The sequence below is a fragment of the Ahaetulla prasina genome, chromosome 8, assembly GCF_028640845.1.
Source record: "Ahaetulla prasina isolate Xishuangbanna chromosome 8, ASM2864084v1, whole genome shotgun sequence".
NCBI classification, from domain to species: domain Eukaryota; kingdom Metazoa; phylum Chordata; class Lepidosauria; order Squamata; family Colubridae; genus Ahaetulla; species Ahaetulla prasina.
Window position 1 is genome coordinate 16,963,528 of NC_080546.1, and position 144,179 is coordinate 17,107,706.

General features: G+C 39.2%; 2 protein-coding genes across 2 annotated transcripts; both read left to right on the forward strand.

Annotated features, from left to right (window-relative positions):
- Positions 1–17,378: 17,378 nt before the first annotated feature.
- Positions 17,379–86,201, forward strand: LOC131203156 (dentin sialophosphoprotein-like). The gene is made up of 6 exons (XM_058193108.1): positions 17,379–17,393; positions 25,688–26,608; positions 31,279–32,743; positions 44,709–44,785; positions 47,167–47,290; positions 85,129–86,201. The coding sequence occupies exons 1-6, from the start codon at positions 17,379–17,381 to the stop codon at positions 86,199–86,201; spliced, it is 3,675 nt and encodes a 1,224-aa protein (XP_058049091.1).
- A 22,502-nt stretch (positions 86,202–108,703) lies between these two features.
- On the forward strand, positions 108,704–130,491 carry IBSP (integrin binding sialoprotein). Its single transcript, XM_058193734.1, has 7 exons — positions 108,704–108,784; positions 112,273–112,338; positions 118,559–118,609; positions 118,711–118,782; positions 124,492–124,560; positions 128,560–128,670; positions 129,728–130,491. Exons 2-7 carry the CDS (start codon positions 112,285–112,287, stop codon positions 130,268–130,270), a joined length of 900 nt encoding a protein of 299 aa, XP_058049717.1. The 5' UTR covers positions 108,704–108,784; positions 112,273–112,284; the 3' UTR covers positions 130,271–130,491.
- The last annotated feature ends 13,688 nt before the right edge of the window (positions 130,492–144,179 follow it).

Here is a 144,179-nt window from a genome sequence, read left to right on the forward strand (position 1 = left end):
GATCTTGACAGACTTGAACGCTGGGGCCTATCTAACAAAATGAAATTCACTGGTAAGAAAAGTAAAGTTCTATATCTCGACAAGAAAAACACAGGTACAGAATAGATGTGGCTTGGCTCAATAGTAGTAAACTGTAAGAAGGATATTGGAGACCTAGTGAACAATCACTAAGTGTGCTGTAGCTGCCCAAAAAGTCAACACAGTCCTAGGCTGCTTACCACCGACCAAGATGAGCTGAATTTGGAATTTTTTGTCATTTTTTGATCCCTTTTCTGAATGAATTCAGCCTACCTTGCAGAAAAGGGGTCAAAAAAGTCAAAATGGTGACCACAACCATGGAATGAAAGCCTCACTTCCTGCCTTCTTTGATTAACAAATAGATTGCCATATCAGTGAAGTCTTTCTATATATCATAGTATTTTTTATTAAATATACATGGGAAAGTTTATAATTACTTTTAGACTTGTTATGTAAAGGGAGGAGAGCATACAAAGTATTCCAAATTTATTCCTCAGCATTTGATCAGGGTGGACATTTTATGTGTAATGTCAGTGTTAATGATATATTTATCATTTGGGTTTTTTTTTGTACATTTTTTATTTTTATTGTTAGTGTTTGATGTTTGTTCTTTCTTTTTGCTTTAGTCCCTTATTTTGTGTTTCAATGTTGAAAATAAATACAAAAAATATTTTAAAAATAATACAAACATAAGACTAATTAATTAATTAATTAACTAATTAAGCTTTTACCTCTTCTGAACAGCTGCTTTATGGACTTGTGGGAAGGCAGTCATGTTACCAACCTTGTTGCTGAGGTGAAAGAAAAGGAATATTTGCTACTATTTAGAGACAACTTTTTGAGAATAATTTTTCGGCTTTCTCAAGGTTGGGAGGAAAGGGCATCACTTTGGGTACCTGGCCAATCCCACTCTAGGATAGGTGTGATCTGAGAAGTGCCACTTTTAGCAGTAAGGTGCAGATAGTCCTTGACTTACAATCATTCCTTCAGTGACTGTTCAAAGTTACAACCCTGAAAAAAGTGACTTGGCACCATTTTTCACACTTACAAGAATTGATAAAAATTCGGATAGTTGGCAACAGGGATGGGCTTCAAAAATTTTAGCAAGGAGTTCTCTGCCTGGTTGCTGGGTGGGTGTGGCCATGGTGGGCGTGGCCTAGTCAGCCTTCTGCACCACGGTGTGGGCGTGGGGGGTGTTTTTGTCCTCCCTGGGCTCTGGGGGCTTTTTTCGAGCCTCTGGGAGGGCAAAAATGACCTCCCCAGGTTCTGGAGCCCCTCTGGAGGATGGAAACAGTCCCATTTCCGGCCTTCTTGAACTTCTGGTAGGCCCATTTTTTGCCCTCCCCAAGCCTCTGAGCGTGCTCTGCACTTACCCGCATCCAAAACGGGCCCTGTGGGGACTCCTGGGAGGGGCGGGGTGGGGTGGGCAGGGCCAGCCAGGAGTGGGATTTGAGGGTCCTCCAAACCGCACAGAATCTTAGCTAGAGGTTCTCCTGAACCCCTGCGAACCCCCAGCAGCCCACCCCTGGTTGGCCACTTTCAGGTATGTATAATGTAGTGTCCTGAGGTCATATGATCACCTTTTGAGACTTTCTGATGAGCAAAATCAATGGAGAAGCCAGATTCGCTTAATGACTACATGGTTCACTTTACAATTGCAATGATTCTCCACAGAAAAGTTCCTATGGGACAGAGAGAACAAATCTCATTCATATTTCTTACAACATAAAATACGAGAAGCCCTTATGCAAACATGGCAAGAAATTAAGAAAAAACATTATATGAAAATCCCTAATTGGATTTCGACGATGGAAGCAATGATCCATCCCAATACTCTGAATTTAAGTAAAATGGCAAAATACAGTGAAATTCTAGATAACCAGGGGAATCTAAAACATAGGCACGAATTGGAAGAACAGGGAATAAATATAGATTGGTGGCCTTACTTACAATTAAAATCAAGATATATAAAAGATAAAGATGAATACAATATTGAAATTCCACCAAAACAATTAGACAAAATATTGACTGATCCGGATGAAAAATTAATAACCAAAATTTATAATTATTTATTAGAATTTGACAGAGCAGAAGATATAGTAAAAGGAGCTATGATAGCCTGGGCTAGAAATATTGGGCATGATATCGAATTAGAGGATTGGGAAACAATTTGGAACAAAAATTATAAACTAACCAGATTGGCAAAATACAAAGAAAATCAATATAAAATGTTTTACTCTTGGTATCTGGCATCCTCTAGATTGGCAAAAATATACCCAAATTTAAACCCCAATTGTTGGAAATGCGGACAAAAGCAAGGTACCTTCTTTCATACATGGTGGTCATGCTCCGAAACAAAAAAATACTGGATGAAAATACATAGTTGGATACAGGAAGTAACAGGCTTCCAGATAGAATACACACCAGAGCTGTTTCTTCTAGGAATGATGAAAACAAAATATGAAAAAAAAACACCATGTATTATTTTACATATGACAACGACAGCAAGATTGGCATTTGTGCAATGTTGGAGAAGCTCAAAAACACCCTCTGAAGAGTTAATAATTAGAAAAACATTGGATTGCACCGAGATGGACAAAATGACACTTGAACTGAAAGGATGGATGGATTCGGATTTTTATGTAATATGGGAGGAATGGTATAATTGGGTCAAAAATAGGAAAAAAGGGGAAATAACAGATAGTAGAATTAGTAAGAATTAGAAATTCTAATTAGAATTAGTAATATAATTTAGTAAAATTATATAGAGTATAAGGGAACACTAATGGGATGATATGTAAATGGTCACAGTCATGCACAAGAGTTGAATGAAAATTGTTCAATTGTTAAAATTCAATAACATTTATATAAAAAAAACAATTGCAACGGTTCACTTAACAACGGTGGCAACAAAGGTTGTAAAATGGAGCAATGATCACTTAACAATTGTCTTGCTTAGCAGTGGAGGTTTTGAGCTCAATTGTGGTTGTAAGTCAAGGACTACCTGCACAATGACATTTTTGTTTAAATCAGGAGGGGAACGGACTCTTCTGATAAGCTCATATTTTTTAAAATGTATGTATATATTTTCTGTGTGGTTGTCTGTGGTTGGAGCTATTTTGTTTCCTTCCCCAAATGACCTGCAAGAAAATCTTTCCCCTTTGTGTTTAACGTATGGTGCTTCATCTATTTAAAGCCCGTCTCGTCCCACATGAATATTGTTTTGCCAGACAGATAATGACTGGGCCGAGTACAGTTATTTAGACTGCACACCTCTTTTGATCCTACTGAGTCCCAAAAAGGTAACTTTATAAAATAATCTGTCCCCTTCAGCTTTCCACCAGCTCAGCTTTTCCTGCTTAGCTGTTGAGTTCAAGAAAAGAAAAGCCTGAGAAACACCACTGGTAAGAAGCATGAACTTGACCCTCAAATTTAACACTTGCCAAGACTTTGAGCCAGTTGCCTTTCTCCACTGGGCCTACCTTACCAGATTGTTGTGAGAAAATAAATGAGCAGGGTTAGGGTTAGGAAGAAATTACATTTTCCCCAGCAATCCAATTATTCAGTCTGTGCAATGGTTGTCTTGCCAGGACCCTCCGTAGGACTTGGGGGCTTTTGGCAAAGCAGAGTTGCACGAGACAAGCTCTGTTCTTTTTCTACATGTGTGTGACATCATCACGCATAATCAAAAGGGGAGGAGCTTGTGTTATGAGAGCATGACTTTGCTTACATCATTGTCTCACCTCAGCCTCCATTCTTACTATCTCTCGTGACTGATTCCTGGGTGAAAGCGTTCTGGTTCTTTGACACTTATTTTATTCCTATGTCATTTTTTTATTTGCAGGGCTTGGGTGGTGAAAAAAGTAAGGTTCTACATTTAGACAAGAAAAACAAAACGCACAGGTATAGTATAGGTCAGTGATGACTAACCTTTTCCGGACTGAGTGCCCAAAGCACACCCGAATCCCCAAAATTCAATGTGCATGCAGCCCCTCTGCATGCATGGGTGCCCCCTGCATGCGCCACCCCTCTGCGTGCCTGCATGCGTGGCCCTCTGTGCACGTGCCCTGCTCCCTGCACACGCCTTGTACCCCGCATGTGCCCTGTGCGACCCCCCTGCACATGCCCTACCCCTGCGCATGCGTGGCAGAGACCCAGCTGGCCGGTGGGAGGCACGCGCGCATGCATGGCAGAGCTGAATTGTGGCAATGGCATGCATGCCATCAGAGAGGGCGCTGCGTGCCACCTCTGGCATGCATGCCATAGGTTTGCCATCATGGGTATAGGTGGTATGTGGCTCAATAGTAGTAACTATGAGAGGGACCTAGGCGTCCTAGTGGATAATCACTTAAATATGAGCCAACTGTTGTGTCTTGCCTGCTCTCACAGCAGCCGGGGCCTTCTTATCTGCTCCCGAACACGGAGGAATGTATGCCTCCCGGCCCCAGTCCTGGCTCCATGCCCAGACAAGCTGAAGAGGAGGGGGCACCTCCCGGTCCCAGCCCTGGCTCCATGCCCAAGCAGGCTGCAGAGGAGGGAGCACCCCCTGGCCCCAGCCCTGGCTCCATGCCCAGGCAAACGGAGCAGTTAGACCCCTCCCCCTCCTCCACAGCATGTGAGCCTGAGGAAAGTTTATTTCCAACAGCTGCTGATTGGAGTGACCCTCGCATCAGAAGACTGGATAGGCGGAGGCAACAGAAGGAAGGGAGGGGCAGGCCTTAATGAGTGCTGAGTCATGGAGCCACACCCCATGGCCTATATAAAGGATCTGCTTTCTGGCAGTCTCTGAGTCAGGCAAAGTCGAACTTATCTTGCTGAAGTCACTTTCTGGTCTCCTGCCTGCTCTGAGGACTTTGCTAGGACTTTGGGCAGAGCTGCAGAGGCAAGCCTGATTCGGATTTCCCTGACCCGGCCGTCAGTGGAGGAGTGGGACACGACACCAACACTTTGCTGCAGCTGCCACAAAAGCCAGCGCAGTCCTTGGCTGCATTAACACAGGGATAGAATCAAGATCAGGTGAAGTGTTACTACCACTTTATAATGCCTTGGTAAGGCCACACTTGGAATATTGCATCCAGTTTTGATCACCATGATATAAAAAAGATGTTGAGACTCTAGAAAGAGTACAGAGAAGAGCGACAAAGATGATTAAGGGACTGGAGGTTAAAACATATAAAGAACGGTTGCAGGAATTAGGTATGTCTAGTTTAATGAAAAGAAGGACTAGCAGTGACATGATAGCAGTGTCAGGGCTGTTTTAACGCATGGGCCTGATGAGCCCTTGTCTGTGGGCCTCACGAGTATAGGGGCCCCATACTAATCTGTGTATGTTAACCCTTCAATACACCTTGTGTCATATAAATACAGCAACATACTGCATTTATTACATTTTACTGCATTTTTTATTAATACTAACATGCAAATATATGTTTCATTTTATCAACATTTTTATTCCTGTGAATAGTTGCCATAGGGCCCCCCCCAGTATACTGCTTTGCCCAGGGCCTATAATGCTGTTAAGATGGCCCTGAGCAGTGTTCTAATATTTGAGGGGCTGCCACAAAGAAGAGAGAGTCAACCTATTCTTTAAAGCCCGCAAAGGCAGGACAAGAAGCAATGGGTGGAAACTAATCAAGGAGAGAAGCAACCTAGAACTAATAAGAAATTTCCTGACAGTTAGAATAATTAATCTCTGGAACAACTTGCTTCCAGAACAGTGGTGGGATTCAAAATTTTTTACTACTGGTTCTGTGGGTGTGGCTTGGGGAGTGTGGCATGGCTTAGTGGGTGTGGCAAGGGAAGGATATTGTAAAATCTCCATTCCCACCCCACTCCAGGGGAACAGTTACTGCAAAATCCCCATTTCCACCCAATCAGCTGGGACTTGGGAGGCAGAGAATAGATGGGGGCAGGGCTAGTCAGAGGTAGTATTTACCGGTTCTCCAAACTACTCAAAATTTCTGCTACCGGTTCTCCGGAATTGGTCAGAACCTGCTGAATATCACCTCTGTTTCAGAAGTTGTGAATGCTCCAACACTGGAAGCTTTTAAGAAGAGATTGGACAACCATTTGTCTGAAATGGTATAGGGCAGTGATGGAAATGGTATAGGGTACCGAGTGCTAAAACTGGAGTGTACATGAGTGCGTGCGCCTGAGCGCCGGAACCCAGAAGAGAGCATCTGTCTGGCGTGCATGCGTGTGACAGAACACGGAAAAGCAGCTGGCAATGACGCGTATGCTCACAGAGAGGGCTCTGCATGCAATCTCTGACATGCGTGCCATAGGTTTGCCATCAAGGGTATAGGGTTTCCTGCCTTAGCAGGGGGTTGGATTAGAACAGGGCTCTCCAACCTTGCCAACTTTAAGACTTGTGGATTTCAACTCCCAGAGCTTTGCTGGCTGAGGAATTCTGGGAGTTGAAGTTCACAAGACTTAAAGTTGCCAAGGTTGGAGACCCCTGGATTAGAAGACCTCCAAGATCTCTTCCAACTCTGTTATTCTGTTAAATCAAAGTTAAAAGGGACAACATAAGCAAGGGAAATATGGCCAGGCCCAAATGCTTTGCTGCAGGGAAGGCTTCTTAGAGTCATGGGCTAGACACAGAAGTAGTAGGTGATGGTGTCACCATCACCTACCACTTGTGTCATTCTTAACACGTGTTCTTGCAAGTGGCATTAGATTCTTGTCTGCATGCAGTGGACTTAGGGCTTAATTTTGGAAGCACCTGGAAAGAGATCTTTAAGGAAGCTATGCTGTAGTGTCATCTTAGGAGGGCATTAAGTCAGATACCTGCTTTAGCCACCTGTGGTTTGGCCACATCCAAAAACAGCCACCTTCTTTTCTGTCATAGGTTGGGAAGGTTCTGTATGGTTGGGAATTCTGAAGAGGAACACGAAGCTCTATAGGCTGATTTCATAAATGTCTGAGAACAGACAGATTTCTCTTCTCTCCTGTAACTGTGTTCAGCTACAGCAGAGGTGGGTTTCAGCAGGTTCTGATCAGTTCTGGAGAACCGGTAGCGGAAATTTTGACTAGTTTGGAGAACCGGTAGTAAAAATTCTGACTGGCCCCTCCCCCATCTATTCTTTGCCTCCCAAGTCGCAGCTGATCAGAAGAAAATGGGGATTTTGCAGTATCCTTCCCCTGCCACACCCACCAAGCCACACCCACAGAACTGGTAGTTAAAATTTTTGAAACGCACCACTGAGCTACAGCGCCTAAAAAATTCCAGACAGCTGAGTCTGGCATACAGTATCAATATGATACCAAATATTGCCTGTCAAATGCTAAATACTACGAAGTTGTGCAATTACAACTAGTCCTCAATTTACAACCTTTCATTTTGTGACTATTCAAAATTACAACAGCATGAAAAAAGTGACTTATGACCATTTTTCACACTTACAACAATGGCAGCATCCTCATAGTCATATGATCAAAAATAGAATACTTGGCAATTGGCTTATTTTTATGATGATTGCAGGGTCTTTTGGGGGGGGGGGTCATGTGACCACCTGTTGTAACCTTCTGGCAAGCAAAGTCCGTGGGGAAGTCAGATTTACTTTACAGCCATGTTACTTATTTAAGAACTTCAGTGATTTACTTAACAACTGTGACAAGAAAGGTCATAAAATGGGGCAAAGCTTACTTAGCAACTTTCTCACTTCGGAATGGAAATGCTCCTTTGTCATCGTAGGTTGAGGACTACCTATACAGCAAATGGCACTTGCTATTCAGACTTTCACCTGCAACTGGTTGGGCTTGGGGACAGTATACTGCAGAAAAAATAATTGCTACCAACTTGCCTTCCATTGAAGACCTGTATACTGCACGAATCAAGAAGAGGGCCATGAAAATATTTGCAGATCCCTCGCATCCTGGACATAAACTGTTTCAACTCCTACCCTCAAAACGACGCTATAGAGCACTGCACACCAGAACAACTAGACACAAGAACAGTTTTTTCCCGAAGGCCATCACTCTGCTAAACAAATAATTCCCTCAACACTGTCAGACTATTTACTGAATCTGCACTACTATTAATCGTTTCATAGTTCCCATCACCAATCTCTTTCCACTTATGACTGTATGACTATAACTTGTTGCTGGCAATCCTTATGATTTATATTGCTATATTGATCATCAATTGTGTTGTAAATGTTGTACCTTGATGAACGTATCTTTTCTTTTATGTACACTGAGAGCATATGCACCAAGACAAATTCCTTGTGTGTCCAATCACACTTGGCCAATAAAATTCTATTCTATTCTATTCTATTCTATTCTATTCTATTCTATTCTATTCTATTCTATATTGGCTATGCAGAAGAATATTTGTTAAGAAATAAATTAAGGGATAGGCAAAAGCATCCCATCCAAAGTAAACTTCTTGAGAAAGTTGGTGGCATTAGCTATACCACTTTCCCAGGCTTGGGTGTTACTCTCTAGTTTGCTACAGAGAAAACTCATATATTTAGATCTATCAGAGGCATAATTATAGTACAGAAAACCAGAAGACATTGGCTTCTATTGTGAGAACAGGCTTAGACAACCTATAGGAATGTTTTTTTCCCCCTCTCGGAATCCTTATGTTTCTCTCTTTATTTACATTTTAAATCTGACATCTGCCCTGGCTTTGTTTTTCCATCTGCCGAAGTCTGCTTGTTGTTTCCAGAGTCAGTCCCTATCCCAGATCAGCTGCAGAAAAGTAGAACTTCGAACTGGTGACTTTTCCTAGACTTTGTTAGTTTGTCCATGGTTTCCACAGAGTGATCAGTATGGAGACAAAACCCCAGCTGAAAAGGGACAGGTGACATCACACGCATCATTTCTTAATTGTATGCTTGGACTAATTCAAGTTTTGAGCTCATGACATCATTGTAGTTTTTTATGGTCACCTGTGTAGCAGGACCATGGGTGGCCTATACACGGGCAACAGAAGCTTAGAATGTCCCACTTCTATTGTCTGTACTCTGAGAAGAGTTTTTGTTATTCAGATTGAATTTTGAAGTCATTGAAGAAGGGTTCTGTATATCCTTTTTCGTTCCTGGCAGAAGAGTACAGTAGTTTACAAAACATATTTTAAATGCAGAAGATGTTTGTTTATTCTACATTTGAAGATGATTAATTTTGAAGTTTAATGACAAATGTCGTGTTTAATGATTTTAAAGATTACTAAATTTTAAAACGGAAGCTTAAATTTAACAAATAAAATTTTTGTATTTTTGAATCAAATATGGATCAAAAGTCTGTCATTCCATTGAGACTGGCAATAATGATACAAATTGTATACGAGTTGGGCAGCTATGTATTTTAATAAATAAAAGAATAACATATTAAAGTATAAAAAATAAAATCTTTATTATGGTCAATTACCAGATATTTGAAATTATTTGCTTCAATTTTGAAAATCAGTTTATCAATTTAAAATAATTTAAAATATTATTTATTTTTCAAAAAAATGTGTGCATTAGGCAAATGCAAATAAAATTCATGTTTAGAAAAATGTGCAAGAAAAAAGTGAAAACTCATGTTTATTATCACAAACATTTACAAATATGAAAGGTAGAAACTAAATAAAGCATATAAGCAACCCAGAGTCACCCTGTGGTTGAGATGGGTGGCAAATTAATTTAATAAATAAAATATAAATGGAAACATAAAAATTGATAGCAATGAGATCCACAAATGTGAAAACTGAATAGAAATCGACAGATCTTCCTACTCCGTATTTGTGTTTGTGTTTGTGCGTTCTTCATAATTTAGTTCTCAGAGGCATAATACCAAGTTTAAATCTAGCAAAAAAAGTAATACTGTATATTAATGATGACATTAGTGAAGTTGAGGCATGCATTATATTTGAAAGTGGGAAAAACATGTTTTCTGTGGGCCAAGGAATCTTAATGCAAATGGGAAATCATACACTTCATGCCTTTTTAAAGAAGAATGGTAATGACCTTTGCTTAAATACTTCAATGCTCTTTTCTGGTTGAAGCATTGCTCAATAGTCTTAAATCATGAGCCCTGAAATATAACCCTGACCTGGCTCTCTGCATCACTAAGTCTGCTAGTTACTAAAATACAGATTCTATTAGATGAAACTGCCAGTAAAAATAGTTAAAGAACAGAATCATCGTTCATTGGATGCAGTCAAGCACAGCATGAACTATTATCTACTGGGAATGGTTTAATGAATTCCTGTTCTTAGCAAGGTGTTAGACTGAATGACCTAAAGGGTTCCTTCCAGCTCTACGATTTTATAAATCTAACTCCAAAGGCATTAGGAGTAAAGGTTTCCCCTGTCCAGTCATGATTCTGTGGTCAGCGCCAGGGATGAAATCTAAAAAAATTTTCCTACCAGTTCTGTGGGTGTGGCTTAATTGGTGGGCATGGCTTGGTGACTGGGTGGGCGTGGCCAATAACAATAACTAATAAAAATAATAAAGTACACAAAACAATAAGAGGTACCAAAAACCAACTTTCACACTTTACACACACACGACACAACTGACACACATACACACACAAAATGCCACAAACAGCTTTGTGAGATTTTGTGTGTTTATGTAGTTAGAGTGAAACACTACAGAAACACACCAAACCTCAGAAAGCTGCATAAATATTTTAATTTATTATTTTATTTTTTTTATTCTTATTTTTAGCTAAAAGTAGCTAAATTTAAAACTTCCTTAACTTTAAATTGCTATGTCTAAAAAAAAAATTAAAACTCCTTTAAAAAACCCCAATTAACTCTTTTTTTTAAAGCTCCCCCCCAGCTACTTACCCAATTCAAGGGATAAGGCAGGCAGATTGAGTTGCTCACCGATGAGATGCAGGAAGGCAGATTGAGTTGCTAGCTGATGCAATTGATTGCAGCTGCTGAAGCAAGGCAGGAAAAGCGACTGAAAGAAGCAGCAAGCTGTCAGGTAGCAAGTGGGGACCAGGCGATTGGGTGGGCATGGGCGGGTGTGTGTGCAGGGATTTTTGCTGCCGGTTCTCCGAACTACCCATCCCCATCGCTACTGGATCACCTGATCCGGTCCAAACCGGTAGCATTTTACCCCTGGTCAGTGCTCATCTCTCCAACATCCCTATTTCTTAGTTGAAGGAATTGGTGTTGTCTGAAGATAAGTCTGTGGTCATGTAGCCAGCATGACTATATGCTGAAGCACACAGAATGCTGTTATCTTCCCACAGAAGTCGTACCTATTTATCTACTCACATGTGCATGTTTTTTGAACTGCTAGGTTGGCAGGGGCACTTAACATGGGCTAACCCCGATGTGCAGCATTCGGGTCTTGAACCCAGGATGTCAGCTTTCCAGCTAACAAGCTCAGTGTCATTAATTGCTGCACTATTGTGCCCTCTGCCAAAGACATTAGCCACTTCTTTTGGTTAAACTTGTAAGCTTCTGTTTTCATTTATATGAGATCGGTAAGATAGCTCAATAAACTTCCTCGCAGTATGCTTGTCATCCAGATAATACATGTTACATTGCACCTATACAAAGACTTTCTGCACCTATATTCTCCAGTGGGTACTGGTATGCAATATGTCCACTGGAGATAAACCTCTGGAAGAATGACTGTCTTTATACTCTGCATGTGAGCTGTCCAGAATTTTTTGGGCTAACCATGATAGAGGAAGGATAGCAATTTTATTACTTGACTCTTAAAATATATACACTCACATAGCTGCAATTATTCTCCAGCTAACTTTCAGGGATGGCTGGTGAAACAGGAATAACCCTTGGACAAGATTGATCTAATTCTCGTAAGTTAGAACATTTCAACTAGAAATCTTATTTGAGAGTAAGTCATGCTGAACTAATTAGGACTTGGGACTTCATAGATATAGATATAGGATTCAATTTACTGTGCAGAAGTTTCTGTCTTCCCTTATTAATAGGTTTACTGGATAATCTATTAACTTCCATTCACTCCCACGCTTGTATCTGTTTTGCATAAGGAAAGTACAAATGTATTAGGACACATCAATTGAGCAATTTTTATCATGCTATTTGGTTAATTAATGCCTCAATACACCAAGAAAGCCTATTCCCTGGAGAAAGTTGATTATAAATCTAAACGACCACAATGGAGGGGAAAAAAATGTCTAGGTCGCCGTGTCTAGCACAGCTCATTCCTGCAGCCAACTGATTCTATATATTTAAGAGAGCGTAAACTCATTTCATGTGAGCTTTTTAATTAAGTGGATAGAAAGCGGTCTAGTCACACTGGAACCGGGTTGATTTTGGGGGTTAGGAAAGCTTGTTAAGGAAGCGTGGGCAGTTAATATGTACTTCACCACCAAAGTTGCATCGCCCCAAGAGCAATGATTGGTTAGGATCGTATCTAGGCAAGCATTTAAATTTCAGAAGGTTCAAAGGTGACAGGGAAACCTTCCATCAGACTTGTCACAGTCATTTGAGATCTCAAAGGTAGTGTCTTTCTTGGAAGTCAAGGTAAGGAATCGCAGAGTTGGACCCTCGCCTATTTCATTTCTGTTAGAACAACAGAAAGGTCTCACGGTATCTTAGAGGTTAATAGATTTATTGGGACATTTGCTTTCATGGACTACTAGAGTCCAGTTTAAAGTATAAGATGCAGCATACTTTAGATAACTCGGTATAAGAGATGAGATGCATGTCAAAATGTTAAGGAGCAAATACTGAATAGTCATATTGAATATGCAATAATATTGTGGTTAAAAGGTTTGAATGGCTTTGAAGAAAAGCTCTTGTTTAAATTGTACAATTTGCAAATCAGTATCACAAGGCTTTGTAAGTACAGTCATAACTCAGACCAGCCTTGTCTGGGGAAGGATTGTGGAAAAAAAAAAAGCAAGAGATACTCACTCTATCTGACCTATTTTCATTCTCTGTATCTCCTGTGGCAATCCAACTACTTCCAGTGAGGAGGTGAAATATCTATTGCAAGACTAAAATGTTTCAAATTAAACTTGGAGAATATCGCCTCACACTTGATGGAAAGCAGTAAGCTTTGTAAAGCTTGTTAATGTACTCTTGGGTAGGTTATTTTGTAGGTCAGTGTGCTGACTTAGCATATTGGGAGAAGCAGACTATCAGATTAAGCCACCATATACATTATTTTGGAAAGGAGAAACTGTTAATGTGCACATAGCAGTTGAATCATATCCATAATATGAACTGAGGCAATGTGTATCTTCAATGAAACAAGTCTCAAATGTTTTACTTTTGGAAGTTCTTCCATATAGCTAAATCAATCACATGCCAGGCAACTTTATACAGAATGGAATGACATCAAAGATGGCGGCAAGGTGTTGGTCCTTCTGTAATTTACAGAGCTTCAGAATATGTCTATTAACATTCAAAGTCTTTTAGTGAAAAGTGCTTAAGAAACAACAACAGCAGCAATGACAATAACAGCAATCTGTCCTCTATAGCCAATATGTTTCTAAAGAAGTTAGAAAATGCACCACAGTGATATAATATGGTGTTTTAGTTAATTAATTGTGATTCATGTTAAAGCCTTAGTTCAGCTAGAGTATAAGCAACAGCAAAATGGCTATTTTGATCAATCACACATTTATAAATGGAAAAAAAGACAAATGTGTTTTCGGCAGCTGTTGACAGAAATTGAGGTTAACAGAACAAACTGAGAACGGGTTGCTGAGATTATGAAAAGAGAAACGATTAAATCACAATAAAACTGAGAAAGATCTGTTTTAAATGGGTACTCTTGAAGAGTTTACAGAGGGAACAACAGTGGATTTGTAATTTAGTCTCTTATATTTACCTTTAATAATCTATCTCCACTACCATTTTTTAAAAAAAAACTATTGTTAGCTATTATTAGTCAGTCTGTCTGTCTGTCTGTCTGTCTGTCTATCTATCTATCTATCTATCTATCTATCTATCTATCTATCTATCTATCTATCTATCTATCTATCTATCTATCTATTAAAGAGAGACCAAACAAAAGTTTGACTCAGTAAAAGTCAGTTCACTAAACCAGAATATTTTGAAATAAATAAACTTTGAAATAAATTTTAAAATGGAAGGAGTGGGAGGGAAGATGGTGGAAGAAGAAACAAGAAAAAATGCTAATCCCACATGGGTGAGGTGGCTACAGCCAGGTTGCATCATTAGACTCATATAGACTAAGTACTCCTCATTCATCAAATGTTGCTTGCCTGTATAAACGTGTTTCCTATGTAGCCACAACGAAACAACTCTCCTCCCACACAGGTAGTTATCAGCAAATCTATAGGCCCTCCAACTTTGCAAAGTATAAAATACTTTGGTTTTTTTTTTAAAAAAAACCTTTGGGTTCAGGGTTGGTGAGGAGACACCCAATAAAAGTCCCAGAGTTCAGAGCACGTTCTATGAACAAATACTGCTGGTCAGCTGTCGGGGAAGGGAAGGGATGGGATGGAGTATTATTTATTTTTATTTATTTCATTTCTATCCACCTTTATCCAGAGAAGAACTGCGGAGCATTCACGTAGTAACATGCGCATCCTATTTCTGTAATGTTCCATTTTCCTTTGTGTACAGCAATAGCACAGCACGGCACATGTTGTGAAATCAGTATATATTACTGTATACCTTCTACAGTGTGTTTGGATTTCATTGAATGATCTCTTTATTTGCAGTTTGTTTCCAAGGTCAAGCTGTGCCTGTCAGTGAGGATGAAGAAAACAATTGTGTTTCTTTGTATTGTTGTAACAACTTGGGCACTCCCGGTAAGTCCTTTTTATGGCTTCATGGAATTAATGTTAGATCTTTTCATTTGGAACTGCGTAGTTTATGGGGGAAATGAATATTCTTCTACAGGAAAGCAAAGATTATTAGAACAGAACAAAATAATAGAGTTGGAAGAGACTTTGGAGGCCTTCTAGCCCAACCCCATGATCAAGCAGGAAACCCTTATACCATTTCAGACAAATGTCTGTCCAGTCTCTTCTTAAAAACCTCCACGGAGGAAGGCAAGCCATTCCACTGATTAATTGTTCTAACTGTCAGGAAACTTTTCCTTAGTTCTAGGTTGGTTATATCCTTCACTAGCTTCCGTCCATTGCTTCTTGTCCTGCCTTCAAGTACTTTGAAGAATAGCTTGACCCCTCTTTCTTATGGCAGCTCCTTAGATATTGGAACACTGCTATCATGTCACCCCTAGTTCTTCTTTTCAGTATGCTTGATATTTCCAATTTCTGCAACTGTACTTACATAAAACAGAGGATGTAGGTATTCCCATTTTTGTTTAATTCTACATCACTCTCGGAATTCAGTAAAAAAAAAAAAGAGAGAAGCCCATAGGATGTTTGCATATTTTAATGCAATTCTTTGAAAAATCACTTTTAAAACTACTTTTTCTAGTATGCTCCCATATTATTTCAAGTGACTTTTCTGTTGATGTTGCACTTTTGTATGTGTATTTATTCAAGTTGCAAACAGCACAGTGAAATTCCAAAAATTGCAGATTTAAAACACCAGTTTGTCAATTTATTTATTTGCAATAAAATTTGACACCACCCAATCCAAAGAAGTTGTGCTAATTTGAATTTTGCTCAAGATGCAAATTGGATATTTTATATAAAACCTGACAACCACCCCAATCCATTGCTATATCTAGAGTTAGGTAGACATCCATTAGGAATATGCTAAGGAGGTTCCAGGATGTTGTCTGACAATTAATTCAGTTACATGCCAAAGTTACATATACACAACTCTGTAGATGTAAATTATAATGTGGCCCAGAATTTTCATTATGCCCTGATGGATCACATCAATCTCTTGATGAAATTGTTCCATACTCAATTGTTAAGCAATGATTTTATCATGCACATCTGGTCAAAGAGAACATAACTCCTGCTCGGGAGCAATTAATTATCTGGCAATTTATTATTCAGTAGTGTGCTATTTATTTATTTTACTATTCATATTGGGTGAGTACTCCATTTTGAAAGTTGGTACTCTGTTAATCATTATCATATCAGAAAGAGGCAGAAATAAATATTCAAAGAACCGATGACAAAGTGCAAAAAGAATTCATTTAAGCGACAAATCAAATAACTTTTCTTGGAGCATGTACAAATTAAATAGATTACTTCTATGGAGTGCTCACATCCTCTTTTGTTTAAGCCTTTCCTCTCCATTCTTTACCGGATTGTTATGTCATATCGCATAAACTCCTGCAATGCCATTTACAAATCAAGCAGAAATATTTTGGGTGTTCTATACTGATTATTATTTTCAATAAAATTTAATTGCTGTTTCAATTGTTTTTCTGATTTACAAGCTCCTTCAATATGAACAAAGGAATATTATTAGCCCTGGGGAAAATGAGGTGAGTAAAATTTCAGCATGTTTATGTAACCTAATTATACAATGACAATATCAGATTTCCTTTAAAATATGTGTATAGTTAATTGGTTTAGGATATTATTTCTATACTGCTTTTCTCAAAGCTAATATAGTTTAGAATAATTTGTTTTCATGTCTTTCTCCAGAATAGAATTTATCGAGGATTCAGCACAGTGGTGAAATCCAAATTTTTTTACTACCAGTTCTGTGGGTGTGGCTTGGTGGGCGTGGCAGGGGAAGGATACTGCAAAATCCCCATTCCCTCCCCACTCCTGGGGAAAGGATATTGCAAAATCTCCATTTCCACCCCACTCTGGGACCAGCCAGAGGTGATATTTGCTGGTTCTTTGAACTATTCAAAATTTCCACTACTGGTTCTCCAGAACCTGTCAGAACCTGCTGGATTTCACCCGATTCAGCAGATTAAAAAGAAATAGAGTTAGCCATGTCACATTACACTGGAGATATGGTTAAGAATAGGGAAAGAGCAGCTTAATAAACATAACAATTTTTGGTCTGCATTTATTAAACTGGGAGTTCTGTTCCACCAAAATCTTCTATAGCTCTTACAAAATCATTACGAAGGGTGAGATAACATTCTCTGAATTTGGAGTATCATAATGGAAGGACAGTTGTTTTATGAAAGGACAGTCACTAATTTAACAAGGGGGTAGAAAGGTGTTTTGAATTTTTTCAGTCCCAAGTATCATAAACTCCTTCATCTTGAGAAAGAAACTATCTTTGTGCTATCCTGGATAGTTTATGCTGTAATTCATTTGTATAATTCAACAAACCTGCAAGGTGTTTATTGTGAGGTAACTGGCATTAGAATAGGAACAAATACCAAAAAAATCTTGAGGCAAAGTAGGAATTATTGTGATACATAAGATGGAAGAGGGACAGTAAACCTTCTAATATGACATGTTACTTATGTCAAAAAACAGGAGTTTGCTACCAGGTTAAGGTCAAATTATTTGTTCAAAAATCTTGGCCTTTGAGTGGTATGCCAAGGATGAAAGGTCCAAAAGTAAGCAGGACAAGTCAAGAAAATGAGTGGGACAAGGACAAAAATTGTATTTGTTTTATAGTTATTTCCATATTTTCAAATGGCTTTATGTTGATTAAATGAATTACATTCTTTCTCCCTGTATATTTAATAATCAGAATTCATGCAGTTTGCTGACAAATGTAGACATGGCTAGATTTAGGTTTTTGGGGACAATGAATGGTTTCCAACCTTGAAGCTCATAGTACCACTTAGTGATACCATAATACTATTTTCTCCATTCACAGTAGAAATTGATTATTGTGTTATGCCAGTGGTGGGATTCAAGTAATTTAACAACCGTTTCTCTGCCCTAATGATTTCTTCCAACAACCAGTTTGCAAAACTGCTCAGAAAGTTAACCGATTCTCCCAAAGTGGCTGAATCCCACCACTGTGTTATGCCTTTTCAGAATCAAAGGCTTCCTAGCTGGGATATATTTCTAGTTTAAGAGAATTGGACTGGGTGGGTGGGGAAAGGTCAACAAATAATGCAACAATTTTTCTTGGCATTTTTCTTAGTGTCGGAAATAGAAGGAACAGGTGATGCTATCTTTATATCAACTGTGTCGTTTTGATCTTGCACGCCTTTGAATTCTGACATTCTGGCCAGGTTTAACTTGGTACTTCCTGACAAACTAATATTTAAGGAACAGTGGTTTTCCTGTCTGTGCCAAATTAAGCTCCTGTTTTAGTTTCTAACACAGGTGCCAGTATTTGGCTCAAACCTAACAACGGCACTCTACCCATCTGCCATTGTCATCCTTCAGATCAAGCAAGAGACCCCTACCAGTTGGAAGATGGGAAATCCTATCAACGGGGAATGAACTTTACAAGTGTTTTAAAAAGTGTTAGAAAAGATATTATTAAAGAGATTTTTCTTTAAAAGCAATGCCATGATTATATTGAAAAGTAAAGAATGTGGCAGAGAGAATCAGCATGATTAATAAACTAGGCTTTTAATTACAATTATTTGGATCTGTTATTGTTTAAGATAAATTGCTTATATTTGTTTTTTTTTTTTATTCAAAAGTTTTACAAAATTTTTCCCCTTTCCCCCTCCTCCCCTCCTTCACAACCCCTCCCCCGACTTCCCGGAACGAGCACAAGGTATAGTTAAAATAAAACAAACATATGCTAAAAATTTTCATCCCAACTTAATTATACCCTACAATCATCAATTCCTAACTTCCCCAAAAGCAATCAAAATAATACATCATAATCATTCAAAACAGTCTGATAACTCTTAGTCTGATATCTACGTTGAATATAGTCAATCCATTTTTCCATTCCTTTAAGTATCTTTCTTGCGTATTGTCTTTCAAAAGGCTGATATCTTCGCCATCTCAGCCAAATTGGCAACTTTCAATATCCATTCTTCTATTGTTGGTACTTCTTTTTCTTCCAATATTGTCCTATTAGTAATCTTGCTGCAGTTATTAGATTTAAAATCAATTTAGTCTCAATTACTGTACAATCCGTAATAATTCCCAACAAGAAAAATTGCGGCAGGAACTTTATCTTCTTTTCAGAACATTTTGTAAAATCCACCAAATTTTTATCCAAAAGGCCTTTATGTCCTTACAAGTCCACCAAATGTGAAAATATGTAGCGTCATCACAATTACATCTCCAACATTTTGCTTGCATTTCTGGATACATACACGATAATTTTTTAGGATCTAGATGCCATCTATAAAACATTTTATAAAAATTTTCCTCAGATTCTGTGCCTGCGTGAATTTAACATTTCTAACCCAAATTTTTTCCCACGTTTCCAATAATATTGGCTCCTGAAAATTTTGTGCCCACTTTATCATACAGTCCTTTACCAAGTCCCTTTCAGAATCTATTTCAAGTAACACATTATACAATCTCTTTATATGCTCCTGAGACTGATTTCTAATTTGCTTTACCAAATTTCCCTCGTTCTGCTCTATACCAATTTTCTGATCTCCCTTCCATCTAGCACGTAGTTGCTCATATTGAAACCAAGTATAATTTTTCCCTTCCTCTCTTAATACTTGCAGAGATTTTAACTGCAAATTACCTCTTTCAGTATACAAAAGATCTTTATATGTAATCATTTCCTGATTCTGTTCTATGTTTATATTTTCTACTGTATGTCTAGGACTTGCCCATATAGGAACCTTATAATTTAGTTTATAAGAGTATTTTTCCAAACACAGAAGGGCATTTCTTAGCACATGATTTTTAAAGGCCTTATCCACTTTTTTGTCATAAATTAAATATGCATGCCATCCATATAGCAAATCATAACCTTCTATATTCAAAATTCTGTCCTCTGTTAAATTAAGCCAATCACTTATTGCAGAGAGAGCAGCTGCTTCATAATATAATTTAAAATTAGGCATTTTTAAACCTCCCCTTTCCCGAGAATCTTGAATTATTTTCATTTTAACCCTAGCTTTTTTACCTTCCCATATAAATTTGTTAATTCCCTTCTGCCATTCCTCAAGATTCTTATCTTTCTTAATTATTGGTATCATCTGAAAGAGGAATAAAAATCTAGGTAAAACATTCATTTTAATAGCAGCAATTCTCCCAGCAAAGATAATTGCAATTTTTCCAAACAATCAACTCCTTCTGAACTTTTTGCCATAAAACCTCATAGTTATTCTTATGCAATTTCACATTTGATGACGTAATATAAACCCCTAAGTACTTAACCTTCTTTGCAATTTCAAATCCTGTTACTTCCTCTAGTTTTTCTTTCTGTTGTCTGGCCATATTTTTATTATCACTTTTGTCTTTTCTGATTTACCTTAAACCCTGAGACATTCCCATATTGATCAATTATTTCCAACAAAGATTTACTAGAATTTATAGGGTTTGTTAAAGTAATCACCAAATCATCTGCAAAAGCTCTTAACTTATATTCATACTGTCTAACTCTAATTCCTCTATCTCCTTTACTTCTCGTATTTTATCCAATAATGGTTCTAGAGTTAAAATAAACAATAATGGTGATAAAGGACATCCCTGTCTTGTTCCTTTCGCAATCTTAAAAGGTTCTGTTAAGCTACCATTGATTATAATCTGTGCTGTTTGCTCTCCATAAATTGCCCTAATTATTCTTTAAAAACCATCTCCAAATTGCATCTTTTCTATTAATTTAAATAAAAATCCCAATGCAATCGATCAAAAGCTTTCTCTGCATCGAGAAAATAAATGCTGCTGGAATAAAATTTTTCTTTTCTAAGTACTCCAGTAAATTAACAATCTGCCTAACATTATTCCTCATCTGTCTCCCTTTTATAAATCCAGATTGATCATTATGAATTCTTCGCTGCAGAATCAACATTAATCTATTAGCTATTATTTTAACAAAATCTTATAATCATTATTTAAAAGTGAGATTGGCCTATAATTCCCAGGTTTAGAACAATCCTGTTCCTCTTTGGTATCAATGAAATAAAAGAGGTTCTCCATGAGGGGAATTCTCCTAGTTGTATCTGATTAAATAATTCCTTAAGTGGACCTAACATCTCATCCTGTAAATTCCTATAATAACTAACTGTGAGCCCATCCGTACCAGGAGTTTTCCCATTTTAATTGTTTAATTACCAAAATAATTTCTTCCGAGGTTATAGGCCGATTCAGTTCATCCGTTTGTTCTAAAGTTAAATTTTTAACCTTATATTCCTTCAAATAATTATCAATATCCCTATTCAATATATTATCTTTAAGATATAAATTTGTATAATATTCTAAAAAAGCTTTTTTAATTTTATCCTGTTGATATCTCTTTACCTTTATATTCTATTTTTCTATAGTACGTTGTTTTGTCTTTTCCTTAAAGTATATGCTAACCACCTACCAGGTCTATTTGCATTACAAAAGTATTATGTTTGGCATATTGTATATTTGTTGCCACCTGATCAGCCATTATCATATTAAATTGATTCTGTAGTAACTTTATTGCATCTTTAAGTTTTTGATCATGTGGATTATGTATTAATAATTGTTGTTTCTTATAAATTTCCTCTTCTAAATACCTACGCTGTCTTTGTTGCTTATTTCTCTGTCTATCATTAAGATATAATAATACACCTGTCATAAAAGCTTAACTGAGTCCCAAACCATTTCTATCGATGTTTCATTATTCAAATTATAATCAAAAAATTCTTTCATCTGCTTTTTACATTGATTTACATTATCCTGATATCTAAACAAATTTTCATTTAATCTCCAAGTTCTTCTACCCTCTTTTCCATATTGCAATTCCATCCAAACAGGACTATGATCAGACAAACATCTTGGAAATATCTTAGTTTTCTTCACCCTAAAAAGCAAATCATTAGAAATTAAAATAAAATCAATACGTGAGAAGGATTGATGCCTATCAGAGAAAAAGTATAGTCTCTTTCCTCCAAATTCCGCAGTCTCCATACATCTCTTAACTCAAAATCTTCTATCATATCAAAAAGGATTTAGGCAGCTTTGCATGTGCAGGTATCTTCTTGGAAGAAATTCTCTTGTCCTTTCGTATCTATTACTCCATTCCAATCTCCCAATATAATGCACGATTTATAATCCCATAGATTCAACTTATCATATAACATTCTATAAAATTTTTCTTGTTGCTGATTGGGTGCATATATACCAAGCAAGAGAGTCCTTTTGTTTCTATTGTAAGTTCAATAGCAATATATCTTCCGTGAATATCTGCCTCTATTAACTTGGCTGGTATATCTTTTCTCAAATAAACCACTATGCCATGTTTTTCTCCAAAGCTGAAGCAACAAAATGTTTACCTAACTTTGAGTTTATTAGGTACTTTTGATCTGATAATTTAATATGCTTTCTTGTAAGCAAATAACATCATTTTAAATTGTTTCAAATAATGAAATATTTTTCTTCTCTTCTGAGCTGAGTTCAAACCATTGACATTCCAAGTCAAGATTTTATTTGCCATTACTGGGCTGCTGAAGCCTTTGAGCAATCAACTGAAGATCGTCCTCCGTATCTTCGGCCGTGCTCCTCCCACCGCTTCTGTAGCAGAATCCTGAACTTTACTTTGAGTTTGTTGCTCCTTTTCTTTACGCTTAAGGGCTCCCCTCGTCAGTCTTTGTTCTTGTGGTTGTTCCTCTGATGGTAACATCACTGGAATCACCTCAGCTTCCACACACATTTGAGTCTCTTGAATTCTTTTTCTATTATTTCTATTTCAAATTTCAGCACTGTAGAAAGAAAATCTTTGGCCTTAAGCACTGTGTCAATACGATATCTCCTTCCTTGATAATACACTGTCAAGCCAACTGGAACCTCCCATCTAAATTGAATCTGGTATTTCTTAAGTTCTTGTGTAAAAAATGTAAAGTCCTTTCTATCCCTTAACATCTTGGGAGGAATCTCTTCAAAACCTTCAACTCCTGTTCCCTATTTTCAAGTTTTTCTGAAAAGCAACTTGCAAAATTTGATTCCTCACTGTTCTTTTCAAAAATAAACCACAATGTCTCTAGGAAGTTTCTTTTGCCTAGCAATCCAAGAATTAACTCTATAAAATTTTGTCAATTTGATAAGCAACCTCTTGTGGATCAAGTTCAATAAATTCAGCCAGAGCTTCTGATAAAATTTTTAAATCTTCCCTTTGTCCTCATTCAAACCTCTAATTCCCAGAGCTCCTTCCATCATTCTATACTGCATCACCACCACTTGATCTTCATTTTTATCCAATTTGATTTGCATTCCCCCCATTCTATTTTCTATTTGTTGATTTGACTGAACAATTTCTTGCACCTCCTCCTCCACCACCTCCAGTCTTTTGCCAAACCTTGAAAAGCCATCAAGATATCTTCTCTTATTTTTTATTATTCTCTTTATTTCTTCTCTTATTTTCTCATTATTATCCATAATCTCCTTAAACCTTTCTTCAGACACTTTCCTTGCTCTTTAATCAGATCTTCTAAAGCTGGTTCAGAACCCTTCTGCCCCCAGTCTTAGGTGGTTTAGTAGCCATTTCAGTTTTAAAATTCACAAAATATAAGTCTAGAAACTTCTCTTTCCCTTTAAGTATAGGAGAGCTCAGTTCACTTCATTAAACTCCACACATAACATTTCTTATCTTCTTAGTTGCACAGACTGTTTGTAATTCCATTCGTCACTTTCACTCCCGTTCAGGCGCCATCTTTAAGAGTCAATTAAAACAAAGGGAAAAAAAATTTCTCTTTTTTAGAAGGTAGAAGTCAGGAAATCAAAAATACTTGCAATCCAATAATTGTCCGCTGGCACTCATTCCGCCTGCTTAAAGAGATCCATAAAGATAAGACAATTAGCAGAGATGGACACTTTCTTCTTTTCCTGCTTTTGCAGGAGCGCACTGAAGTCGGAGATGGCAGGAATATTTATGGGACCGTCGACCCTTGAGCTCTGCTTAATTAAAACAAAGCCTCTGGGGAGGTCTACCAACATTTCCTGCTGCTCTTATCTTCCCCTTTCATCCAGGGAAAAAGATTAAAGCCGGCTTTTCCTGGCTTTACGATGTTCAGTGCGGAGCCCCTTTAATTAGGGCTCAGCGAAGAGGTGGAGCCACCCGGAAGTCCAAATTGCTTATATTTGTCATTTCAGTCTCTGCTCCCCAATATTCTTTATCTCAGACTTGTGTCCTGTTTATGACTTAGTTACACAGAGGGAATAAAATCCAGACCAAGCAGCTTCTTATGAATTAAATAAACTTGTTTAGCTGAGATGGGGAACTTTTTTGCCACAAGTTTCAATTACAGAATCTCCCTTTCCATAGGAACTCATGATCATCCTTCCTTGTAGATAATTTTTATTTAGGAAGCCTGCCAAGCTCTTCTTTAAAAAAAATTTCTTTTTAAATCAGTCAAGACAGTTGTGCTCTTTTGTGTTTGAGTTATTACTGATGTTGGCATACAAATATATATATATCTCTTCTTGTGAGCAGATTTTATTAAAAAGCAAGATACTAAGTTGTAAAAAGTGAGCAAAACAACTTTTCATTCATACAACACTGTTGGTAATGTGAAGCCCTGGAAAACTTCTCACTGGAAAACTAAACATCCATGGGACAGCCAACCCATAAGTGGGGAATTGTCCACATCCAATTTAATAGTGCCATCATGCATTTGTTAGAGTTTTGTTCAATCTGACCAAAACAAGCAGAGATAAAAGACAATTAATTGTTCAGGTCAGTAAGTAGACATGATCTGATTTACCTTGATGACTTCATATAAGATTCTGGATGTTTTTGATAGTCTAGTTAATCTTCTACTTACCTCCTTGTGCCAAAATTGAGGTGTAGCTTGCAGATTAGAAACCTGATAACAACAAAATGTAAATAAAACTATAACAAAATGTTTCGAGTCACGTATTAAAAACAAAACAGGCAGAGCTTCAATTGCAGTAGCAGCCATCAACTGGCTTTTTCAACCACACCTTGCAGATACCTCTATTCAGGATAGATGTTCATTTTTAATCTTTCAATCATTCTTTCACTCTCTTAAGAATATTTCATCCCAATATTATCCCAATTATTGTATTATATTATATCCCAACTCTATTCAGTTTTCTGTCTTTTCTTCCTATAGTTAATTAATCCTCTAAATTATGTTCATTTCTCATTAATTGTTTTGCCTTCTCTCCCCTTTTCCTTCCTTTCTAAAAATATTTCAAATGTTTGCAAATATTAGGGTCCTCCCAAGCTTCATAATATCTCTTTCCCGCACATGGATAATGATTTGGCTACATAACAATAAATGCTATGGGGGAGTGGGGGTGATTTTTTGTTAGCATTTTGTTATTTTATTAGTATTTTATTCAGTGATGGGATTCAAGTAATTTAACAACTGGTTCTCTGCCCTAATGATTTCTTCCAACAACCAGTTTGCCACACTGCTCAGAAAGTTAACAACCGGTTCTCCCAAAATGGTGCGAACTGGCTGAATCCCATCATTGATTTTATTCAGATTAATCAGATAGTTATTATCGGGAAACAGATATCTTGTTTGAAATTTCTCAGGTACTTAGTTTAAGGTCCAGTTCTGAATTTTTTTAACATCAACTACAAATGGTGCAACGGTGCTGGGAGGTTCATATGTTACTATGTTGCTACTCTGAGAGCAGAAACCTGATTAGTTCAGCTTGCATCTTGAAGAATCAACTCTTAGGTTTTTATGCTACCACCAATTTGAATTTGTGGAACACAAATTCAGCCTTTAAAATCACCTTTAAAATGTCACACTTTTCATTTCTCTTTCTTTACTCCTGTTCTTAATATTGCACTCCTTTATAGGATGCATCAAATGCTGAATATCATGACAACGGTGGAGAAGACCTCAGGGTTTTACTCAACAACCTAGGATATACCAGTGGAAATATTAATTGTGTATATGGAAGGAGTATTGGCCCTGGCCAAGAAGAATGCAGAACAGAAGAATCTACTGCAAATGCAGATAGAGTGAATGTAGCTGCTGATTTTGTTAATGTCAATGAAAATGAAGGTGGAAGACCTGAAGATAATCTGAGAATAAATGAAAACAGAGAACGTAGGTCTGCAGAGGAAAATGCTCCTGAAAGACAAGAAGTTACTCTAGAAGGTGAATATTTCAGTGATTCCAGTTATGGAATTGGGGAAGAGAATATTAACTATAGAGCACCAGGAGAACTTTTTAGTGATCCTCATGATACGCATTATGGCCCCGAAGGTCAAATTAATGATCAAACTGGAGAAGAATTCAGAGACAGTAGAGGACTCCAGGGCAATCACATCCAAAGCTTTATTGACATGGATGACCATAGATATGCAATTTATGGGCCCAGAGATAACACAGTAAATATACTGATGGGAAGTGAGGTCCATGGGGAAAATATACATTGGGCATACATTGATGAAGGTGGAAGTGGTAATGGTGGAGATCCCAATGAAGAAGGTTCTAGTGATGGTTGGGGAGATGAAACCTCAGAAAGTACAACAAACCTTGGAGAAAATGCGACGGAAACCCATAGTGATAGAAACAACACTCAGGCTTGTGATACAAAATTAACCAACCCAAACAAGGAAGGAGAGGGTGATGTAGACACTGTGGATGATTCTCTCAACACTGATAATGAAGAAGGTTTTCAAGGTCGTGGTGATGCAAGCCCTGAAACCAAGCATGTGACATGCCTTGAAAAGAAAAGAAATGATGGGCTGGACTCAAATGGCAATACTAAGGTGAGCTATTTATTTAATTACCCAAAAGATGTACCTACTATTTGTAGCTAGAAAAGATCAAACCATCATCATTTTACAGATTATAATGGTATTAGTATCATGGCATATAAAATTTTGCTGCACTTTGTTTTCCTCAGATTGATTTTCCAGACATGTAAACAGCCACTAGGGATTGAGTAAGAAATAAAGAAAAGGATTGTTTCCTTCAATGTTACTGTATTTTGTAGGTTAAATTAGTTTACAATCTCAATGAGATTTAACTATTAAGTCAGTTTCCCTCCCCTCTGATGTTGGTCAGAAGTACTGTATTCAAATTGGAACTTATTTATTTATTTATTTATTTATTTATTTAATCAAATTTATATACCGCCCTATCTCCCGAGGGACTCAGGGCGGTTAACAGCCACGTAAAAATATACATAAATACAAATTAAAACCCCAGTTAAAAAACTTATTACATACGGCCGAATATTAAAACCCCAATAGAATAATAAAACCCCCATTAAAACCAAATTTAAAATTTAAAATCCTAATCCAGTCCTGCGCAGATGAAAAGATGTGTCTTAAGCTCGCGGCGAAAGGTTCAAAGGTCAGGAAGTTGACGAAGTCCTGGGGGAAGTTCATTCCAGAGGGCGGGAGCCCCCACAGAAAAGGCCCTTCCCCTGGGTGTCGCCAGACGGCACTGCCTGGCTGACGGCACCCTGAGGAGTCCCTCCCTGTGAGAGCGAACGGGTCGGTGGGAGGCAATCGGTGGCAGTAGACGGTCCCGTAAGTATCCCGGCCCAATGCCATGGAGTGCTTTAAAGATAATTACCAAAACCTTGAAGCGCACCCGGAAGGCCACAGGTAGCCAGTGCAGTCTGCGCAGGAGAGGTGTCACATGGGAGCCACGAGGGGCTCCCTCTATCACCCGCGCAGCTGCATTCTGGACCAACTGGAGCCTCCGGGTGCTCTTCAAGGGGAGCCCCATGTAGAGAGCATTGCAGTAATCCAGACGAGATGTCACAAGGGCATGAGTGACCGTGCATAGGGCGTCCCAGTCTAGAAAGGGGCGCAACTGGCGGACCAGACGAACCTGGTAAAAAGCTCTCCTGGAGACGGCCGTCAAGTGGTCTTCAAAAGACAGCCGACCATCCAGGAGAACGCCCAAGTTGCGCACCCTCTCCATTGGGGCCAATGACTCGCCCCCAACAGTCAGCCGCGGTTGCAGCTGACTGTACCAGGGTGCCGGCATCCACAGCCACTCTGTCTTGGACTCCTTGATATTCATAATCTTCAGGATGTGATAGGCTGTGGAATCTGGGAAATTACCACTTTTTCTTTGCTCTGGCCTCAACCATTTCACAATACAGAATTGGAGGTCTTCTAGTCCAACCCCCTGCTCAAGCAGGAAACCCTATATCATTTCAGACAAATGGTTGTGCATTTCCACCCTGGGTCTTCCAACCTTGCCCATTATTCATGAATCTCTTCATGTATCTGTAACTCCTAAAACTCAGCCTATAGGTGTAGGGCGTGACATATCTGTATAGGATTATCTCTTTGACATGAGAGTAATCTACTTCTTTTGCTGGAAGACAACTGTAAACTCTCAAAGCCTTTCCCATTAAACATGGGGCTAGTCTGACCAACCATTCGCTCTCAGGCCACTTACAAGAGGCAGCTGCTGTTTTAAACATTGTGAAATAGGCTTCTTGGATGTATTCCTCTGACAACTTGGAAATTTTTATGTTTTGGGGATATCCATTAAAAAAAGTGGGACGTATATAACTCAAGGGGAAACCACACAAGCGGAGATGGCTTAAATTCAAGCAGTTCAATATGTGTTCTGGAAACTTTAGAATTGAATCCCCCACTTCTGGTAACTGTATCCCTTTAAATAGGTCCATCAGCCCCTTAAACTCTTCCCATCTTACCTCTGTTTCACTCCTTTCTATTCCAGCTTATCTTTCCTTTTTTTCTCCTTCCAAAGCAACTCTTTTTCCTCTTTGATTAACCACAGCCTTTCTTCCTGCTGCTGCCTTATCAGTTCTGTAATCATATTAGCCCAAGTATCTGGGCCTAATCCCATTTCTGGCTAGTCTACCTTTTGCTTTGGCTTTACCACAGGTCATGGGTGGATACCTGTCTCTATCAAGGTAAGAACCTTTTCTGAGGGAGAATCTGTCACTTTTGCTTTTTCAGTGTGTTTGGTGTAAGCTTTGGTAAGAGACCTGGTTTCTGCAGCCAGGATGCTGGTTAATTCCTGCAAAAGCTGAACTCTGCAAAGAGCTCTTTCTTCTTTACAGCCCCTTTCTAAGCCAAAGCTTGTTTTATTTTCATAGTGTGTGTGTGAACTGAACTGCTTGAGTTTCAGACATCTCCACTTGTATGGTTTCCCCCTTATGTTGGATATCCCACCTCTACCACCACTTTGTCATGCGTTTTTTTCAGTATACCCAGACTCAAGAGAAACAATACCCTGTTTTTTCTAAAATAAGAAATCCCCTGATAATAAGCTCAATTGGGCTTTTGAGTGCATGACAATAAGGCCAAGCACTTATTTCAGGGTATATATATATATATATATATATATATATATATATATATATATATATATATATATATATATATATATATATATATATATATATATATATATATATATATATGTAGGTCTTTGGTTATTCGGTTTTCTCCGTGTAAAATCGGAAGTGTCTTGGCGACGTTTCAACGAAGTCTCATTCGTCATCTTCAGACTTCAGCTTCGTGCTTCTGGGAGAGAGTGATGCAGACACTGTGGATGATTCAGCTTTGTGCTCCCAGAAGCACGAAGCTGAAGCCTGAAGATGACAAAGACCTACATACAAACACCCGCAAAAGCCTCAGAATATATATATATATATATATATATAAAGACAGGGTCTTATTTTTGGGGAAACACCATACAAACACACAAGCACTCAAAGGCTAGTACTTACTGCTCACTACTCCACTCTTCCCCAGTTCTACTACAGCTTTTAATACTTCTCCTTCACTACTACTACTTGTGAGTCTTACTGCTGAAGAACAGCATCACTTTCTATTTGCCTTAGGCTGTTTCAGGCTTTATTTCAACAAACAAACATAATCCAACTTTTCTCTCATTCCAAATCCAACATTATTACCCACAGCTGCCTATCTGTTTACTTTTAATAGTCATTAGTTGGTTTGCTGGGTAGGAAAAGGTCTGAGTAACAGCAGCCTAGATGCTGGCCATTATTGAAGGCAGCTTACTCTTGCAGTGATCAATTAAAGTTAGGTGATTAAAATTAAAATTAGGTGATTCTGGACTAAGCATTCAGCCCAACTTACCTCACTGAGAAGAAAGCACTGGGTGTACTGGAGGAAAGGCAACAAATTAACTACTACAAAGAAGCCTTGGTAATTATTTTGAATTTCAAGTCAGTTACATTCACCTCAGTATCTAGGACTCTAGAAAGAGGTTCTGCTCCTTTGACAGAAAAAATGATGCCTGCAAATTTTGGGAGTTTGATTTGATCTGGTTTTATAAACAGATGTTTGTGTTGAGAGGTTGCCTTGTTATAAATTACAATGGAAGGCCAGTATATCTCTAAAGGGTACCATGCCAAAGTATTATGCCAAATCTAGTGAAGAAGCCTTGGGGAAGAAAAGATATCCAATGTTTAAGAAGCTGCCACAAAGAAAAGGGGGGGTCAACCTATTTTTCAAAGCAGATGAAGGCAAGTCAAGAAACAATGGATGGAAATTAATCAAGGAGAGAAGCAACCTAGAACTAAGGAAAAACTTCCTAACAATGAGAACAATTAACCAGTGGAACAGCTTGCCTTCAAAAGTTGTGGGTGCTCCACAGTGGTGGGTTGCTGCCAGTTCGCCCCGGATTGAGCGAACCGGTAGCGGGAAGCTCCACCCTCCTGCCCATAGGTCTCTGTGCATGTGCAGAAGTGTTGCAGGCATGAGCGTGCGCGCGTCCACGAGCTAACTGATAGCGACGGGATTTGAAACCCACTACTGGTGCTCCAACACTGCAAGTTTTTAAGAAAAGATTGGACAACTATTTGTCTGAAATGGTATAGGGCAGTGGTCCCCAACCTTTGCTGCTTGGTGGCCTGGCTGGGTGGGGGTGAGAAGGAAACTGGGCTGCATGAGTGGCGGGCCAGCATGCGCATGCACACAGCCCTTCTGTAAGTGGTGGACTGGCATGCATGCAGCTCGACTTGCACGAACAGCAGGCAAGCGAGCACCCATGCAATTGCCCGCCAGCCTGTAACTCGCACAAGTTGAGCCGCACGTGCATGCTTCAGTCAGCCACTCATGTGGCTCAATTCCAAATAGGCCATGGCCTGGTAGCGGGCCGTGCTCCAGAGGTTGTGGACTCCTGATATAGGATCTCCTGTTGAGCAGGACTAGAAGACCTACTAGATACCTTCCAACCTTGTCATTCTGTTCTGTACACTCCAGTCTTTGCTGTTCCTTTGTTTAAAATTGCCATCACTTTTATATTATCTCACAGTATTTTGACCCATGTTGCTTTGTAGGATGTGACTCCATATCTATTGGCTTCAGTGGTGATGATTGCATTGAAAGCTTTGATTAATGTGGGCTTTACGGCTTTTAAGGCTGCTTCTTGATATACTTAGTTTATGCTTTTTTTTACTTTTTGTCATCAGGACACAGGGAATAACACTGCCGCTGTAAATAATAGCACTGCAAGTGGTGGTAATACGCATGATAAGGTTATGAATATACCCAACCATGAAACCCCCCGTCAAGATACCATCTGGACTCCACAGAGAAGTGACGGGGAAGGTAGCAGTGGCCATGAGGACACCAGTGAAAAGGAGAGCAACAGTGTGTACAGTTTCAGTGATGAATGGATGCAAGGGGACGAACCCAACCAAAGCCAAGATTCTGAAGGCTCAGAAAACAGCAGCCAGCAAGATCTCCCCAGTGATAGGGAAAGCACATCTTTAGGAGACGAAGAGGAGCAGAGCAGTAATGCTGGCAGTGAGCAGTCAGATAGCAAAGGTGAGGACAATGAAAGCCAACAGGAAAGCAATGAAAGTAGCAGGCACTCAGGCAGTGATGACAGTGAGAATGGTGGCCCATCTGTCAGCAGTGAAAGTGAGAGTCAACCCGACAGCAGCCAGAGCCAGTCTGAGAGCAGCAGTGAGAATGACAGTGAGAATGAGAGCATCAGTGAAAGTGACAGTAAATCTGAAAGCAGCATCGATAGCAGCAATGGATCCAAGAGCAGCAGCGAGAGTGAGAGTGAATCCAAGAGCAGCAGTGAAAGCGACAGTGAATCTGACAGCAGCAGTGAGAGTGAGAGTGAATCTAAGAGCAGCAGTGAAAGCGACAGTGAATCTGACAGCAGCAGTGAAAGTGACAGTGAATCCAAGAGCAGCAGTGAAAGCGACAGTGAATCTGACAGCAGCAGTGAAAGTGACAGTGAATCCGACAGCAGCAGTGAAAGCGACAGTGAATCCGACAGCAGCAGTGAAAGTGAAAGTGAATCCAAGAGCAGCAGTGAAAGCGACAGTGAATCTGACAGCAGCAGTGAAAGTGAAAGTGAATCCAAGAGCAGCAGTCAAAGCGACAGTGAATCAGACACCAGCAGTGAAAGTGAAAGTGAATCCAAGAGCAGCAGTGAAAGCGACAGTGAATCTGACAGCAGCAGTGAAAGTGAAAGTGAATCCAAGAGCAGCAGTGAAAGCGACAGTGAATCTGACACCAGCAGTGAAAGCGACAGTGAATCTGACAGCAGCAGTGAGAGTAATAGCAGTAGCAGCAGTGAAAGTAACAATGATAGCGGTAGCAGCAGTGAGAGTGACAGTGATAGCAGTAGCAGTGAGAGTGAAAGCAGCAGCAGCAGCAGTGAGAGTGACAGCAAATCTGACAGCAGCAGTGAAAGTGAAAGCAGCAGCAGCAGTGAGAGTGATGCTGAGAGTAGCAGTGAGAATGAAGATAACAATCAAGCAGACAGCAGTGAAAGTGACAGCCAACCCAACAGTGACAATGAGAGCGATTCAGCATATCAGCCCAGCAGCAACAGTGCTGCAGATACAACCGAGGACTCAAATGAAACTGAATCTGAAGCAAGTGAGGATAATAACAGCAGCACTCGTTCAGACAGTGCAGCCTCTGACAGTGAATCTCTAAGTCAAGGAAGTGAGAGCAATGATTTAACTAGTGATTACTAACCAAAGAGAAGAATGAGCAGGTGAAAACACATTTACAGCAATGGCAACTGTTGGGATGGCAGAGGGGGAAAAATATACAAAGTCTATTTGTGGAAGCCAAGTCAATAGTCCTTAAACCAGTTATTTTTTTTTAAAGATCAATCAGAATAAGTGCAGTTAAGGCAAACTAGGGAGCCATTAAGAGAAAAAAAAAACATGTCAGGTTTTGGTAGACATGAGCCAACAATGCTCAGAGCTTTTGTTTCTAAGTAGAGCCATTTTGCTTGCAATGAATATGTAACTTCACCGGTGGAATTTTGATTGTCAGTAAATAGGAAATAAAATCGAAGCTCAGGTTCAGTTCTTCATATTATATATCGGCTCCTAAAAGGGTGGGCTTGATTTACATAAGCATACTTATTACTTGATTGCAACATGAAGTGATGACTTGCAAGCGTGAATGAGCCTTTACTGATATATCTCCACACTGAGCAACCCAATGTGCATCTGATTTATTTATTTGTTTAATATTATGGCTCCAACATCACATGTTCAATTCTACATATTCCCCCTGTGTAAACTGTAAAATAAATTATTATTTTTCATGACGTCTCAGGAATATTTTTTAGGAATAGTTCACCCAATTTTTATTCTCAGATTCAAAATAGAAAAGGGATGTTCCTAAGCTGCATGTATCTTTGGGCAGAGCCAATAATGTGTTCTCTGCATCCAGGATTTTTATCTTAAAGAGAATTTGTCAAGGGAAGCACTGAGAGAAACATAACTTAGTTTCCAAGAAGTGTTTTGATTACATAAAGGTCCTGCTTTAGCAATAGCAATAAGAAGTTAGACTTATATACTTCTTCATAGTGCTTTTACAGCCCTCTCTAAGTGGTTTACAGAGTCAGTCTATTGCCCCCAACAATCTGGGTTCTCATTTTACCCACCTCGGAAGGATGGAAGACTGAGTCAACTTTCAGCTGGTCAGGATCAAACTCCTGGCAGTGAGCAGTGAGTTAGCATGTAATACTGCATAATCTTTTATTTGTAAGCCTTCTTGAGTTCCTCTTTTTCTTAGGGCAAACTCTTATGAAGAAAAAAAGGAAACAAAAAGCTGAAAAATTCCCCCAAACTTTTGCTGGATAGTCCCTTTGAAGGAACATTTTCAGGTTACAATTAAATTCGGACACTGCTTCATTTGAACAGGGGGAGGCCGGCAGTTTGCTTACTTGGCTTTCCAGTAGAGAATTATCTAATATTATATTTTGCACTAAGCTTAAATATTTCATCCCTGAATTACACAATATTCACAAATTGGAAAAAATATAAAATATATATAGAGAGAAGTATCAACCTCAAATGAAAGTAATGTTAAAATGTATCCTGTTAGAGGGTTTTGTTTGGTAAAAATTGCATATCGGTCAATATTATGTACAAAAATACAAATATTCAAAATAATACTACAAAAATCCACTTTTCAGCTTAATATAGGTGTGGAATGAACGGCATTTTCAATGAAAAAATATAGTCTGGGAGAAATCAAAGTATCAGTTTTTAGATAGAGGCCTTCAGATTGGCAGATTTGATGATCTGTAATCAGTCTCAAAAACTCACAGTTTGGAATTGGATTTTTCCAAGCTGACACCCTTCAGCAAAGACATTTTATTTCATTCAACAATCTTTCCAATTATTTATTTCAGGGGTCCCCAATCTCTGGGCTACAAACCAGTACTGGGCTGTGGTACCGGGCCATAGCACATTAGGAACTGGGCCGCACAAATGAGTAAAGCTTCATCTGCACATGCACAGATCTACATAGCAGAGGTGGGTTTCAGCAGGTTCTGACCAGTTCTGGAGAACCGGTAGCGGAAATTTTGACTAGTTCGGAGAACCAGTAAATACTACCTCTGACTGGCCCCACGCCCATCTATTCTCTGCCTCCCGAGTCCCAGCCGATCAGAAGGAAATGGAGATTTTGCAATAACTTTCCCCTGCCATGCCCACCAAGCCACACCCACAGAACCGGTAGTAAAAAAATGTGAAACCTACCACTGCTATATAGTGTGCAAAACTATGTCCCCCCCTACAATCCATTGAATCTTTTTCCCCCACAGAACCGGTCCCTGGTGCCCAACAGGTTGGTGGGCTGATGATTTATTGGATTTATTATTCCATGATTTGCTATTTCTTTTTAGAACTGCAGAGCTGATCTGAAATTGAAAATGTTTGGAGGGAAGGAAAAATGTTTCAAAAACACCACAAGCCATAGAGACAACATATTTCTGAAACTCTGGCCTAGCTAAAATATAGTTCCAGATGCTATTGTATAAAGAAGTGTCTGGGAAATTCATTTTGAAGAAAAAAGAGATTCAAAAAGTCTGTGTCTGAGCACCACATTAAGATACGAAAAATATATTTTAAGAGCATTTGTTCTTTTTATATTCTGAACCTCATAATTATCAGAACAGGATAAACATACAACTGCGGAAATGAGTCTGCTCTCTTTGGCACACAAACCCATGCAATAAACCTCTTTTATTTATCAGAGTAGACCTATAATAGGCACAATATGTAAACTGCAAGTTTGAAGAAATCTTGATGATACTAATCATAAATCACATGGGTGCCAATTTCATGATGAAATGTGGTTTGAAATTGGCTCTAACCTGGCCTTCTAAACAAATATTTCACCCAATTGTGACTTATTCAACAAGCCATAATTAAAACATGGAACAAAATCCCTCATATTTGCCCTTCAAAAATTGAAAATACTAAGATTTGAATCAAGACTATTTATTATGCCAAGCATGGTTCAATCATCAAACTGCAGTTCCACCTTGTAGCAGTATTCTCATAATAAACAATACTTTTTTAATTAAACTTTCTTAATTAAAATTTAACATGCCCTTCTTAAATTAAACTGCGGGCAAGTCACAACCCAAGGATGAAAGCAAAAATTACCAACAATGAAACAATGAAATACTGTATATACCAACAATGAAAACAGTACGACAAAAAAACGAAAAAGATCTGGCACTACAGCTAAACTTCAATTTATAAGAACCAATAATAATAAAATTGGATAAGATTTTAAAAAAAACCCAACAACCAAGAAGAAGCGTAATGGAGAAGGACTTTCAAATTGCAAGCTGACCAAAGAGAAACCACTTTTTTTTTAAATTTCATTTTGTCACAACAGTATATACAATCATTAACATAAACAATAACCCATCATGAGAGAAAAAAGTATATATAAGTAAAAGTATGCAGTAACTATGTTAATTTGATATAATGAAGGGAACAATAGGACAGGAATGGTAGGCACTTTTGTGCTCTTATGCATGCCCCTTATAGTCCTCTTAGGAATGGGGTGAGGTCAATAGCAGACAGTTTTTGGTTGAAAATTTTGGGGTTTTGAGTAGAGACTATAGTCAGGTAGTGATTTTTTTGTATGGGTGATCGAAGAACTTCCAGTTCTGGAGGCAATATCTGTTCTGAAGTCTATTAGTGATTTTTTTTTAAAAAGGGTTTTTGAAAGCTTGTCTCCATATTGTGTCAAAAAACCTGGCTTTTCAAATGAGCTTGGGAGAAGCCCTTCCTGGAAGCTATTCCTAACATTCTTTGTGGGTGTTACAAGGAAGTGGCTGAGCTATGCGTGGGGAATTGAGGAAGCTGCTTGTTCCTTTCACAGTTCTTCTACTTGGTTAAGTGCTTCTCTGCCTCAGTTGCTCATGTCTCACTAACAGGATGTGGCCAAGTTTTATTTCAGTCCAGTTGGGTGCAATTGGTGGTGTGAGGCTTCTTAATGTTTCTTCGTAACCATGGGCAAACCTTCTAGGAAGGGTCTTTTCGTATTCACATCGGTTCATTCTTTTCCATCCTATTTCCACATTAAAACCTTCTTAATTTTTTAAAAAAACTTTATGAGGTAGTATGGAAAAATACCATAAAAGTATTAACAGAATTACCAGAAGTTATCTTGCTTAGCAGAAAGTATCTTGTTGCAAGCATAAGAAAAGTACAGGGAACCTGCTAAATGTAACGATGAGCTTAATGACCTATGTGCTAGATAATTTCTGTAACAGAAAATATTGCAAGAAGTGTCTAACCGAAAGTAGCAGATGGTGTAAGATATCACCCATATATGGAAATATAATAAGATAACCAATTATGTAAACTTCTCCTTTTTATGTTTTGCTCTATTATAGTTAGATAAGAGTAACACCTCAGGCGAGGCTGGGGTTACAAAATGAATAAAAGTCACACAGGTTCAGAATTTGCCATGCTAATGCTCTGAACCTTTGCGCAAGGTTTCTTCAACCCTTCGTAGTCTTGTGTTCTGAATTGGTAACAAGATTTGCTGCAACATTTCAACATAGCTAAAAATACACGTCACCAGTAGGAGACATTCAACATTTGATGGATAACTCAATCAGCCATAAAAGTGGGATTGCATCCATTTTAAATTCCTGAAGCTTCTTACTACAGTACTTTACTATGCACTTATCAACCTAAGAATGAGTGTTTTGGGAACGTAGGAGATCAATGAAAATAAAGATCACTTTAATTTATAACAGTGACCTTTCCCCATCTATGACTTCAGGATGTCTCCATGTTTCCTCCAGTGGTGGGTTTCATTTTTTTTTTACTACCGGTTCTGTGGGTGTGGCTTGGTGGGCATGGTTTGGTGGGCGTGGCAGGGGAAGGATACTGTAAAATCTCCATTCCCTCCCCAATCCAGGGGAAGGTTATTGCAAAATCCACATTTCCTCCCCATCGGCTGGGACTTGGGAGGCAGAGAATAGATGGGGTTGGGGCCAGTCAGAATTTTTACTACCGGTTCTCCGAACTACTCAAAATTTCTGCTACTGATTCTCCAGAACTGGTCAGAACCTCTGGTTCCCACCAACCACACTGAGAGTTCTGGGGCCTGTAGTCTGATAAATTTCAAGATACTCCTGTAATTTAAAAAAAATAGAGTTCATTAGTGAGTGGGTTTCTTCAATTGTAGATTTATTTCCAAATACAGGTAATCCTCAACTTACAACAGTTCATTTAGTGACCATTCAAAGTTACAATGGCACTGAAAAAACAGATTTATTACCATATTTCACATTTATGACCATTGTAGCATCTCCATGGTCACCTGATCCAAATTCAGATGCTTGGCGATAGAATCATATTTATGACAGTTGTAGTGTTCCAGGATTATGTGATCAACTTTTGTGACCGACCTTCTAATAAGCAAAGCCAATAAGGAATCCAGATTCACTGAACAACTGTGTTACTAACTTGAGAACTACAGTGATTCACTTAACAACCATGACAGGAAAAGTCATAAAAGTCATAAAATTCACTGAACAACTTTCTTGCTTAGCAACAGAAATTTTGGGTTCAATTGTGGTCGTAAGTTGAGAACTACCTGTATTATTCAAAGCCGTTCAATATGTCTCCTCTAGGTTAAAAAGGTAAGCTACTTTTTGGAGTAAGCCTTAAAGCCAGATTTCCAAATTAGCTTAAGTTTTCAGCAACAAAAGCAGCTGCAATGGAAATATTGATAAAATCCCACCTGAAGATCCCTCTTCTCCATATCTATCTACAGCAAACATACAAATTTATTGCATTAATGCCACAAAGGGAAAAAATGCCCTTTAATTTGAAAGCTGTTCCAAGCATCCTCCTACCTAATGGCTGTCAAGCCAGAAGACATGATTAGCCCTCAAATAACCTTATGGAGAGCAGCTCTTGAGACAAACCAATTATTTGTACAACACTTATTTCAGCAGGAAACATCCTGTTTCAGGTATGAGAGCATCCTGGCTCTATGCAAGGATGACATTGCAATTGTTTATAGTCATAAACCTGCCTTCGTGTAAAACACCGTAATTTTAGAAATCCAAATGAACCCTTAGTGAGATCGTTCATTAAAAAAAAAAAGACAGTCTAGTCATTTTGAGAACCACAGCTTATTTTTAGGAAAACTATCCTTCTGGAGGCAGAAGGGAAGCGTAGGCAGGCTAGATGGATGGTGACAAGTGATGACATCACCCTCTTACCCAAGGCAGCTGATTGGTCCTCTCTTTACTGCCGCAGAGTTTAAATTCATGCACTCTCATAGAGGATACTAATTCCTGGGATTTGAAAATAGGATTCCATTTTTTTTATGCTGCGGGGGAATTATTTTTTCTTAAGAGAAGGACTTCTGGATTGAGCCATCGGAATAAGTAAAGGTAAAAAAATAATTCTCTATTTTGTTCTGAAATTGTTAAGAATAAAAAAAAAACGAATGCAGAAAGCACCTGCGAATACATAGTGATAGTGAAAGAAATTAGAGAATAAGTAGATTATTATTACCTGTAGAGGCTATAAATTTTAAAAATCAGCTTTAATTGTTTCGTCTTTCAATGTGTACATGTAAAAGTGTAGAATGAGAACCTTATAGGAAAGCCCTCTTAAAAAGTAAGATTTTAAAAATTATTTTAATAATAATTAAAATATCTATTATGTCTTTTTTTAAAAAACCTAAAAATGTTAATTATAAATAAAGCAAATACATTTTGGACATAAATTAATTTCACCTCTGTGAATAAGATTTACTTAGATTTACTTAATAATTGTGGAAATATTTCTCAACAAGAAATAAGAAATAAGGGGCGTGCATAAGAGCACATACGTGCCTACTGTTCCTGTCCTATTGTTTTTCTTTTTCTTCTTATATATATATATGCTTATTCCTCCTAATATTTACTCATATATATGTTTATACATTATATAATCTTTTTTTGTATGATATATATATTGTTGTGACATAAATAAATAAATAAATAAATAAATAAATAAATAAATAAATAAATAAATAAATAAATAAATAAATAAACAAATAAACAAACAAACAAGAAATACGTGATTTTCAAAAGCAGGAAAATTTACTCCTAGATATCAGTTAATGGGACAAGGGAAAAACTTGTTGATTCATTAATTTTAGTTGGGCAAAATTCAAACTAATAAAACATTCTAAGTCAGTGGTTCCCAACCTTTTCTTGTTTGAGGCACAACCTTTTCTTGTTTGAGGCACCCTTGGAAAGCCTTTCAAAAGTTCCCGGCACCCTTATAAGGAAATAGATATTTAAAATCTCCGTAGCTCAAAAGTTCCCGGCACCCTCAAAAGATCTCACGGCACCCCTTAGTGCCGCGGCACACTGGTTGGGAACCACTGTTCTAAGTTGTGGTTGTATATGTAGTATGCAGGGAAAGGGCAGGCCTAATTTATAGCACTAAGAAGCATATAAAAAAACCATCAAACATTTCTCTCAATACACTATGAAAAGACCATGTACATATAAACTTATATACATACAAACATTATGAATGGTCTCTTCTCTGTTGCCATGGTCATGGCAGTACAATCAGTCGTCTGATAGTTATGCATATTTTCTAGGATTTATTTTTAACATTCATTTAACAACAGTCATTTGCACCTTCTGCCTATTTCTATCAGGGTTTTTTTTTTAAAATAAAAAGGACAACTTTCCCAATTCACAAATAATGATCTGGAAGGAAAGGTCCTTGTCTTCCTATAGTAAATATGGTCTATCAGATTAGATGTTATTTCTGAAAATTGTGTCTTGGAAAGCTAAATCTGGCAGCCTATGGATCAAATCTGTCTTGTCATTTATTTATGCCATCCTATCAATAGCCTTTTGCTCTGAATGAGCTAAGATTTATCTCAACAATAAAAAGAAAGCAACAATCAGAGATCCTTGCCAGTGTTATAAACAATTGCTGATTTGGGCACCTATCTTTTATTGTTACAGACATCGTAAAATAAAAATGAAGATAACTGGTCTCTTGGTCATCTCATTATGGAGTCTCTGCTGGGCTCATCCTGTAAGTAATCTTTAATGTTTTAAAATGTTCTTCCAAAAGCTTGAAATGACATTTGCCCCTCTAAGCCAAGAGTTCCTTTTTAAGAGGTTTATTTATTTATTGATAACATTTGTACAGCCATCCTTTTTAAAACCAGATTCTGAGTAGCTCATAATAGATGTACAGTAAAAATATTTATTTGCCCTTCTAATATTTTCAGGTATCCAGATACCCAGGTGCACACCACAGCAACTCCAAAGAACACTGGGTAAGTAAATCAACTTCAATATTTGTTTACAAACTGAGATTATTTTAGAAATTGTCCGTAGAACATCTGTTCAAAATCAGAGTGTAAACATGTGTGGAACCTTTGTGAGACTGCTGAAAGGACTGCATTTAAATAGGAGATAGGTGTTGTTGTATTCCCTGCCCCTATGTTTTAACATAGATGGTCCCATGTTAGAATCGAACAGCTCTCCCTCAACAGAGAGTGAGGGATAGAACCTAACCTATGTCCTATCTACAATGTAGTCCTTTCAATGGCCTCCACAACTCTCAGAAAGTTAACGACTGACCCCCCCAAGGGTGATGGCAAAGAATATAAATCCTTCCATTCCTCCTCCAGTCAGTTAGAACTGAAGAAGCTTCTTGGATGAGAGCTGAAATATTTTCAGAGAAGAAAAAAATACCCAAGAAAGACCAGTTGCCTTTTGGAAAAAAAAAAACACCTTTGGGACAGCCATGACCTGATGATTGAAAATTTCTTCATATCCCTCATTCTTTCTTGTCTACTTTCAGCTACTTTTCTTATGCTCATTTTTCTCTCTTCTTCACCTGTTCTCTTGGGCTTTCTTGCTCACTCTATCTCATCCTATTGCTCTTGCTCTGTCACTTCTGCTCCATTGCTTGTTCCCTCATTCACGCAATCTGTCACCTGCTCTGCTATCTGCTTCATTGCTCACTCCACTGCTCACATCTCACTCATCCTGTCTGTCACACAACAATCCATCCACTCCTCTCATGCAGCCTTATCTTGCTTTCTCTCATTTTTTTTTAAAGCTGCAGTGGAGGTTTCTGACAGTTGCTAGGGAGTGGACTTTCCTACCTCTGCCAGTGCTGCTCCAATGTAGAATATAGAATAACAGAGTTGGAAGGGACCTTGGAGGACTTCTAGTCCAACCCCCTGCCCAGGCAGGAAACCCTACACCAAGCTGTCCTAGCTGCTGATGTCCAAGCTGCTGATCAAACAGAGTTCATCTAACCCATGTAAATTTTGCCTTCTGAGGTAACATCTGCCTCAATCCTTCTGGCCTTCAAATCTTGCTCTGCTGGTTGGCCTGGAGCCCCAATGGGGGCCAACTTTGCTGGAGGTGACGGATTGATTGAGAGACAATAGTCCATAGTGTTTGTGCTCTTAGTTTTAACCTTTTATTTAATTGTTGTTAATTTTAATGTTAATGCTTTTAATGTTTCTAGATCTATATTTTATGCTCTTGTAAGCATCCCAGGGTCACTTGAGATAGTGAGACAGGTGGCATAATTAATTAATTAATTAATAATAAATTCAGAACTCTTATAATGCCTGACTAGTGCTTCTTATAAGCTTATAAGTGGACATGGAGGGAAATTGTTAAAGAGACATCACATCCTGGCTCACAGATTATAAACTCTAGTAATGAGGCTAACGTGGAGAGTCTGGATTTGTTCTTCAGAGAGGATACATTGCAAATCCAATGGATTGCGCTGTGTCAATCAGACCTGCAGATACTATGGATACATTCCCTCCCATTGTAAGCAATGAGATAAGATCCTTTGCATTAAAAAAATGGGAAAAACATCTCATTTCTGAGTTCTGTCTTGCCAATAGAAATATCCTCAGATGGTATATTCCTTGAAACATCTGATGTTAACTTGCTCTTGGGATGACAATAAGATGGTCTTGTTTCTATATTATACTATGAATACGTAGAAGATATATCTAGCAACGCATCCTCAGCGTTCCAGAAAAAAAAATCCCAACTCCAAGTAAAAACTCCGAAGCAAGCATCTTTCAAAGTTCTTTTTACTAGAATAGGTAAACTGGCACATCTGAGAAAACCCAAATGTGAGAGGTCCGGGTTTTCCCTCAGTAAATCAAAACCCCCAAAACCATGCCCTGACTCCGCAGTTGATCACATGCTCCAATCACCAACTCTCCCATCTCGAGACAGCACTCCAGCCACTCCTTCTCCAGATGCAGGATTGGCCTGACCTTGACCGACAGAAAGAATGCTATTACGTCTAAAGACAAACCCTCTACTAAATCCCCCCTCCTCCTACTTTCCCACATATGAGAAAGTGGCAGCACGGAAGTTTCCGTCCCAGTATGGCTTCCAAAGCTGACACTTATTTCCATTTCTTGGATAGTCTTTTTCAGCTGAAGAAGGTTTGAACAAGAGAGCTGACTCTACAGATCTTAGTGCTGAAGATGCAGGAAACAGACTAAGCTCAAGCACAGAAGACAAAAGAAGAGATCTTGGCGACAACAGCTGTGAAAGTTGTGAAAGCAACAGTTTCCCCAGGGAGGTTTCCAGCAGAAGCCTTGAGAGCTCTTCAGAAGATGATCATGAATGGAGCACTCAGGACAATGAAGAGGGAGGTTATTTTGGACATCAGATGGTCTATAGGAAAAGGGCAGACAACTACCACCGAAAGGAAATAAATAAGGAGAATTCTGATGATGAATCTGCTGGCAGAACGTCATTGGTAGGTCTTCAAAACTTTCTTGTATAAGTTATTTTGATATTAGAAAAAAAATTAGGAAGTTAGGAATAGTCAACATTTAGTAATACAAAATGCAATTAATTTAGGGCATGGCGAAGGAGACCAAAGGTCTATGGAAGACTATAAGAAGGTCTGATGAATGATTGCAAGGATTCTTTGCATTTTTAACTGCATAAAATCCATTTTAAGGGCCAGAGTTCAGTTTGGATGTGTTTCTTACCTTTAAATGATAGAAAATTAAAATGCCTATTTTTTGACATTGTGATTTGTGGAAGATTTAGAGTTGCAACATGGATTTCAAAAATACCATAGATTACAGAAGTGGTAGCAGCTGCCAGCTATTCAGAAATAAAAATACCAGTTTAAATATAAATTATTAAATATACAGTACATTGTTATTATTATGATTACAAATCATAAATTACATTTTATGACCATTGCTTTTCGAAGGCCCTTCAGTCAGGGGTGCTATTCAGCAGGTTCTGACAGGTTCTGGAGAACCGGTAGCGGAAATTTGGAGTAGTTCAGAGAACCAGCAAATACCATCTCTGGCTCCACCTTCAGGGGAGGGAATGGAGATTTTGCCGTATTCTTCCCCCAGGAGTGTGGAGAGAATGGACATTTTGCAGGATTCTTTCCCTGTCATGCCCACCAAGCCACACCCACAGAACCGGTAATAAAAAAATTTGAATTCCACCACTGCCTTCAGTAATGTAGGAAATAATGTTATATACTTTAAAATAGAGGTCTCCAACCTTGGTCCCTTTAAGACTTGTGGACTTCAACACCCAGAATCCCTCAGCCAGCAAAGCTGGCTGAGGAACTCTGGGAGTTAAAATCCACAAGTCTTAAAGGGACCAAGATTGGAGACCCCTGCTTTAAAAATGTAGCTATAAGATGCCCTTTTATGAATGAAGCTGGATAGAAGCCAGAGCTACAATTATTCTATGAAGCCTATGAAGTCTTACAATGAACCTATATTGTTTTCCCCCCTATTTGTCTTCTGGCACAGGAGGACCAAAGTGAAGGTCACCTTTTTGGGCCTAACAAAATATCCAAAGAACAGTTTGATGTTGAGAATGACGGCATGGTTTATACCCCAGAACAAGTCCTTTATACTTTTGTGGAGAGAGGAGGAAGTGATCTAACAGCTGAAGAAGATACCAGTGGTGATGACCCTTTAGATGGAAATAACGATGAAGACCCTGGGCACACTAAATCTCCAAGTGAAGCAGATGCTCTGCAACCTCCAGCAACTCATGGAGAACAGGATGGTGGTCATACTGGAGGTCGACGTTCTGATGATAGTAGCAGCAGTAGCAGTAGCAGCAGTGAAAGCAGAAACCTTGAGAAAGAGGACAACCACGTTATTGATTATGGCAGAAGGCATGGAGGTGATAGTTACAGCAGCAGCCAAGAGGACGGATACGATTTTCAAAGTGAAGAAATGCAAGGAGACGAGCCAAGGACTTTTGAGAGCCATGGCAGTGATTCCCACATGCTTCCTGAGGCTATTCATTCAAAAGAAAGCAGCCAAGAAATCCATAGCAGTAGCAAAACAGTAGAACATTTTGAAAGGAAAGCATATCATTATGCTGATGGTGATTCAGATGAAGATAACAGCCCTGAATATGAACAGAACAAATCCTTGAAAGAAGATGATGATAATTCTGAGGCAGACAGCCAACTTGTAGAAGATATTAGTCAATCAACAGAAAATGTTCCCAGTCAATCCTGGGAAGATGAAACCAGTCATACTGGGAAGTCTGTAGAGAGCTCATCCAGGGGACAATCTAGAGAGGACTTCAACAGCCATTCTAGAGAAGATATGCATAGCCAATCCCAAGAAGATGATAAGCACAGCCGGTCCAGGGAGCATGATAAGCACAGCCGGTCCAGGGAGCATGATAAGCACAGCCGGTCCAGGGAAGATGATAAGCACAGCCGGTCTAGGGAAGATGATAAGAATAGCCAGTCCACAGAAGATGATAAGCACAGTTGGTCCAAAGAAGATGCAACCAGAGGGCATAATCAGAGCCAGTCTAAAGAGAACACAAGCAGCCATTCCAGAGAAGACAAAAATAGCCAATCACGGGAAGATGATGCTCATAGTCAGTCGATAGAACTCTCTAGACAATCAAGAGAGAATGAAGACACAGTATCTGAAGAAGATGTAAAGAGTGGCTCCATTGAAGATACCAGAAGCTCCCAAGAAAAAGTTGTGCAAAAGTCTAAAGAATCAAACGAGCGCAATCCTAGCAAATCTCAGGAGAGTCACTCTGTTGAAAAATCAGGAAACATGCCACCAAGAGCCGCTGAATCCAGAGAATTCAAGTGGCACCACAGCAGATCAAGTGAGAAGAGCTCTTCTATGGAAGAGAGCGAAGAGTCAGCTGAAGACACAAAAGAATCCGTTGAGGACAATAGCAGATTGTCTCAAAGTGCATCATCTGAGAGCAGCAAAGTATCTGAAGAAGATACCAGTGGTGATGACCCTTTAGATGGAAATAACGATGAAGACCCTGGGCACACTAAATCTCCAAGTGAAGCAGATGCTCTGCAACCTCCAGCAACTCATGGAGAACAGGATGGTGGTCATACTGGAGGTCGGCGTTCTGATGATAGTAGCAGCAGTAGGAGTTGGAGGAGTGAAAGCAGAAACCTTGAGAAAGAGGACAACCACGTTATTGATTATGGCAGAAGGCATGGAGGTGATAGTTACAGCAGCAGCCAAGAGGACGGATACGATTTTCAAAGTGAAGAAATGCAAGGAGACGAGCCAAGGACTTTTGAGAGCCATGGCAGTGATTCCCACATGCTTCCTGAGGCTATTCATTCAAAGAAAGCAGCCAAGAAATCCATAGCAGTAGCAAAACAGTAGAACATTTTGAAAGGAAAGCATATCATTATGCTGATGGTGATTCAGATGAAGATAACAGCCCTGAATATGAACAGAACAAATCCTTGAAAGAAGATGATGATAATTCTGAGGCAGACAGCCAACTTGTAGAAGATATTAGTCAATCAACAGAAAATGTTCCCAGTCAATCCTGGGAAGATGAAACCAGTCATACTGGAAAGTCTGTAGAGAGCTCATCCAGGGGACAATCTAGAGAGGACTTCAACAGCCATTCTAGAGAAGATATGCATAGCCAATCCCAAGAAGATGATAAGCACAGCCGGTCCAGGGAGCATGATAAGCACAGCCGGTCCAGGGAGCATGATAAGCACAGCCGGTCCAGGGAAGATGATAAGCACAGCCGGTCTAGGGAAGATGATAAGAATAGCCAGTCCACAGAAGATGATAAGCACAGTTGGTCCAAAGAAGATGCAACCAGAGGGCATAATCAGAGCCAGTCTAAAGAGAACACAAGCAGCCATTCCAGAGAAGACAAACATAGCCAATCACGGGAAGATGATGTTCATAGTCAGTCCATTGAACTCTCTAGACAATCAAGAGAGAATGAAGACACAGTATCTGAAGAAGATGTAAAGAGTGGCTCCATTGAAAATACCAGAAGCTCCCAAGAAAAAGTTGTGCAAAAGTCTAAAGAGACAGAAGAGGAATCAAACGAGCGCAATCCTAGCAAATCTCAGGAGAGTCACTCTGTTGAAAAATCAGGAAACATGCCACCAAGAGCCGCTGAATCCAGAGAATTCAAGTGGCACCACAGCAGATCAAGTGAGAAGAGCTCTTCTATGGAAGAGAGCGAAGAGTCAGCTGAAGACACAAAAGAATCCGTTGAGGACAATAGCAGATTGTCTCAAAGTGCATCATCTGAGAGCAGCAAAGTATCTGAAGAAAGTGCCAGCAGTGATGACAGTAATTCAGATGAAGGGCAAGACCAGCAAAGCAAATCATCAGAAACCAGTGAATCCAAAGAGGAAGTCAGCAATTCTATTGAAAGACCCAGTCAATCCAGAGACAATACTATGAGCCAGTCTGACAGCATGGAAGATAGCAGTTGGTCAAGAAGCAAGGAGCTTCAAAGCAGAAAACTAATGCTTGACTTTTACCATAACAAACCCTTTAGTGATTATGATGATAATGATTGCCAGGATGGGTATTAATTTAATGCACGAAAAACAAAGAAACCCAACTTTGTATAGTAGTCGGAGGTCAGGAGTCTTTCTTTTAATTTATTTAATTGTTTTAGAAATGTGAAAGTTGACAGATAGAAATGATAATTCTAGAAGAACTAGCAGCTCCAATGAAGCACAAATGCACCTGAGAAATATCAAAGAAGATGAAATCAGTTTCTGCAAGATTTGACACACATTGATTGCTGTAGAATTAAGTTCAAAGAAAAATATCAGTTAAAGCTGGGTGATAATTTCTCAGAATAAACAATTGAGGAATTTTGCAGAAACTGAGAGTTTGGCTAACAATGGCGGCTGCCAGTAGATTTCCTTCACAAAATCTTTCAGCTGTCATTTAAGATTTTTTTAGAGGCTGATATTCATTTCTTTCACATAGGCCTACTAAAAAAAAATCAGTTTACACACATGCGTATGTGTTCACAACAATCCAAAGACATGAGGTTTACTGCTGTTTTAAATTGTGTCTATGATCAATTTAACAGCAAGTTTTCCCTTTAAGTACACAGGGTTCCCCACCATTATTATTATTTTTATGCATGAGTGCCCCTTCCCCCTAATTTGCACTCCTGAAATCTGGTGGCACAATACAGATCCTCCCATACCATCCAACAACAAATCTTTGGGAGAAAGTCCCAATTCTTTGTCATGATGTCAACAGATTATCAGCACACTTCCTATGGGTTTGAAGGAAGAAGAGGAATAACATGTTAATGACATAGGTTTGTGTATTTGTGTATTAAGATTAGACTCAATGGTTTGTGACTAAGTGGCACTTAAAGAAATTTAGTTACTACAGGGACTGCACAAAAGGAGACAAAGAGAATGTGTGTCCTATGTTAAATTCCAATGCACGTCAGCTGGTCTGCAGCCTTAGAAATATCATTAATAATATGGGATGTATGTAATATTTTGTAATAAATGTATAGCTGTATTGGAAAATATTATATTTTAATCCCTTCTTTTTATACAAGTGGTCTTAAATTAAAAAATAAAGAAATCCTCTTCTTAGCAATAAAAGTTTTTTAAAAACCAAATAATTGATTGCCTGTTTTAATTTATTATTTATTTATTTATTTATTTGATTTCTATACCGCCCTTCTCCCGAAGGACTCAGGGCGGTGTACAGGCAAGAATAAAACAGACGGTACAATATACAAATTTAAAATGCAGTTAAAAAACTTATTTTAAAATTAGCCTGAGAAGTAAAATATATAATAAGCTAAAAACCCCATTTAAAATTAATTACTAAGAATTTAAGAAATTTGTTAAAATCAATTTAAGCCAGCCCCGCGCGAATAAAAAGATGTGTCTTCAGTTCGCGACGGAATGTCCGAAGGTCAGGTATTTGGCGTAAACCTGGGGGAAGTTCGTTCCAGAGTGTGGGAGCCCCCACAGAGAAGGACCTTCCCCTGGGGGCCGCCAGCCGACATTGCTTGGCGGACGGCACCCTGAGAAGTCCCTCTCTGTGAGAGCGTACGGGTCGGTGGGAGGCATGTGGTAACAGCAGGCGGTCCCGTAAGTACCCAGGCCCTAAGCCATGGAGCGCTTTAAAGGTAGTAACCAACACCTTAAAGTGCACTCGAAAGGCCACAGGTAGCCAGTGCAGTCTGCGCAGGAGTGGTGTTATATGGGAGCTACGCGGAGCTCCTTCTATCACCCGCGCAGCTGCATTCTGGACCAACTGAAGCCTCCGAGTGCACTTCAAGGGGAGCCCCATGTAGAGAGCATTACAATAATCCAAGCGAGAGGTAACGAGCTAATAATATTATAATATTATTATAATATTATTAATATTAATAATATTTATGCTAGAAGGCACTTTAATATATTGTATTAAGATTTGAATTCCGATGTGTCACAATAATAGCAGAATACATATGTATTTGAAAAATAGAAATGCTTCCTCTTCATACATTAGTTTTTAAGCAAAAACATTTGGAGAAAAGTAAGGTTTTTTTTGAGAGCAAGAGCAATTAATCAATGGAATAGCTTGCCTTCTAGGATTGTGGGTGCTCCATCACTGGAGGTTTTCAAAAATAGACTGGACAACTATTTGACTGGGATGGTATAAGACTCCTGGCTCCTGCCTTGAAGACCTCCTTCCAGCTCTATGATTCTATGAAAATTCAAGAGAAACAGTTTTTCAAAAATTATGCACCCATAACTAGGCCTACAACCAGATCTAATTCTCTTAGATAACATTTTGGAATTTATGGGAACAAGCAACTTAGAATGTCCCAAAGTTATTTTTCAAAAGGCAATTGGACTTTCTTGTTTTTTCCCCTTGAAAACATTTTGCTTCTCATCCAAGAAGCTTCTTCAGTTCTGAACTGAAGAGGCTTCTTAGATGAGAGGCGAAACACCTTCCAGGAAAAACAAAGAAAGTCCAGTTGCCTTTTGAAAAAGACCTTTGGGACAACCATGACCTGGATGATTGAGAATCTCCATAGACAGCAAGCAATCTAGAAGTTTTGTAATAGCTTTTTCTTTTTCAGCTTGGGACCTTTCTGATATGTTGGGAGAGCAGTGTCCAGAATTCCCAGCAAATCATTAGTTGTGCTAGCTGGGAATTTTAGAACAGTATTGGAGAAGACCAGTTTGGGGAAAAACTGCTGTATCACAATATCTGGATATCTGCTGAAACAAATAGGGTTAGCCCTTCCTCCCCACTCACTGAAAACAGTCTGGTATATTTCTGAGCTCATATATATTAAATGCTACCATTTTCTTCTTCCACACCATGCAACATGACAATATCTGTTGGCCAAAAGAGATTCCTGTCTAGGAAACCTGAAGCATTTGCAGGTAGAGGCCCAATAATGTTTCTTTATTTGGGCATAGCATGTTACATTAGCAAAGCAACTGTATTTAGTTAATATGAGTTTAAGTTTTAGTATGTTGTATGAACCTAGTCATTGTTTAGTTTTTCAAAATATTTGTCATATAAGTAGGATTCCTATCACAGTGCTTGAGTCCTCTGTAGTATTGCTTTACAGATTCGACCCTGAGTGATGGATGCTTCCTCAGAGCAAGGCACAAAGTCACAGTGTTGTGAGAGGACAGCAACACTGTCACAAGCCTATAATTTAACTTAAACCGGAAAAGTTGTAAAAATTGCAACTTTGCAAACAGCCAGAAAGTGGCACTGCTGTGTAAATCAAGCATTGTAACTATCCAGCTGTTTTGGGCTGGGCTTGAATATTTGCTGAGCAAACATTCCATAGAAGTTTAGAATGTAGAATAATAGAGTTGGAAGAGACCTTGGAGGTCTTCTAGTCCAACCCCCTGCTCAAGCGGGAGACCTATACCATTTCTGACAAAGGCCTATCAATCTCTTCTTGAAAAGTTCCATCCCTCAGGAAATTTCTTCTTTGTTCTAGAACAAATCCTTGTTCTAAGGATTTCTCCTTAATTAAGTTTCCATCCAGCCATACAACATGTTGTGTCTCTACATGAAAAGATAAAAAAATGGGAATTGTAGAATTGAGCCCAATTTGAAATGTGCCTGCAGCAATGCATAATGATTTGCATAAAGGTTAGTTTCTACATATGAAACACATATTGTTTTCTCAAGACCACTTTTACTGCCAACACCACCAATTGAGACAGATGTATGCTAGTTCCAGTACGAACTTTTATAATATTTCCAATTCTACATTCCATGTCCAAGTAGTCTGTTTTCTACTTGCAAGGAATTCATGTATTCTCACAAAGCTTGGAAACACTGCGGATGTTAACATCTCGATTTTCCATGTATGTAAATATACTAATGTATGTAATTAATTTACATACATTCATTTTAAATAATCATCTTATTTCTTGCCATTCTTGCATATTATCCAGTCTTCATCCTTACATTGCCTGCCAATTCACTGCAAAATAGTTTTTTTTTAAAAAAAGATTGAATGAGTTGGACATCAGCTATGCTGATGATATCCAGCTTTATCTACCCTGGCTGCCTGAGCGATGCCATAGATGTCCTGTCCCAGTGTGTCTGGAAGCTGTGAGGGCTTGAATGAGGTGCAACAGGCTCCAGCTCAACTCAAGCAAAACTAAGAGGCTCTCGGTGTTTGCACATTCTGATGCTGGAAGGTTCCATTGTTGCTCTTGGATGGCAGTGTTGTGGTCTGCCAGCAGCCAGCGGACCTGGCAATGGAGTCAAACAGTGAGGAGGCTGGGGAGGACGATGAGCCAGTCCTGGAGTCAGGGGAAGGCCTGGACAAGGGCTCTGCATTGGAGTAGAGTTGGGGCCAGGGCCATCTGGGAGTGATGCGTGGACTCCAGAGGCTCCAGAGGTGGACAGCAGAGAGGCAGAGGAACAGGAGGAGCCTGTTCCTAGTGCATGCATGAGAAGAGCTGCCAGAAGGCAAGAGCAGCTGAAGCAAAAAGGACGACTCTGGAGTAAGGCCAGGAGATGATTGGCCCCTCCCATAAGGCTTAAAAGAGCAGCAACAGCTCTTGGGCTCTTTGTAGGAAAGCAACATTGCTACAATTGTTTTTTGTCTCCTGTTTCTGAACTTCATGGGGTTCTTGCCAAGAAAAGCCTTTGGCAGGGTGCCAAAGAAGACAAAGGTTGAAAGACTTTTTCTGAAGGACTTTATTTTGGACTTAATTTGGACTACACTGAGAATGAAGTAATTCTTAGATGTTCTAATCAAATATGTTATTAAGGGCTGATTGTGTCTGGTAATAACTACTTGGGCCTAGGTCATAACAGGCAGACCCAGAGAGTAATCCGGGTGCCCTCCTGGACTCACCATTCCTGATCAGAAACCTTTGCACACCTTTGGGTTGTGTGCTAGTTGCATCCATGCTTGGACTGGAGGGTCCTGCTCACTCCAAATGAGTCTACTCTTGAAGAGAGTTCAGAAACTTGTACCTGGTACAGAATGTGGCAGCACAGGTAAATAGCCTCAGTTATTCGGCACATATAACACCACTTCTCCATGAGCTCCATTGGAAGCTGGTTCAAGGTGCAAGTTGTCACCTTTAAAGATGCAATTCAAGGTGCAAGTTGTCACCTTTAAAGATTTGCTTGCCTTTGGACATGGATACTGGAGGGACTTTCTTTCCACAGTTGTTTTAAACTACCTAATCCAATCAAGCCAGATGGCATAATTTTGGTCTCTTGGCCAAAGAATGTTGGTTGGCAGGATCTAGAAGACATGGGTTTTTTTCCCGTAGTGTCCTTGTTGGTCTTCATAAAGCCCTAAAAAACTGATACTGAGCCTGGATCTGGGGCCCCAGGATTATGGTGCTTGGTTATGCTTATGAACACCAAGGTTATTGGTTATGCTAGTTATTTGGGCTAATGTTGGCTGGCCACTGTGTATTTTAAATTTTGTAATGATTATATATTTTTAAATTTTAACTCTCTTCACCACCAAGAGTCATTTGTTGAGAAGGGAAGCTATATAAATTTGAATAAACACGCAAAGAAACTTTCAGAATCCGGAACTTGCATGGGATTTGAGAATTGATGTTCACTTCATCTTTGAAGAAGGCTCTTCTGAACTGGATGTGGTATGAGGAACTATATATTTCTGTGTCTTTTAAGCAACACATCCTACTTTTCCCTACAAGTATTTGCATTTTGTCTCTCTCTATATTTTTCTTCTGGAAGGAAAACTGACAAGGCAGCCATGCTCTGTCTGTCCTATCATTCTGTCTGATCAATATCAGCAAATTTCACAAATGTATTCTCTAAAGAAAAAACATTCTGATTCACTTTTGATATCAAAGTAATGTGTCAGCCATCTATATATGAGGAGGAAGGGTGTCGTGGGATTTCTGAAGTTACTGAATTTGTAATATCTAGATGATTATGTCAGTATATTACCATATTCTGAAGATCTGAGGACTCAGGTCTAGATCTATTAAAAACATCATTGCTCCATAATTAGCTGATCTTGCTTTATTTTAAAGACATAAGCAAGGTTGGATTAAGCTATGTAGTGCTTTGATCATTTGGAATTATCAGAGTTGTGTTGAAGTCTAGAGTGCTTGAAAAATCTTCCTAGATGAATATGACATACCACTTCCAAGGTGTTGCCAAGAAAATTATATGGAACTGTTTATGACAGGGGTGTAAAACTAGATTCCTTTGAGGGCTGGATCAGCATTGTTCTCCTCCGCGGGCCATTTGGGGGGGGGCAGCGGGTGGGAGGCAGGACGGACACCTCCTGTAGCACCCTGCCAGCCAAAACAGGGTGTTTAACTAAGTGATTTCATAAACCAAGAGTGTCAAACTCAAGGCCCGTAGGCCAGATCCGGCCCACAGGATGCTTAAATCTGGCCCACAGGGCTGGCCTAGAAATATCAAAGGACCGGTCCGCTGTGCCTCTGCCAGCTAAAACGGGCTGTGTGCGGGCCCCCATCCTTATTTTTGCCTTTCATGGCCTCCTGTAGCACTCTGCCGGCCAAAAATGGGCCACGTGGAGGCCTTCTAAAGCCCCCGCGTAACCAGTTTTTGGCCAGCAGAGTGCTACTAGAGGCTGGGGTGGCCAAAAACAGGTCACACGGGGGCCCTGCAAGGCCTGTTTTTGGCTGGCAGAATGCTGCAGGAGGCTATGGAGTGCGAAAATGAGGTGCGGGGTGGGGGAGCACATGCAGCCCATTTTAGCTGGCAGAGGCACCATGGGCAGGTCCTCTGATATTTCCAGGCAAGCCCCATGGGCTGGATTTAAGCACCCTGTGGGCTGGATCTGGCCCGCAGGCCTTAAATTTGACACCCCTGGTTTATGAAATCACTTACAGTTGAACTCAACTTGAAGAAGGTGGTCTATAAGGGGAAGGTAGTTACATTATGATAGAACAGGAAAAGATGGAAGATTGTCTAGCTTCTAATGCCTGATTTTTTTAAAATAAAATAAATGTGTCAGATTGGGTTACCATTATTTCCTGGAATAAATGACCCTGAAAAGTTGTTTTTGGTTGAGAAACTTTAAGAAGAACCAGGATTGTAGACTAGGCTGGCAAGCTGAACAAACTTTTTGATAATGATAATGGCAAAGCACATCAGCACTGTGCTTAAGGCACACATTTTCAGGCTATGAGCTGTGTTACAGTAGGATTCTGGGTGGTTGAATACAGTGGTGGGTTTCAAATTTTTTTACTGCCGGTTCTGTGGGTGTGGCTTAGTGGGCGTGACATGGCTTGGTGGACGTGGCTTGGTGGGAAAATCTCCAATCCCACCCCACTCCAGGGGAAGGATACCGTAAAATCTCCATTCCCTTCCCAGTCCAGTGAAAGTTACTGCAAAATCCCCATTTCCTCCCTATCAGCTGGGACTTAGAAGGCAGATAATAGATGGGGGCGATGCCAATCAGAATTTTTATTATCGGTTCTCTGAACTACTCAAAATTTCTACTACCGGTTTTCTCAAGACAGGGAAAAATAATCATTTGTATACACATTTAGCTAAAATTAAATATATTTTATATGTTTCATTGTCAGTCATGTATTTAATAATTTAACTGTCTTTCTCTTATAATGAATATATGGTGTCATCCTTTGGAGATCTTTCTGCAGAGGATGGAACCACGGCTTTGTGGACCTTGAGTGGCCCTAGAGCCTCAAGCTGTATATTCCATCTGGAAGGAAAGAAAGTCCTGGCAATGCCTAGAGATCAGACAAAATTTAATCTTCTGAGATGACTGAGCCAAAGGATCTCTGTGGTAAGATATATCTTAGAGTTTGTGTCATAGTTTAATTATTTTATTTACTTGTTTGTTTTCTGGTGCCTTCAAGTCAGGGCTGACTCCTGACAACTGTCTAGATTGGTCCCTGTGGCGGTCAGATTAATGTAGCATAATTCTTCTACCTTCTTTGGCAAGCACAGAAGATAAAATACTTGGGATGCTGTGGGTTACAATATTAATGACTTCAGGGATTCTTCCTGAATGATTGAGGTTAAGATGGCATGCCTGGCTGTTATGACAATTTGTTCCGATCAATAAAACTGAAATAAGAGTCTCATTGAATTTTCTGAAAGGAAACCTAATACTTGTTTCATAGGCACTTATTAGCAATTTGCTAAAATAAGGACACTTCCATTTACTCAGGCTTTTCCACAGTTCCTTGGTGAACTTGAGTATGCTTTGACTCTTTTTAGAGTTGGCTCAAAACCACATAAATATGGAAATGACTGATGTGCACAATCAATCAGGATATTTTCCCGCAATCCAATTCAGTTCACTGATCCTTAACCTAGGAATTTCTTTGTGACTAATGCAAAATGTCATCGAAGATTTGTCATTGCAGTAGCAATTCCATAATATATGACATTGAAAGGAACCCAAAGCAAAATAAAACTCCCAAAGACAAACAAATGTATACCATGCACTTTGGAGATTTTTTCCCCCCCAAATGTCAGAAGTGCAAGCGTCTGTCATTTGGTATAAAAAGTAAAATTGGAAATGGGGAGGAACAAGACAATTTGGTGCCTTTCAGAAGGTTTGGAGTTCAGCTCCCATAATTCCTTGTTAACTACCCATAGTGTAGGCTGAAATCAAAATCCTCAATTTGTGGAGGGTAACAAATTGTCTAACTTTGTTATCAACTGTAGTCATCATATAATGCTTAAAATGTCTGTACTATTTGATAACAATACATTACCAACTTCCTAGATTTGTAGTTCAGCTACACTGGTAGAGAATACAAAGACACCTTAATGGGGTTAAACTATTTGTACATTTATCCTACAAGTAGCTATTCTGACTAGACGTTGCTCTCCAGCATCTCCAGAAACAAGAAAACTTCCTGCATCCTTGTATCAGATTCTTCAAAGAATACTAAGAACCATAACCTGTAAGTTTCTGTATTTAAGACAAGTGGGTCTAGGACAACTTGCTGCAGCTGATTTGCTGCGGCCATCTCACCTTGGCTGACTTATCATGGGACAATTCAACACAAGATAAGAGACAAGTGAATTGCAATGGGCCTTGCCTTGTTTTAGCTTTGAACCTTCTCAAGTTAGAAGTCCTTGAGGCTGGGGTGAGCTGTAATTCTACTCTTCCCTTTGTTGAATTATCCCATGTTGAATTGTCCTGCAGCAAATTGTCCCGTGGCGAGTTGGCTACAGTAAGTCAGCCATGGCAAGTCAGCCACAGAGGGACAGCTGGGGCGAGTTGGTCAGGACGAGTTGTTCCATTCCATAGACAAATGCCCCTAATTATGGCCATTCCTCAGTTTAACATTTGTAACAGGGTAGAATGGATGGTTTCTATTAAGACCTCATTCAATAGCACCAATTTGGGAAAGCATTCTAATTTGTCAAATTCATAAGAGAACCCTTCTTTTTCTCCTCACCCAAAGCATGGGAATTCCAAGTCTAGAATGTCTTAGAAGATTGAAGAGAGCCAGTTTGGTGTAGGGTTAATGGCAGTGGGCTAGAAACTTAGAAAATGAGTTCAAATCCTGACTTAGCCATGAAGTCATCTGGATTTCATTGGACAATGCTGGGTTCCTCAGCTAGGAAACAGAGATGGGTTAATGGCAGTGGGCTAGAAACTTAGAAAATGAGTTCAAATCCTGACTTAGCTATGAAGTCATCTGGATTTCGTTGGACAATGCTGGGTTCCACAGCTAGGAAACAGAGATGAGCAATGTCTCCTAGTGTCGGGCACGACAGGATAGGGGAAACCTTTACCTTTTTTCAGTAACTAGCAGAGGTGAGTTTCAGCAGGTTCTGACCAGTTCTGGAGAACTGGTAGCAGAAATTTTGAGTAGTCCGGAGAACTGGTAGTAAAAATTCTGTCTGGTTCCACCCCCATCTATTCTCTGCCTCCCAAGTCCCAGCTGATCGGGAAGAAATGAGGATTTTGCAGTATCCTTCCCTTGGAGTGGGATGGGAATGGATATTTTACAGTATCCTTCCCCTGCCACGCCTACCAACCCAAGCCCACCAAGCCACACCCATAGAACCGGTAGTAAAAAAATTTTGAAACCCACCAGAGGTCACTAGCTATATTAGGAAAAAGGCAAAGGCAAAACTTGCTGAAAAATATTGCCAAGAAAACAGCATGGATGCCCAGGCAATCACCAGATGACTTGAAGGAAAGCTCTCGCCCCCCCAAAAAAACCCCCAAGAGAGAATAAGAACCTGTTTTTGAATGCTGCCATATTGATTTCTGATTTTCCCCCTTCCTACTGGATAGGCAAAGGAGCTGGATGCAGTTAGCCTTGAGCAAGCATGACTTTTTTGAGAGTACGGTATTCTTCAAATACCTGAAAAAACATCACACTGTCAGCTGAGGCATATCTTCAGTCATTCCAAAATGAGCAACATAGACGAATGGCCTTAAATTAAATTGAAATGTAGAAAACCTCAAAAACTATAAAAGCACTGCCAGCGAACCAGTTAGTAACACCCAGAGAGACGGTGGTGTCTACTTCACAGGATGTTTTCAAAAGAAATGCTTTAATTTGTATTCCTCCAAGGGCCAACGAGCTGAACTCAAATCATCTAAAAAACCTTTTTCAACTATTTGGGCCGAGATATCGTCATATTTATCTCAATTCAGAGGTAGCAATATGACATTATTATCAACTGATACATTTTGTAATTGGGACATTTTTTGGTTATTTTTTTTTAAAAAAGGACCCTGGTTTGCTGTATTATTCAAGAAAAAACAAACCTCCGAGCTTAAGCTTTTTTCTTCTTTCTAAAACGGGAAAGAAACATGTTAAAAGATAGAATGGGTAAAATACCAAATTGGATCCTTATGGAAAATTCCATGTTCTTCTTCAGTTTAGGTGAACTGCAGCTGCTGGGAGAACAAATGGTCCTTTTCAAAATTTGGGACATTTGGAACAAGGATGTAAACATGACAGGAATAAGGAAACAAAGCTGATGTAAAGAAGGAACATAGTTTCTATGTTAATGTACGTTATGTCAATGTATGTTATGTATTGTTGTTCTTTTTTGTTAAAAAATAAAATATATATATATCCACAAAAATTTGGGACATTGGATAGTGTCGTGGAATTGCGTAGCAGCTGTCTGGATGAAGTCAGAGCCAGTAATATAAATTGGTAGTCTTTTATATATGCATCATCATCATCATCATCATCACCATCATCATCATCATACCAGAGTTGGAAGGGACCTTGGAGGTCTTCTAGTCCAACCCCCTGCCCAGGCAGGAAACTCTACACCATTTCAGATAAATGGCTATCCAGCATTTTCTTAAAAATTTCCAGTGTTGGAGCATTTACAACTTCTGGAAGCAAGTTGTTCCACTGATTAATTGTTCTAACTGTCAGGAAATTTCTCCTTAGTTCTAGGTTGCTTCTTCCTTGATTAGTTTCCACCCATTGCTTCTTGTTCTACCCTCAAGTGCATTGGAGAATAGTTTGACTCCCTCTTCTTTGTGGCAACCCCTGAGATATTGGAACACCGCTATCATGTCTCCCCTAGTCCTTCTTTTCATTAAACTAGTCATAAATATATTTAACATTCAAACTTGCAAGAGTTTGTTTGTCATCATCCAGAAAGAAAGAACACAAGATAGTCAAAGGACACAGGAACATCATGAGGTAAATTTAAACAGCATACAGAACACAAGGAAGAAAAAGGCGGGAAAAAAGGGAAACGCCCCCTTTATACTTACGGCAACCAATCATAGCGTCGATTGCCTCATGAATGAATCAGCACTCTCTATTTAATCGCCTACAACTGTGTGTTCTGGCCTATTGTAAACTTTTCTGTTCCAGCGACTAAATTCAATATCCTATAAGCTGGGGTGGGCTTCAAAAATTTTAGCAAGGGGTTCTCTACCCGATTGCTGGGTGGGCGTGGCCATGGTGGGCGTGGCCTAGTCAGCCTCCTGCACCATGACAGGGGGGGTGTTTTTGCCCTCCCCAGGCTCCGGAGGCTTTCTTTCAGCCTCCAGAAGAGCGAAGATAGCCTCCCCAGGCTCTGGAAGCCCTGTGCTTACCTGCATCCAAAACAGGCCATGTGGGGACTCCTGGGAGGGGCGGGGTGGGCAGGACCAGCTAGGAGCGGGATTTGGGGGTTCTCCGAACTGCACAGAATCTTAGCTAGAGGTTCTCCCGAGCCCCTGCGAACCCCCAGCAGCCCACCCTTGCCTAACTGTTAAAAAAAGCAAGATATGAGCAATTTCTCCAGGATTTTTGTTCCTGGTTATTGTTCCTGATGATTAACCACAATCATACCCTGTTTCCCCCGAAATAAGACATCCCCTGATAATAAGCCCAATCGGGCTTTTGAGCACATGGCAATAAGGCCAAGCGCTTATTTCAGGGTTCAAAAAAATATAAGACAGGGTCTTATTTTCGGGAAAACATATATTTATCTATGATTTATGTTTATGATTGTGGCACAACAGGGTCTTTCTGAAATATATCCCTGTATTTTTAGTCAAACTTTGACATGTCAAAAAGGGAAAGCTACTTTTAATTATCACACTTCTGCAGCCCTTATATTCTCCTCTAATTCAGTTTCTGTTCCCCCCCCCCAAAAAAATATTATTATCTCTTGGATTATTTTGATGAAAAAATACCAATATCTTACTGATGTTCATTCTCTCTAAGGGCTCTCGCTGTTCTAAATATGTTTCTTGCTTTTCACCACAGTCTTGCGGTCATTTTTGTTTTTTTGTTTGTTTTTGTTTTAAATACATTTTTTTGGCCCTTTCCATATCTTTTTTTACCAGGACTATATTTTTTAGGACACCAAAATGCAATATTAAAACTTCAAGCTTAATTATCGCAGACAAATGTATCCTTAATGCCTGTTTGTCCCCCTCCCATATAATAGTACACCGCCGTCAAGAACAACAACAAAAAAAGGAAAAGGATTTCAAAGCCTTCTGTACAAAAGACCACTCTTTCATTTGGGCTTTCATTGAGAACTATATTTTGGGAACACCACAGGAATGTAGCCTTATTTTTATAAGGGACTTTTTTTTCAGTCTCAAGCTCTCTCTTTGCTGCTACACCTTGTGAGAAGATATGCGAATCATGGCAACCAGGCACATTATATGATTTCAAATACTGTTTTCAGGATGTGCACAGGGGCTGCCACAAGGAAGAGGGGGTCAACCTATTTTCCAAAGCCTCTGAAGGCAGGACAAGAAGTAATGGATAAAAGCTAATCAAGGAGAGATCCAACCTAGAACTAACATTTATTTATTATCATTCCTGACAGTTAGAACAATTAATCGGTGGAAACACTTACCTCTAGAAGTTGGCGGTGCTTCAAGACTGGAAATTTTTAAGAAGAGACTGGACAACCATTTGTCCGAGATGGTACAGGGCTGTGATGGTGAACCTATGGCACACGTGCCACAGGTGGCATTCAGCAGTCTCTCTGTGGGAATGCGAGCTGTCGCTCCAGTTCAGCTTTGCCACGCATGCACGCGCGCCTCCTGCCAGCCACCTAGACATCAGGTCTCTGCCGTGCATGCATGGGAGCGGGCCGCGTTGTGGGGGCGCGTACGCGAGGCCGCACACTCATTGCATTTTGGGGTTTTGGCCAAGCGCACTTTGGCACTCGGTCCAGAAAAGGTTAGCCGTCACTAGTATAGGGTTTCGTGCCTGAGCAGGGAGTTGGACTAGAAAACCTCAAAAGTCCCTTCCAACTTTGTTATTATTCTTATTCTTAAATCAATTCACTTCAGTTATCAAAAGTTTTCTGTAGCCAAGAAAGAGAGAGAGAGAGAGTTATGAGATACCCCAGGATTTTTCCATGAACTACACTGAGGCAGGCGTCCTTTTGGGTCTTGTGTGAATTTTAAAAACAAATTTATTTATTGCATTTAGAAACTGCCGTTCTCCCTCACACAGGGAGTGTAGATTGTAGATGGCCATAGATGCTTCACAAAGTCAGGAACATAAAGTAATATAAAACTCCATCTGTTCTTCAGTCTCTTTATGTATATACATGGATTGGCTTTGGTTTGAGTGATTTCTTTTGGGAGTACTTTGTTTAATTTTTGTGGTCCATGCTTGGGTGACTTGTTTAAATCCAAATATACTCTTGTAATTTGCACATAGAACTTTCTCGTGCTGAGTCTTTGAGTCTGATGCTTTTCCCATATTGATGTCTTCTTTTAATTCTTTCACAATGTAGAAATGGCCTTTTCATGTCCAGATGTTTCATTTGCATCATATGCTGTTGTTAGGCTCAGCAGCATTCTGATTGTTGTGTATTTAACTGTTGGAATGCATGTCTCATTATCATCTATATTGTGTATTTTTGTGAGTAACATGCTACAGCTATTCAAGACTGCTTTTGTTATCTTCTGCATCATACTTGATTTTGAATGTTCACTTTCAACCTTTCAATTATATGTTTGAAAGTAACAGAATAAATGTCCAGATTTGTGTGTTTGTCTGTTTCTTTTGCTTTTCTCTACTCTGCATCAGTTCACCTATGAAACTTGGTTTTTTGGACAGACAAATTGATGGTTTACTTTTGTTGGCTTTAACTTTAACATCTGCAGTTGATTGCATTTGCATTTGCATTTCATTTCTCTCTGTTGAGTTCAACCAGTAGCTCAGAAATGTTGATTTAGTTATTCTATTAATATAGACACCCATCTCACATACTTGGCTCTAGGTAGCTCTGAGAATTCAACAACAAAAAATAAAATAAAAAATTACAAATAACCAAAGTAAAAACAAATGAAATGGTAGAGAGTCACTAGAAGACCTCCAGGTTCCCTTCCAATTCTGTTATTCTGTTCTTATTCAAAACCACTTTATACAAATTTAAATCAGTGAAACAGAAAAAATAATACAGCTACACAAGAATAAAAGTACCTTTAAGCGATAGTTTTGAACTCAAAGGCATGAATTCCTTTTTTCCCTACAGACAAGTTTGTGCTGAGGGTTAACAACTCACCTTTTCAATGCCACAATTAACTTCCTTTTCCAGAGTTGCCTTTAGAGCTCTCAGCACCCTTTATTATACTATAGGTAATGCAGATGTAAAGGCCAGAAGTTATTAAAGACACAGTACACTGTAGTTACAGAACCTACTAAGCTCACTACTCCCCAGAGAAAGCCCCACATCAAGCAGATGCATCCACAATGTCAAATGTAGGAAGTTTGTCACTCTTATCCACTTCAGCCTCTCCTTCTGAGATTTTTTATGCCTGGATCTTCTAGCTTCTGGATCCAACTCAAAGTGTTGGTGACTATCTTGAAAGCCTTACGAAGTTGGCACCCAGGTCCTTATTGTCTTCCCTAAATAGCTTCCACCCACTTTGTGTGTTCTTTTTGAGATCAGGCATGATGAGGCTTCACACCAGGGGTGGATTCTAATTTTTTTTACTACCAGTTCTGTGGGCATGGCTTATTTTGTGGGCGTGGTTTGGCGGTCATGTGACACTGGGCATGATTTGGCGGTCATGTGACTGGGTGAGAGTAGCTTGATCATCATGTGACTGAGTGGGCGTGGCCAATAACAATAAATAATAAAAATAATAAACAAAATATACAAAACAATAAGAGGTACCAAAACCCAAGTTTCACACTTTACACACACACACAACACAACAGACTCACACATACAAAATGCCACATACAGCTTTGTGAAATTCTGTGTGTTTGTGTAGTTAGAATGAAACACTACAGAAACAAACCAAATCTCAGAAAGCTGCACAAATATTTTGTTATTTTATTTAAATTTTTTAGATCGGGGTCTGCAATGGTCGTAAGTGTGAAAAACGGTCATTTTTCTCAGTGCTGTTGTAACTTTGAACAAAACCAACTGTTGCAAGTCGAGAACTATCTGTATTTCAAATACATATAATGAACATTTTTCTTCCCACTTTTAAGTATAAGCTGGCTTTTTCTTTGTTGAATCATAATTGAAAAAGGATTACAAGGCTAATTCAATGGTGGCTCAGTGGCTAAGATGCTGAGATGTTGATTGAAAGGTTGGCAGTTCAGCGGTTCAAATCCCTAGTGCTGCATAACGGGGTGAGCTTCTGCCAGCCTAGCAGTTCGAAAGCACATAAAAAATGCAAGTAGAAAAATAGGCCACAGGTCATGCCGGCCACATGACCACGGAGACGTCTTCGGACAGCACTGGCTCTTCAGCTTTGAAATGGAGATGAGCACCGCTCCCTAGAGTCTGGAACACTAGCACATATGTGCGAGGGGAACCTTTACCTTTAAACAATTATTATGTATAAAGTGGAAGCAACACCTATATTATTGGTGAGTTTTAAGCAATTTCATATTGCTTGACCTGCTAATCACCCACACATTTTCAAATCGCAAAGCTGTGATTATATGGCCATCAACAATTTTGGTGGTTTGCACATCTATTTGCCTATGCAAGGTTATTTCCTTCCAGAACTACACTGCTTTCATTAAAAAATTGTGTTCCCCACTGTTGAATCTAAAGAGCAAGTGCTCTCTGATGTTTGTTTGCTGTTCTATTTTTGTCCCCAGCTTGCCTTTCCATGTCACATTTCAGCACTGGTTCTTTAAAGAGTTTACTTTGCAGAAGATTCCCATATATTTGCAATCTAAACACAGCAGCAGCAAAGTTTTGTGTCTATTTCTAAATGAGGCTCTTTGGCCTCATTGTAGCTTTCTTTTGGTGGGGTGGGTGCAAAAGTAAATATTGTGTCATATAAAAAAATCTAGGAAATCCCAAAACTATAGAAAGGAAACAGCAAACCATTCTATTCAGTTGCAAAGAAAATTATGGGAAGTCACGAGGAATCACCTTTGACTCAAAGGGGATTTATTTTTACCCAGAGGGCCAAAGGGTGAATGGAAGTGACACTGTAACATCAGAAGAAAGAAAGAATTAATTTTTAGGTTACAGCAGTAAACATTTTTGATGTTTGAGTTTTTACTGTAGAATAAATGTTAAGTAGTCCTCAAGTTCCAACATTTTTTAAATGACTATTCAAAGTTACAATGGCATTGAAAAAAGTGATGTATGACCATTTCTCACACTTATGACCTTTGCAGCATCCCCATGGTCGGGATCAAAATTCGGACGCTTGGCAATCGGCTCATATTTATGACGATTGCAATGTCCCAGGGACAGCGGGATCACCTTTTGTGATCTTCTGATGAGCAAAGACAGATCCACTTAACTGTGTTACTAATTTAACAACTCAATGATTCACTTAACAACTGTGGCAAGAAAGGTCATAAAATGGGGGCAAAACTCACTTAACAACTCTCTTTCTGTCTAACAACAGAAATTTCGATCTCAATTGCGATCGTAAGTTGAGGACTACCCGTAATCTCCAATATTTGAAAAATAAGCTTGCCTGTTTTGTTCCTTATTTTTAGCCTGGAGAACCCTTCAATAATCATAACACAAATTGAAAGAAGATATTAAAGACAGTCTAAGGAATTTTTTACAGGAGCTTATGGAGGCTCATCTTTCAGAAATAGATCAAAAATTTAATGAAATGGAGAAAGAAATACTGGATTTTAAAGATTTGGTGGAAGAGCAGAGGAGGGAGATGAAAAAATTAAAGGAATCAATTACCCCATTATTGTTATCTAGTATTCAGACAGAAGAAAGACTGGATGAACTTAACCAAATTAATTTAGATTTGCAAAGGAAAATAGATGAAGTTCAAATTAATTTGAATTTAGAAAATAAAATAGATGATATTCAGGTTAAGGTAGATAAGGCAGATGAAGAAAGGGTTATATTACAATATAAATTAATGGAATATGCTATAAGGGTAAGGGGCTTAAGAGAATCTAAAGAGGAAAATTTGAAAGAGATTTTTATTCAGGCCTTTGCTCAGATAGAGGAGTGGAACCAGAAGATTTTGAAGTTAATATTGAAAAATTTATCGTGTTAATTGTTGGTTGGCAAGGCAGAAGTGTTTACCGAGAGATGTGGTTATTTATTTTACAAATAAGAAGATTAGGTATGGAATTTTGCAAGCATTTTATAAAAATAAATTTCAAATATTAGGACAAGATATAATAATGATGAAGGAAATTCCTCCTAAAATGTTAAGAAAGAGAAAAGAACTTGCCTTTCTAGAGGATGAGCTTAAGAAACATCAGATATATTTTAGATGGGAGGTTCCAGCTGGTTTAACAGTGAATTATAAAGGAAGAAAGTATTTTCTCAATACAGTTTGTAAAGCACGAGATTTCTACACTAATGTATTAAAGATTGGGAACTCTTTATTAATAGATGTTAAGTTGAATGGTGAATAGATGATGGAAAAGTGTAAGACAGAAAAGGGAGGAGAATGTTTAATTCTATTATATATGATTATGATTAATTTTTGTAAATGATTTATTTTGGATATAAATGTGTAATTTTAGGGGTACTATTTGATATATTTCAGGTATAAAGGAATAGGAAGATGGAATATTGTTTAACTTTGGAGGATAGATAGTAAAATTTAGGAATTTGGATTAAATATTATATTTAAGAGATGGATGTAATGTTGTTATATGGCTAATTAGAATTTAATTGTTATAATAGATATATTTTGGATAAGTTATAGGTGTAATTTTAATAATGTTATTTGATATAAGCAAGGTAAAGTGAAGATTTTAATTATTACAATTGATATATTGGATATTTGTAATATTATTTGATGTATATAAACATCAAAGATGTGAAAAGATGGACTATTGTTTACCCTTGAAGGTTGGATAGAAAAATTTAAGAAATTAAGTTGGAAATATGAACTATTTTTGAGAGACTGCTTAAGGAAGAAAGACATTTTAGAAGAACCCTTGGTGAATATTGGAAGATGGAACGTTGTTTTGATATTGATTGATGAAGGTTGGATATTAAAAACTATGTACTTTATTCAAGAACAAACACTAACTTAATCGGAAATTTATGAGAACTCTAGGAGTGGAATGGTCTGATATATAATGGATTGGAAGAAATGTATTTTCTTTGTTTCTGGAAGGGGAGTTGAGGTTTTAAGGAGTGACTATGGATTATGATTTGTGTTATATTTTAATTTTTGTTGTTAGTTTTATACCCTGTATTCGGTTCTGGGAAATCCCGGGGGGTGGGGGGAGGAAGGGGAAGGGAGGGGGAGGAGGGATGAAGGTAGAAAATGGATTGATGGTCAATGTACAAAGATGATCAAAGACATATAATTAATGTAAGATCGGAGCTGCCTGGCTACCACTTCAGAATGATGGGAAAGAAGGAAGTAGAAGAGAGAAGGAGGTAGAAAAGAGAAGAGGAGGAAGAGGAAAGGAAGGAAGAGGGATAGAAGAGGAAGAAGAAAGGAGTAGGGAGGAAGGAGGAGAGGATGTAGATAAGAGAGGGGGAGGATGGTTGTGGAAAGTAGAAGAAGGTAGAGAAGGGAAGAGAGTTAAAGGAAGTGGGTGGTGACCGGGCAGGTCCGATTAATTGTATATGATGGTACATTAAATATGTTATTGGATATAAATGCTAAAATAAAACTTTTTTAATAAAAAAAAATCATAACACCTAACTGTAACAACACAAATTAAAGGAAATTTAGGGACTTTGTTCAAGGAGCTGGGAGCTTCGAGTAAGATGTGACTCATGAATGCCCATCCCTAAGACACATCTATTCAAAAAATCACTTGTATTTGGTTTGTAAATACTTTCAAGAGGGGACAGTTACATAAAATGCTATTTCCTACTGCAGTGAACATCTAAACAGGCACAAAAATATACTTTTGGGTTTGGCCCCAAAGCTATTCAAATATTTTAATTCCTGTTGTACTCATCTTCTGGGCAAGTCCTTATCCTGAATTAATATTTGCCAGCTAGGAGAAACAACCTAGAGCTTAGAAAGGTATATTTAACGGGCTTAAGCAAATTTAACACAGCTTCTAAAATACTACCTTGTCTCACATCAGATAATTTCTTTAAAGGAAGAGTGGGTTGAGTAGACCTATGGAATCCACGTTTGCCCTTTGCTGAACCCCCAGCTGGGGCCAGAGGCAAAACAGTGGTTCAAGATGAAAGTACATGATGAGATTTCTTTATTAGTTATTTTCTAACATTGCTGTAATGGTTTGGTGACCCCAATTTTATCCCCCATTCTTAACACTTGCAAGGCCAACGTTTATATAACTACCTAAATGGACTAAATGGACATAAATGGACTGCCATTTGTCAGAAATGGTGTAGGGTCTCCTGCTTAAGTGGGGGGGGGGTGTTTGGACTAGATGATCTATAAGGTCCCTTCCAATTCTGTTAATCTGTTAAATATCCTGCTGTTTTTTGTACCAGTCACAAAACAAGCAGAGGATCAGAAAAGTCATATTTCTGCTACTAACTCTATTGCCATAGCTAAGACTCATTGTACCAGAATTAGAACAGAGAAGACACTTTTATTGTCTCCAAGTTTTCTTGATTTCAGAAACCTAATTTGGAGGGAGGTTCTTCTATTGTTTAACACTATCTTTTACTGATTTCCTGCAAATCACACAGAGATGTTCCAGTAAACTTACTTCTGCATGTCTCCTTTTAATGAAGCTGCTGTTAGCCTTGCAAGGTAGGGCAAACAAGAAGTACACATCTAGATGAACTACTTCTATTTTATTGTATGGCTACATTAACAGAATCTTGCAAGTCTGAAAGTTCATTTCACCTCCATTGTTGTGGGTCCACCAGCAGCCTGCGGAGCTGGCAGCAGAGTTGGACAATGAGGAGGCTGGGGAGGACAATGGGCCAGTTCTGGAGTCAGGGGAAGGCCCGGACGAGGGCTCTGTGTTGGAGGCAGAGATGGGGCCAGGGCCATCTGGGAGCGATGCGCGGACTCCGGAGCCTCCAGAGGCAGACAGCAGAGAGGCAGAGGAACAGGAGGAGCCTGTTCCTAGTGCACGCATGCGAAGAGCTGCCAGAAGGCAAGAGCAGCTGAAGCAAAAAGGATGACTCGGGAGTAAGGCCAGAAGATGATTGGCCCCTCCCATAAGGCTTAAAAGAGCAGCAACAAGTCATTAGGTTCTTTGTGGAAAAGCAGCGTTGTTTCCGGTGCTTCTTGTCAGCGTCTCTTGAGCTTTGTGGGTTTTTTTGCCAAGAAAAGCCTTTGCCAGGTTGCCAAAGACAACAAAGGTTGGCGATAAGGCTGAAGGACTGTTTTGTTTTGTTTTGGACTAAGCTGAGAATGAATTAATTCTCAGCTGTTTTAATAAAGTAAGTTTGTTCAGGACTGAATTGTGTTTGGTAATCACTACTTGGGCCTCAGTCGCAACATCCATCATCTTTACAAGCCGAGAAACTAGGTAGGGTCCTGTCTGAGATGTTTTTGCCATGTCTGCATTCCTTCTGCCAAGCTTCCTCTTGTCCAATCATTCCCTGATTATGGCTCTTTCTCTGTTTCCCATGGTCACTCCCACACATCATTACAGTAATTCAGACATGTTCTTCATGGGACAGAAAGTTCCTATAAACCAGATCAGAACTGCAAAGTAGCAAAGTTTAATGTCTCATTTTCACCCAACAGAATATGGCGTGAATTGGGGTTCTGAATCTATTTAATCGCACACACATATACACCCACTTACACACAAATATATTCGCTAACTTCACAAGGTTAGAGCCGTAGGGGTGCAGTGGTTAGAGTGCAGCATTGTAGGCTAAATCTGCCGAATGCCAGCAGTTTGATCCTGAGCAGCTCAAGGCTGACTCAGTCTTCCATCCTTCTGAGGTCGGTAAAATGAGGACCCAGATTGTTGGCGGCAATATGCTGACTCTGTACACCACTTAGAGAGGGCTGTAAAGCACTGTGAAGCGGTATATAAGACTAAGAGCTATTGCTATTAGTGAGATTTGCCTAAGCTTTCCTTTCACTTTGAACTGCTCCTGAAAACACGTTTGTCATTTATAAAGTATTTGAACAAACTGCAAGTAAATGGATACAAATCTGGGAAAAATGGAACAGCCTCTAAGTGAGAAGTTGAAGAGTTATTTCCCTTGCACAAATCTCTTAATATAGAGAGGTAAAACTCTGAAACTGGCTCTATCAAAAATTTGCATATATGTTGTTTGCATATATGCATGCAAGCAAACAAGATCAAGCCCAAGTTTCCCTTGAAACTCTAGAAAGAAAGTAGCAATAGCAAGCAATAGCACTTAGAATTATATAACACTTTAAAGTGCTTTACAGCCCTCTCTAAGTGGTTTATAGAGTCAGCATATTGCCCCCAACAATTTGGGCCCCCATTTTACCCACCTTGGAAGAATGGAAGGCTGAGTCAACCTTGAGCCTGGTAAGATCTGAACTGCCAAATTGCAGTCAGCTGGCAGTCAGCAGAAGTAGCTTGCAGTTCTGCACTCTATCCACTGCACCACCATGGCTCAAAGTACGCTCACACAGAGAGGGCCTTCTCAGGGTGCGTCCGCCAAGCAATGCCAGCTGGCGGCCCCCAGGGGAAGGGCCTTCTCTGTTGGAGCACCTACCCTCTGGAACGAACTTCCCCCTGGTTTGCGTCAAATACCTGACCTTCGGACCTTTCGCCGTGAATTGAAAACGTACTTGTTCATCCAAGCGGGACTGGCTTAATTCTTAATTTTTAATTCTTAATTTTTAAATTTTGAATTTTTGAATTTTAATATTTTAAATTGGGTATTCTGTTTTATTGCGTCAAATTTGACGGTTTTTAAATTTTTCGGCCATTATAGAATATGTTATTTTAATTTGTTGTTTTAAAATTGTATATTGTATTGTTTTAATTTGGCTGTACACCGCCCTGAGTCCTTCGGGAGAAGGGCGGTATAAAAATCTAAATAATAAATAATAAATAAATAAAGTAAACCAACAAAACCCAAAACTCATCTCTAGTAACAGAGATGAAGAGCAATCCTGTGAATGAAAAAAAACAGTACTGAACTAGATGAACATCTGGACTTAGAGATGGCCTTCAAAGTTTGCTGAACTCTCCATACTTGTCCATGCTGAATGGAGTTGCTCGGAGCTGTAATTTAGAAACATCTGGAGAACCACAGATTTGGCATGATATTAGTTCCCAATGTCCCCAGGATGGTTGCCTTGCATTGCTACCACAAAATATGGAAACTACCCACACCAACCAAGTGTCCCATTACCAACTCCATTCTTCCCGCAGAAGAAACTGTGGGAGAACACTATTTAGAGGAGCACAAATATTGCAGCAACCATGAACATCAGGAAAAGGAAACAATATCTTCCCACAAAATAGGTACCCACAGAACTTTATCAAAAAATGCCTGACCACTCAACCCACTACAGTGCAACTAACACAAGCTGTGAAAAGGATAACACTGCCATACATCAAAAACATCTCAGAAACCAACAAAACAATATTACAATCACTTGGCATCAATGAAGCACACAAACCAAGTAAAGTCCTCCAAAACATCCTAAGTAAACCAAAAGATACAGCAGCCCCCCCCCCAAAAATCAAAAATAAAACCCAAGAGTCATTTTCAAAATATACTGTACAATGTAAGGATTGTAACAGCCATTGTGTAGGACAAATAGGCAGAAGAGTAGCAGAGTGCATCCATGAGCACCAAGTAGCAGTTAAAAGACATGATGAAAACTCCTTAATTTCACAACACATGAATAGACTTAACCACAGCTTCAACTGGGAAACTAGGCATCCTAGACCAAGGCAAGTCCAAAAATACTAGAGAATTCCGGGAAGTTTGGCACTCAGGCAAATCAGTCATCAACAGACACATAGAGATAAACAACATCTATATACCATTCAAAGGAGACAATCAAAAAGTGAAAAAGGAAACAAAAGAACCAAAACACCTCCCCACCAGCAATCAACACCTAGACAAGAAGAGATTGAAACCAAGATTAATACTAGAACAACAATCAAGAAGTAAACAATGTCCCAGTTAAGAAACTACCAACTCAGACAAACAAGCTAACAGAAACAACAAGCTAATCAAGGAGCCACCAACATTTCCACCATCACTGACAAGGCAAGCCACTGATAAAGAAAAAGAGAGCACGCCCCACTCCCTTACTAGCACTGATGATGTTACCTAGTTTGGTCATGAAACATAAGCAGGAAAACAACCAAGCTCAGAGAGTATTAAGGATCCCCACAGTTCAACCCTGAGCAACAAGCATTTTTTTTCTATTGGTAGAATATGGGAAATAGTTGTTTGCTAGAGAAGTGTTGCTTAGAAACAAGCACTCTTGTCCACTGAGAAAGTGATACGCTTCCCTTCTTACCTGAGGCTTATTTCTATCTCAGAAAACAAATCTAGAATGTCCATATAACTGAATGAATAGGGTCAATACAACAATAACTGCTGCCAAGCAAAAGTGCCAGTTATTTGTATATCTGCAAAATCAACAACATGTTGTATAATAAGTTTCTATTAGGTTTTCCATCATCTCGGAGTCTTTGTTTTTGTTTTTAAGACTAGGAATGAGAAAATGAACGAATCTTTTTCTCATGGAAAAAGGAGGTAGAGTACAGCAACCAGAAAGCAGAAATTGGGCAGAAATTTCCACATTTGTCCTTTTAACAGTTTTACCACTATTAAGTATGTCCTGGCCTCCCTTTTGTGGCAGCAGGAAATATTGCTTTGCCATTCAACTGCCTGCAACATGATATGATGCAGATGGCTGTGAAAATTAGTCACCAGTATGAACTGAATTGGAACAGAATAGCAACAGCTACTCAGAAATAGTGACCAATGGTGTATGGAGTGATGCAGTGAGCACATATGTTACAGCAATCCAATGAATAGTAAGTGTGAGTTTCCAGGATTTTTATTAGAGTTGTTGAGGAATTCTGGGAATGACTGATGAAAGAAGAATTCACATTCACTTTCCTACTATTTGTAGATTTTGAGGGCTGCTAAATATTTGAAATCCTTTGCACCTGATAAAAGAGTGCCTATTAATAAAACACATAGTCATTTTAAAGTTACATTTTACTGAGTGTTTGTTGATTGCTCTAAGCGTACAAAGTTTTCCAGATGTTTGCCATCTTATATCATTCAATAACAAAAGATTAGATCTCATTTAATTATAATTAAATTTCTATAAGCATTTGGGAGTTTAGAACAATTAAAAAACAAAAAATACAAAACAAAAAAATCAACTCTACACAATTTAATTAAAAATCGAGTCTTAAGGTTTGCTTATTTGCTAAAATGGTAAACTGGCTAATTCCCAAAACTCCAGACTGTTTTCAAAATAGGATAAAAAAAGAACAACCACATATATATAACATAGCATGAGCAACTAAAATATCATAAAAAATCTTTAAGGAATAAAAATGACTTGTGATACAGTTTTATCCTCCAAAAAGCCATGGTTTATGAATTGGGGATGTGTACAATTTCTAGATGCAATATATTCCTTATGGTTTGTACCTCTAGAGAAAAGCTTTACTTCTGTTCCTAATAAAGCACATAGCAAAAAATCTCTATACAATGTCCATTGTCTATGTACAGAGACTCTTGGCCATATTCAATGTCAGGGAACATCACAAAATTTGGTTTAATGTACCAGAATATAAACAGATAGTGTAGCATATCCATAACTTTCTTGTTCATATTCTGGTTTACTGTGGTATCTGATCCAGGTCTCTGAGTTAGAAGGTATGTGATGTGTACGTTGAATAAATACGTTTTTCATTACAGCAAAAATCAGTACTTGGAGGCTTTGTAAGGAAAACCTGAGTATGAATAAATAGAAGCCTTTGACAATAGGCAGGCAAGAATATGTGATTAGAAGCATCATAAAAATAGTTATTAAGAGTAAACTGGTGTAACAGATAACCGGATCTAGGTGTCACTAAAATGTTACCTTTTGGTTAGAAAGTATCTCCTGAACATCACGAAAGGAAAATGTAGGAGAATAAAACTATAATCACAGACCAGGGACTTATCTGGCATTCATAATATATATTATCTTCCACAAACAAGTCATAAAATATACTTATCTAGTATTTTGCAGGAGTGTGGGATAAAGAGAAGTTCAATTTAGTGCAAAGGTACCTAATAATTTCAAGGACAAAAGGAGGGATTAGTGGGTTTCCATTTAAGACCATGTGAAGTTGCTAAGCTCCAATTGGTTGCTTAGAAACTAAACCACAGTTTATATTCTTGCAGGGTACCATTCTGGGTCTTCATCTCAAAGACCCGAGGTACAGAAGCATCCAGTACCCCAATGGTTTTTAAACTATTCACAGGTGTCCAGCAAAAAGGTGAGTGGATTTTTTTTTTAAATTGGAAAAACAAAGTTTCCCATATAATCGCTTTATTAAAAAAATACATGGAGGGATAGAGGAATATAGACTATTGACTATACCTTTTCTCCAAATAAATGTCTATTTGAAATTCTTGCACTGGATGTCCATCTTAAAAGCAAATAAGAAAATTTAAACAAGAAAGACTAAAAGCGATTTACCATCATTCTGCTGCACGAAAGCTGCTTTGTGTATTTCAGTAGGGACAGTGTTTTCAGTAGGGACAAGAGTACAGTTAAATTTTCTTAAGTACCGTAGGTACCATTGAGTTGAGTTCAATTCCTGAAATACAAATGTTCCATTTTGACTTGTTCATCTCAAAATATGAACAAAACTAATTTTATATTTTCAAGCAAGCAACCGAATAAGGTCCAGTTTGTCTTTGGGATTTCACACTTATCCAAAAGTTGAAATGCAGCTTGGTAATTAGGGGATGTCTATTACAGAACAGCCCCTCTCTCTTCGTTAAAATAGTAATAAAATATACATTACAATATCCTGCACAACATGTGTGGACGTTAGTTATAACTGCAAACAAAAGGCATGGAGAATGATGCATACAAATGTGTAAATCTCCAAGCTCCAAAAAAAAAAAAAAAAGCAGAGGAATAGGAGCAACTGAATTTATGAATGGAAAAAATCAAAACTATGAGAAGTTGCAATGTGCATAGTTGTCCTTCCCTTATTCTCAAGAGTGATGACCCATTGATGGAAGAAAATATTAATAGCATGCATATAGTCAGATTCATCACTGTGTTATTTTAACACAGTTGGAAAGGGATCTAGAAGGTCTCCTACTCTGACCCCTTCCTCAAGCAGAAAAACCTATACCATTTCAGGTTTCATTTCATTTCAGTATAGTACTCAACAGTACAGTAAATTTTAAAACTGTGGTTGTCCTGTTTTAAATTCAGGGAACTGAATCCGTTATGGTTATGTCTGCAAAGTCTAACATGCTGATAACACAGTGTGAATAAAACTTTTAGGTTTGAATAGGGCACTCTTCTAGCTAGGACCAAACTGAATGTAGTATCAAACGCATATTTGGTTTTAATGTGTGGCTTTTTCTCAAAATGCAAATAATCTAAACTGGGAATGCTAGCAATTACAGGAACTTTAACAGAGGGGGAATTTAATATCAAGCCTGATCCTTAAGCAGCTGCATTTTGAATTTGGGGAGATGCTATCTCAGTAGCTATATGAATTTAGTGGTGAGATAATGATGGCTTTGCGGTTGTTCTTTCAGCAACTGGAAATGATTAGAATGTAGAATATGAGCTTGGACTTTCATAAAAGGGTTTTAATTCTTCTTCTGGAATATCTAGATGAAATTAGTTTTCCGGGGAAAAATGATACAAATGTTGAACAGATTTTTGACAGAATTTATGCACAAGGAAAAGATTGTCTCTGTTTCTATCTGAATAGTCTTCCAAAATTTGACCGATAAAAATAAGAACATGATCTGCTCCCTTAAGATAATATGAAATTTAGACCAGAATGGAGTGAGGAAACTGTAATAAAAACAATAACAATGTATAAGTTGGCTCGCTACAGTTTGAAATCCCTGTAAGTTGCTAGAAGACAATTAAGATGTTAGGAAAATTCCTTTTATGCACTGGGAGATAGAGGTAAAAGGAAGAATTTCTGGCAGCACCATGTTAAAAAAGTTATTTACTGGAGATTTTATCCCTCATTTGGACAGCTGGTATTAGGTACATTTCTATTTGGTGGCCTTGGTTCCATTTCATCTTATCATTTTTGCCCTTCTACTTGTTTTGAAACCTAGGATGAAAAGCTAACAGAAAAAGGATGGTGTTAATATTCCTCTCATGTGCTTTTGGGGTTTCTTTCCACAGCTTAATCAGGTTTGGTTGTCCTCTTCTGGTGTGAATGCCTTTTTTTGAACAATTACAGAAGTAAAAATCTGCTCAAGGAGACTAACCACCTAGTCCTTCCTCTACATTAGCACACTTGTTTCTGGATAGCTCACAACCAAGGTATGAAGGCTACAGCTTTTGTTTTTTCTACCATTGCCTCTTCTTCTGTCTTCACTGGGATTCAGTTGCATATTATCTACAGGCTTAATGGTTCCATATGTCCAGTTTGAGCAGCTATGGGAACATTTTATAATCAGCTGTTCGCAAGTGATCCCATAGACAGAAATTATGGAGAAGGCCAACAGCTGAATGATGCTAAACTCCCCATCTTTGCTCTTGAGTAGAAGTGCTAGCCAGATGGATCAATTTTATGACATCAGCTCTGAAAAAAAGATCATTGCTGCATTTGGAGCAATAGAGTCCATCAATTAACACATCCCATGAAGCGACATTTTCTTTTACCAGACCTAAATCGAATGTCCATAAATGTCTAACTTTAGCAGAGAAAAGTATTTCCCACTCTGCCTTCTTCACATTACTACGGACAATTTTATAAGTTGCTGAGATCACCCCCCCCTTTTAATGGGAAAGATTCAATTTTTTTTTTAAAGGCATGATATTTTAACCTCTTGCTCTTATTTGAAAGCTACCTCTGGTCATTTCTCTTACCGTTACAATAATGCTGTCCAAACATATTTGAAATCAATTCTCTTGGCAATTGCCTGTTTCCACCCCACTGCGGAAAACTTAAAACCCAAGTGGTTTGAGAAGAATGTTTCAATAGATACCTTGGTCTGAACCAAGCACAATAATGAACTCTTAAGTACTTTAAAAAAAGAACGTTGAGGTTTTTTACCTTATGATATACTGGACTTTCCCATCTATTTATTCTATATGTTTTTCTTGAAACTTTTTTTCCCCCACCTAAATTGGGATGTCCCATCTCGTGACAGCTAGAAACCTATTATTATGAGTTCTCACCTCTCTGGTGGTTTCACAGTGCCTGGACCTTTATAGCCACTGAAATAGCTTTTTCATGGTACAGAATCATTTGACCATCCTAGAGGAGATGATTAACAACTCATGTGGCTTCTTTGGTCTTGGGTGGCATATCAGCCCAAGGGCTGGTGTTGATAATTAAAGCCTACATGAGTATGTTTGCTGCCATGCCTTTGAAAATAAAAAACCCCAACAACCCTCAGCCAGTTATAGTGGTCATAATAACAACTTCCAGATGTTCCTGGGATCCTGTAAGTTCTTCAAATGTACAGAATGCAGAGAGAATGCAACCTATGTGCGCGAATCAATAAATATGATTCATTTGTCTTAATGGCCACCTTATCAGTGTAAGAAATAATATTGGCTAGGAAGGAATTGTGTATTCATTTCATTGTTTCTTCTCAGGAGGTTTACTGAGACTATTTAAACAAATATGGTGTTCGTAAGATTGCCTGCAGAGACCCTATCGTTATCCAAAGTAAATTCTAATTCCAATATCTGTAAAGTGAGCCCCCCAAAAAGAAGGGGGAGGGAAAAAAAGAACAGGTTAGAGCTCTTGGAACTCAAAGCTGAGTTTAAACTAGCATGGAGATTTGTTCTTTGTACGCCTTATATTGCACAAGCAAGCACTTATGTAATTGCGAAGGCTTTGTGTTAAATATAGCGGCCTTTCCTAACTCCCAGATTTCTGTCTTTTTGCAGAAACCAATATATTTTTAGACTTCTTATGGGTAGTCTACTATTAGCATCTTGCAATGGCCCTGAGCCAATTTTATATGAATGGGAGACCTGTGTTCTACAACTGAAAAGAATAACAGGTAGTTCTCCCCTAGTCAAGCTGTTCAGTTTTAAAACAACTGTCGTTCGATAGAATAGTGCAATGATGGCGAACCTATGGCACGCGTGCCACAGGTGGCATGCGGAGCCATATCTGTGGGCACACAAACGTTGCCCTAGCTCAGTTCCAGCGCACATGTGTGCACCAGCCAGCTGATTTTTGGGTCTTCTGGGCCCCCTGGAAGTTGGGAAATGGGCCTTTTCTGACCTCCGGAGGGCCTCCAAGGGGTGGGAAGGCCGTTTTTGCCCTCCCCAGACTCCTAGAAAGCCTCTGGAGCCTGGGGAGGGCAAAAAATGGATCTACTGGGCCCACCGTGCCATCACGTGCCAAAAGCAGGGGGAGCGCAGAGGGGGGTTGTGTGCGCATGCGTGGGGGGCGGAGCGCATTAAATTATGGGTGTGGCTACACATGCGTGGCACACACACCCTGCACCCCCCCTACTTTTGGCACACAACGGTAAAAAGGTTAGCCATCACTGTAATAATGTCTATTAATCTTCAGAAGTTGTGGGTGTTTCATCCCTGGAAGCTGTCGTGTCCCACTCCTCCGCTGACGGCCGGGTCAGGGAAATCCAAATCAGGCGTGCCTCTGCAGCTCTGCCAAAGTCCTAGCAAAGTTCTCAAGGCAGGCAGGAGACCAGAAAGTGACTTCAGCAAGATATGTTAGACTTTGCCTGACTCAGAGAATGCCAGAAAGCAGATCCTTTATATAGGCCATGGGGTGTGGCTCCATGACTCAGCACTTATCCAGGCCTGCCCCTCCCTTCCTTCTATCGCCGCCGCCTATCAATTCTTCTGAAGCGAGGGTCACTCCAGTCTGCAGCTGTTGGTAATTGACCTTCTTCAGGCTCACATGCTGTGGGGGAGGGGGAGCGGTCTAGTTGCTCCATTTGCCTGGGCATGGAGCCAGAGCTGGGGGCTGGAGGTACTTCTTCCTCCTCAGCCTGTCTGGGCATGGAGCCAGGGCTGGGGCCGGCAGGCATACTAGGACATTCCTCAGCGTTCGGAAGCAGATAAGAAGGCCCCGGTTGCGGTGAAAGCGGGCAAGACACAACAGAAGCTTTCAAGAAGAGACTGGACAGCCATCTGTCAGAAATGGTATTGGGTCTCCTGCTTGAGCAGGGAGTTGGACTAGATGACCTACAAGATCCTTTCCAATTCTGTTATTCTATCCCTACAATCTTGATAGCTTTAAGATGTGTGGACTTCAGCTTCCAGTATTCCCCCGTCAGCCAGATATCTTAAAGCTGTCAATATTGAAAAATACTGCACGAGAAATATAGTTTGACCAAACAGAAAAAACTCTTGTTTGAAACCAGAACTACTAACACCCCCTTGATCTGAGTAATGAGAGGACAAAATTATTCAGCAAAATTTTGGGGGCATAATTCATAGTTCATAATTCTCAGCATCTTCAGTGAAACTTCTTTCTACTCTCCTTTAGCTTCCCTTTTGATAGCTATTCTAACTATTGCCTGATCAAATATTATTAGTCAGCTTATTTTACAAACTAGTGGACTGGATGGGAACAGAAAAACATGGGTTTAGGATGGAGAGATCAATCATGGATCAGTGTTAGATTTTACAACATTATACGTTATACAAAAAAAAAATACTCATCATCAGCCTTCAGAGGAGTCGTACACATATGACATTTGTTGGCTTCAAAGCAGCTTTTGACTCTTTCTAGAGAACCATGGAACAAATTGGAGATCTTATCCATTCATAGGTGTCTGTTGACGTTCCTTATTAAAATGTTGCATGATAATACCTGTATCCAAATTAAATTTGACAACTAAGATCAGTTTTCAGCTGTGGTGTCTTATTTCCAGAGTGTTGGACAAAAGGGTACATTTTAAACCATTTCCTATTTAATTTTTTAAAAATCCATTTTATGGTGGAAAAAGTCACAAAACTGGAGCATCTCCTGCCAGGGCTGGTGGATAGACCTATTATTTCTATATGCAGATTATGAAATCAATCTCTCAATTTAAGCTCTTAGAGTGAGGAGAGCATTAGGTCCAGCTGCCTCCCATTGCTCAGATGATGACCCAGTTGTTAACTATAAATTATATTTCTTTTTTCAAAGAGACCATAAATACAAATAGCAAAACAACAGGAACGTTATTGAATAGGTTAAGGCCTTTGATTAACTTGGAATTATTTTTCGTGCAGCAGCCTTAAGTTCAGCTTTAAAAGAACTGGTAAAAAGCCACAGCTGCCTTATTAAGGTCTTTCCATACAACAGGAGTTGATTATATACCAGCTGAACTAAAAGTGTTGGAAGTTAGACTGCTTCATTTCTTATGGGTGGTCTTTGCTTAATTACTATTAATTTAGTGGCTGAAGAAAGGGGCATACAAATGGTCTTCGCACTTAGGACCATCACAGTTTGCCATGAAGGTTGTCATTTGCAACCTTCCCAACCAGCATTCAGCAAGCAAAGTAAATAGGAAGCTGGCAGGACATCACAAAAAGTTGTGATCAGATGATGTCTTGCTTAACGTCTACATCCAGGACTCCTGGAACTGCCATTGCTAAGCAGGGCGGTCATGTGGGAATTCATTTAATGGCCACTTCACTCAGCAACTGAGTTCCCAGTCTCATGTTAAGCAAGAATTACCGCTATGTGCCTATAAGGACATGGATCCATTAGAAGTTGTTCAATCGAGATTTCTATGGGACATTTTGGGACTCTCTGTGCACCCCAAACACAGTGCAAATTGTTTGCACTGAGGACAGATAGCATTGGTTTATATTATTTTCAAATCAAATGGTCTGACTCTAAAATAAGTAGCACCCTTCCGAGTGAAAATTATTTCATTGTACCTTAAGTCCACCTTGCGGAATTTCACTTACTTGTATCCCCATGGTTAGATAATACTTTCAACTATGTGCCGAGTGGCTGACATTCAAAAAGGCCTTACTTTATCCTAGAGAGACCAAAATAACAATAAGTCCTTATTATATATTGCTGCAGTGCCTTTTTATAGACCTATTCAGGCTATATAAGTATTTCCCCAATTTCAACCTGATATTTAGAGAGGACTGAGGATGACTAACTACTAACTACTCCTACTAACTAATCTGGAGGTGAAGATTTCAGGAAGTAAAGCCAAACTGAGTATCCTGACTATGATGGATTATAAATAGTTTCAGGGGAGGTATTGTTATATTATCATAATGTAATGTAATGGAATGGAATGGAATGGAATGGAATAGAATAGAATAGAATAGAATAGAATAGAATAGAATAGAATAGAATAGAATAGAACAGAATTTTTTTGGGAAGCCAAATATGATTGGACACACAAGGAATTTGTCTTGGTGCATATGCTCTCAGTGTATATAAAATAAAAGATACGTTCATCAGGAATTCTATATATGCTTTGGTATATTATTTTAGCTGTATTTGAATTCCCATATACTTATTTTATTAATAATTTTAAAGTTTTTCTATGGTGATAACATAACAAAAATATTTAAACAATTTATTAAATAAGGAACTGTTTATTTTCCCCAAATATCTCAAATGTGCTACTTCAGGCTTTTCCGAGGGGACAATTTCAGCCTTCTGAGGGGGACAAAATGGCAGCTGCCAGTTCTGTTACTGTACTCCTAGCCTGATATCCTACCCCACCCCATCTAGAATACCTATGCTGTCTATGGAGTTATGGGAAATGCAGTCCCAACATAGGAGAGTAGTAGGTTGGGGAAAAGATATGTTAGATATTAGGAACTCTGGTTCGTAAACAGGAACAGGTTATTTCTACTGGTAACATAAACAACTTGGTATAGTGGTTAAGCTATTGATTAGGCTCAGGGAGATCCATGTTAAAGGCCATCTTCATCTATGAAATGTATTGATGTATTTGGACCAGTGAATCTCTCTCTCTCTCTCTCTCTCTCTCTCTCTCTCTCTCTCTCTCTCTCTCTCCCCACCCCCCAGAAATCTACCTTAAAAATTTGTTGCTATGTGTATCAAAGGAAGAGAGAATTCCATGTAAGTCATTCAGTAAATATAACATTCTTGTAAATATCACAAATAAAACAAAACAAAACCCAGCTGAAAGATATTAGATTAGAAAAGAATATTCTGGTATGCATCTCTAGTGAAGTATTGCGCCAATGTTTATATTTTAGGGATGAATAAGTTTATTGAAATTAAAGAGAAATTCTCACAGTAGAAGTCCAGTAGACTGCAGTTATTTCTGGGATGAAACAATGATAAAATGGAACGTCACTGTTGTATACAGTTCCATCTCCATCAGTCCTCAAAGATTCATTCTATGAAAGACTCTTGGGGCTCAAATAATATTGCTGACTGAATTTAATAAACATTCTACTTCTGAAAGCAGATCAGGCAGAGTGAAATAAATATTGTCAATATTTGTATTATGCAATGAATTTCTTTGTATTAATGCTAAAATGTACTTTGGTTTCTTCATAGGTAACAATATCAAATATGAAGACCCTGCTTCTCCTTATCAGTATTCTTGGATTAGTTGTTGCTTCTCCTGTAAGTGAACTGAACTATAACAAAAATTAACTAATAATGTAGTGATCTACTAGATCAGGGGTCTGCAAACTTGGCTGTTTTAAGACTTGTGGACTTCAACTCCCAGAGTTCCTCCCAGAGCTTTGCTGGCTGAGGAACTCTGGGAGTTGAAGTCCACAAGTCTTAAAAGAGCCAAGTTTACAGACCCCTGTACTAGATGTAGTAGGCTAAGGGTGTCAGACTCACAGTCCAAGGGCCAGATGCGCCACACCCACCCCTGGTTTAGCAAAGGGGGAGAAAAGTTGTGATATGTCACATGACAACAACGTGTTGTCGTGTGTTTGACACCCCTGTATTAGACAGTTTAAATAGCCTGATGATCAACTAGTTAGACCCAGAGCAAACCTGCAAAACGGCTTGTTTAGAAAAAACACTGCAAAATAGAAAAGAAGCTCCAGCAGAATTGATGAAAACCATGTTAATTTATAAAAAGAGTTTCCTAAAAACTCTGCAAGGCAATTAGTTCTAGACCTGAACAAGATTGACATCCTGATTCCCACTTTCTGAGTCACCCAAAATTCACATGCTTGCAATATTGCAATAAGAACGTTTGCTTATGTTCTTTGTAGTTATGGACATGCTGACTAGGACTTCTGGGAATGGTAATGACTACATATCTAAAATTTGGGAAATTGCTATATTGACAACAGATGACTTTGTGGCACATAATAACTGATTAGGTCTCATCCTATGTTTTGCAGACGTTTTTGAAAAAAAAAAACATGAGTACCAACGCAAGACTGGAAATTCAGCTTTTCTTCTTACTTCACTGGCTGTTCCATGCTAGTGATTTAACCATATCATTCAGCAGATGTTAAATAATCTGTCAGTAATTGAGATGGTTTTATGCCACTCCAGTGTTGACTGGTTAATGCTGTTTTCTACCCCTCCCCTAAAAAATGGAGATGGACAACTTGTGGCCCTTCAACATAGGAAGTTCCTCAAACTTTGTGGTGGGGCAGTCTCAGGCAGTTTCAGAGATTACCTTACGGTGAAAATCTGTGACACAGTATTGGAAAGAATAAAGAAATGAGAAGTAAATTACCGGTAGCATTAATAAATCCATCTATCCTACATAGCATTAGTGCTTAGACTTATATACCATTTCATAATGCTTTACAGCCCTCTCTAAGCGGTTTATAGAGTCAGCATGTTGCCCCCAACAATCTGGGTCCTCATTTTACTGACCTCAGAAGGATAGAAGGCCGAGTCAACCTTGAGTCCCGTCAGGATCAAACTCATAGCTGTGGGCAGAGTTAAACCTGCAATGCCAATGCACTTACACAGTTTTCATATTCATTTCATATTGATTTTTTTTTTTTAAATCTTTTCTTTCCTTCTAGCCATCTTGTTATTTGTGTTATTTACCCAAATTACTAGAATTTTAAAATTTCATTTGTATGTTATTATATTTAGTTGTAATTTTGTGTTTTCTAGTTTTTCAAAGTTTTATCTATTTATATCTTACAGTTAAAATTGTCTTTATTGGATTGATTGCAAATTTTGGTGTGTACTATGTACTGGTTTATGATTATAATAAAACTTATTTATTTAAGATAATTTATACCACTGCCCGAGTCACTCTCAATGACTTGGGGCAGCTTACAAAGATAGAAACTTTCAAAGCCAATGTAAAAACAATAAAAAATCAATAACCCCCACCCTCCTGGGGACAACAATGAATCAAATAAGCCAGTTGATGGACTCAATCCCACTCTGGGGTCCCCAGACCCATTGGCAAACCAGGTCTTCAGGGCCTTGCAAAAGATGCTTTATATTTATTCCCATTATGCTATTTCTTTTCACTATGCAATGTGTAAAAAAGAAGTCTAACAAATAATAAGATAAAGAAACTATAATATGAGATAGGAAAAGGAAATGTAACTAAATCTGGTTTATACCAAAAAACATTCTGTATACATAGCTCTCTGTAATTTGACTTGCAGTCATTGCAGATCAACTAGCTTTCTATTCTGTGTAGTGCAGTAGTGGGTTCCACTTACCTTGGCTACTGGTTCGGAACTGTGAGGGTGCACATGTTCTTCCTTCGCTTGCGCATGGCGCTTCTGCGCATGCGGAGAACCTTCTGCGCATTGCCGGGCATCGGTGATGACATCTGGGCGGGTGGTTGGAGCCTCCTGCTGCTACCACTACCGGTTTGTCCGAACCGGTGCGAACCGGTATAAACCCACACTGGTCTAGTGTAATGTGTCAGACATGGCTTTGTGTTCTTTCAAATTGTCTCTTTCTGAGGATCTTATCAACACCATCCAACTTTGACTCCATCAATCTTCTATTTCTTCTCTCTCCATTTTGAGTTTGTTTTTATTCTGATGCTTATTATAGGATGTCAACAATTCTTTAGTCTGGATACAAAGAGAATCACCAGTACAAAACAAATTTGTTTGTGTAGTTATTCTCTTCGTATCTGAACTAAAGAATTATTGACATATGTCCTATGATTCTTTAAGGCAGATTAAATAAAGGGGGTTTTTTGCTCCAAAATCCACGCTTTTGAGTAACGTGTCTCTAAATATGTTCACATGCTAATATTCCATGCTTCTTCATGACAGATCCAGAGGAGTGATGTACTTAGAAGAGGCCCCAGGGACAATCTGAATTCTACTAATGTAGATCAAAAAATATTAGTTAATCCTGCCCATAAGAATGAGCAGAAGCAAAATAGAGATGGTGATCACCAGGAAGGAGGAATATTGCTCCACCTCAAGAAACAGCACATTACAGCTGGAAAAGTCTCTACAGGTGATGCTATCAGAGGGCATCAAAATGCAAAGGAGAAGCAGCTGCTTCAGGACAGCATAGGAGGACTTGCACAAACCACAAGTAACAGCCAGTATAATACACAGGAGAATCTTGGTCAATACCTTAAAAGCTCTCAGGTGGATCTTCTCAAAAAGACCAGCCATGTGGAAGAAAATTACATTGAGGATAAGAGAGAGAACAATGCAGTTCTAGGTCCAGCATCCACAACCGGAAGCCCCAACGTTCATGAGACAGATTCCTTTGCTGAAAAACAACATAGCGAGGGATCCCATACCAGGAATGGTCTTAAGTCAAGAAAAGATGTCGATGTGCTCTCTAATGATAATTACAGTTTTGACAGCTTCAATTTATATGATGAGGGCATGCAAGGAGATGACCCCGGATATGCCGATGACTCTGATTCCAGTGAGAGCAATTCCAACCAGCAACCTGGGGCACCAAGTAGCTCAAGCGATTCAAATGAGGAATCAGAACAATCAAGCAACTCAGCAAATCCCGGAAGCCCAGATGGTTCCAATGGGGCCCAAGACTCCAGCGACCCTAGTGATTCCAGTGACTCCAGTGACTCAAGCAGCTCCAGTGACTCCAGTGACTCAAGCAGCTCCAGTGACTCCAGTGACTCAAGCAGCTCCAGTGACTCCAGTGACTCAAGCAGCTCCAGTGATTCCAGCGACTCAAGCAGCTCCAGTGACTCCAGTGATTCCAGCAGCTCCAGTGATTCCAGCAGCTCCAGTGATTCCAGTGATTCAAGCAGCTCCAGTGAATCAAACAGTTCCAGTGACTCCAGTGATTCAAGCAGCTCCAGTGACTCCAGTGATTCAAGCAGTTCCAGTGACTCCAGTGACTCCAAAAGCTCTAGTGATTCCAGTGACTCAAGCAGCTCCAGTGCCTCTAGTGACTCAAGCAGCTCCAGTGACTCCAGTGACTCCAAAAGTTCTAGTGATTCAAGTGACTCAAGCAGCTCCAGTGACTCCAGTGACTCCAAAAGTTCTAGTAGTTCCAGTGATTCAAGCAGCTCCAGTGACTCCAGTGATTCAAGCAGCTCCAGTGACTCCAGTGATTCCAAAAGTTCTAGTGATTCTAGTGACTCAAGCAGCTCCAGTGCCTCTAGTGATTCAAGCAGCTCCAGTGACTCCAGTGATTCGAGCAGCTCCAGTGCCTCTAGTGAGTCAAGCAGCTCCAGTGACTCCAGTGATTCTGGAGATTCTAACAGTGATTCTAGTGACTCTTCTAGCAGCTCCAGTAGCTCCAGCGATTCCAGCGATTCCAACAGCTCCAGTGATTCAAATGATTCCAGTGACTCTAGTGATTCTGGTGATACTTCTGAGTCCAGTAGCTCTAGTGATTCCAATAGCTCCAGTGCTTCTGATGCCTCGGATGATTCTAATGGCAATAGCAGCTCCAGTGATTCTGGCAATTCTAGTAATTCCAGCGGTTCGAAATAAACTATTTGAGAGGCAAAAGAGTAGGAAAAAGCTGCACGTATGAATATAATAAGTCAAAATGGTAGCATTGTTGGCAAAAGTGTGAATAATACATTTCACACTCATTTTGATAATGGCTTCACTGTATTAGGCAGGGAAGTTCAATGAAGTAACAAATTCTTAAACCTTTTTATGCAACACTTGGTGTCTATTTTGGCTGCCCCATTGACCTCACTAGTGCAAAAAAAAAAAAAAACTATCCATGAAATGAAATATTCATAATTACAATAAAATTCAGAGTTCTAAAAAAACCACAACCCTACTACAAACCCTAAACAATTTTCAAATTTCTCCAGTAATAAAACAAAGAACATTTGCAACTGGTTCCAAACTGTTTTTGACCCAAGGGTGCACTTTGAATTAATAACAGTATTCTTTTTCTAGACATCCGTTTGGAAACTAGAGTTCTACATGTGTACAGATGTGAATACAGCTCCTCATGATTCTTTGAGGAGTGTCACAATATTTAAGGTGGTCTAAAACCAATTGCTTGTTCACCCTTTGCACTCCCTGTCACAATGTGCATTCATATATATATATATATATATTTTGATATCTGACTTGGCATAATATGTGACTCCAGCCAGCCTTTGGGATGCATGGCTTCAACAACTGTATGAACACAAATGTAGCACAATGTGTAGATTTGACAATTATAAATATAGGATGCGCTGTCCTAAATACAGAAAGAAAATTGCTTTCAACTGGATCAAGCATTCCAGATCTATAGGGACACATAGTTAAGCATTTAAAAAAATGTTACGGACAGAAGGTGATGTACGATCAAAATTGAAAATGGTGGGGCCAACTTTACTCATCTGGTATTCTACAGTTGTCTCTAAACTACAATTGCTAAACTTCTCAGCTCTCCAGCTAGGAATTCTGATAAATGCAGTCCTAACTTGTGCAGAGGGCATTTGGTTGAGGAAGGCTAGAGTAAATAAACCTTTCCTTCTTGGTTCTCTGTGATTTTTCCCTCTCTTTTTTTGACATTTGTTTTCTTTTCTAATTTGGGGGATTGTGGCTTCTTATTATAGAACTAGGGTGTGGAATCTTGACAGCACCACAAAGCTAGTGTGTCAAGGTTCTTTAAAGCTCAGGCTACACTGTAAACGTGCTGGCAGAACTGGGTACAAAACAGTGGTGAAATTAATTTTTATTTTATTACCGGTTCTGTGGGGGTGGCTTGGTGGGGGTGGTATGACTTGGTGGGCGTGGCAGGGGAAGAATACTGCAAAATTCCCATTCCCTCCCCACTCCTGGGGGAAGGATATTGCAAAATCTCCATTCCTACCCCACCCTGGGGCCAGCCGGATTTTTGCTGGTTCTCTGAACTACTCAAAATTTCCATTAGCGGTTCTCCAGAACCTGTCAGAACCTGCTGAATTTCACCCCTGGTCCAACATTTCTTCCAACTTGCTTGAGAAGTATTATAGCAATATTATTAATAATAAAGCAATATGCTATTAAATATTGGACACACTATAGACCAGGGCAGTGATGGAATTCAAGTAATTTAACAACCGGTTCTCTGCCCTAATGATTTCTTCCAACAACAGTTTGCCAAACAGCTCAGAAAGTTAACAACCGGTTCTCCCGAAGTGGTGCAAACTGGCTGAATCCCACCACTGAACCAGAGGTGTCAAACTTGATTTCATTGAGGGCCACTTCAGGGTTGTGTTTGACTTCGGGAGGGAGTGGGGGGGGCATGGCCAGCTCGACAGCACTGATCGAGGGTCTGTTTTCGGCCACAACGGCCTCCTGCAGCCCTCTGCCAGCGAAAACAGAGCCCGGGTGGGCCATGTGTGGCCTCTCCAAGCTCCATTTTTGTTGGCAGAGGACTGCAGGAGGCCATCGTGGCCAAAAACAGACCCTCGATGAGTGAAGTTGAGACATTTTCACTGGCAAAGGCTGGTCCTTCGCTGTTTCCAGGGAGGGCCCACAGGCCAGATCTAAGTACCCCGTGGGCTGAATTCGGCCCGCGGGCCTTGAGTTTAACATCCTGTTATAGACTATAAGTAGTAACCAGCTATCTTAAGTCCCTGCTAATCATTGCATTACACGTAGTCCTTGAATTACAATCATTCATTTATTGACTGCTTAAAGTTACAACAGTATTGAACAAAGTGGTTTACAACTGGCTCCTTGCACTTATGACCATCACAGCATCCCTGTGGCCATGTTATCAAAATTTGGGCATTTGACAATTGGCACGTATGACATTGGATGGTTCCAGCATGCCAGTTTCCAACCAGCAAAGTCAACAAGGGAATCCAGATTTGCTTAATGACTTTGCAACTCACTTAATGACTACGGTGATTCACTTGACCAGTGTGGCATAAAAGGATGCAAAATTGGGTGAAGCTCACTTAATGACTGCCTCGCTTAATGACATCAATTCTAATCCTAATTCTCATTGTAAATTGAGGGCTACTTATACAGTGAAATCCCGGCTAAGGTGAAACACAAGCTGATCTATACTGAAACACTATAAACGTCAAAACAAATCAAAAGCTACACACTGAAAGGATACTTGACTAGAAAAATGACCCAGGACACAGATAAGTTGACTCTGTAATATGTCACAGAGTGGAGGCAAAATTCCTTTTTTAAAAAAGGGGAATTAAAAGAGGGCATGATGAAGGATTTCCAAATTACAAACTTCTGCAAAATCATGAAGAAAAGACATTTCTGTGTCTGTTCCCAGTACAGAACATCCAATGGAAATGCTTAGTGGAAAAGAAATACCAGTAATTTTATCATCTGGTGCACAATTCTTTTACTCTAGAAATCTTTAAATGGGGATCAGAAGTCCACTCATTATTACGGTGGTTCTCAACCTTTATAGTGCTGCGACCCCTTTAATACAATTCCCCATGATGTGGCGACCCCTTTAATACAATTCCCCACGATGTGGCGACCCTCAACCGTAAAATTATATTCGTTTTGAATTTATCGCGCCTGAAGCCATATTGGCCAGCGATCTGAACTGTTGCGACTGCCTTGAGGACGGAGGCATTAAAGCGGAGACTCTACTCCTATTAAGTTTATCGTGCCTGAAGCCAGATTAGGCTAGCGATTGGGAGTGATTGCAGCTGACTTGAGAGGGAGACATCAGAGCAAAGGTTTCTTTTCATTCATTGAAGATTTCAGCTTCAATCGCAATATTACAAGAGCAAAAAATAGATTCAAGCTAAATGTCAACCGCTTCAAACTTGATTGCAGAAAATATGACTTCTGTAACAGAGTTGTTAATGCTTGGAACTCATTACCTGACTCCATAGTCTCTACTCAAAATCCCAAAATCTTCAACCAAAAACTGTCTACTGTTGACCTCACCCCATTCCTAAGAGGACTATAAGGGGCGTGCATAAGAACACAAAAGTGCCTACCGTTCCTGTCCTATTGTTCCCTTCATTTCTCTCTTTTTTAATTGATCACACCTGAAGCCGAATTCGGCTAGCGATTTGAAGAGCCTGCAGCTGGCTTGTGAAGTCAACCATTGGAGCGCGATTCTTCAACTCACAAGTATACTTCCCATATTTCCGATGGTCTTAGGCGACCCCTGGCAAATTGTCATTCGACCCCCAACTGGGTCCCAACCCACAGGTTGAGAACCGCTGCATTATTAGCATGGTAAGAAAATAAAACCTTTAACCTGATAGGAAATACATCAACTACCAACCATCCATAATATACTGTATCACCAAATACCATCAATACTGCAAACTTGGGGATATTACAGTGTTGATTTGCCAGAGATTTTGAGCCAATTCTCATTGAAGGATGTTAAATTGGATTTTGCAGAGGGAATTGCAATCTCACACATCTGGAGGGCACTAAATTAGAGAAGGCTGATCTTGTACAGAAGAATGAAATTTGAACGTTAACTCCTTATCTTTCCTGTCCTAAAATTCACACTTAAATGTTTACCTTCAAGCTAACCAGAATTTCTACATTTTCAGCTTGGAATGCAGTTACATGCAGAGTACATGAACATATTCTGCAGGAGCTAAAAATGGTCTGATTTCTGGGAATGCCACCAGTGGCACAATGGTTTGGCAACTTTTGAGAGTCCAGAGATATTTTTGCACCATCTGATCTTAACTATTATTGGAAACATCCAAGCTGGATTTTTGTCTGGGTTTTTCTCTTAACTATTAGCTTTGCTGTATATTTCACTCAGGGGTGAAATCCTACGAGTTTGGACTGGTTTGGGTGAACCGCTAGGGATTATGGGCATCAGTTCGCTGAACCTGTAGTAATTACCCCTTCTTGACCCCACCCATGCCCGGCCAGTTGCCACTCACCTCTTCCAGCCGCTCGATATTCCACAGAATTCAATGTTAAATGCAGCAGAGAGAATGCTAACTTTTCTCCCTCCATTCAGAATGGAGCTGCTGCAGCCTGTCCCTTTAAGGTAGTCCCCAGGAGGGAGGGGCCAGGAGGGAACCATAAAGGGAGCAGCAACTCTGTTCTGAATGGAGGGAGAAAAGTTAGCATTCTCTCTGCCACAGAATTCAATGTTAAATGCAGGAGAGAGAATGCTAACTTTTCTCCCTCCATTCACAACTGAGCTGCTGCAGCCTATCTCTTTAAGGTAGTCCCCAGGAGGGAGGGGGCTAGGAGGGAACCATAAAGTTGTAAATGGAGGGAGAAAAGTTAGCATTCTCTCTGACACAGAATTCATTGTTAAATGCAGCAGAGAGAATGCTAACTTTCTCCCTCCATTTACAACGGAGCTGCTGCAGCTTGTCCCTTTTAAGGTAGTCCCCAGGAGAGAGGGGACAGGGGGGGAGCAGCTGGAATGGAGCCCTTTTTGTGAAAGGCAGGAAAATGGGGAAATTTTCTGCCTGTCATCCATTCCTCAATCTCAGCACAGACTGAGGGAAGGATGGTAGGCAGGAATATTCCCCTCCCCATTTTCCTACCATTCGCGACAAGGAGTGGATGGGAGGTGAGGGGCCAGTGAGGAGCCCCTCGATGGGAGTGATGTCAAGTTGGCCACGCTCACCCAGTCACATGACCTCCCCCCAAACAAGCCACGCCCACAGAACAGGTAGGGGATTTCACTCCATAATCCATCCCTTCTCAGTCCCAAGGTTTTTGTTAAGATTAAGCAATTAATTTAAACAAAACTGGTTCGGAAGCATATGAAGACAATGAGCCTAAAAGTAGATACATTAGGGCTGCAGATCTTCACCAATGCAATGTTGGTTATAATTTTTGGGAGATGTAGTCCAGTAAGATCTGGAGATCCCCAGACGCCAAGTTTTTTATTTTTGTGTTATAAGAGTACATTTATTATTTAAATTCAGCAAAGTCAATGAGACTATTTCATTTCAGTAACTGTGGCCATGACTAGTTTATTTCCTTATAGACTATAAGGCGCGTGAACTAGTTTGTTTCATTGTAAAATGTAGTAAGTTCAAGAAGTCACTATAGTTCCTGCAAAATGGATAAGTTACTTCCACATTTTTATTAATATTATCTTTACTGGGGAATCCTTTATGGAATTGTAACTTTTAACATAGGTTTGTTACAAGAAAGTTTCACTAGATGTAAGTAAAACTCAATGCAATAAACTTGCTTATTTGCCAATATTTTTGAAGTATCTGAATTTAGCAGCTAAGATCCCAAAGGCAACAAAATATTAGCTCATGATGCTTGCAAAATACCGCCGCCTTGAAAATTCATAAATGCAAAACATTGGATAAGGTAGTGAAATGGGATTTCATTTGAGCTCCTATTGCCACTGCTAAATTAAAGCCATCCTATGGTTTGCAGAAAACTATACTCCTATGAAATTGGCTGTTCTTGATGCTCACTTTGTCTCTATCACCTCAGGCATTGCTAGTCACCTGATTTTCCTCCAAGGTAATGAGTGACAAAACCTAGACAATTTAAAATGTTTCAAAGCTGCCCCTGTACGGTGTCAGAATCTGGGGAAACTCTACGTAAACACAAGTACAACAACAGATTAAACTGTTTCAGCCTTGTTGAATGAGGAAGAGATGAAGAAAACAAAATAACAGAGTTGGAAGGGACCTTGGAGATCTTCTAATCCAATCCCTTACTCAAGCAGGAAACCCTAAACCGTTTCAGATGAATGGTTGTCCAATCTTTTCTTAAAAACCTCTAGTGTTGGAGCATCCACAACTTCTGAAAGCAAGTCATTCTACTGATTAATTGTTCTACTTGTCAGGAAATTCCTTCTTAGTTCTAGGTTGCTTCCCTCCTTGATTAGTTTTATCCATTGCTGCTTGTTCTTCCTTGAGGAGTTTTGGAAAATAGGTTGACTCCCCCTTCTTTTTGGCAACCGCTTAGATATTGGAACATTGCTATCATGTCACCCCTAGTCCTTCTTTTCATTAAGCTAGACATACCCAGTTCCTGCAACTGTTCTTCATATGTTTTAGCCTCCAGTCCCCTAATCATCTTCGTTTCTCTTCTCTGCACTCTTTCTAGAGTCTCAACATCTTTTTTACATTGTGCCAACCAAAACTGGGTGGAATATTTCAAGTGCGGTCTTATAAGGTACAAAGAAAGAGCTTTCAAGTGGACAAAGGTCCTAAAACAACACAGTTACAATCATCTGGGCATTTGTCGAAGCGATAAACTTTGTTCAATGTTCTAAACAACAAAACAACAACAACATAAATTTGAACTTGAATCTTCATTTAAAGTGTGCTGAGCTGGCATCATATGACAATGTCAACTTTTGATTTGGTTGGATATTTTTGCCCTGGAGCTTCATTTGAAATCCAAACTGAGCTTCAGGCCTTCTTTGTAATTAAACTTCGCCACAAGAACATAAGGAGCTTTGAAGTTAATGCCTTGGCAAACCCAAGTGGTTTAGCTTTATATTACTGTTAACACTACCATGGCAAGGACAGCTTGGCAGAGGATTCTGTACAGAAATCAGGCCATGGGCTTGTGTGCATTGTAATGAGCAACCCTTACCCAGCTTATAAAATCCATCAAATAAGCTTTGAAACTATGGGGAAACTCCACTGCAAATTATCTTGAGGAAACAACCACACTTTAACCTAAACTAAGAGATTAATATTTTGGTGGGAAAGATAAGAAATGATGCCTTCTTTGCAAATAATTGGCAACCAAAAATGAATAAGGAAGAAATTCTCAAGTGACAGCAGTGGTGGGTTGCTATCAGTTCGCCCCGGATTGGGAGAACTGGTAGCAGCAGCTGCGGGAGGCTCCGCCCATCTGCCTGGATGTCTCTAGCATGTGCAGAAGCTTCTGCGCAGGCACAGAAGTGTTGTGTGTGCACGCGCACACGGGCGTGTCCATGAGTGAAACGGTAGCGACAGGATTTGAAACCCACTACTGAGTGACAAGATGCACACATCCTCCCTTAGGTCATAGATCATGCATGTGAAATGGATGTTTAGGCTTCTGAAAAGAGGACCCTTTAGTCTCTGATATCCTCTACTGGACCCCAACATTCTGAATCGGCAACAAAGGGATTCTGGTAGAATGTGTGGATAAGTAATTTGATTCTAGAATAGTTGCCAGTATTTGAAATTATTAATACATTGAGATGCATGCAATTCTGCAGTTCCTTTGTCAGAGTAACTTACTGGAGGCTTCAGAAATACACTATCTAAAATTGTAAATTATATTGTATAATTGCAGTCTTCCATCACTTATTTTACAAATTTGCAAATAAGGAGAATGTATTTTAAAGAAATAATTGGTAAAATACAGGTAACATATTTTGAGGACCCAGATTGTTAGGGGAAATATGCTGACTCCATAAACCACTTAGAGAGAACTGCAAAGCACTATGAAAATGGTATATAAATCTAAGTGCTATTGCTATTCCTAGTCTTCATTCAATGACTGATTCTTTTAGTGATCATTCCCAGTTACAGTAGTGATGAAATAGTAACTGTGCAATCAGTCTTTGCCAGTATAACCAGGGATGAAATTCACTTACCTTCCCTACCAGTTTGCAAATGTGCACGCGCAGAATAGCAGTTACAGTATAAAGAAGAAAACACGTAGAAAAAACGAGATACAAAAATTATCACCTTAGAAAAAAATGAGATATATAAAAATTATCATGTCAGTTACTACTTAGTTGGGCAACCTTTAGCATGAATTACAGCCTTACAACGTCTTCCCAAAGAGTAAACCAAGTCTTTTAGTTCTGCAGCTGTTATAATGTGAAACCAAGATTGAATGATTGCTTCCATTAACAGGTTTTATTGCTGGGTTGCTTCTGACTAGCAAGTTTCTTTAGTTAGCTCCATAGATTTGTAATTGGGTTAAGGTCTGGGTTATTCCCAGGCTATTCCAGCAGTGGAATAGGATTATCTTGAAACTCCAAAAAAAAAAAAAGTGGTGTTATTAGCCATCAAACCTCAAAAATACACTTTTCCCAAACCATTTCCACAATTTTGGCCACTACTGTAGTTATCCGGGTACATGTCTACGGTAGTAAACTTATAGTAATTGAAAGATAGCAGAGTAAGGCAAGAGTTTAATTTATTTTACAATAAAACAAATGTAGTCTTTGTGTCTTGTGTTCTGTGCCATATTAAGAAAAACTCGTAACATCCTAGCAGAAGTATTAAGTGTGCATACCAGAGGTGGGTTTCAGCAGGTTCTGACTAGTTCTGGAGAACCTGTAGCGGAAATTTTGTGTAGTTCGGAAAACTGGTAAATGGCACCTCTGACTGGCCCTGCCCCCATCTATTCTCTGCCTCCTGAGTCCCAGCTGATCGGGAGGAAATGGGGATTTTGCAGTCTCCTTCCCCTGGAGTGGAGAGGGAATGGAGATTTTACAGTATCCTTCCCCTGCCACGCCCATGAAGCCACGCCCACTGAGCTATGCCACACCTACCAAGCCACACTCACAGATCTAGTAGTAAAAAAATTTGAATCCCACCACTGGTGCGTACAATTGACATGGCTGCTTTCACACTTCAAGGAAGGATATTTTATTCATATTATCAAGATTTTCAAAGCACTCCTTTTGAACGCTTGACATAGTCATATTAAGATATGTTGTATCTTAGTGGATGCAAATATTGTCTCCTGCTCTTCAGAAATATTGATAGACAGAAATGATAGAACAACATTTTCCAATCCTGGTAAAAAAAATTTAAAATTTCTTTTTGTCACAACAATGACAATTTTCATAGATAAAACAACATATTTTGAAGAAAATATATACATATATGTAAAAAAAATATGCATCAACTATATCAATTTGATATGATGAAGGTAACAATAGGACAGGAACGGTAGGCACTTTAGTGCTCTTATGCACGCCCCTTATAGCCCTCTTAGGAATGGGGTGAGGTCAATAGTAGACAGTTTTTGATTGAAGATTTTGGGATTTTCAGTAGAGACTATGGAGTCAGGTAATGAGTTCCAAGCATTAACAACTCTGTTACAGAAGTCATATTTTCATAAATTCACGGCAATGGGTGTTCTGGGAATTGAAGCCCACACAGTTGTGCATCTTAGTTAGAGAAACAGATACACATCCAGATACTGGCTGGATCAAGAGCTACTTATTGTCATGTTTATGGTTTACCTGGTAGACAAAATCAGTTAACCCAGAGGTGGGCTGCTGCCGGTTCGCACAGGTTTGGGCGAACCAGTAGTTAAGATTCTACACAGTTTGGCAAACTGGCAAATCCCACTACTGGCTGGCCCCGCCCCCACTCATTTTTTGGCCCATTTTGGGATGATTTTCAGACCAAAACTGGCCTGAAAACGGCCCAAAAATCAGCCAGAAAACAGGCCGAAAAATGGCTAGGGCTGGGGCCAGCCAGTGGTGGGATTAACTCCAACCCGATAAATCTACCTCTGCCTTTGAGGCAAGAGGCCGGGAAGTGGGGCTGGGTGTGATGAGTGACATCACCCACCCAAATCACATGACCAACCGGCCATGCCTACCCAGCTGGAGAACTGGTTGTTAAGTTATTCAAGTCCCATCACTGAGTTAACCTCAAGGGGTCTGATTATAATACCGTATCTATTAAGGTCAAACAACACCACAATCCCGGTGAGTATTCTATTCTCATATGAGAAACCTTGGTACACCTGACAGTTGTACTGGTTCGTCCACTTCAGTTAACCAGGTTTCCTGAATGGCTATTACATCGAATCTAGAGAGAAAGCTCATTAGTCTACTATCAACCATCCCTTTCCAGCCAGTCACGTTCCAGATCACCATCTGTATGGGATTCCCTGAGGCAAGGTGAATTGGTTTTGTTGATTGGCTAGGCGGTAAGAACGCTGGATGTTGGAACTTGATGTTGGAACTGGGTCGATATTAACTATGCTTCCCATAACTTACCTTATATGCGTCCAAAATCTGAAAATAATATTTAATGCAGCACAGTACTTAAGCAAAATGGTTCGGTTGAGATCTGCATATGTGGAACTGATTGGGGTGGATTGTAGGGGTGACACCAAAATATAATTTTATCATATTTTATCTCTATTTTAAATTATTGTATTTTATTCCAATTTCATTTTAGAGTGTATTTTATTCCAATTTCATTTTAAATTGTATTTTATTCCAATTCCACTTTAAATTGCTTTCATCAAATTATAGTAGTAATTTGTTTCTGGAACTCTGCACTTTGATATGGCCCAAGGGCTAATCAATCAATCAATATAAATGGTACAGGAAAATTAATATGGGGCAATTCAGTGGGGAAATCAATTTTTTTCCCCAACAAGTTCTGTGAGCGTGGCTTGGTGGGCGTGGCTTGGTGGACATGGCAGGGGAAGGATATTGCAAAATCTCCATTCCCTCCCCGCTCTGGGGCCAGCCAGAGATGGCATTTGCTGGTACTCTGAACTGCTCAAAATTTCCGCTACCAGTTCTCCAGAACCTTCAGAACCTGCTGGATTTCACCCCTGGTGCCTCTTTTTGGGCATATGCTTTCTAGATAAAGGGGATGGGGGTTAGTTTGGGTTTCTTTTTTCTTTCATCTATAAAGGGGGAGTAAACCAGAGCTGTGATTGTTTAAGGAATGGCTTATTCATCTGAGAACTAGCTCTGGAACTTAACAATAGAAACAAATCACTCTTGCTCTCCATTTTATATCTAGTTCAGAGAAGAACACCCAGGATGAAAAATAAAATAAACATTATTTTATTCCAACTGGACACTAAATCCCAAGGAAAAAAGAAAGAAAGTCATATTTTTAGTACCCATTGCAACTGCTTTCCTTTATCCTGGGCTCGCTATAAAAAAACAGGAATCTATTTTTAGAAACACGATATTTTTAGAAATATTTTATAGAGCGGGCTCTGTAATGAGTATAACTAGAGGTTACAGTGAAGACTTTGGCAGGTCATGACTTTCCCAAGGGGACTTTGCAGACAGGGTAGTACATTTAAGATCAAGATATTTAAAGTGAGTTTCTTCCAAGCGAAACCAAGGCTGCAGCGTACAGTCTCAAATGACACTGTAGTACTGGATTGTTTTCCAGATAACCAAATCTAGGTGTGAGGGGTTGACTTCCACAACTCTTCCACCAAATGGTAACCATCCGCTTAGAGTAACAGATTTGGAAGGGACCTTGGAGGTCTTCTGCTCCAATGCTTAGGCAGGAAACCCTATAGCATTTCAGACAAGTGGTTATCCAATCTCTACTTAAAAGCTTCCAGTGTTGGAGCATTCACAACTTCTGGAGGCAAGTTGTTCCACTGATTAATTGTTCTAACTGTCAGGAAATTTCTCCTTAGTTCTAGGTTGCTTCTCTCTTTGATTAGTTCCTACTTCATTCCTACTGATTCACATGGGAACAAATGACACTGCCAGAACATTTTTGAATGTTTCCTGATCATCATGCACCAGGTAGGAAGGTGAAGGAAATGGAACACAAATACTACTTTTGTCATCTTTTCCAGTTGGGGGGTCATTGTATAGAAGGAGTGTACAGGTACCAATAAAGGAGAATATTTGTAGTTCAGGGTTCAAATAAGGGGTTCTTGGTGCTTTATGAGCTTGGTTGTTTTCTTGCAGATGTTCCCATACTAGATAACATTTATTTATTTATTTATTTATTTATTTATTTATTTATTTATTTATTTATTTATTTATTTATTTATTTATTTATTATTTATTTGCATTTATATCCCGCCCTTCTCCGAAGACTCAGGGCGGCTTACACTATGTTAGCAATAGTCTTCATTCTATTTGTATATTTATATACAAAGTCAACTTATTGCCCCCAACAATCTGGGTCCTCATTTTACCTACCTTATAAAGGATGGAAGGCTGAGTCAACCTTGGGCCTGGTGCGCCTAGAACCTGCAGTAATTGCAAGCAGCTACTGTTAATAACAGACTGCATTAGCAGTCTGAGCCACAGCGGCCCAACATCATCAGTGTTAATCTAGCACTGATGATGTTACCTAGTTTGGGTAATGAAACATCTTCAAGCTTGGAGTATAGAGGTTCCTGGAAGTGAATGAAATGATTATGCAGATGGTACAAGGGACCCATTTACCATGGACCTGAAAAGGTTCCTAGAAACAGAGAAGCTCCGTCTCATGAAGATTAGGAAGAAGATGTTTCCCAATCTCATCAGGACATTAAACTAGAGCAAAAGGGAAAGTTGACAAATGCCCAGAACTGACGTACTACCAGGTATTGGGGCCAGAATTATAGAAGGCAAAGAAAGAAGCAAAAGGGGAAGGTAGGACATAAATTAGCAGTAAATTACACCACAAAGATAGTAGATATATTATTCATATTCCCAATTTTTTTTTATGTCCTTCTATGCCAGGGCATGGAGTATGAAAAACGGAACTTAAACATCACTGGGACTTGATAAGATGACACACAACTACAACATGACCCTGAAAGTCTACAATTTGTTCATAAAGAGCAGATTTAACAAAGAGGGAGAAATTAGTATAATCAGGGGTGGGCTGCTGGGGGTTCGTAGGGGTTCATGAGAACCTCTAGATAAGATTCTGTGCAGTTTGGAGAACCCCCAAATCCCACTCCTGGCTGCCCCCCCCCTCCCAGGAGTCCCCACGCGCCCCGTTTTGGATGCAGGTAAGTACAGGGTGCATGCGAAGGCTCGGGGAGGGGGAAAAACAGGCCTACCGGAAGTTCGGGAAGGTCAGAAACAGGCCCGGAGAGGGCCTCTGGAGCCTGGGGAGGTTGTTTTCACCCTCCCAGAGGCTTGAGAAAAGCCTCCGGAGCCCGGGGAGGGCAAAAACGACCTCCCACCAAGGTGCAGGAGGCCGACTAGGCCACGCCCACCATGGCCACGCCCACCCTGCAACCAGGCAGAGAACTCCTTGCTAAAATTTTTGAAGCCCACCCCTGAGCATAATGTAGTAGGCAATTCTGGTAGTGAAGTTTACACATTTTAAAGTTGCCAAGCTTCAGAAACACTAATCTGATCCTTATTAAGTAAGACGAATCGTGTTAAAATGTGCAAGGGACATGGAGATAAGAGACTGTGTGATCCTTGAATTCATTACATCAAAAGGAATAGAGAAAAGACAGACTTTATATATTAAAACTGTGAAGAGCAGTTGGAATGAATAAGGAAGAACGCTGGGTCAGATCTAGTGGATTGAAATTGAGAAGGAAAAAAAGGTATCCAGGAAGGATGGGAAGTCTTTCCCACTGGAAAGAAAAGTAGGAGATTATCGAAAGTTCCCCAAACCCCCATAACTTTAACCTTAGACTGTCTACTGTTGACCTCACCCCTTTCCTAAGAGATCTGTAAGGGGCGTGCATAAGCGCACCAACATGCCTACCGTCCCTGTCTTACTGTCCTCATGTATTTGTATCCTTATCCTATATTCATAATCATGCTTATACTTATATCTGTTATCTTACATGTTGACACATAAATAAATAAAATAAAGTTATCAATGTGGGTACACATAAGCTTGCTAAAAGGCTAAAATGAAAATGGGATATCTACTGAAAACAGAAGTAGAGCTATATAACCAAAGGAGGATACTTTAGAAAAAATAAATGTACAGAATAAGCTTGTGCAAAATGACCAAGATAACAACAACAGAAATCTATATTGTCTGTGACTTTGTTGTGTGCATATCAGAAACAAAAAGAGAAGTCTGTTGCAAAGGGGAAAAGTAATGGTTAGAAAGCAGAATGCTTGTACTTTTAAATGGGTTTCCCCCTCAACAGAAAAGGGAGTATGAGCTGGCTATTATTTTGTCTATAGTAAAAGGAAAGAACTGCAGCAGACAGGGAAAGAATAAGAATTAAGTAAGAATGCTTAGTTAATTTAAATGCATTGAAGTCTGCAAGGCTCGTGAAGGCTAAATACGGCTGTTTCAAGCTTGTGCCTTCACATGCATATTTTCAACAAGGCAGACCAAGGCAGGAAGATCATTTTATTACAATTTATCAGAATATTCAGATAAAAGGGAGTCGTCTCATTCAAAGAGGATCCTTAGCTTATAGTTAACATAACAAAAAAAAATATGAAAGAGGAAAGTTGGTTGGACAAGATAAAAGCAACCCCTCATTTGACAGTAAATCAACTACAAAGGTTGTTTGAAGTTAGATAATCAAATGCGTGTTGACACTAAGGAACTTTTTCTGATCAGGAGATAGTATCCAGCCATCATTCTGTAACTTATCTTTTCAGCTGTAGGGATGTTAGAAGCTATCTAATCAATCCATCCACTCAGGATACGTTTTCTTACATTCCAGTATGATAGTTTTTTTTATAAAACCTTGTCACCATTTTAAAAGAGAGAAAAGACTTAGAATAACTTTATTGTCACTTTGAATGTACGCTAATCAGCATACATTAAAATGAAATTACGTTGCATACAGCTCTCAAAGGGTCTCCACCTCTAATATAAATATAAACGTAGCAAGATAAACAAACACAAACCAACAAACAAATACAAAATTATGCATGTATCCACATATATTATATGACACGGAGAAACAACACAGTCTAGTTTGGATGTATACATGTACATTAGCGATGGGTTACCAATAGTCTTACTAACGGTTCTCTGTGCGCACCTTCTGTACATGCACTTCGCTTACTCGTGCACCTTTGCTCACTTGCACACCTCAAAAATGTGCCTAAATAAGATGTCATAGAGCCAGGGCAGGTAGGCAGCTGGGCGGCCCACCACCCGCGATCTCTGCTACCAATTCGCCTGAACCTGTATGAACTGACTGAATACCACCTCTGATGTACATGGTGAGAGAAACAAATCCTGCAAGTTTACCAGACGGATGGCAAACAAAAGTAAGTCAACTCAAAATATAAAGTAACTATGTTTAAAATACAAAGTAAAATATAAAGTAACTAGGTTAGCTAACAAATTACAAGATCCGTGTCATGTGTCCCTCACGGTTTATATGCTAGCATACCAAAGGAAATGGTGAAGATGACCACAGAATCACTGAGTCTAAGAAGAACCTTTGTGTTTCCAAAAGACAGGAAGACATCAGTGTTAACTCTGTCTTAAAAACTGGAAGTAAGGATAACCCAGGAAAGTATAGGATGAAGTCCTCATCCACATTGTTAGATACCATGATTGTGGGTAGGATAAAAATCCAATGATAAACAAGAAGCAGCTTGGATTTATCACAAACAAGACATGCCAAAGTCTTGTTGATTTTCTTATTTTGAGAGAGAGCTACTAACTGACAGTAATTAATGGGTGAATTCCACCAGCGGAGTATTCCTTGATCTCAGGAAAAAAAGTCAATATCTCATGATATCTTCATTACTAAAATTGAAATATATTGACTAAGTGGTACCACTATTAGATGGATGAATAATTGTTTGAATGACCCCATCCCAAAAATAATAATCAATAGCTTCACATCAGCTTGGAGAGTAGAACCAAATGGATCGCCAGGTACTTTTCCATATTGGTATTAACTATTTGGATGAAGGGATCAAGATGATATAAAGCCAGAAGCAGCAGCTAACACTTCAGAAGAGAAAGAGAAGATTCAGGAATATCCGGGCAGGCTGATATGAACAGAATAAAATTTAACAGGGAGTTCTTTTCTCCCCATGCCTCTGGGAAGAAAAAAAATGAAAGGCAGAAGTATAGGATGGAGAAATCTTGGCTTAGTAGTAGTACATATAGAAAAGATCTGGGTGATGTATCTAGATGTCTAGATCACAAACTGAATTTGAGCAATGGGATGCTTTTGTTGTTAGTTGTGAAGTTGTGTCCGTCCCATCATGACCACATGGACAACATTCCTCCCGGCCTTCCTGTCCTCTACCATCCTTCAGAGTCCATTTAAGCTCACGCCTACTGCTTCAGTGACTCCGTCCAGCCACCTCATTCTCTGTCATCCCTTTCTTCTTTTGCCTCAATCTTTCCCAGCATTAGGCTCTACTCCAGTGACTCCTTCCTTCTCATTAGGTAGCCAAAATATTTGAGTTTCATCTTCAGGATCTGGCCTTCTAAAAAGCAGTCAGGGTTGATCTCCTCTAGGATTGACCGGTTTGTTCGCCTTGCAATCCAAAGGACTCGCAGGAGTCTTCTCCAGCACCAGAGTTCAAAGGCCTCGATTCTTTGGCGCTCAGCCTTTCTTATGGTCCAACTTTCACAGCCATACATTACAACTGAGAAAACTATAGCCTTGACTATACACACTTTTGTTGGAAGGGTGATGTCTCTACTTTTTAGTATGCTTAATAAGGCAATTGTTGATTTGGGAAGTATTAACAAAAGACCAAGTCCAGCTCATAGACATACAGCTCACTATAATCTGCTTTGGTCAGATCTCATTTGGAATACTGTGTTCTGTTCTGGGCACTGCGGAAAAGATACAGGTAGTCCTTGACTTACCACTACAATTGAGCCCAAAATTTATGCTGTTAAGTGAAACATTTGTTATGTTTCAATGAGTTTTGCCCCATTTTACGACCTTTCTTGCCACAGTTATTAAGTGAATCCTTGCAGTTGTTAAATTAGTAACTTGGTAACTTGTTAAATGAATCTGACTTCCCCATTGACTTTGCTTGTCAGAAGGTCACAAAAGGGGATCACGTGACCCTATCATAAATATGAATCAGTTGCCAAGCATCCGAATTTTGACCATTACCATATGACCACATGTGATAATGGTCGTGTGAAAAATGACCATAAATCATTTTTTTCAGTGACATTGTGACTTTGAATGGTCACTAAATGAACTGTTGTAAGTTGAGGACTACCTGTATTGAGAATTTAAGGAAAACATAGAGGAGGGGGGTTTACCAAGATGGTGGACTAGAAATCAAGGCCTAGAAGGATTGATTTAAAGGAACTGGCTATGTTGAGCCACAGGACAGAAGACTAAAAGTAAAAGCATAGACAATGCACGTTAATAATTTTGGATTGATCCTAAACCGCAATCTCAGACATCCACATGCTTCTCCCTAGCTGTTCAGTCAAGTGTCAGACCACCAAGGAATGCTGATGAAAGTTACACTGAATATAGGTGGCCATTTTGTTTGAGTCACCATGGAGTCTCAAGCCTAGAATAGTGTTGAAGAACACAGTTCGAGAAGATGGCATTTTTCAAAGGAGTCAGAAAAACCAAAGTCCTCTTGTGGTCAAATGTATTTTTTTCAAGATCAGTGACTACTAACCCTTGGTATCCTAACCAAAACCACCTAGAACATTCAAACGCTGCAATTTAAGGGAACACTATTGCTCAACCTATGCTAAATGTTACACATTTTTCTGCGGATTTCCCCCCCCTGTAATTAATAACACTATTAATAAGATAATTTTTGCAAACACTGGGGCTTCACACTGCCTGATTCCCTTGTTCTTTTGAATAAGACATTTTAAAATTTAAAGTTCTCCAGTGCAGCACATTTTTGTGGTGTTCCACGTTTAACAATGTGTGGGGTGTTTTGTTCGTTTTCTGCTCTGGGAGACTAATATTTCTGACGAATAAGAGGCAAACTTGACAACTCTATCTGAAGAGAGATTATTTAAGTAGGAAACAATCCTACAATAGGATTGTAGGAATCAATAGGAAAGAGAAGTGTCCTTTGGGTTGCTAGTATTTTTAATATTTTTTCAGAATATACTCTATGTGAGGAATAAAAAAGAGCCTGTAACAAAGCTGATGGTTTTAAGGAAATTTCTTTTATGTCTTCCGAATCTAGAAATAACATTTCTGAGCTTTATTGCATACCCCTAATCTACTAAAATAAATCAAACTAGGAAGTAAATTTAATCTGGCATAATTTGTTGATAACAAAGTTATGATTTCAAACCTGCTGCTTGATAATTCTGTCCAAGGCTTTGTCCAAAATTAACATCCAGCTAACAGTCGTCAGTCCTAGAGGAGATCAGCCCTGACTGCTCTTTAGAAGGCCAGATCCTGAAGATGAAACTGAAATACTTTGGCCACCTAATGAGAAGGAAGGACTCACTGGAGAAGAGCCTAATGCTGGGAAAGATTGAGGGTAAAAGAAGAAGGGGACGGCAGAGAACGAGGTGGCTGGATGGAGTCGCTGAAGGAGTAGGCATGAGTTTAAATGGACTCCAGAGGATGGTAGAGGACAGGAAGGCCTGGAGGAATGTTGTCCATGGGGTTGCGATTGGTCAGATACGACTTCGCAACTAACAACAACAGTTTGTAGTTTCTGGGGTTCTCCTTCTTCTCTTTTGTGAAGATGGAGACAATAAATACTTTCAACGATTCCAAAAAATTCTAAATGAAATAAAAGACATAAAGAAGATGTTGAAGCATCTTGGGAATCATTTTTCACCAAAAGGAAACATTTCTTTACCCAAGATATAATTCACAAAGAGAACTGGAGCCGTCATAGGGTGTACTGATGACAGATAGTTTGGAGTGATGCTTCGAAAATGGGAAGTTTTATTTTAACGGAGAAGTTTATGTCTGAGTACATGAAACATTAACATTTTGAGTCACTATACTGCTGATGTCTACTTTCTGGGGGAAAATGAAGACAAGAGCAGTTTTATATATGAACATATAACATTGCAATATATGGAATCCAATATAGGGCCATCTAACTTTGTATAGTTAACACTGACAAAAGGCAGCTCTCCATAATTTCAGAGAGAAATTGTTCCAGCTCTATTTAGAGATGTCTATACTAACTCACTTTGTGTTTAATTTAGTTTCTTGTAGACATTTGAGTTGACACCAGTGGTGGGTTTGTTTGTTTGTTTGTTTGTTTGTTTATTTATTTATTTATTTTGTCACACAGTATATATAAGTGTAAGCATGAAATAACTATACAATATATAAGTATATATATAAGTATGAGTATGTAATACTAAATTAATTGGATATAACAAAAAGAAACAATAGGACAGGATCGGTAGGCATGCTTGTGCTCTTATGCACGCCCCTTACAGACCTCTTTGGAATGGGGTGAGGTCCATAGTAGACAGTTTTTGGTTGAAGCTTTGGGGATTTGGGGAAGAGACCACAGAGTCAGGTAGTGTATTCCAGGCATTAACAACTCTGTTACTGAAGTCATATTTTCTGCAATCAAGATTGGAGCGGTTAACATTAAATTTAAATCTGTTGTGTGCTCATGTATTGTTGCAATTGAAGCTGAAGTAGTCTTTGACAGGAAGGACATTGTAATAGATGATTCTATGAGTTAAACTCAAGTCATGTCGAAGACGGCGTTGTTCTAAATTTTCGAAACCCAGGATTTCAAGTCTGGTGGCATAAGGTATTTTGTTGTATTCGGAGGAGTGGAGTACTCTTCTTGTAAAATATTTCTGGACACGTTCAATTGTATTGATGTCAGAAATGTGTTATGGGTTCCAGACAGTCGAGCTGTATTCAAGAATTGGTCTACATTTTTAACCAGTTAGCCCCGGTTCGGGTGAACCGGTAGTGGCAGCAGCGGGAGGCTCCGCCCACCTGCTCAGACATTATCATGGATGCTCTGTGCATGCGCAGAAGCGCCGCATGCGAGCGAAGCAAACACGCAAATGCATGTGCTCCTAATTCTGAATTGGTAGTGAAGGTAAGTGGAACCCACTACTGGTTGACACTATGAGTAAAAGGATGCTATTGGCATCTGTGGCAAACTATGACAATAGCCATGATCAGGGGAGCTTTTACAGAATGTTGTGTTGGGTATTACTTGTATCATTTCCTAGATTAGGAGGCCCTGCACAGTCACTCATGCTTTGATTGTCTTTTGAATCGGCTACTAAAATCCACTGTACTTGGGGTTGTCCTTGAAGAACATTTGGAAGATGGTAATTGGTGGCTCAGGGGCTAAGACAGCTGAGCTTGTCGATCAAAAGGTCGGCAGTTCAGCAGTTCGAATCCCTAGTGCTGCCGTAAGCACGTAAAAAATGCAGGTAGAAAAAATAGGGACTACCTTTGGTGGGAAGGTAACAGTGTTCTGTGCGCCTTTGGCGTTGAGTCATGCTGGCCACATGACCACGGAGACAGCGCTAGCTCTTCGGCTTTGAAGCGGAAATGAGCACTGACCCCTAGAGTCGGGAATGACTAGCACGTATGTGTGAGGGGAACCTTTACCTTTTTAATTGGTCCAAAATGTGATAGCACTGGGAAACATGTGTTTCTTAATTCATGTTGATTCCATTTGCTTCATGAACTGCAATCCGGTACATTTCAAGATGCTGATTCTCACCTATATAACCCTTCATGGCCTGGGGCCAAAATACTTGAAAGACTTACTGTCTCTACCTGTCCCTGTTCTATCCTTATTAATTCTGCTGGAGGTTCTGTCAAATAAAGAATGCCATCCTGAAGGACCCAAAACCTGGTGCCTTTTCTGTCATGGAAACACTACCATCAGAGGTCAGAATGACCTGAATCTGCTGGCTTTTTCTAAAATACTTAAGACTAGGCATTTGAATAACATAATTAATGAAGTTTGCAGGGTTTGCTATTCGAGGCTTCTACTCCTGACTGCCATTTTTCCTTTTTATCTTGATTACGTGTGATATTTGTACAATTATTTATATCAGTGGTGGGTTTCAAAAAATGTTACTACCGGTTCTTTGGGTGTGGCTTGGTGGGCATGGCATGGCTTGATTGGCATGGCTTAGTGGGCGTGGCATGGGAAGGATACTGAAAAATCTCCATTCCCACCCCACTCCAGCGAAAGGATACTGCAAAATCCCCATTTCCTCCCCATCAGCTGGGACTCAGGAAGCAGAGAATAGATGGGGGCAGGGCCATCAGAATTTTTGCGACCGATTCTCTGAACTACTCAAAATTTCCACTATGGGTTCTCCAGAACGGGTCAGAACCTGCTGAAACCCACCTCTATTGTTATTTATTTATTTATTTATTTTTATTTATTCGATTTTTATACCGCCCTTCTCCCAAAGGACTCAGGGCGGTTTACAGCCAATAAAACAACATAAACATAAACAAAAGTTAAAAACATATTAAAAAACTAATTATAAAATGGCCAAATAGAATTAAAACTAAGATAAAACCATCATAAAACCCCCACTTAAAAATTACATCAGGCTAGCCCTGCACAGTGAAATAAAAAGGTCTTGAGCTCGCGTTTAAAAGACCGGAGGTTGGGGAGTTGACGCAACCCCAGAGGCAACTCATTCCAAAGGGCAGGAGCCCCAACAGAGAAGGCCCTCCCCCTGGGGGCCACCAGTCGACATTATTGAAACTTTGCTGCCCAGAGTTGCTTTGGCGAGATGAGGGGCTATATAGATAGAAATAAATAAACAAAACAACCAAAAATCGATCCAGTTCAACCTCTTATTGTGTTAAATATTCTTACTGGAAATACTTATTAGGAATATCTGGGAACGTTTGCTTCAAAACATTTTTGCTACATTTTTGTGGCCTTAAGTTTTCTTTGCTCTGGTGCTATATATATGGTATGAAATGCATTAGCCACAGAAAAACAGTGAGTATGAAATATGCAATAAACTGCCAGTTGAACAATCATCACACACATTTATTCGTTTGCTGTCATTTATGTTTATTCGAAGAACCCCAAGTAAGACAAATACAGGGTAAAATGACCTTTCAAGAACAAAGTCCGCTGTAATCCATGTTCAGATGAATTGTCCCTCAGACTTGCTTTCACTTGCTTTTATTTGCAGTTTTATAACAGAGTGAACATTCCTTCTGTACTTGTTGCCTAGTCTACCCGTCTCCCACAGAAGAAACACACACACACACGCAGACACACACACAAAACTAATGATCCCAATATTGAGTTCAATTCAAACCCAGACCATCATTATAGAGTTCAGCATCCAAACCTATTCATCTCTAGCTCAACCCTTCAATTAAGTGGAATGATCCAAAACTTTGGGCACTAAAACAGCTCTTTATGTTTGAAAGTGACATCTGTGACTAGGGAAATGGTTGAAGTTTGGAGATTTTTCTGGTAAGAGTCCACTTGCTGACATCATGCAAGGAAAGTGCTGATTGGCTGGCGGAAGGTAAAAATAGTGTGCGTATGCCGGTAGGTTGGCCAAGAACAAACAGATGCTCTGTTAAATCTCTGTCCCCTGACTCCTTGGAGACCGGTCTCCATCCTGCAAGACTGCAGCTTGGTAAGTGACGGGCAGTTATATTGGTTCTTTGCAAGCAATGAGGTTTCTGATGTTGCTTAATCCGTGACATTTTTGAACTCTGCTTTTAAGATACTATTTTGCTTTGCAGATATGACTTTCTCGTGCACATGACTTCTGTGATTTAAATCAGTGATTTAAATGAGCCACTATATTTTGCTTGCTTTAATTTCTGTTAGATTAATAAGGCTAGGCTTTTACGCTGTACCAACTGTAACCCAGAGGCAGTCTAGTTTTCTTAAAAAAGCTTAGCTGGATTTAATTTAAAATAATTTCTTGCAGGAATTGGGGAGAAGGCATAGTGATGGAAAGCCAAGAGAAAGAGAGATGATTTTATAGAGTCAACAATATTCTAACAAAGAAACTTGGTGTTTAGTCAATACACTATTTTTATGGCACTTCTCCTGCATTAATTAAGTCCCAGGGATGAGGCATTTTGTAGGTTTCCAAAAAAGATTAAACTCCAACATTCATCAGTTGGCATGGTCCGTGATGATAATAGGAATTGCTATCCATCTGGAGGGCCAAATTTGGCCTCCCCACCACCATCTTTGATTAATAATCTCCTAAACATAATTCTCTATAATGCAGATAGAGATGGACCTAATACATTTCATAGTCCACAAAATTATTGTTCAAATGTTCCTCAGTCATGAAATTATTAAAGGGCCTGAGCAATATCATTTGTCTGCTACCCAAAGATAATGCACATAACATGGAATTTGTAGCTTACTGTTCGTGTTGTAGAAACAAAAGTATAAATATGGATTTCACCAGTTAAATGTATTGTTATGTTAGGCCTTGGAATATTTTCTAGAAGGGTTGAATATACGTAAAATCCTTGTATTTACTTATACATGTTCATAATCCTTTATAGACTATGCTTCACTGAATTTTGTTTCTTTCAATTGGTGATTTAAATACAAATTGTAACAGCACATTAGGTATGGAATCACATGGCACTCTTTTAACCAGGTTTATTCCACTTATTGATACTTTCAATTAAATAATGCAGTCATCTTCTATTGGCTTTCCAAACTTGGATGTTTGTTTTAAGGCGTGTAGATCAAGGACACCAACCCTAATGAAGCTAGTGAAATTGTTCCAGGGCAGCGTCCTGGACAAATTCTGAAATTTAATGAATAGTTCTCAGCAACAGAGAAATGATATGCAATTATGCATCTCTTGTGTTTCTTAAGACTCTGAGATCTGGAATATCCTTTCTCAATTTAGAACTCTGCAGATGTTTTGGTGTTCAACTTTCAAAATGCTGATTGGAAATAAATACATCTGGGTGTAATCAGGTTGTGCAAGTCTATTCCACAATTTTAAAAGCCTGTTATTTCATATAATACAAAGCTTGGTAGTCCCTCTCCAAAAATATATATTCCATAATACCGCCTTGGCTTTTTAGGTTCCTTGGGTTCAAAGAAATATACCTTTTAGCTGAGCATTGTTGGTAAAATGATTAAATGCATGCTCATTGTGCTGAAATTACAACTATGATGACCCAAAAGAGATTAGCCAGAAATGCAATGAACATATCAATGAATACATAAATGTGAGGGCTGCAACATTTGTAAGTCAGAAATCAACTCCCAGCAAAAATTTTAGAATTGCTGATAGAAAATGAGCTCAGGCCTCATCTTTTTCCCCCCCAATTTTTGGAAATCATTGAGCTTGCCCTCAGGTCCTCGAAGCAGCATTGCATGACTGTGGAATATTCTAGAGAGACTGTAATGGTGGCCTTTTGATGCTGTTAATAGAGTTGCTCTTGCTCTCTCAGCCCATTCTTTCTTCCATTAAGGCTCTCATGTACTTCCACATCTGGGCAGAAATAAAAAAGCATGAAAGAGCTCCAAGCATAAAGTTATCTATGAATTTCTTCCTTCATTCAAGGCACTGCCACAGCCAGAAAGTTGGCTCTGAGGTAGACATAAGGAGGTACACCAAAAAGCAATCACGAGGAGAAACTGAATGTGTCACTTAGAGAGATGGGGACTCCCCCCCCCCATTTTTCTATCCCATAACTCTCTCATTGCCATATTCATCACATCCAATATTCAGAGAATTAGCTCAATCTGTGAATGAAGGAAACTCAGAATTCATGGTGTGACATGATTTGTCTCCCTCATCCACCATTTTTAATACAATTTAGTTACCATGTAGTAAGGTTCTACATTTAGGCAAGAAAAGCAAAATGCACAGGTACAGTATATGTGGTACCTTGCTCAATAGTGGTGACTGTGAGAGGGATCTTGGAGTCCTAGCTGCCAAAAAAGTCAACACAAGTTCTAGGCTGCATAAACAGAGGGATAGAATCAAGATCGCATGAAGTGTTAATACTACTTTATAATGCCTTGATAAGGCCACACTTGGAATACTGCATCCAATTTTGGTCACCACGATGTAAAAAAGATTTGAGACTCTAGAAAGAGTACAGAGAAGAACAACTAAGATGATTAGGGGATTCAATGATAAAACATATAAGAACGGTAACTGGATATGTCCAGTCTTATGAAAAGAAGGACTAGGGGAGACATGATAGCAGTATTCCTATATCTCAGGGGTTGCCACAAAGAAGAGGGAGTCAAACTATTCTCCAAAGCACCTGAGGATAGAACAAGAAGCAGTGGGTGGAAACTAATCAAGGAAAGAAGCAACCTAGAACCAAGGAGAAATTTCCTGACAGTTGGAACAATTAATCAGTGGAACAATTTGCCTCCAGAAGTGGTAAATGCTCCGACATTGGAAGTTTTTAAGAAGAGATTAGATAACTATTTGTCTGAGATGCTATAGGGTTTCTGCCTAAGCAGGGGGTTGGATTAGAAGACCTCCAAGGTCCCTTCCAACTCTGTTATTCTATTCTATGAGTTAGCCATGGAAATCTAGATCTTATGATACATAAACTGCTAGTATAAATTTGTATTTAAATCTTTATATTAAATCTAACATTTCTAAATTCAACTTAGAATATTTCTAAATTCCTGCAAAAATGGACAATTTATTATTAGATTTTTATCTTACTTTTATATATGTAAAACTCAGGGTAGCCAACATACCTAATACTTCAGCCTACTATTTTCCCTACAACAACCTTGTGAGGTAGGTTGGGCCAAGAGACTGGCCCAAAGTCATCCAGCTGGCTTTCATGCCTAAGGTATAACCACAACTCTCAGGTTTCTGGTTTCTAGACTAACATCTTAATCACTACATCAAAGTCACCCTCACTTAAATATAACCATAGAATGACCAGTGTTAAAAATCTTACCCTGTCATTAATTGGAGGTCTGTATAATTTTCTGATGAAATCAATCAATCATTTGTCAAAATCCTACAATGAGGCCCAACAGATATATTTCTGATATTACTTGAACAGAATTGTAAAAATTGTCTATCTTTAATATCTTCCAATTTTCTTTATCTTCCTATTTGGAAATATATTTTCTTTTCCTTTCTTTCTTTTTCAGACATCAGAAAAAATGAAGACAGCCCTGATTTTCCTCTGTATTATAGGAATCACTTGTGCCTTCTCCGTGAGTAAAAATAACAATACATTGTATTGTGAATATTTATTTTAATGCCCATTCATTGTGTTATTACTAGTACTATATTATCATTATTAATTAGAGAGGTTTTTCCACAACTTAACAGATTCAAATCCATTATAATATTTTAATTTTAAAAATCTATCAGTTAATCAGTATTTATCATGCTAATATAAAATAATATAAAATAAATTGTCCCCAAATGACAAAATCATTTTTAGGTTTAGTTCTTTTGGGACAAATTATTACCCATTGACTTGTTCTTTTTTTAAAAAATTCACCTGTTTATTTACCTATTATCTATTTATGCTTTTATGTATTTTTCTTCTTTCTAGCCCTTTATACATTACAAATAGCCTTCTTTACATTTGCTTCAATCAGCTTTTATCTCTGGCAATTAATACTACTAATCTCCTGGTTGCAACTGATGATTCTGGATATTTATCTATGAATTCAGATTTTTGAATAGTTGAGGTGAACTTCTTAATCCATGTTGGTTATATTTGCCGAAAACTGTTTGTATGCATGGTGCTTTTGCTGGAGCAATTGACAATTATCCAGAGTAGGCATTTGATCTCATAAAGCATTTTCTTTATATTATTCATATTTATATCCCAACTGCACAACTATACAGTGTCCTTTAGAACAAATATACTTTAAAATGCAAGACAGCCCCACAAATAACTATTTCAAATTAATTGATAGTAATATAAATTCATAGATCAGTCTATTTTCATTAAAAAAAATGAAGTTTTGCCCAATTCCATTATGTCCGGGTCATCAGATGGCTTGATCATGACAATGCACTCTATGTGGGGCAGCTCTTGAAGACCACTCAGCTCTTGAAGACCACTCAGAAGCTTCGGTTGGTCCAGACCACAACAGCATGGGCAGTGACAGGCATGCCTGGGTATGCCCATATAAAACCTCTGCTTCATGAGTTGTACTGGCTGCCAGTTTGCTTCCAAGTATGATTCAAGATGATGGTTGCTACCTGTAGAGGGCATTATATCATAGGGCATTGTTACTTGGAGGAATCACCTGCCACATATAGTAGCTGCTTGGTTGATTTGATCTAACAGAATTGACATGGTTCAAGTCCCATTGATTGAACGATGCCACCTATTGGAAGCATTTCTTCTGTATAGCAGTGCCTACCTCTGGAATGAGGTACCTGTGAAAATTAGGACAGTCCCTGCCCTCTTGGTATTTTGAAGGTATCTTTGTCGAGACTTTTGGTAAGGATTGTTGATGCCTCTTTCTTTCCTTTCCTTGTTCCGATTTGGATTTGTTTTCTCTGCTACTGTATCTGTGCTCTTTTGTTTTGTGTTGTTTTTTTCTGTATTGTGTTGCTCCTTGTTTTTAAATGTCTATCAATTTGTAAATCACCCAGCATCCCCAGGAGTCAGGCAGCATATAGGTTTAATTTAATTTTAATTTAAAAATATTTGCTATTACTATTAGCTCATCATCAAATAAGCACAGTAAACAACAGGCATCAAGGTATTCCCCATGGTATGGCCAAAAGTCAAGGCCATGGCTGCAACAGTGTGATCAAAGTGCAACTTTTTCAAAATGCATTGCACAGGGACACCCACACGAAAAAATACAGGCAGAACTTTGATCGCAAAGTCCCAGCTGTCATCTTGATTTTTTTTAACCCCACTGTGAAGACACCCCCTGGTGGACACTTTGCTCATTGAGTCAACAGATGGGAAGGACAAAACTAGATGAACCTGATGAATGGAATGGAGAATCCTACAGAAGGCCACAGCAAGCATTATTTATTTATTTATTTATTTATTTATTTTTCAAATTTTTATACCGCCCATCTCCGAAGACTCGGGGCGGTGTACAGCAAATAAAACACAAATAATCAAAAAAATTTAAAATACAATATTAGTTAAAAATCTAATTCAATGGCTGTATGTTAAAAGTATTAAGTAAAAAATTATGAAATAAATTAAAATCCCTTTAAAAAACCCACTAAAAACCCTCAATATTAAAATTAATCAATTAGGCCAGCCCCGCTTGATGAAAAAAGAAGGTTTTGAGCTCGCGTTTAAATTAAATTAAAGCATGAATTCTTAATAAGATGTTGCTCCGTGAATCTTTTTGTAGCAAGTTCTGTTTGAAGAACCATATTTTCCAAGTCACTACCAGTGGTGGGTTTCAAATTTTTTTACTATCGGTTCTGTGGGTGTGGCTTGGTGGGCATGGCGTGGCTTGGTGGGCGTGGCTTAGTGGGCATGGCAGGGGAAGAATACTGTAAAATCTCCATTCCCACTCCACTCTGGGGGAAGGATACTGTAAAATCCCCATTTCCTCCCGATCATGCTGGGCTTGGCAGAGGATTCTGAAAAGAAATCAGGCCATGGGCTTGTGCGCATTGTAATGAGCAACCCTTACCCAGCTTATAAAATCCGTCAAATAAGCTTTGAAACTATGGGGAAACTCCACTGCAAATTATCTTGAGGAAACAACCACACTTTAACCTAAACTAAGAGATTAATATTTTGGTGGGAAAGATAAGAAATGATGCCTTCCTTGCAAATAATTGACAACCAAAAATGAATAAGGAAGCAAATACTCAAGTGACAGCAGTGGTGGGTTGCTACCAGTTCACCCCGAATTGGGTGAACTGGTAGTGGCGGCAGGAGGCTCCGCCCACCTGCCCAGACATCTCTGTGTATGTGCAGAAGCTTCTGCGCAGGCGCAGAAGCATTGTATGAGCACATGCATATACATGTGTGTCCATGAGCGAAACGGTAATGACGGGATTTGAAACTCACTACTGACTGACAGGATACACATCAGTGGTGGGATTCAAATTTTTTACTACCGGTTCTGTGGGCGTAGCTTGGTGGGCGGGGGAAGGATACTGTAAAATCTCCATTTTCTCCTGATCAACTGGGATTTGGGAGGCAGAGAATATATGGGGATGGGGCCAGTCAGAATTTTTACTACCGGTTCTCCAAATTACTCAAAATTTCCACTAGTGGTTCTCCAGAATTGGTCAGAACCTGCTGAAACCCACCTCTGGTCATTACATATAATAGATTAGCTTTATCTCATATTATTAAAACCTTACCTCGATATACTGCCCTGTCCCAGGTGCCATACTACGCTAAGGACTAATTTGGTACAGGATCCAAGCCATGGAAAAAATGTCATAGGGAAAAACTTGAAGGAACTGGGTAGGTTTAATGTTGTAAAAAGATTATTTGATTACTTCATTCTTTCGAGGGACCCTATAGGAATTGTTATATAGAAGGAAGGATGGATGGATGGATGGATGGATGGATGGATGGATGGATGGATGGATGGATGGATAATAACAACAACAACAACAACAACAACAATAATAATGGTTATCTAACATTCTCTTAAAAATTTCCAGTGTTGGAGCATTCACAACTTCTGCAGGCAAGTTGTTCCACTGATTGATTGTTCTAACTGTCAGGAAATTTCTCCTTAGTTCTAAGTTGCTTCTTTCTTTGATCAGTTTCCACCCATTGCTTCTTGTTCTACCCTCAGGTGCTTTGGAGAACAGCCCGACTCCCTCTTCTTTGTGGCAACCCCTGAGATATTGGAACACAGCTATCATGTCTCCCCTAGTCCTTCTTTTCATTAAACTAGGCATACCGAGTTCCTGCAACCATTCTTCATATGTTTTAGCCTCCAGTCCCCTAATCATCTTTGTTGCTCTTCTCTGCACTCTTTCTAGAGTCTCAACATCTTTTTTACATCGTGGCAACCAAAACTGAATGCAATATTCCAAGTATGGCCTTACCAAGGCATTATAAAGTGGTATTAACACTTGACGTGATCTTGATTCTATCCCTCTGTTTATGCAGCCCAGAACTGCTTTTTTGGCAGCTGCTGCACACTGCTGGCTCATATCTAAATGGTTGTCCACTAGGACTCCAAGATCCCTCTCATAGGTACTACTATTGAGCATGGTACCACATATCCAGTACCTGTGCATTTTGTTTTTTTGGCCTAAATGTAGAACCTTACTTTTTTCACTGTTGAAATTCATTTTATTAGATAGTGCCCAATGTTCAAGTCTGTCAAGATCTTTCTGTATCTTGAGCCTATCTTCTGGAGTATTGGCTACTCCTGCCAGCTTGGTGTCATCTGCAAATTTGATAAGTTCCCCATCTATCCCCTCGTCCAAATCACTGATGAAGTCAAGCTGGCTACTCGTTGATAGCATAGAAATTTATTAAATTTCATGCTATCCCAAGAATAAGCTATCATTTAAGTTTAATGTTCTGTAAGTAGTAGATCACATATTGTTAAAAGAAATCTATGACCTAAGGCAGTTACAGGAACATCCACACATTTATTTTTAAAAACATTCTTGTTGTTACACTATATTTAAGATATAACTGAATGATAATGATAAAGCAATGGAGTGTAATTATTCATATACCAAAAAGTAGTGATCATATCTTATACTTCCATGGTAAAGGAAGAAAACCTGTTCAATCCAGCAGCTGACTTTTTTGTCAGTTAGCTATGCCATCTAGTGGAAAATAGTAAGAAAAAGAATTCTATCTATTGTCAATATCATCCTCTCGCCAGATTGCATAATGCACACCAGCATTACATAAATACTGATATTTCATCGGAAAATTGCACAACTCTTGATTAGCAACTCTTCCTTATATTCAAAGCTATCTGCTATATAACGTAAATGCAAATTAGCATCCTAACAATTCCTTGGAATTATACAGCAGTCACTCATTATTTCTGGGACTTATCATAAGCTTAAGCTATGATAAACATACACAAGAGATGAATATATTTAGGCTATAAGACTATTGTCCCTTTTCTCCATCAGTTCATTTTAGGCATGTGCAAAATTGGTCAATTCAGAAACCATTTGGGAACAAATGGATGAATTTTGCATGTTCCGTCTCAACTTCATTACATGCTTAATATGGATGAACAATAGTTCTGTTTTAGAGTAAGAGGTTAAGTTCAGTTCCCAACCTCTCCTGGAAGAGCTTAAAAATATTCCTGCTTGAAATAGTCCAGTTTTAATAGTCCGTCTCATATAAAACAAATTCATATGCTTCTAAATTATTACTGAAGATATCATGAAGTTAGATCACCCATCGTTTTAACCAAGTACTGCTAATTCTACCCAGAAGTACCTTTGCTGGGTCTAACCATATGTGTTTCCAGCCTGGAATTTTGTTTCAGTCCTGACTATCTCTGTCCTACTTTTACAAGAAATATTTTAAAAGCAAATTCAGATCCTATAAATATATAGATAGCTTTTAACATCCTGTTTTCATGCTCAGCATATCATCACTAGACTCTATGATGGCCAGGTTAATATCCCTTTAATGCTACTTGCTGTTTTTATAACAGAAAACCAGAATAACAATAGAGTTGGAAGGGACCTTGATGATGTTCTAGTCCAGTCCTCTGCTCAGGCAGGAAACCCTATACCAGGGGTCAGCAACCTGTGGCTCTCGAGCCGCATGTGGCTCTTTTATCCCTCCGCTGCGGCTCCCTGTCACTGATTGGCTCCACAATTGATAGGACTTTTAGTTAGGGCAGGAAACTGAGGAAAAGACGCCGCACTAGGAGGAGACTGTGGTGGGGGAAACGGACTTCTGGTTGGCTCCAGAATTGAATGGGGGGCTTCTGGTTAGGATCTTTGTGGCTCTTTGAGTGTTTAAGGTTGCCGACCCCTGCCCTATACCATTTCAGACAAATAGTTTCATTTCATTTCGGTACAGGATAGCACTCCTACTGCACTACTTCTGGATTTGTTTATTGAAACTGGGGAAAAAAAAGAAATTTTAACTTTGGGTTTTGATTATTAGATCTGTTTGTGATGATAGAAGTGCTGTTTGTTATACTTTAAAGGATTATTGATGTTTAAGTTCTTATCTGTATTGAAGAAAGCCGGAAGTTACTTTTTTCCATAGCTTTTTCCCCTTTTATTCTGCTGTTTCTTCAGGGTTTTGTTTGTTTGTTTGTTACTCCATTCCTCCTTTTAACTCTTTTTCTTTGTTTTGTTTTTTTAATTTTTTGAAATCTAATAAAGTTTTTTTGGAGGGGGTGTGTGTGGAAATCCAGACCACATTTCAGGAAATAAGTATAGAGCCTGACACCAAAATTAAGTTAGCAATACAATAAAAATAAAAGCACTCCCTTTCTAAAGTTATCTTCTCTTTTGTTGTAGGCAAAACACTTCCGAAGACGATTTAAGTCAGAAGATTCAGAAGAAAATGCAGTATGTTGGCAACATCCTTGAGTTTTTATTTTGCTACTAAGCATAGCAATCCCCCTCCTCTTAGATTTAACTATTAAAATGTCTTTCTTCTATTCTGGCAGGTGTTCAAGAACAGATACAGGCATTTCCTTTATAGATATCCTTACTTCTACCCACCTATGAAAAGATTCCAGGTAAATACAGGTTTTTTGAAAAAACTTTTAAACTCCAGACAGGAGTTTCCACAGAAAGAGGGATCAAAAAAGGCAAGATGGCAACTCCAATAGTACAACCAAAGCCTGCCCCTTTTTTATATGCAACACATGCACAATCTCAAAGGTCCAGGCCTGGACCAGGGAGGCTCAAAGCAAACACACAGGAAACAAAGCAGCTCAATAATTCAGACTTTAATCCCTAACAGTAGGCCAGAGCCTTGGTAAACAATGAGTATTACACACAGTTCCATGCAAAGCCTCCCAGCGCACTTTATAATCCAGGCCCACACACCCTCCGGCTGGCCTGACATGCCCACTGATCGCCCAACATCCAGCCGCCTGTGGCTAACATCTGGTTGCAGCAGCGCGGCCAGGCCGGCGACATGCTTCAGGACCCTGTGAATCCAGACTGGAGGTGCATGCATGGACACAGAGCAATCAGCTGGCGAGCAGCTGTGTGGCATTACCACCGGAAGTCCTGTCATTGCCGTCGCCTCCCTACTCTTCATGTGGGGGACTTGCCCCATTGCCTGCTGCCTGGTGCCGCTTCTGTAGATTCTTCTCACTTAGCAACAGAAATTTTGGGCTCAGTTGTAATCGTAAATTAAGGACTACCTGTAATTCTATAAAATGCCAAAAACACCTGGCATGCTTTATTTATGTAAAGTCCCCCAAATACAGTATATTCAACTTCACAGAGATAAAAAAATCCCATGGATAGTAATATTTTTATTTTATTTATTTATTTTGTCATAACAATATATGTAGGTATCATACAAAAAGATTATATAATATATAAACACATATATGAGTAAATATAAGGAGGTATAAGCATATATGTATATAGGAAGAAGAAAAGAAAAACAATAGGACAGGAACGGTAGGCACTTTTGTGCGCTTATGCGTCCTCTTAGGAATGGGGTGAGGTCAATAGTAGAAAGTTTTTGGTTAAAGCTTTTAGGATTATGGGAAGAGACCACAGAGTCAGGTAAAGTATTCCAAGCACTGATGATTCTGTTACAGAAGTCATATTTTCTGCAATCTAGATTAAAGCGGTTGACATTAAGTTTAAATCTATTGGTTGCTCTAGTATTATTGCAATTGAAGCTGAAGTAGTCTTTAACAGGAAGGACATTACAGTAGATGATTCTGTGAGTTTTTACTATTCTTTCTGCTCTTTTGCACCTGACAAATAGGCAGCCTGCAGGAAACTTGATGATGTGCTAATTCTTAATATAACATAATAACAGAGTTGGAAGGGACCTTGGAGGTCTTCTAGTCCAACCCTCTGCCCAGGCAGGAAACCCTACACCATTTCAGACAAATGGCTATCCAACAAATGGCCCTCCAATTCTTGCACAAGTGGTTAAATATCAGAAGTAAAATCACAGAAAAGGAAGTAACTTGTATAGACCACTGATGGACAGTACCGTTGATCCATGAATATAATATATTTCTGGGAGAATTTCTTTCTTCCATTGTTAAGGAGACAAGTGGGATGTTGAAGAACATCCATAAAGCAGCGGTTTCTTATGGACAAGCTGGGAGTAATGCAGGGGCCTGTTAATTATATGTTTTCAAATATGGGTCATGTAAGGAACTAAAAATTGTCTTCTGGGAATGTTGCCTCAACAGAACAGTGGTTTGGCATCTCTGTGAGAGACAACAGAGGTATTTTTATATCGATCAGTGGCTTTGCAGCCTTGGACAACTTATTGTGTATCCTTCATGCTTGTCTTATTATTCCTTATGGATAATACAAAGGTTAACCCTGAAACATTAATAGTTTTCTTAAAAGCCTGGAAGAGCTTGAAGTCGTGGCCTAATCAGTCCCCACTTTTGGAAAGCAATAATATTTTCTGCCTTTTACGGCAGCATGAAATAAATTGACATAATCCAAGGTGGCTTATTCAGAGCAGTGCAAAGCTGCTAAGCCAGGTTTCAGCTGGGAAAATTGCCTTTCAAAGGCCTTTTTAGTAAAATAAGCTAGTGCTTTATACCAGGGGTCTCCAATCTTGGCAACTTTAAGCCTGGGGACTTCAATTCTGGGATTTGAAGTCCTCCAGGCTTAAAGTTGCCAAGGTTGGAGACCCCTGCTTTATACAATGCCATCTACACTGAGCTGCAGGGTTTCAAATAGGAATCCTTGTAGGGCAAATTGGAGATGTAAGGATTACTGTAGAATCCAGAGATTCTACGATTAAATCAAGTCTCCAGGCTTGCTAGTTTCCTATGTGAACCTTTCAAGGCTAACTGCTGAACCAATATAAACACCACTAGATACTTCTTTAGATACAGTAGTGGCCAAAATTGTGGAAAACCTTTTGGGAAAAGTGTATTTTTGAGGTTTGATGGCTAATAACACCACTTTTGTTTGGAGTAGTACCAGTGGTGGGATTCAGCCAGTTCGCACCATTTCGGGAGAACCAGTTATTAACTTTCTGAGCAGTTTGGTGAACTGGTTGTTGGAAGAAATCATTAGGGCAAAGAACCGGTTATTAAATTATTTGAATCCCACCACTGAGTGGTACCATAAGATTATATGTCAATGGAAAGATAACCAGGAATGTAATGCCACAAAGTTTGTTCAATTATCTGTATTCTATGAAAAGTTGTAGCCAAATAACCAGAAAAAGGAAGTAACTTGTATAGACCACTGATGGACAGTACCGTTGATCCATGAATATAATATATTTCTGGGAGAATTTCTTTCTTCCATTGTTAAGGAGACAAGTGGGATGTTGAAGAACATCCATAAAGCAGCGGTTTCTTATGGACAAGCTGGGAGTAATGCAGGGGCCTGTTAATTATATGTTTTCAAATATGGGTCATGTAAGGAACTAAAAATTGTCTTCTGGGAATGTTGCCTCAACAGAACAGTGGTTTGGCATCTCTGTGAGAGACAACAGAGGTATTTTTATATCGATCAGTGGCTTTGCAGCCTTGGACAACTTATTGTGTATCCTTCATGCTTGTCTTATTATTCCTTATGGATAATACAAAGGTTAACCCTGAAACATCAATAGTTTTCTTAAAAGCCTGGAAGAGCTTGAAGTCGTGGCCTATTCAGTCCCCACTTTTGGAAAGCAATAATATTTTCTGCCTTTTACGGCAGCATGAAACAAATTGACATAATCCAAGGTGGCTTATTCAGAGCAGTGCAAAGCTGCTAAGCCAGGTTTAAGCTGGGAAAATTGCCTTTCAAAGGCCTTTTTAGTAAAATAAGCTAGTGCTTTATACCAGGGGTCTCCAACCTTGGCAACTTTAAGCCTGGAGGACTTCAATTCTGGGAGTTGAAGTCCTCCAGGCTTAAAGTTGCCAAGGTTGGAGACCCCTGCTTTATACAATGCCATCTACACTGAGCTGCAGGGTTTCAAATAGGAATCCTTGTAGGGCAAATTGGAGATGTAAGGATTACTGTAGAATCCAGAGATTCTACGATTAAATCAAGTCTCCAGGCTTGCTAGTTTCCTATGTGAACCTTTCAAGGCTAACTGCTGAACCAATATAAACACCACTAGATACTTCTTTAGATACAGTTGTGGCCAAAATTGTGGAAAACCTTTTGGGAAAAGTGTATTTTTGAGGTTTGATGGCTAATAACACCACTTTTGTTTGGAGTAGTACCAGTGGTGGGATTCAGCCAGTTCGCACCACTTCGGGAGAACCAGTTGTTAACTTTCTGAGCAGTTTGGTGAACTGGTTGTTGGAAGAAATCATTAGGGCAGAGAACCGGTTGTTAAATTATTTGAATCCCACCACTGAGTGGTACCATAAGATTATATGTCAATGGAAAGATAACCAGGAATGTAATGCCACAAAGTTTGTTCAATTATCTGTATTCTATGAAAAGTTGTAGCCAAATAACCAGAAAAAGGAAGCACAACTTGCTTAGGTGGATATCAGGTAGCTTTCCTTCATCTGATTGTAGCCAATGAGCATGAGCAGAGCCAATCAGGTGTCATCTTGTTTTGGCAGTGAGCCAATCAGATCACAGTAGGATTCAGTTATTGATGTCATGTATTGAAGCTGAGAGGAGGACATTTGTCAGTGTGTTATGTGATGGCTATCAAGTTGGTTGGGGTTTTTTTGTGTGTTCTTTCATTTAGTGAGCTTGTAAAACGTAATAAAATTAAAGTAATGGTGCAAAGTGTTGACTGGTCACCCAGAAAGCGATCTAAAACAATATTATTAAGTGAACAAGGCTACAGTTATAAAGGAATTAGAAGAAAAACTTAACCAAAGGTGGCATTTCTAAGTTTTTGAAGGGGTATAAGGAGACTCAGTCACTACAGAATTACACTGGTAAAGGCAGGAAAAGGTGCACAACAGCAAGTGACGATAGAAGAATTAAGAGACTATGCCTACGTGACAGAAGAAAATCATCTAGGTGTATACAAGATGAAATGGTGCAGTGTAATGTGAAGTTGAGTGCAAGGACTGTTTGGCGAAGACTGCAGGAATTTGGCCTAAAATCTAGAATCCCACCAAAAAAAACCACTTTTATCTCTCAAAGGTTGAAAAGCATTACATTCTTGATTAAATTATCTTTCCATTGATATATAATTTTATGGTACTACTCAAAAAAAAGTGGTGTTATTAGCCATCAAACCTCAAAAATACACTTTCCCCAAAAGGTTTCCACAATTTTGGCCACTACTGTACAAATTAGAACTTGGAATATGCAAGTTTACATGATGGTAAAGGATTCAAAAACTTGCAATCATTGGTTACCTCACTACAAGGTATACAGGTAGTTCTTGACTTACAACCACAACTGAGCCCAACGTTTTTGTTGCTAAGTGAAACAGTTGTTAAATGAGTTTTGCCCCATTTTAGGACCTTTCTTGCCACAGTTTTAAGTGAACCACTGCAAGTTATTAAGGTACTAATATGGTTGTTAAATGAAAAGGGTTTTCCCATTATCTTTGCTTGTAAGAAGGTTGTGAAAGGTGGGACCTTGGGACACTGCAACCGTCATAAATACGCCAAGAATCTGAATTTTGATCAAGTGACCAAGGGGACGCTGCAACAGTCGTAAGTGTGAAAAATGGTCATAAGCCACTTTTTTCAGTGCCGTTGTAACTTCGAACAATCACTAAATGAACTGCAAGTCAACAACTACCTGTATTCCCATATTGCCTCTATTTTATTTTTCTTAAAAGGGACGTGGTGGCTGAGTGGGTAAGACGTTGAGCTTGTTGATCGAAAGGTCGGCAGTTCAGCGGTTTGAATCCCTAGTGCCGCGTAACGGGGTGAGCTCCCGTTACTTGTCCCAGCTTCTGCCAACCTAGCAATTCGAAAGCACGTAAAAATACAAGTGGAAAAAATAGGGACCACCTTTGGTGGGAAGGTAACAGCATTCTATGCACCTTTGGCGTTGAGTCATGCCGGCCACATGACCACGGAGATGTCTTCGCACAGCGCTGGCTCTTCAGCTTTGAAACGGAGATGAGCACCGCCCCCTAGAGTCGGGAACGACTAGCACGTATGTGTGAGAGGAACCTTTATCTTTACCTATTTTTCTTAATCCAGCAACAAAACATCTGAAGTCTGAGCTCTGAAGTACTGGAAAAGTTACACAGACTTGAGGGCCATTGTACAGGAGAGCAAAAGTTGATTGCTTTTCTGTAAATAAGCATTCGTGTTGTTTGGGAGCAAATGCCTCAGAACTGTCTCTCTTTTCAGTTTAACAGTGACTCATCTGAAGAAGGTTTTGGTGGCAATAGTTCAGAGGAGGAAGAGGAAGAAGAAGGGGTAAGGAATGTGTCTGGTTTTATTTAAAACAAAACCAAGGAGCATTGTTTTTAAACCCTATACTCTGTGAATGCTTATGGTGAAGATTAGTAACTGACCGCAAGTTTCTATTCTGGTTTGATGTTGTATTTTTTTTTTAAGTCTAAGTCATCTAAACACGCAGCAACCTTGCAGATACAGTAAAAGCTATTGGAATCCACAAATTTGGAGACAAAACATTTTTTGTCCATTTATTCAAGAACAATTGATGGGGTGGGTTGCAGGTCCATGGAAACTTTTCTATTTTTGTCATGACTTGCAAGCAACAAAATTCTGGATGGGCCATCAAAAATGAGGAATAAATATTCTGCTCAGTTGTATGGCAAGAAACTGGCCTGAATTAAGGAGATCAATGGCAGGCAGGCAGACAGACAGACAGACAGATCCTGATAGGTAGACACAATACCAATAAAATATTTGTAGCTCAAGACTTCCGCTTGGCGCCACCTTTCTCGCTGGGTGCTAATTTATGGCACTCCGCACTGGATATGGTAAAAGCCGGTGAAAACAGCAATGAACAGCTGTTCCCGGCTTCAGTTTCCCTCTCTGGTTGAAAGAGAGAGAAAGAGCAGGGGGGGAGAGTGGTAGATTCCCCTAGGGGCTTTGTTTTTGTTATGCAAAGTCCCGAAAGGTCGAATCCCATTGAATCCTCCTTTAATCTCCAGTATTCAGTGCGCTTCTGCAAAAGCAGGAAAAAAGGAAGGTGTCCACTTCTGCTAACAATTGATTTCTTTTTGTGGATTTCTATAAGCAGACGGAAGCCAGTGTGGACTCCAAGGGACCTTATTATCATAAAATGGTGGAGAATATATGTAGTAGAATTGTGGGATTTCTGGTGTTCTCTGAGTTTGTTTTCTTGTTGCAGATATTTCATTATCAAGAAAGGTAACTTCGTCACTGCATGACAGCCACTGCATGAGAGCCAAGGGGAAGTTGAGTTTATGAGACCCAGTCCAGTCTAGTGCAGGGGTCTCCAACCTTGTCAACTTTAAGACTTGTGGACTTCAACTCCCAGAATCCCTCAGCAGCAAAGTTGGCTGAGGAATTCTGGGAGTTAAAGTCCACAAGTCTTAAAGTTGAACAGGTTGGAGACCCCTGGTCTAGTGGTTAGGACACCAGGCTAGAAAAAATGAGACCGTTAAGTCCCAACCTAAGCATAAAAGCCGGCAGGGTGACTTTGGGTCGGTCACTTTCTCTCACCCCAACTTACCTCATGCTATTGTTGTTGTGGGGAAAATAGAAGGAAGAAGGAATATTAGATATGTTTGCAATCTTGAATTATCTATAAAAATATAAAGGCGGAATTTAAAAAAAATCTAAAATACATAGACATGTTTATGTATATAATCCATTCTGATTTCTTGCCTAAATATGTAGAGGTTGGGGAGAGACATCAATGGGGCAATAGGTAGTCCAACTTTGAGTTTTCAACACCTTCAGATACATGACTCCATGGAGCTATAGTCTTTCTCAGGTCCATTTCAGTGGTTTTATTCCAGGCTACATCCTGTCTTGACATAGGCAGAACCTCAACAACATTTAAATAAATAGTCCTATAATTGCTGTTATATGGGGGTCATGGAGACCTCTGGTAATTATCCAAATAGTTAGCCACACCCTGCAATTTTCAAGGTCCTTTCAATTGAGAGAAAAATAACTTCAATTTTTCTTGGTATTACATTTTGACTTATTTTTAAGCATTTTAACCATCTGATCTTAAGTACAGCTACACTCGCATATAAATATTTAGGTTGGTCTGACCAGCAGTGTGCTAGAACAATATTGCAAAACATGACATTCTGCCAATTTTGTAGAAAGATATTATCAGAGTTCTGGGCCCGAGTGCTTGAGATTCAATTGCATCCAGAAATTTTAGACTAAATTTTTTCAGGGTATCCTACAAATATTAGGTCATGGATTGATGGAATTTATACCATGTGTCCTACACTATATTCCTCCAAAATTACAATTAAGTATTAATATAAGCTTTGGGGAGTAGTTTGAACTTGCCAATGAAAATTGGAATGCTGCCATTTGAGAATTTTGTTGATAAGGGCAGGGATTCCACAGGACAACTAAAGAAAATATTCTGTTCTCCATACCAATCATGATCATTAGCACCAAAAATATAAGAAAACCACTGTGAATTGCTCTTTTTAAAAACTTCTAACTTGACTGCTTAGCCAGTTATCTAGGGACTAAGATTTGTATGAGAGGCCCTTTTCTACATATAAGAATTTCATGCGCTTGACATATGGCAGAGTTGTCAAACTCAAGGCCCAGGGACTGGATCTGGCCTGCAGAGTGCTTAGATGTGGCCCATGGGGCCGTCCTAGAAACAACAGAGGACCGGCCTGTGATGCCTCTGCCAGTGAAAACGGTATTTCACTGGCATAGGGCGGCAGGAGGCCTTCATGGCTGAAAATGGAGTTTGGGAGCCTGTTTTCGCTGGCAGAGTGCTTGGCCACCACAGACGCCCCCAACACGAGTGACATCAAACCCTGGCCATGCCCACCCCAGCCCCTGAGGCCAAAAAGAACCTTGATATGGCCCTCAATGAAATCAGATTTGACACCCCTGACATATGGGAAAAATGATCCATCAACCCACCCACCCCCATCTCTGCCAAGAATGGGATTTGTTGTTCTGATGAATGAACCATGTTCTAATTTTAGGAAAGGTATCAAGCCCCATTTTTACCTTAGATTCAAATATTTATCGTTGTCATTTAGTGGTTTTAGTGGATTTGAGATGATGGAATTGTTTCAAGTTGAGGTATGTACCGTCATGTATCAGTAGCTTTATAGGCATTAGTACTATGAGAATATTGATAGTAAATATGATAATTAGAATGTTTTCATTTATTCATATCTTTTGACATAATATGCAATGGGATATAACTGGCTGACCAACCGCACTCAACGTGTAGTCCTCAACGGAACTACATCCACATGGAGGGAAGTATGCAGTGGAGTACCCCAAGGCTCTGTTTTAGGCCCAGTACTCTTCAACATCTTCATCAATGATTTGGACGAGGGGATAGATGGGGAACTCATCAAATTTGCAGATGACACCAAGCTGGCAGGAATAGCCAACACTCCAGAAGATAGGCTCAAGTTACAGAAAGATCTTGACAGACTTGAACATTGGGTGCTATCTAACAAAATGAAATTCAACAGTGAAAAAAGTAAGGTTCTACATTTAGGCCAAAAAAAACAAAATGCACCAGTACCGTATATGTGGTACCATGCTCAATAGTAGTACCTGTGAGAGGGATCTTGGAGTCCTAGTGGATAACCATTTAGATATGAGCCAGCAGTGTGCAGCAGCTGCTAAAAAAGCCAACAGTTCTGGGCTGCATAAACAGAGGGATAGAATCAAGATCACGTGAAGTGTTAGTACCACTTTATAATGCCTTGGTAAGGCCACACTTGGAATATTGCATCCAGTTTTGGTCGCCACGATGTAAAAAAGATGTTGAGACTCTAGAAAGAGTGCAGAGAAGAGCAACAAAGATGATTAGGGGACTGGAGGCTAGAACATATGAAGAACGGTTGCAGGAACTGGGTATGTCTTGTTTAATAAAAAGAAGGACTAGGGGAGACATGATAGCTGTGTTCCAATATCTCAGGGGTTGCCACAAAGAAGAGGGAGTCGGGCTGTTCTCCAAAGCACCTGAGGGTAGAACAAGAAGCAATGGGTGGAAACTGATCAAAGAAAGAAGCAACTTAGAACTAAGGAGAAATTTCCTGACAGTTAGAACAATTAATAAGTGGAACAACTTGCCTTCAGAAGTTGTGAATGCTCCAACACTGGAAATTTTTAAGAAAATGTTGGATAACCATCTGACTGAGATGGTGTAGGGTTTCCTGCCTGGGCAGGGGGTTGGACTAGAAGGCCTCCAAAGTCCCTTCCAACTCTGTTGTTATGTTATGTTATGTTATATTAATGTCCCAACAGGGACAATCAAATGAAGAAAATGAAGGTGGAAGTGAAGAGACCACGGTGGCTCCCACTACACCTGTAGCTGGAGATATGGAGACTGATGGACATGCTGAACCTCCCACAAAGGTGAGCAAGTTATGGGAGTTTGGAATATGCCAAATCAAATAAAAACATTGTCATGGTCAAAGAGCTGTAAAACAAGCAGACAGACAGACGGACAGACAGACAAAAAAAGGAGGAAGCTGGGCTTCAGGATGCATCATCATCTGCCACATTCTTGGTTAGAGAAAAGAATTTGGTGTTGCTAAAAAGTACTTGAAAGTTCTTGTTGGCTAATAGGAAGCTATACGATAGCCATCCAACTGTCCTGCAATATCTAAGAATTCTAAGGTATAACACTTAATGATAGTCATAGGGTACAAATAAGCAATCAGGAAACAATCAATATCAATATAAATCGTAAGGATACAAGCAACAAAGTTACAGTCATACAGTCATAAGTGGAAGGAGATGGGTGATGGGAACAATGAGAAGATTAATAGTAGTGCAGACTTAGTGAATAGTTTGACAATGTTGAGGGAATTATTTGTTTAGCAGAGTGATGGTGTTCAGGGAAAAACTATTCTTGTTTCTAGTTGTTCTGGTATACAGTGCTCTATAGCATCATTTTGAGGGTAGGAATTGAAACAATTTATGTCCAGGATGCGAGGGGTCTGTAAATATTTTCATAGCCCGCTTTTTGACTCATGCAGTATTCAGGTCCTCAATGGAAGGCAGGTTGGTAGCAATTGTTTTTTCTGCAGTTCTAATTATCCTCTGAAGTCTGTGTCTTTCTTGTTGGGTTGCAGAACCAAACCAAACAGTTATAGAGGTGCAGATGACAGACTCAATCATTCCTCTGTAGAACTGGATCAGCAGCTCCTTGGGCAGTTTGAGCTTTCTGAGTTGGCACAGGAAGAACATTCTTTATTGTGCTTTTTTGATGACGTTTTTGATGTTAGCTGTCCATTTTAGATCTTGCGATATGGTAGAACATAGAAATTTGAAGGTCTCTACTGTTGATACTGTGTTGTCTGGTATACAGTCCATATTGGTGAAGGTTAAAACCAGATAATACATATTTTGCGGATCATAATTTGCTTCCTAATCTATTCCCCCCCTTTTTAAATTTGCATCAATATAGGTGCCAGGAGTAAAAGAGCCCCTTCAGAAACCCGGCAAAGGAGCAGGCGATAAAAAGGTCGAAAATGCTCCCAAAAAAGGCACAAAGGAAGAAGACAGTGACGAAAATGAGGAAGAGGAGAATGAAGAGGAAGAAGAAGAGAAAGTAGATGAAAATGGAAGTGGTGCTAATGCCACCAGCACAAACAGCACCCTAGAAGAAACTGGAAATGGAGGAGAGGAGGAAGAAGAGGAAGAAAACGAAGCAACAACCATCAGTCTAACCACCTTGGTCACAACTGTTAACCCTACTGAAAGTAGTACAGGTGAACAGTGGCAAGATGGGACCACTGCTGCAGATCAGGGCCAGTATGACACTACCACTGAAGATCCATGGGTGCATGATGCCACCACCACAAATGGTTATGAAGGCCAAACTGATTATTATGCCAGTGAGAACGGGTACCCACGAGGAGATACTTTCAGAACATACGAAGACGAGTATAGTTACTACAAAGGCCACGGATATGATGCATATGGCCAAGATTACTACTATAACCAGTGAAAAAAATTAGCCATCCCTTGACATGCTGATTATATATTTTTGCATGTCAATTGTTCACAAAATCTACTCAGGAAAATGCATCACAATAGAATGGTGCTATAAATAGTTGATATCTGGTATTAGTGCTAACTATGAAAACATGCTGTTTTTAAAGATTTGTCTTTGATCAATATTCATGTACCCATCATGGATTTATAAAATGATTTATTTTAAAGAAATAATCACATTGAAGATGACTATTATTGTGTTGCTCAACATCAGTTTTTCTTTGGATGGTGCTAAATTTGGACTAGGTTCCATATTAGCCACTTCTTTGTCAGATGAAAATATTAGCAGACTGAAGTTTGTTGTATAAAATAGATGGTCCGTTCTCATATTTATATTAAAGCTGAGTTTTGAGATATACCAACCAGATTAACTCAAAGTAAACATAATGAAATAAGTTAAATATATCAGACTAATTTCATTTTGTTCTGATTATTTTGTACTGATAAAGATTATAATTATGTTTACATTAGTCACAGATGAAAAATAAAATCATTCCTACTGCTACATTGCATTGAAAGCTCAGACTACCATCTATAGGGTATCTGAATGATATTCTCATTCAAATATTGACTCTGGTTCAAATCTACTTAAACAGTATGATCTCCATCCTCATGTTACCTGTAGAAACCTCAAATCGTGATCCCTAGAATATTTTTAAAACCAAAGATAGTTGTACAAAAGGAAGAGGGTGACTGAGTATATCCACATCTTTAATATGTTTCCCATAATATTTCTGGCATATATGCACTCTTTTTGAACAAGGTCAACTCAACTGCACACATAAAAAATTTCCAGAACCAGATAGTTCATGTTTAGCAATAAGAAAACATTGTAAAAATTCAAAATATATAGATATAATTTTATGGCTTAAGATAATTTAACTATCCCTTATAAACTTTGAGGAAAGATTCACTAGGCAACATTGTTTTTAAAAAATTAGATCTAAAAATTCTGGAAAACTTGCACAGACACACTTGTACAACTTTTGGACATTTGGACAATATAGAATATAGAAAGTTGAATATAAAGTAGAGACCACTGTCTTATATTGTTAGATTATTAGTTCATTAGCACTGAATGAATTAGCTGGATACCAATTAGTTCATTAAGTCTATGCCTGGGATCTACAGATGCTTTGCTGAGATTTCAGCAAAACCTCCGAGGTGAACCTGCTAAAATTCCATAAGATTTGTCATTTCATGAGATTTGGTTTAAAATATTGATTGTATAATATTTATACAATATTTACAAGAGATCACCTGCATTGTTGCACAGATTTATCTAATATTTGGAAAGATTACTAGCCCCAAAGCTGGATTAACTGCTAGTGACTTGCTGGGAAGTTGTTGTGACTGATATATAAAAGAGATGCTTCATATTATTTAGCCATGTTTTAAGAATACGCTCTGAAATTCAGGGAAATCAGGTGTCTACAGATCTATCTCAATGGCAACCATACCTTTCATGCAAAATATTGTCTAATTATACCATTTGTACTCTGCCGAGTATCTCTATTTCCTAAAGGTAAAGGTGCCAGTCGTTCCCGACTCTAGGGGGCGGTGCTCATCTCCATTTCTAAACCGAACAGCCAGTGCTGTCTTTTGACAATTCTGTGGTCATGACTAAAAGCTGAAGGTGCATGGAACGCTGTTACCTTCCCACCAAGGTGGTCCCTATTTTTCTACTTGCATTTTTTACGTGCTTTCAAACTGCTAGGTTGATAGGGGCAAGTAATGGGAGCTCACACCATTACACGGCTCTAGGGATTTGAACCACTGAACTGCAGACCTTTCTGATCGACAAGCTCAGCGTCTTAGCCCTGAGCCATCGCGTCCTCTTCTCTATTTCCTAGACCTTTCTAATGGAACAATCTGGACATAGTCTCTAACATTTATTTCCTAGATGTGCCATATGGCTGATAGCAAATTTAAAATACCTTGTAATGATAAACCCCAGGCTTTAGTTCTCAGATAATCATTTGAAACTTTATTATTTCCTCTTACCCTAAAGGCTTTAGGAAGGCATGTAAATGGCTTTCTTAGTCACTACAATGCTTTCAAATGACATTTACACATTGTTTGTAAATGGATTATCACTATCTGGCGCAAATGTGGTGGGTATTTATGAAGAAAAATGACAGCATGAATGAAAGCAAGTGGATCACCAAGGAGATGAAAATTCAAGAAAACATTCAGGAAATAAGGAAGACAGTAGTAAAGATTTTGTTGTTGTTATTTTTTAATCAAAGTTGGTCTTGGAACATCAAAGCAGTGGTGAAATCTAAATTTCTTTCCTACTGGTTCTGTGGGCGTGGCTTGGTGGGTGTGGCTTGGTGGGCGTGGGGTCATGTGACTGAATGGGTGTGGCTATGTAACCATGTGACTGGGGATCAAAAAACAGAAATTCACTAACAATGTCCTGTTGGAGCAGGGTTGGACTAGATCAGGGGTCTCCAATCTTTGCTATTTTAAGCCTGGAGGACTGCAACTCCCAGAATTCCCCAGCCAGCAAAGCTGGCTGGGGAATTCTGGGAGTTGAAGTCCTCCAGGCTTAAAATGGCCAAGGTTGGAGACCCCTGGACTAGATGACCTCCAGGTCTCTTCCAGCCCTGGATTATCCTCTGAAGCTGCATCTAGTGCCAGGTTTGTAGTCCTTCCATCCTTCAAAAAATGAGTTTTGCCTCAGTTTACACGTTTTCTTGCCACATTGGTTAAGTGAATCACTGCCGTTGTTAAATTAGTAACACAGTTGTTAAGTGAATCTGGTTTTCCCATTGACTTTGCCCATCAGAAGTTTGCAAAAGGGGCTCACACGATTCCAGGATACTGAAACGGTCACAAATGTGAGTCGGTTGTCAAGCACCCGGATATAAATCATGTGACCATGGGGATGCTGCAATGGCCATAAGTGTGAAAAATGATCGCAAGTCACTTTTTTTCAGTGCCGTTATAACTTCAAACAGTCACTAAGCGAACTGTTGTAAGTCGAGGACTGCCTGCATATGATTATAATTAATATAATGAATGCTTTTTCTAGCATTTTGGCCTTTCTGTCTCATTTAAAATAACAATTTAGCAACAATTTAGTCTGTTGGGCCTCTGGTGGCTCAACTGACTAAGCAGTCTGTTATTAACACAGCTGCTTGCAATTACTGCAAGTTCAAGTCCCACCAGGCCCAAGGTTGACTCAGCCTTCCATCCTTTATAAGGTAGGTAAAATGAGGACCCAGATTGTTGGGGGGGACAATAAGTTGACTTTGTATATAATATACAAATGGATGAAGACTATTGCTTAACACACTGTAAGCCGCTCTGAGTCTTCGGAGAAGGGCGGGATATAAATTCAAATTTTTAAAAAAGGGCTTTGGAGTCAGCACCAAGGCTTCTGTGGGAGAAACATATTGGATTAGATCTGAAGCATTTTTTATATAGAACGAGACAGCCTAAATCAGATCATAATTAGCAGGCACTGCTAGCACTGGAAGAACAGAGATCTGGTGAAGCAGCAGAGTTTATTGGAAGAAGTGATAGCTGAAGCTTCTAATTCCTCAAGCACAGATGGAATCAATAAGACTAAGAATAGCAGTCAAATATCTCGAGAGTAGCTCTTAGTCTTAAACAGGGGTGTCAAACTCGATTTCATTGAGGGCCACATCAGGGTTGTGTTTGACCTCGGGGGGAGGGGGGGTTGGAGTGGGAATGGCCAGGTTAGGTGTCGCCAGCTTGTCACTTGTGTCGGGTGCGCCTGTGGTGGCCTGAGCACTCTGCCAGCTAAAACGGGATTCTGAGCTCCGTTTTCGGCTGTGACGACCTCCTGCAACACTCTGCCAGTGATAACAGAGTTCGGGAGGGCTGCACGCGGCCTTCACGAGCTCCGTCTTCGGCTGGGACGGCCTCCTGCAACCCTCCGTTTTTGCTGGCAGAGGCACCGTGGGCCACTTCACTGTTTCCAGGGTGACCTCACAGGCCAGATCTGAGCACTCAATGGACTGGATCTGGTTGAGATGATTTGCAGTTTCTCCCTCCTAAAAATATTAGTAATGAATATATGTGAGGATATGTACCTATAGTGATGCCAGAATAACAATGGCTCTGAACATTTTTCATCTAACATTTGGTCTCTTATATTCCTCATCTATTTCTTAGTAATAGCTGAGGGAATTCTTTCTGCTGCTAAAAAAACAATATGCTGGTAAATACTTCAGTGGAAGTACGACTTCAGAACCACTTCACTTTAAAAAAAGAAACGGCCAGTATTTCATAGAGTCTGAGATGATGGATGGTACTTTCACAATAAAAGGCATCTTACCCCTCATTTACCAATGTTCCATTTTTATTTGAAACAATATTTTTCTTCTTTTCACCCAGTGAGCTGTCATTTCTTTTACCAAATGGCCTCCATTATCTCATTTCAACTCTGTGTGATCCATGTGCATCTGACAAGAGAGACTACTGCAGACCAATTAGTGTCTAAAAGTTTCCACAGTAGCTATTTTTGTATGTTTAGTAACACAAGCATGGGGGGGGGAGGGGAAGCCTCCCTTGGAAGTCAAAACACAGCCTTATAACTCAAGAGTCTCTCAACCTTGGAAACTTTAGGATGTGTGGACTTCAACTCCCAGAATTCCCCAGCCAGTTGGCAAGGTTGAGAAAACTTGTTATAATAGTTCTGACACATTCAGAGTAATACATACATACATACATACATACATACATACATACATCCTCAACATGGGACCACAATCGAACCCAACATTTCTGTTGTTAAATGAAACGTTTGTTAAGCGAGCTTTGCCCCATTTTATGACCTTTCTTGCCACAGTTGTTAAGTAAATCACTGCAAGTTGAGAAGTTAGTAACTTATCCAGCTGTTAAGTGAATCTGGCATCTCTACTGACTTTGCTTGTCAAAAAGTTGCAAAAGAATGACTTTGGGACACAGCAATGGTCATAAGTATGAGTCAGGTGCCAAGCATCTGAATTTTGACCACATGATCAGGAAGATGCAGCAAAGGTGGTAAGTGTGAGAAACGGTCATAAGTCACTTTTTTCAGTGCCGTTGTAACTTTGTACAGTCACTAAATGAACTGTTGTAAGTGGAGGACTACCTGTACACACACACACACACACACACACACACACACACACACACACACATTTCCCTGGTGTCTAATGTCAAGCTATGCAGTCTATATTATCAAGTCTTCTTTCTTATTATTATTGAAAATAGGTATGAACACTTACCCCCTCTAGTCCTTCATGATCTCTCAATTGTCACAGAAAATGAGATAAATGTGACAAAAGGGATCCAAGGTGACATCTACAAGGTCCTTCAGGACTCTCAGGTGTAACAGATTTGATCCTAGACTCTCAAAGTCATAAATGTTAGACATGGATACTTGACATTCGTTTTCCACTTCTTCACTTTTTAGTATTGTGATTAGTTCCTTTTCAGAAAGAATACTGAGGTAAATAAGAACTGAAGAACTCAACCTGCTCAGTCTTTCCTGTTATTATCCAACTATCATCTCCTAATAGGCCCAGTCCAATGGTGAAATCCAAATTTTTTTGCTACTGGTTCTGTGGGCATGGCTTGGTGGGCATAGCAGGGGAAGGATACTGCAAAATCCCCATTCCCTCCCCACTCCAGGAGGTATTTGCCAGTTCTCTGAACTACTCAAAATTTATGCTACTGGTTCTCCGAACTGCTCAAAATTTCCACTACCGGTTCTCCAGAACCTGTCAGAACCTGCTGGATTTCACCTCTGGCCCAGTCACATACCCTGCTATATTTTACGGCTGACATACGGAAAAAATCAAAAGTACTTTTTGTTGCATTTCTCTTTCCTTATTAGTCTAAGTTCCTTTTGTGGCAAAGATCACTTACAGCCCAGTAAATCAGGAAGAATTAACCCTAACCCTGAGTCTTTTCTAAATGCTGTCTTGCTTTGCAGAATTCAAGGAATGATTAAGTCCTCTTTGCTCATGTAACAGTTCTTGCCTATTTCCTTCATAGTCATCTCCTTGACTCTCTTTTTTAAAAAATAAATTTGTACTGAAATGTTTACAAAGAGCATGAAAACTAATAAAAAGAAAACAGAGAAAGAAAGAAAAAAAGAACATCAAAAATGCAGAGAGAAAGATTAAAACAATAATAAGAAGCTTCTCATTTCCTTTGCCGTGAGTATAATTACAATTGCGTTATCTCCTGCTTTATGATTAAAAAAGAATGCGCTCTTTTCTGTTATCCCGGTTTTTCCCCCAATCATCAAGAGCAGAAATCAGAAGTGCAAGAAGGCTATAAGGCAGGGGTGTCAAACTCGCGGCCCATGGGCCAGATGCATCACACGCTGGTCACGCCCACCCCCAGTTTAGCGAAGTCACGATTTGTCACATGATGACGTGATGCCCTGAGTTTGACACCCCTGTTATAAGTGATTTCTTTTCAGCCATAAATGTAGATGTTGCTTTTTCCTCTAATCAAAGAAGCTAATTTAGCAATCTCTGCACGTTCCTTCATCTTCACCATTTCTCCTTGGCGGGTATCATAAAACTTAACTTCTTGACTCTACATCTTATAGCAACAACTGCTTTTTCTGCATCCCGCAAGCAGGATGAGGAAAAAAAGAAACATGCATCACTCAGTCTATTTTGTTGTTACACAAATAACTTTTATTTATTTATATATTACTATCCCGATTTATTATTTTTATAAAAATAGCACTTATATACGATTCCATAGTGCAGGGGTGTCAATCTCAAGGCCCAGGGGTTGGAACCAGCCCACGGGGTGCTTAGATATGGAAACAATGATGCGGCTCTGTTTTCGTTATCAGAGGGTTGCAGGAGGCTGTGGCAGCTGAAAACGGAGCTCGGGAGCCCATTTTCTCTGGCAGATGGCTCAGCCCACCACAGGTGCCCCCGACACGAGTGACGTCAAGCTGGCCACACCCACCCTGGCCCCCTGAGGTCAAACACAATCCTGATGTGGCCCTCAATGAAATCGAGTTTGACATCCCTGCCATAGTGCTTTACAGCCCACTCTGAGCAGTATATAGAGTTAACATATTGCCCCCAACAATCTGGGTCTTCATTTTACCGATCCTCAGAAGAATGGAAGGCTGAGTCAAGCTTGAGCCAGTCAGGAATAAATTGTTCAATAACTCAAGACATCAAACCTACTTTATACTCCCTCCTCCTTTTTTTCCCCTATAACAACACCTGCGTGAGCAGGGAGTTGGACTAGATGAACTCCAAGGTCCCTTCCATCTAAGTTACTGTTATCTTTGAGATGAGGGAAGGTGACTGGTCTAAAGCCATGATACAGGCTTGCCTTTTTTTTACTGGCATCCCTCTCTGGTCTTTTAAACACAGCTCTGCCATGATATTAAATTCTACCATTCATACAATAAAGCTTTTAAGCTGTACAATAGATATTTATAACCCACCTTTTGTTTATTCAACCAGCTGGAACATTAGGTGGTTGTCTTCCACCACAAAACCATTTTTAGGTTAAAAATTGACCCTCCCCCAGTTATCTGTGGGCAAGTCCTAAAAGTAGCCAGATTGAGCCATGGCTGTTATAATTTAAACTTCAACAAGGTGTGCGAACGACTGCAAACAACTGCTGGAGGTATCTGGTCTTCAGAAAGAGAGGAGGTAACACCTTTGTTTCTTCTGTCCTACAAAAAGCTGCCTTTTCCTCTGATTAGGCTAAGCACAAATTATCTGTATGACTATCTTGAATGCTGATTAAAAGGAACTTGAATTAGGCATTAGCCTGATTGAATTGCTCAGATTGGTTAAATGGATATTTTGCTAGAAGGAGCCGAATTGCCTTAAAAATAAACACAGGTCATTGTTTGGATCATAACCTTCCTCTTAAACACAACCGTGCCTTGGACTATAATTATCACCAAGTCCACGCTGATATGGTATTTAAAATGAAGGGATTTGAATTCCAAAGGATAAGGAGTATGCTGTGAATAGGTTAATTAGAAGGATAAATAGAATCTGGGCAAATATGTCACTTTTTGTAGTATTATATAAAAGTCAATAAACATCTATCAACATTTCAGAAATCATTTGTTGTATTTGTTAATTGTTGTATTTGGGTTTTGGAAAAATATATTTTGGACTATCTGCTGGCATAATGAATCTAACTGCTACTAGTTAAGTATTTATTTATTTTATTGTTGGTACGATTTATATTGATACAATTTATATTGTTGGTACAATTGATATTTTAGATTTTCATTAAATTAAAATATTGTTAACCTTTTGCTCAAATATGTTCAAACTAACCATTAGCGGATGCAGCTTAATGTGGGTAGGTTTTATGAGATTAGGAATACAATCCTTAATGGGCATATTAAAAAAAACTCCCACTAGTGTGAGTAACCCTTACTACGAAATTAGTAGGAATAGGATTGTAGTCTGAATAATTTCCTTCTTCAACAATTCTGCAATTTTATTTATTTATTTATCTATTTTATTATTTATTTATTTATTCATTCATTCAATTTCTATAGTCACTCAACTCAATTAAGTAATTCAAATGGGTATCTTATTTGTTTGTTTATTTATTTATTTATTTATCACATTTAGAAACTTCCCATCCAGGGCAAGTCTGGTGGTGTAGAAGTAAGACATAAAAACATAATTATCTGTCTGTCTATCTATCTATCTATCTATCTATCTATCTATCTATCTATCTATCTATCTATCTATCTATCATCTATGTTATTAAAGGGGGCAGTTATGCACGTTTAGTATTTATTATTTATTATTGCAGCTATACAATTGCAATTAGGCAATTTTGTGAATTTAAATAATCTGAAGCAGGGGAAGCCCACCTTATGTCCTTGATATTTTGGATTATAACTCCCCCTGTTAGCTATGCTGGCTGACATCATGGATGAACATTGAAATTCAATGGTTTTGGAAGATATCAGACTGCTTGGTCCCAAAGTAGACAAATATTTCTGTCAAATATTTATGAGTTATATACCTTATGCAATTCTGTGTGTGCCTACCTACATAGGTAGCCAAAACAGAATAGAATAGAATAGAATAGAATAGAATAGAATAGAATAGAATAGAATAGAATAGAATTCTTTATTAGCCAAGTGTGATTGGATACACAAGGAATTTGTCTTTGGTGTATATGCTCTCAGTGTACATAAGGAGAATAAAATACATTCATCAAGAATGAAAAGATACAACACTTAATGATAGTCAAGGTTACTAATAAGCTATCAAATCATACTAGGAAACAATAAAAACAATATAAATTGAAAGATACTGATCATCTGAATTCAACCCATGGAGTAAGAAATCTTACTTTCAATCTACATCAGATAGGATGCTATCTGACATAAAACAAACCATAACTCAATCCTATAATTCATTCTATAATTGTGATGTGGAACAATTATGTCCATATGGAGAACCATGGCTTAGTATGCTGTTGTGAACCCAGTAATTGGAGACAGGGATGTATGTGTCAAATCCCTACTTAGTTATGAAAAATATCCTTATCAGATACCCTTTGTATAGCCATGATTTCTTCACTTACCTCACCATGCACAGGTCACACAGGTTCCTTGTGTGTCCAATCACACTTGGCCAATAAAAAAAATCTATTCTATTCTATTCTATTCTATTCTATTCTATTCTATTCTATTCTATACTATTCTATACTATTCTATTCTATTCTACTCTTAAAAGTTGGAAAGACCTACAAATGCAGAAAAAGGCAATCAAAGATGTAACAAATCAATTAATACATGTTGAATTCTATTCTATTCTATTCTATTCTATTCTATTCTACTCTATTCTATTATTCTATTTTATTATTCTATTCTATTCTATACTATTCTTTACATGTAGATTCCTTACTGAATCAGTTTATCAAAAGAAGAAATGGCATGCTAATGATACTTAAACATAAAAATAAAAACATCCTGGAGCTAATTAGCTGACTAACACAAAACAGTAAACAGTATTGTGTTATTCTGCTTTATCCTTAGAGAATGCTTAACATGAAAGCTGTCCTGCTGTATTTTTGCTTCTGCAGCCTCGCTTGGACACAGTCAGTAAGTATTGGTAGTTTTAAGCTGCACTCTTAAGCATACTTCTGAAGAATTTGTAGGGTTTATATAGCAGTAGGCGTCCTTAGATCTGTCCTCCAAACACTGTTATATGTACTACGCTAAGATTCCTGTGTCCATCTATGCTAACTCTTCAACTGTAAGTGTCCATTCATTAACGGAGTCCATTCATAAGGCTGATACAAGTCTGGAATAATATTTGTGCAATAATTAGAGAAGGGGAAATACCCAGAATCTTGCATATAGGTCCAGTAGTAGCCCAAATTGTGGAAACCTTTTGGGAAAAATGTATTTTTGAGGTTCGATGGCTAATAACACCACTTTCTTTTGGAGTTTCAAGATAATCCTATTCCACTGCCGGAATGGCCTGGGAATAGCTCAGACTTTAACCCAATTTAAAATCTAGGAGCCGACTAAAGAAACTTGTTAGTCAGAAGCGACCCAGCAATAACACCCAGTTAATGGAAGCAATCATTCAATCTTGGTTTCACATTATAACAGCTGCAGAATTAAAAGACTTGGTTGTCTCCATGGGAAGATGTTGTAAGGCTAATGGTTCATTCATGCTAATGGTTATCCAGTTAAGTATTAACTGACAGTGATAATTTTTGTATATCTCATTTTTTCTATGGTGATAATTTTGGTATATCTCGTTTTTTCTACATGTTTCACTTTTCTTCTTTATACTGTAACTGCTATTCTAATAGCAAGTCCTTCATAAAAGTTACTACATTACATTCTTGATTAAATTATCTTTCCATTGATATATAATTTTATGGTACTACTGCCAAAAAAAAAAAAATGCTGTTATTTGCTAGTTTTAGAAAATACACTTTTCCCAAAAGGTTTTCACAATTTTGACCACTACTGTAGTAATCAGACAGATGGTGGCTGGAGGCAATTCTCCATCCCTTCTTTAAACCAAGAATATTAACAGGAAAACCATTTCAGCATGCAAAAAAGAGAAGCCTTCTCAAAAAAAAAACCAAGAAAAAGAAAGATCTGATTTGCAAATGTGTCCTTGGGATGCTCTTTTTTACCCAAAATCAACCCATTATAGGATGAAGACCACTTCCTTAAGGGTTATGGGCTTTATTCTATCATGCTGGTTCAGGGTGAGTTGTGTCAGGTGCAAGAAATCAGAAACCAGGATAGAGTTCAAAACTACTGCAAGTTTATTTCATGCTACCCAAATACAAGACTCTGAACTACTAACAGTCAAGGCAAATTGGCATCAGATAAGAGTCAATGGGAGCAGTGGTGGGTTTCTACCAGTTCGCCTGAACCGGGGTGAACCAGTAGCGGTGACGGTGGAAGGCTCCGCCCACCTGCCCAGATATCATCACGGATGCTCTGTGCATGCACAGAAGCACCATGCATGAGCGAAGCAAGCACGCACACATGCCTGCTCACAGTTCCGAACCATTAGCGAAGGTAAGTGAAACCCACTAATGAACAGGAGTCAATGAACTTAGTTCTCTTATGGGCATAGAGACTTCAAGTTAACGATGTGTTTCATCCCAACCTTGGTTCAGCCTGGTCATCTTCCACAAATTGATAGATGTTTTCCCAGTCTACACTTGACAGACAATGACAAGCCCTAAATCACCCAGCACCTAGTAATATAGACCACCTAGTAAATCACCTAGTAATATAGACCATGACACCTTAGTCACTACATAATACTGCAATTCCACACACACCCTCCAGAATTTTCTGCCAGGTTGTAATTATATTTAGACATTATAATTCTTAAATTCATAGAGAATAGAATAGAATAGAATAGAATAGAATAGAATAGAATAGAATAGAATAGAATAGAATAGAATTTTTTTATTGGCCAAGTGTGGGGGATTATTATAATGGGATTTTTCTTGTTCCAAGACTGTCAGCAACTAGAAGCAGAGCACTGATTAAATGATATTCTTTGCAGCTTCCCAAATTGATTAGCGGTAGCATTAATTTGGTTGAAAGGTTTACACCATATTATGTTCAGCAGTTGAAATAGAAATTCAGAGGATTGCAAGGGGGCTTCAGATTGTTTTGTGTGGGTTGATAGAATGCAGAAAGTATAGAATTGAAGCTTCCTTCATTTACACTGAAATTCAATCAAATTCCATTTTTATTCTGACTCCGTCCAATTCTTTCTCCTGGTTACAACCCACTTTTGTAGCGTATTATCTCAGCCCCTCCAAAATTTGTGCACCTTACCTTGAGCACAAGGCATGAAATTATTAACTTTGGTGATGAATGATTTGTCATTCTGGGTCTCCTCCATTTTCTTCCAGGAGCTTCACACCCATTACAGAAAAGGAAAGCAGAAATGTGTTGGGGAACATCAGGTAAGTTTAACAATCGCTGTGACAAAAATACAGTTTCCTCTATTTCTTGATAATAAAGAAAGGCAGGTAGTCTGTGACTTACAACCGTAATGGAGCCTGCCAGTGGTGAGATTCAAGTAATTTAACAACTGGTTCTCTACCCTAATGACCAGCTGGATGGGCGTGGCCATGGTGGGCGTGGCCAGGCGGTGTGAGAGGCAGCACTCGGCCTCCTTCACCTCCCCTGGGAGCAAAAATGGGGCCCATGGCGATCCCCCCCCGCAGCCCGTTTTGGGCCTAGTAGGCCTCCCTGCAGCTTCCTGGGAGAAAAAACGGGCTGGGGGGGCACCTCACCCCCCTGTGCCCTGTTTTGGGCCTAGTAGGGACCCAAAATGGGATGCGTGGGGACTCCTGGAAGGGCCAGGGAGGGAGGGGCCATCCAGCAATTCAACAACCAGTTCGCCCGAACTGGCCTGAACCGGTTGAATACCACCACTGGAGCCTGCCGTTTACGGTCACAAGAGGTGATGGCTAAGTGAGATGGCCTCACTTAATGACCCTGACTCCCTGCTCTTCCTGATGCGGTTGATGCGGTTGTTAAATGACCATGCTGGGTTGTTCAATGGAACACAGGGTTCTTCAGGGTCAGGGAGGCAGGGGGAGGCTTAGTTCAGGCCCACATCCACCTGCTCTGGGATTCCCAATGCCTCCCACAACCTCTGAGATACCCCATTCTTCCCTTTCTGCCCGTTGGGGTCCCATAGGTCTCTGCCGGCTTTCCCCTTTCCCAGAGATCAAGGAAAGGTAATTGAAGAGGACGATGTGGAGCCCAGTGGAATGGAAAGCAGGTCTAATGCCTGTGGGAACCCAGTGTGGCGGATGGGGATGGGGATGGGTTTGGGAGATGGGGGGGCACTGCAGCATCCTTGCAGTAGGTCATACGGATGAACAACCACAGCAGCCATGACCTCAGGACAGAATCATGATTAGCTTTTGGAGGCACTGCTGTTCATTCTGTACAACTTGTACAAGTGTTTACAAATCTGTGCAAGCAAACAAGAGAGAGAAAAATATACATTTCAAGATTTATGAAATATTCATTTCCACAATATGAAATGTCCTACTTTCTGAATCTCAGTTCACTAAAGGCTAATTCGTTCAAGGTATTTGTTAACTGAATCAAACAGTTCCATGTCAATAACAATAGCAATAGCACTTAGACTTCTATACCGCTTCACGTTGCTTTAAAGCCCTCTCTAAGCGGTTTACAGACTCAGCATATTGGCCCCAACAATTTGGGTCTTCATTTTACCGATCTCGGAAAGATGGAAGGCTGAATCAACTTTGACTGGTTAGGATCGAACTGCTGGCAGTCGGCAGAATTAACCTGCAATACTGCATTCTAACCATCGCATCACCACATCAAGATG

Coding starts and splice junctions, on each gene's coding strand:
- LOC131203156 (XM_058193108.1), top strand. Junction 32,744..44,708: donor CAGCAGCACTCGTTCAGACA/GTGCAGCCTCTG, acceptor GTCATACTGGAG/GTCGACGTTCTGATGATAGT. Junction 44,786..47,166: donor TTGAGAAAGAGGACAACCAC/GTTATTGATTAT, acceptor GAATCCGTTGAG/GACAATAGCAGATTGTCTCA.
- IBSP (XM_058193734.1), top strand. CDS start 112,285: ATGAAGACAGCCCTGATTTTCCTCTGTATTATAGGAATCACTTGTGCC. Junction 118,610..118,710: donor AAGATTCAGAAGAAAATGCA/GTATGTTGGCAA, acceptor CTATTCTGGCAG/GTGTTCAAGAACAGATACAG. Junction 128,671..129,727: donor ATGCTGAACCTCCCACAAAG/GTGAGCAAGTTA, acceptor GCATCAATATAG/GTGCCAGGAGTAAAAGAGCC.